The sequence below is a fragment of the Amblyomma americanum genome, chromosome 10, assembly GCF_052857255.1.
Source record: "Amblyomma americanum isolate KBUSLIRL-KWMA chromosome 10, ASM5285725v1, whole genome shotgun sequence".
Taxonomy (NCBI): Eukaryota; Metazoa; Arthropoda; class Arachnida; order Ixodida; family Ixodidae; genus Amblyomma; species Amblyomma americanum.
This window is the reverse complement of record NC_135506.1, coordinates 59,342,484-59,478,721: the sequence shown is the minus strand read 5'-3', so window position 1 is coordinate 59,478,721 and position 136,238 is coordinate 59,342,484. Positions and strand designations below refer to the sequence as shown.

The window sequence follows — 136,238 nt, the reverse complement described above, 5'->3', positions numbered from 1 at the left end:
TACGGAAATTAATGCATTTACGAAGAAAGCATGATTGTAATTGCCATGCTCTACATTTGGACAATGCCACATGCGCTCACTCATTCTTTTACCCTCAACCATTGCCTAATGGAATGCCTTACGAGCTTCTGTAACACGTTGTTACTGTTTGACGATAGTATTAACAAGAACCTGTAAATTTCATTCTCTTAGTGGCTATGGCGCTCGGCTGTTGGCCTGAAAGACGCAGGTTCGAACCTTGCCGCGGCGGTCGCATTTCGATGGAGGCGAAATGGTAGAGGCCCGTGCACTGTGCAATGTCAGTGTGCGTTAAAGAACCCCAGCTGGTCGAATTATCTGGAGCCCTCCACTACAGCGCCCCTGATATCCTGAGTCGCTTCGGAACGTTAAACCCCATGAACCAAACCAATACAGGACGACAGACGTAGTTTAGAGTACTTGAGCAGGATGTGTTGCTGGGCTTGTTGGTTTGACAGCGCACTGTGTGTCTCGTCTTCCCTTCGTCTGTCGTCTGCCAGCGCTACAATGTTCAGGCAGTTTAGAGGGTTGGGTATTGTTCTTCGGCTCAGTTTTACCTCCCGTGTAGTGCTGTGTTCTGCACGGCTGAGTTCTCCGAGAGCAGTAGGGGGACCATACAATGGCCATTAATTTTTTTCAGCCTTATAGGTGTTTCATGATCGTTTACACATAAGATTAATATTATCGCTTTTATTTTACAAGATTTCTCAGGTTGTTCGTTATACACGGCCTGATTTAGCAGCAGTTGCTAATTTTCTCGTTTCGCAGTTTCAAGAAAATATCAGTTCTGTCATACATGCGTCGGACCAAGCGATATGACTGAGCCTTTTACAGAAGCAGGACTTTTATTCTCTCTTGTATATCTAGCTTACGTATACTGTCTCCCGGAGTTGCCAACGAGGTACGTCAACAAGCCATACCAGGTCCTCAGTCTAAGAGAGCGTTAGCCTCGCACAGGTTGGTGTCATAACTGCATACAGGGGAATGGCTCGAGCAAACGTTTAAGGCATGCGACACCTGGTGATGAAATGGCGGCACAGATACCCGGGCAAAGATAAGGGTACCGGTAGAAAAACGCTACGCGCATAGGTGCTGCCAGAATGACAGCCTCCTCATCCCTTTACCACTCGCGACTTCATGCCGGAACAGCGTACCCGTACGTTAGCGTTACCAGCCCCATATTAACGCTGAACCTGCATAAAGAATGAATGTGGAGGATGACTGGCCGTGGTGCTCGGACGAGAATCACTCGGAGAGGAATAAACAGTTCGACAGCCCCTATCTCTCTCGCAAGGAGTCCATTGGGTGCCACACTTTGGCACTTGCGGCCGAGCGCTTGGGTCGCAAAAGATTCAGTCCCAGCAAGCAACGTTCACAACGGAGAAGTGTCGATTTATGAAAACTGAAAACTCACTGCCCGCAACAAGGAGCTATGATGAAATTTTTCGGGAATCAAAGTTAGTCCAGTGCATGTACGGGAATTCAATCAGGTGCAATCACCCATGTCAATGACAGAGTTTTTCGAACCATCATGTACTGAGCCCAGCCCTAATTTTTATTCCACTCCACCTAGTGGTATGCACTAACATGGACAAAAGTTGACGGGATGCGCCATCGCGGAAAAATAGTCATATCTGCTTTGCCCCGCTACAAAGCCAGCTGGTATTCATGACGGCGGGTGGAACATGTTCCCTCAATATTCCAGACTGGATCAAGGTGGCTCTCCCGTCGGCTCAGAAATAGATTATTTTCCGTTCAGAACCGTGATCACAGCAAGGCAGCTCGGCATTGCTCAAAACACACGATACTTTATTCCATGGTAACGGGGGACCAACAAGTTGGCCGTTGGGTTGCGCATCTCGCTTTAATAAGGCATTTTTTGTGAAATTGATTGCCTCAGGGCATCAATGGTGGGTGAAGGTGAGGTGAAAAATGTAGTAGCGATTAAATGAATGGAAAAATGCTAGCTGATTTGATGAAGTCCAGAAGAAAACGATGGTCCAGGCAATGTATGAAGCAGGGTTGCTTGGTGAAAGGCCCGCTACCTTCAGGTGCCGGATCTTATCAGATGGAAAAGGCGAGCGGAGAGAGCAGGACCCACGTGGTGTGGTCACGAGGTAAGATAGCGATTTGCGATACAGTATCTGCATCCCGCCAACTTTTTCGGATGACTGTACTGCTCATTCTCCGGATTTTATCTCCTGATGAAATCGAGGGATGAGATTCTTATTTATATATTTCGCATGCTCCCACTGAAGGTAGGAGCGCTGTGTGTGGTGCACCTGGCAGGCAACGCGATGCGCTCAGCGTATACATAGCCAATAAAATTTGTCGCTATTGCAATCACATATTCCTCTGTTACACCAGCGAGACAGATAAATGAAGTGGTACATCGTTCTCTACGCTAGCGATATTTACAAAGAAGAGGGCTTAGCCGGCCTGGTTGGTGCATATCAATGGAAACGATTGAACAGCACTTACAGACAGGACGGAAGAGAGCACAAACGCATGTAATGACTAGCAACCAAATAATTTATTGCGACACGGAATTAAGGCAGCAATATAAAAGAAACACGGCAAGGAAAACAGAAAGTTTGAAACAAATCAGTGAAAGTTCACAATCAGGTACTATCAGTAGTGTCATTGGCTAACATAAGCAAGTTTCTGTGAGAACAGAGTCACCGACAGCTGGCTGACACACATGCCACCGTAGTTATGTATGTTGAATGCTTCGGAGATTGACCGTGATGTCTGATCTTCATATTTGGCGAGGATTATGGCCTCATTAAGGAATGTTTAACGGACTTTGCAGTTCGCACAATGTATGACCATGCTATTTTTGGGTGATTGATTTCTATATCTCTCGCATAACCGCGTCTACGGTCATTGATACAGCGGCCTGTCTCACTAATCTAAAATCGGCCACATAGCAAGGGTGTCTTATATACTGCACCGCATGAACCGCTGACGAAATTCTTCCTGTGCGTTATTTCGCAAGATTTCTTCCTTTTTTCTTGATTGGCTCGCTTGCCATGCCTCTAGGTTTTCCCTAGTGGACAAAAGCTGTTTTACGCCAGCTTTTCTTGCAATCTTCTTCAGATTGTGCGGCACCTTGTGCACATATAGACTATATGCGATGTTATTTCTTTGCGATTAATCAGTGTTGGTGCACACATTGTGACCAAAGCTGGTGCAAAACAGGAACAATCTGGGAGGGATGTCTAAGCGACTCAATAAAGAAAAAATGAAGAAAGCTTGCGCAAAAAAAAATGCACCGCAAGGACTTTGTCAGCGATTGCTGTGGTGTAGTATATAAAAAACCCGTGTCATGTGGCCAATTGTATATCAGTGAGAAAGGGCGCTGTATCCATGAGAGTCTGCGCGAGCAAGCGAAATATACAGAAAATTAGTCACGCAAAAATAACGTGGCCATATATTGTGCGGACTGAAGCGACTATAAAGCATTCATTATTGAGACCATTATGCTCGCTTCATACAAATATCAGACGTCAGGGCTTATCTGCAAAGCATTCAACATGACATCACTGCAGTAACACGTGTCCCCGCCAGCCGTCGGTGGCTCTGATCCCAAAGGAGCTTGCCTATCTTAGCGAATGACACCACAGATAGTACTTGATTGCGGACTTTCCCCGATAAATTGAATCCTTTGTGTTTTGCTAGCCATGTTTCCTTTATATTGCTGCTCTCTTCCGTCCTTTGTGTTAGCGCCGTTCAGCCGTTTCCATCAATGTTGACAAAGATCTATAAAGTAAAAGTGATGCCTGCTTACCCGTCGACACAGCCACCGATGATGCGTAAATGGCTATTGCTCCCACCATTTCCTGGGAAATGAATAAAAAAATTAAAATCCTGCGGAAGCATGTGCTTAAATTGGAAAGGGAAGAAATGGCGTCCTTCCTGCATGCTTGACAAATTCATGCGCACTTACCGACAACAGAATGTAAGTGATAGCGGTTATGACTGAGATAGCCGTGTTGTAGCGCATCCGGACGTACTGCATGAACGACAACAACAAATAAACACTAAGAACACAAATCATTGCTGGAATATCTTGTTTATATTAGCAATTTTATATTAGTGAGGACCCAAGTTGCAAACAGTGAACGCAGGTTTAAACCTGAAAGGCTGTATTCAACTGAAAAGTTCTCGGAGAAAATTTCTTGAAGTAATGTTAACATGAACGGTTGTTGTTGTGTGCATTGCTGAAACTTTTGTAAAAACAACACAAGAGCCTGGCGATTACATCTGTCAGGCTACAGAGTTGAAGGAACAGGAGAAAAAAGTTCAGTGAGGAAGTTATCCTTAACTGAATGAAATACTGGCATTAATAAATATGGTGATAAAAATGAGGGCATCAAAAGCTTAAAGACATATCTGGAGTTGTAGATCTTTTCACTGCTTACAGCCTGACTGAACGCACATGCGTAGTAGATGTCTGTATGAAATGCGTAAATAAGAATGCTGCTGGCCGAGCAAAGTGGAAATATGGCAGCGCCCAAAAAGGCAAATGTGAAAAGGTCTGCACAGAAGGCGTTATCCTTTCTAAAGGCTTCGCTAGGCAAAGTATACAGTGGTCACAAGTGCGCTGATCCATGTACAACCCCACATGTGTGCGCCGCAATAGAAGACGCTCGCTTCCAACAAATTCAAATGTCTTACTTTTCGTCGATTATGCAGTGAGTCAGAGCCTTCCCTTTTTTGTAGCGAAAGCTACATTGGCCACGAACTCGCAGTTTTGTGGTTCCCGCATTCCCACCGTGGTCGCACCGCACCACGTGACCAATCACGTGACTGGTCACGTGACCAACCGCGTGACGAACAACGTGACAACTAGCCTGACAATCAGACTAACCTGGACTTTCAATCAAGATTAACCAAGGCTAACCAAGCAATGCCTTAGCTTACGCTACGTATATCCTGGCATAGCCGAGCTAAGCCACTGCCAATTTTTATCACTGGACGTACAGAACGGCACGGAAGTGATACCGGCAGAAGGCGACTGTGCGTGCTCCGCCAAACGAGGTTGTTTATTAGCGGAATAAATGCTGCTTCTTAATGCTGCGAGGCTATTAAAACTGCCCTTATATGGAACACAGTGGATGAATAACAGCAAATTGCGGACGATTAGAATACGGAAGGTACAATGACTGCTCTGAGTCGATGTAAGGACGCATTCTTTGACATCATTTGCAATGACCTAAAGCCAGTCATTGCACTTACCCTGTTTCCGTCATTGCACTTACCCTGCCTGCGGATGCGGCAGTTTGAGATACGTAGTGAGGGCTTAGAATTACTAAGACGGATACGTGTCCTAGAAGTTTGGCGGAGGCTGCAAGCGGTTGATGAACTGCATCGTGCCGTACTCTGGCTGTTGTTGCAAGGACCGCAGTTAGAGGACGATGACAGTTAGAGTATGATGTATGATCAGTATGGTGTACGATTTCTATGCTGTTGGGTACTTTCCACCCGGAGTAGCATTTAATTTTTAATAATAATAATAATAATAATAATAATAATTGGTTTTTGCGGAAAGGAAATGGCGCAGTATTTGGGTAATATACCGTTGGACACCTGAACCGCGCCGTAAGGGAAGGGATTAAGGAGGGAGTGAAAGAAGAAAGGAAGAGAGAGGTGCCGTAGTGGAGAACTCCGGAATAATTTCGACCACCTGGGGATCTTTAACGTGCACTGACATCGCACAGCACACGGGCGCCTTAGCGTTTTGCCTTCATAAAAACGCAGCCGCCACGGTCGGTCGGAATAATTTCGACCCCAGGTGGTCGAAATTATTCCGGAGCCCTCCACTACGGCACCTCCTTCTTCCCTTCTTCTTTCACTCCCTCCCTTGTCCCTTCCCTTACGGCGCGGTTCAGGTGTCCAACGATATATGAGACAGATACTGCGCCATTTCCTTTCCCCAAAAAACCAATTATATATTATATAAGCCTTGAAGCCGATCACTACACTGCTGTGATGCAGAATTACGACCACTGCTCGACATCTCTGTCATGGTGGCAAAGTAGTTTACTCGGCATTTCCATGGCTAGGTGGCAGCCCTGACCTATTTGCGTTTGATTCAGAGAAATCAAGTACGGAGCTCTTGAAATTATATGCCATACTCTATAAAGGATGGTGAACCGGAACAGCGGAACAAAGAAGTACAGGGTCATCTGCCTGTGGTTCGGTGAAAATTACGAGCCAACAATGGACAAAAATCACGAATACTATATATGTCCATGTGTTTGGACAGATGTCTATGACCCGATGCCTGTGGGCATACTTAGTAATGTGTTCCGAACACTGGATCGCAATAGAGCGCATTAAGCTTGATGAAAAAGACTGGCTCCAATAGCACGCAAAATTTAACAGTTTTTTTTATTCGTATGCCACCGTACTTTAGCAATAGGAGTCAGTCTTCCTAGTTTATTTTATCGTGCCAGTTGAAGTGCCAGACAAACTGTGAAAACTGCAGCACTAAGGGCAGTAATGAAAATAAAGATGTCTCCCCTAGAACAACTGCTTTCTGTCCCCTTAACCCCACATGCACCGAAAGCAAGACGTAAAGACAAAGTGATGCACATTCAGCTGATGTACAGGACACAAACTCTTGACACTGCTGTTAACGTTCAGTCTTTATCAGTCATTATTTTTAAACATTAAACAGGCACAGGAGCTCAGGATGAAGCCTCACATTTTTTCCCAACATGATAATATATTGTGGAACGAACTACATGAAATAGCAATCAGCAAAAATGCTAACATCAGTGTAAACACTACCTGTGAAGGCTGCTTTCAATTTGCTCACCGGCTTGGCAATTTATTTTTTGTATAATAGAGTGCGTGCAGCAGTACTGCTGATGTTCTGATTACAACCAGCCCCCTAGATACACAAATAGCATGCATACATGCGACAAAACAATATGGTTTCATTATAGCCAATTTTCTTAGGTAGCGAAGCTGAGGGACTATTTAACTAATGCTTGTTCTGTTTTTGTTTACTTTAGGCACATAAATAGTATCCGAGAAAACCTTGCAAATGAATGACCAAAAGCTTGTATATAAATTCATCTATAGCTGAAAGTACCCGATTTACTAAGAAGCTCTAGTGGCCTATGCTTTTGTCATAAGTGCCAAAAAGTACAATTTACAGCATGGAACACTTTTGTGTCATGTGGCACTTCAATGGCTGTCAGAAAATGCTGCCGAAGTTTGATATGAAGTGCGAGCTGGTTCGCTTTGCTATGCTTGGCTTCTGAAGAGCAGCTTGTTATACGTAATGTATGGGCAATCCTATAAAGGGTTTCTGTGAAGATCTGTCAAAGGGATTGTGTAATGTGGGAAACCTTTTTTCAATAAAGACCACAATGCTATAGCAAGGTTCAACTGTACAATACAGATCTTCTGCAGCTGTTCGTACACTTGGTTTTTCCAGAAATTGCCCAGCTTTCTAATCTTTGTGTAATGCTCTGTTGGGTTTAATGACACATAGTACTTTCTCATCTTTGAAGCAATGGTGTTAAAGTTGATGAGGATGGCTACAATGGTCCATATCTGACTGATGAGTACAGCTGAGGTCTCTGGTATTGGTCTGTCAAATGTGTGGCACGCTTTTATCCTCTGTATTTGGCGATCTACATGTGATCTGAGTGAGGCAATAATCTTTGTTTCTTCCACTTCAGTGCTTGTAAGCTTTGTCTTTTAGGAATTGAGGAATATTCAATCTTACACTTAGTTTTCTCATGAGGTCTTCAATGCGGAAGCCTTTATCAGCTATTACTGAATCACGCTCTTCAAATTATAAACCAATGAATTCACTCCTCATGACAAATTCTCTGTCTGAGAATGACCCAATGAAAAGTTCTGAAAAAAAAAGACTGAAGCCCATTCGGCATTACCACTACTAATCCTTCGAAACTGCTCCGTGACATGTGCATTGAATATGTACTCGACTGGAACGAAAAGACGACAGCACTTCAAACTGAATCTCTCCGGCCTCTAATATGACTCGTAGACGCATACATTTTAGCAAATGCAGAAAGCATTTTTGCGTGAACCATTTTCCGTAGTACCAACAAAGGTATCATGCAGAACTTCTTGTGCATGGAATTCAGCCAGGAAGAGCTTATTTATCCTGGACACTGTAGATTGTGATGTATTAAATCTATATGTCAAATCTGTTTCAGACAACCCAAGGTATAGTAATACAAGGGCCAAAACAGTTCGTTGTCCACCTGTACCTTGCGCTTATGGCCGTTGCCAAATTTTTCCTCAGCCTCACTGTCTGCATGTAAAATGTGTCATTCGTCCTCTTCTGGATCCAAGAAAACTAGAAGGCGAATGAAGCGCTTATAACCTGGTAATCCAGTGTAGAATGTTATGACTTCATCCGAGTCCTTGTTCAGTTCAATGCAGAATGCTGATGTAGTATACGTTTCTTCTTTGAGCTGACAAGCAAGGTTCTTCTTGTCTTCTTGCAGCTGACATGCAGTTTCTCTGGCTACTATAAGTTTTGCTTCCAGCTGTATGCACTTATTCTGGGATTTAAATTTTTTATGTTCCGCCGCAGCAGTGGTGACCTGCTCCAAATATGTCCCTGAAGAATTACTGAGGGTGCGCCCTCGAGGATTTTCAGCTACTTAACCATCAGTGCTTATGAATGCATCTATCTGCACAGTATCGTTGGTGCCTACAGTCGGCTACGACGTGCTCGCTTCAGAGTTTGTTTTTTTAGCGCCGTGGGTGCACGTTGTTTTGGTTGCTTTCAAATCTTGTTCTTGACAAAGCTTAATACTGATGGCACAGTTGCCTACCGAAGAAGCCTGCAGCCACTTGCCTCACAAGGCACATAGTGGCTTTCGCGGAAGTGCTTCGAGCAAATTTTCGTTTGACTTGGAAGTTGGCACCTTCATCTCCCCGCATGACAATAATCCATTTCTTATCTGACAATATGTAAGTTCGAAACCCACGAAACGGCGCCTCAAGAAACAGAAATCAAAGGGACGCCCCTGAACCCTTCAGAAGGCCTCCACCCACCTACTTTTACCCTCCAGGAGGCCCACCTGCCAAAACCGCACGCAGAAGCGAAGCAAGGAAGTGGCGGCGAAATCAAATTCAAAGATGTCTTGGGAAAGTGTTGAAGGAACAAACGAAATCTGCAACTAATACGCCTTAGGCACATTTGTCGCATCACATTGTTTGATCGCCGGTGCATTGTTTTTACTAGGCGCTCGTGTTAGACGAGGTGAGTCCTCACAAGTAGCGCGTCTTTGCTGCACAGCGGGTATAGTTTATGATACGGTTGAGCTCTGCAAAGCCTGCACCGGACAATCGAGCCGACGCGTTAACATCAGGGTCAGTTGTCATTTCATAGCACTAGTGTGCGGCACCTACCCGTTTAATGCAAGGCTTTCTCGAATAAGCCATGCCTGTACGAAAATCCGCATCGTGGCACGAGGCCGTAATAAAACGTCGAGAGCACTTCGTGCCACTTACGCTTTGGAAAAAGAAAAACACTGTGTCAGAAACACACGTCTAGTCTTAGATAACATGATGTCCACCTTTTACACGCGCATGCTATGCGAGCATACCAAGTTTTAATTATGCGTTTCCTATTGGCCTTCTCATCTGTTTTTCATAGAGGCAGCCTGATCTTTGCCCCGCAAGTCAGCTGAAAGTGAGTGCCCTCTGGGGCGCCTTGCTTCAGGTGCCAGTCTGATAATATAAATGTGCACCAACGGGATAAACATCGCACTGTGCTACTACACTCGTTGCTTCGATCAGAGTAGCAGGCCAGATATTTATTTTTCAGGCCAACCTCTCTGCCTTTCTTATCAATAAACCCCCTCTCTCTCTCTCTCTACAGTTGCATTCAAACACGAGACGGCTGTAAATCAAAATGCAACAATGCAAGCAACACGGCGAAGAGCACCCTAGCATGACTCAATTGTCAGGATGCAGCTGACAAGTATTGCTGACCAGAAAGCTGAAAGCCTCGTGACGCTGCCAATCACGCGGCAAAAACTTCCCCTAATAGATGCTGAAATCTCACTTACGAAGCACCCTTAAAGCACTTACTGGGTCCGGAAATCTGAGATCCCTGCATTTAGGGCTGCACCAAGTGGGAGTACATAGCGTGTTGTGGATACACCGAACGACACCGTTCAAGTAGAAAAACCGCAGGTTCAGGATGATGAGCGGGTGCAGTTTACTCTCATGCAGCAACTGAAAATACTGCAAGTACACGTGAGACGGCGTGCAATTTGTTTTTTATTGAGTTGTTTGGACCCATGTACTGCTCATGTTCTGTCTGCCCAGATGTAAATCTAGTGTCACTTCTTAAATAGTATCTGCGTTTCTTCTTTCAAATTGGCCTTGTACAGTTACAATCTGGTTGACGTAAGTCATTTATGCTTCATAAATTTCGCTTTACTGACATTATTTTTATTTACGAATGTAAAAAGTAGATCTTGGCGTTTCAAAAAGCCGAAGTGGCATTCTGGGGGCCAGCGACAACATCGCACAAAACATCTTAGCGCTACTGTGATGCAAGGAACGATCCAAATTTCACGAACCTGAAAGACCGATGTGATGTTCTGTTGGTACAAGACAGGAATAACGATGCTCACAGCGAATGGAATCAAAACTGCGGTGTTCAAGCAAAGCCAGCCCATGTGGAGTCCGTATGCGTACATGTGCGCCGGCATTCCCACGACACCGGTCGCGGAGCCCACGGTGGCCAGCACAGACGCGGCCAGAGGAAGCGTCTGCAGCGACTTGCTCCCGAGGAAGAGCTCGTCTGTAGTCTGCTCCGAGGCTGCCTTCTTCCTGCAGATGGAAAAGTAGCATCCTACGCCCAGACTGGCGCTCATCAGCAGCGAGAAGGCGATGTAGTCCACGACTTGAGCCATGCTTCCTGCCCGAGACGTTAGAGCTGCGGACTGCGTCCGCACGTGCGGTCTGCCTCTCTCTTCTTAATTTCCCCCGCCGAGCAGCTGCACAAGGTCTGCGGCGGTGGAAGGTAAGAGGGAACAACTAGTTGACAGAGACACTTTGTCACTGTTCGACATGTGCGACCCATTTTGGTGTCCCAGCAGTTCGATACAGGTAAATACCCGGAGCTCGTGTGCCCTCTTCTCGGCCATAGCTGTACGTTTCAATTTCTCCAAGGTATTAGGCACACAGATCATAGTATGTGACACTGAAAACGTGTCCTTTCGCCTTTTAGCCAATGGGAGATTTGAGACCAAGTGGGTGTAGTCTGTTACAATGTCTTCTCTGTGTACGCTCTCATTCTGCATGTGTGTTGGCAGGGAGAACGGGCGCAAGAGAGATGTGACTGTTGCTGTGAGTCACTATAGGCCACAGCTCGGGCGCTGTTGAGGATCACACTTGTACATGTGCATCCTGCATGCACGTACATTATAGGCGACACTGCGTTGAAGAAGCAACAGAGGGATACCACACATCTCTTATACGTCATCTTGACTGTATGATAGTTGGAATGGAGCTCTTCAACGAAGCGCCTTAGTTACACGTCCAAAACTGACTACCAGTAACGCCAGGAACTGGAGGCTAAAACACGTCGTTAAAATCCCTCCGCGCAACCCACCCTGCTCTGCACCATGTATATGCTTAGTAAGAGTTGTTTGAAAAGCAAGAAAGGTTGCCAACAACTGAGGGCTCATTAGTGTTTATCATAGATCTCGGTAGACATTCTCAGCATTATTATCGCTGGCGGCTCGACAAACACACTGCTCCCTTCAACGAGTAACGCGAGGCGCATCCTCGGCGTCGAGGCCTTGGAGGAAAAAAGAAACAAACAAGACGTCGTGTGTATTCTAAATGCATTGCGATAAGCTCTGCGTGTGTCAGGTGTGAATATAAGGCAAAATATCAACGGCGTCTTTGTTCGTGAGGTGCAGCGTGGCGGCCGGCGCTCACCGGCTGCTGCCGTCGCGGGCAATGGAGGGTACACGGGGGTGGTTGGAGCTATGCCATGTAGATGGCGCGACCGTATCTTCCAGGCTGCGGAGTGGCTTCACGAGCGGTGACATCAGGGTATGGTCCCTAGGTTCGTCATGGCCTCTGCTCTGACTTTTCCTTCCTTCATAGTCGTTGCGCTCTTGCATACTCTTACTCCTCTTCTCCCACCCTCTTGTTCTTATATTGTCGCGAATCTTTGCAGTGTTCGTTCTTTTTTCAAAGCTGCCGCCGCGCCGCTTAATCGCTTTGTTTGCGATGCAAGTCGCGACCAGATTGATCTCGATTGATAGCATCCACGCAGAGCTGATTCTACATCGTTCCAGAAGGTTCTAGTAACTTTGCACGCTTTATCTAGAAAGTTCGCTATCAGCTTTAAATTGAGCACGGCCGAGAGCGGCGAGCATTCTGTTCGACGAGCGCCGAGCACGCTCGTTGCTACGCCGCCGTCTAGTGATTGATTCAGTCCATTGTGGGCGCAAGTCAGCCCAAATACAGAGTTTTGTTTAGACACCATTTTGACACCCTTTCTGCTCTCTGGACTGCAGTCACTACTTCGTGACAATATACCTGGAAAGTTACTTATTCAAAATAATTTAGTTACATTTATTATTTATACGTTCATGAAAACTGAAAAAAATACAATTAAATTCTATTGCTGATTACTGCTCACAAAACTCAATCACACTGCATTACAATTACTTTAAGAAAGCAATTTCAATTACTTTTTATTAAATTTAGTTTTCACACTCACAGAATCTACAGAAGACTTATCTGCTACAATCATATAAGATTTTTCAATTTACTGCATTGCAGGAGCAGCTGAGCATATGAGTGCAGCGTGGAAGTTTTTGTCCTGCTTTGAATATACGGGGCTCTCCGCCTTGCTCAACAGCCATTCATCTAATGTTTTACACGGGAACAATGTTTTGTGCATGATGAGCAACACTTTCAGCATTTAGTGCAGCAAAAAAATCGTGATATCACCTTTCGGTTTGACTGTGCTCGTATAAAGAGCCATCAGCTGGGTGGCTTTCGCTTTTCTCTGTTCCAAAAAAGTGGCTTAGGCCGCGCTGACAACGGCAGACACCCACGCGGGCACCTTCGCTGCATTGTTAGGCCAGGCTTTTTGCGTGTTACTTCTCCTTTTTAGGTGCCCGGCTATGCAAACTAGAGATCAGATCTTTTCCGTCACGAACAGCAGTGGTACACTCTCAACAATACTAATTTATTCGCGCTCCCAAATTACTGCCCTCAAGTAATTCAATAAACACTTAAGTACAAGAGCAGAAAAGAATTTGATTATACTAACAATAACGAAAAAATTAAGATTAATTGCTCTGACTGCATTAGAGCATCTTTGTTACTCTCATATCTGCCCTCAGCCCATCTCGCCTAACTCGGTTGTTCGCACAACTACCGCTCAAGAGGCGCTACTGCCACGTACCGCGCATTTTCTGTGAGTTTCTCTGTGATCTTGCCTGAACGAAATGTATTGTGCAACAGAAAGATTTGCCGGGATAACAGCAAGATCGAACTGGTCCGGAAATATCTGCGGTCCTGAATAATGAAGTGCAGTATGTTCGGAACTCTAGAATGTGTCAGACGGTACCGCTGTCTAGGAGGCTTTATCTTCTCGTGTGCGCCCGTGTTCTATGCGACGTCAGACCACGCTAAAGGTTACCAGGTGGTCGAAATTATTCCGGAGCCCTCCACTATGTTACCTCTTTTCTCGCTCCCACATTTCTTACAGCGCGGTTGAGGTGTCCACCGAGAAGTGAAGCTGTTACTGGGCCTTTCATTTCCTGATAGCCGGTCATTTAGCGTTTCGCCTCCATCGGAACGTGGCAGCCCCGGCTGGGTTCCAACCCGGCCTAACCTGAGGGTCCTAACCGCTCAGATATCGCGGCGGGTTCTTTAAAATAGAAAAAACAAAGCATTTATGTTCCCGGGAATCGAAATGAGCACAAAACTTGCTTTAATGTCACTAGGTGGTTCATGTATTGCTCATTCTATTCATTTAACACAGCGCGTACCGCTATCGCTACCTCTTACAGAGTACCGTTTCCCGCAACTGCGCACACGTTGATTGGTCCCATCTGGCACCATCTGGCGGCCTCAGGGCAATCTACGCGAGCACAGTGGCGGGGTGCGGCGTGCGGTAAGCGGTAGCGGTACGCGCTATGCTAAGAGTATCATTGTCGCACTTACACGTTTCAGTTCTCGGTATTGAGTTAAGCTTATTGTTAGCGGCTAGTTGCGTAAATGGAGTGAATAGGGGAAGGTTTTTGATTTTTTGGGGGAGAAAGAAAATGGCGCAGTATCTGTCTGATATATCGTGGGACACCTGAACTCCGCCTTAAGGAAAGGGATAAAGGAGGGAGTGAAAGAGGAAAGGTTGAAAGAGGCGCCGTAGTGGAGGGCTTCGGAATAATTTAGACTACCTGGGGATCTTTAACGTGCACTGACATTGCACAGCACACGGGCGCCTTGGCGTTTTTCCTCCATGAAAACGCAGCCGCCGCGGTCGGGTTCGAACCCGGGAACTCCGGATCAGTAGTCGAGCGCCCTAACCACTAAGCCACCGCGGCGGGTGAATAGGGGGAGTTTTTTTTTTTGTATATACGCGTCACGTGACCCCCGTGGATCGGCCGTTTTCCAGCGTAGCCATGTTTATAAGGCAGAAAAATGGGATGGTGTGGCACACTATGGAAGTTTTACATACACAGGGCAATAGGAAGGCATCTGTAGTCCGCATTCGGAGGCGCTAGCCGATAGAGAAATCACCTCAAAATCGTCTAGGGTACGGAAGTCATGGCAGAGGAGTCTCTTGCGAACGTATTATTCGACTTGTCCTGCGTGTCACATTACGTTCGTTTATCGGATGTTCCGCTCGAATACCAAACGATAGCCCTAAATGAACTCCACTCTTGGCACTGCTAGTCGGGCCTCTGAACGCAAATGCAGAGCCGCTCATAGCGGCCGCGCCGAGAAGCAGCGAAAGAGAAAAGCAGCGCATGGTAAGGAGAGGAGCCCATGCGAGTAGCTGTGATGTGGAGACTGAAATGGCCGGCTACGCTACCATGCTGAGAGTGTTAGGTACGAACTTCGTCGCAAGAGAGAACATTGGGTGCATGTCCGCGGAGACAAAACACGTGAGGAGGACGTCAGCAGCGCTTAAATCCATCGCTACAAGAACAAGGGACTTCCAAGGGAAATTCCTCTGTTAGCGCGACATATAGACGGGACATATGGACCCCCGCATAATGGATGCAATACAGAAAAAATGTTGGATGCGGGAAGCGCCACGCCAACCCGTATGTGAAGTGTTGCAGCGGCGTTGTGTATGAACTGCCACTGTCATGCGGTATGGTATACAACGGACAAACAAGCAAATGTGTAAATGATAGGGCACGACAGCACGAGCTGTCAGTGCTAAGTGATGCAAACCTACATCTGCCATAAGTATCGCAAACATTGTAAATGCAAACCAAAGTTTACCAACACAAATATCATAGGCAGAAGTCGTGACACTGGGGCACGGGAGCTGCTCGAAGCGGTTTTTTATCAGAAAAAAGGGTGACGTTTGCATTAGCGACACTACAGTGTGCTTGAAACAAAAATAACATTTCTTGGCGACACGTGTGCAAGATTGGGAACCTTCTGATATGATAAATTACTTTATATATATATATATATATATATATATATATATATATATATATATATATATATATATATATATATATATATATATATATATATATATATATATATATATATATATATATATATATATATATATATATATATATACACGTTGTTTCCGAATCAACAGTTGTGAGTTAGCGCCCGTCTTGCCCAGTTTATGTGTCCTGCTAAAAAGCAATTTCCCTTGAAACTAGCCCCCACGCAAACACTGCTGAAGCGCAAGAGCATACAGCACTCCAAAGGTATGCTGGAAAGCCATTCGCCAGAGCAGCGAATAATTGTGCAAATGTTTTATTCGTGTTCGCTTCGGTTGCTTCAATACTCGATTGGTATTCAATTCGATTTTGAACTAGACTATTTGCATTCGATTCGGTTGCAAACCTAGACCATTCGTATTCGATTCGGTCTCAGCTATTCACTAAGTTCGCACTTCAAAAAAAAAAACGAGAAAACTAAAGCGAAATATAACATGGGTACCTAATTTAATTCGAGATATTTACCAAAGTTTGTTCACTACTAAGCTAGCTCATATACCCGTGTACTGACGCGCGTTCACGTACACAAAAAGAACAGCGATGTGTTTAGTGTAAAGGAGACAAAACACAATCGCAGACAATGAACTCCTCAATAGGCGAAAAAGGTCCAGGCGCTACACATAAGAAACAACACGACAGTTAACCGGACGCAAACAAAGGGCACAAGACAAACTCAGTAGGTATACAACCAACTGCTAATGCCGTCTTTCTTACGTATAAAAACGTGGAAGAGAAACCGAAAAATATAACTTGGAATTTCTTCTTCACACGATCACTCACGCTGACAGCAAAGTGACAGTCAGCAGCCAGGTGTTTATCTAGCATTTCTATTTCTTCGACAGGCGCGATCGACGGTGTTCGGCATGTACAGCTGGTCAACTCACAACTACCGTGCGTGACGGCTGCCTTTTCTGTGTTTTTATATGTCGGAGCGAACTTGGGAACTGAGGTCGCATGATCGATGCACACTCTGTGGGGTGAGAGGGACCCTCGACCACATAATTTGGGACGGGCAAAAATATTGATATTAGAGAAGCATTGAAGACCCTCCTAAGAGGCCCGGACCCTGAGCTCCAGCGCACCACCATCCATCTGGCGGAAGAGGCCGCTACCAGTCAAGGACTGCCAGCCAGCATCTAACCGCGGACGTGCAACTCCCCGTCTTCCAGGCCTACGTGCCAAGGGCGGGGACAAACGTCTTTTCTGATGACAATAAAAGTTGTTCAGTCAGTCAATAAAAATTTGGAATACTTCAAATTTAAGCAAAGGCTCACCAAGTCCGCGCTTAATCTTGACCTTTCCGCAAGCTTGCTCAGTGAAGACGCGCTAGTGCACAGAAAAGGCGGCCGTCATCAACAATAGCTATGATTAGGCCAGGTGTACGTGTCATGCTTGCCTGACATCATCTAGTGTGCGCCTCTTATTCCTATTTTCTCTTCCTCTTGTAATTGCGGTGCGCATTGTTAAATGCAAACAGGCAAGCACGACAAAACATAAACACAAGTGCTGAGACGGAATATGTTGACCTCACACGGTGTCTTTCCCTGGCGCCACGACAGGAGCCGCTTTAATACCCTTAGTTTTCCTCCTGCTCGTCAGTCTACCGCTTAGTGGCCTTTCTAAATGCTGTTCCCTTTTTTGCTACTTGCTATTCCCAAACAAGATTGGTCCCCCGAAACGAGTTTTGGCTAGTGATGAAACAAACATGACCTTCCTTATTCTTCGGTATATTTCATCACGTCGCTTCAAAGGGGAGGGAGCCCCGTCGCTCAACATCGGAACCTGACGTACTATACAGCTCAGCAGTAGACCTGGTGGCCCGTGTTAGGCTTAACATTTACGAATGCGTAGTCTCACATAGGTGGCACAAAACGAAAGCCAACGCGAAATGTCCGTAGATGACAAGCACTTACCATGGAAGGTAGTCTGCCGAACCATTCAGATCGAAGCGGGTGACATAGTGCGCGTAGATACGGAACAAGGCAATGTACTATTATTCCCTGCTAGCACCTTTTGTCACAAGTGTCGCAAGTTAAAGCACCGCAGGCATGTAGAGAATCATTCCTGCCAAGTAGAGCCGGCCAATTCGCAGCGCGCCGGATGTCAGACAGCTGTGGAAGTGCGTGCCCCCCAATGATAGGCAAAGTTTTGATGCGCCATATCTGCATGTAGGAGGAGCAGCTGTCGTTTATAGTAGCTGCCGCTTTTTTTTCGCGATCCTTGGCTAGTGAAACCAGAGCAGCATCCTTACGAACCAGCCCTCTCATCATTCAACAGCGTCACACACATACGAACTCTGTAATTATTTAGAGGTCACCAAAGGCTGTCTGTTTTATTGGAATGATAAGGCGAGTATAACACGGCTTGTTAGAGGTGCTACACTGTAAACGTCAATAGTAATTTTGACCACGTGAGGTTATTTAACATTGTAAGCATGCTGGAGTTTTCCATTTTGATTTCCAGATGTCGCCGGTACGCCCGGGACTCCATCACGGCATCTTGGTCTCAGGAGGTATGCGCCACAGGAAATGCTTCTGCGCAGCGAATTATTTATTCTTTAAAGAATATTATCTGTAGAGGGGAATTCCTCTGGGATAAACGGCCAGGTATGTGATCATTAGAAGCAGGCGTGCACCAGATGGCCAAATAAAACAAAACAAAAAACCGCGCTTCACGCACGCCAACATTTAGAGGGGGTTAAAGAGGCTGAAGTTCTGACACGTAATAAAGTTTCATCCTGCAGGCTACGAATTATTGCGCCTGCGAATTTACACCAATTGCACCCTGCGGATTGCAGACTGCGAATTGACGCCAGCGCTCGTGCAGACGAACACGCCTATCAAGAAGAAGCGCTCGTCCAGGGCTACGCCGCTACTGACTCTCGGCCGCTTAACTCCAACGTGACTCGGCTTCACGTTCCAGTGTAATGACAACCGTGGGCTCAAAGAACATACAGCAAATTGAGCGTGTCGTGGAAAGCAAGCAGTTGTTGCTTCTGGACAGAGGAATTTCCGTCGCCAGGGTGGTTGTCTTCCTCGAAGATAGCATTATCGACGTTCTTCTCACAAATTTCAGCAACGAACCCCAGCACCTTAACAAGGGGACGACTGTGGCGTATATTGACGCTCTTAGTGAAACTAGGTGTGTGCACAGTTTAACGACTGCTTCAACGACTGAGCCTGATAGACCTGGTGGTGTTCAGTACGACATTAACCCAACCCTGCCGCTGGAGCAGCGAGACAAAGTGCGGGAACTGCTCGATCGCTACCGTGGTGCCTTCTCGTCGTCGTCACGCGTCGGTCAGACGCATCTTGCGAAACATCGCATAATTACTGATGAAAATGTTCCACCACTCCGCCAGTCACCTTATCGAGTGTCCACTAAAGAACGTGAGGCTATCAGCACACAAGTGAAAGAAATGCTCGCCGACGACGTTATTCGCCCTTCTAGGAGCCCGTGGGCGGCACCTGTCGTGCTTGCGAAGAACGACGGCACCTTACGATTCTGTGTGGACTACCGTCGGTTAAACATCACTAAAAAGGACGTGTACCCTCTACCCAGAATTGACGACGCTTTGGATCGCTTATGCAACACCAGATATTCCTCCTCCATGAACCTGAAGTCTGGATATTGGCAAATTGAGGTAGACAAGAGGGACCGCGAAAAAACTGCATTCATCACTCCAGACGGCATGTACGAGTTTTGGGTGATGCCATTTGGTCTTTGTTCGGCATCCGCGACATTCCAAACGCTCATGGATACCGTTCTTGCAGATTTGAAGTGGCAAACTTGTCTAGTCTACCTGGACGACATCATCGTTTTGGCCCCGTTTTTCGAGGAGCACCTGCGTTGCCTCGAGGACGTCTTGCAGGCCATAACGTCATCAGGCCTTACTCTAAAAGCCGAAAAATGCCGTTTTGATTGCGAAGAGTTAAAGTTTCTAGACCATGTCGTGAACTACTAAGGAGTCCTCCCGGATCCCGAGGAAACATCCGCCATTGTCAATTTTCCACCGCCGCGTGACCAGAAGGAAGTTCGTCGATTCCTCGGACTATGCGCGTATTACCGCCGCTTCGTTGAGAATTTCTCTAAAATTGCCTCACCCCTTATTGATCTGACAAAGGCGTATATACCGTTCAAGTGGGAACCTCGACACCAGAGGGCGTTTCAAGAGCTTCAACACCGCCTGCAGTAACCCTGTGTGCTGGCGCACTTTGATGAGCTTGCAGACACAAGGGTCCACACCCATGCAAGCAACGTTGGTTTGGGCGTTGTCCTAGTTCAAGTTCGGCGGGACCAACCACGTGTCATCGCCTATGCGAGAAGCGCACTATCGAAGACCGAAGCCAACTACTCTGCCTGTAAAAAAGAATGCCTCGCCATCGTGTGCGCAGTTTCGAAGTTCAGACCATACCTTTATGGCCGCTCTTTCAAAGTAGTGACCGATCATCACGCACCATGCTGGCTGACCAGCCTCAAGGATCACTCCGGGTGCCGCGCACGATGGAGCCTTCGACGCCAAGAGTTCGATATCACCGTCATTTATAAATCCGGACAGACACACGCAGACGCCGACTGCTTATCTCATGCTCCCGTGCAAGCAGCTCCAGACGACGCGGCTGACGACGATGAAGTCGTCTTGAATGCAATAAATACCAACGATTTCGCCGAGCATCAACGCGCTGACCTCGACCTCCGCGACGTCATTCGTTATCTTGAAGGTACCAGCAGGAGAGTTCCTAAAGCCTTCAGGCGAGCTTTGTCGTCTCTCTGCATACGAAACGGTGTTCTCTTCAAGAATTTCGCCGCCGACGGTAGGCAATACTTGCTGGTCGTCCCTGCCAACTTACGCGATAAGATTCTTCACGCCTGCCAGGACGAACCAGCTTCCGGCCAGCTTGGTGTTACTAGAACACAAGCCAGAATTCAAAACAAGTACTACTGGCCTCGCCTGGGTCCTAACGTTGCGCATTAAGTCCGCACTTGCCGAGATTGCCAGCGCCACAAGGTTCCGCCCATGAAGCCAGCCGGATTCCTCAAGCCTATTGAGCCGCCTTCGCAGGCGTTTCAATAAGTCGGCATGTACTTGCTCGGGCCCTTTCCTACATCAGGCTCCGAAAAGAGGTGGATAATAGCAGCCACTGATTATCCCACACGTTATGCGGAGACAGCATCTCTTCAAAGTAGCACCGCCATCGAAGTAGCCCAGTTCTTTGTTCATCAAATCGTCTTACGTTGTGCTCCACAAGTTTTGATTACGGACAGAGGGGCTGCATGCTTTTTCCTCTGAGCTCCTGCACCACACTTTTGCCGCAGCGTTTTGCCTCCATAAAAACGCTAAGGCGCCCGTGTGCTGTGCGATGTCAGTGCACGTTAAAGATCTTAAAAGATCTTAAAGATAAAATGATTCCGGAGCCCTACACTACGGCACCTCTTTCTTCCTCTCTTCTTTCACTCCCTCCTTTATCCCTTCCCTTACGGCGCGGTTCGGGTGTCCAGCGATATATGAGACAGATACTGCGCCATTTCCCTTCCCCAAAAACCAATTATTATTATTATTATAATAGTAAACCAGCTTACTACTTAAGGTAGTTCTCCGGCTTGCCGGTGTCCTCCCACACTGGTAATACTATGCCGCAAAAGTCATATTTTTACTCCAAAAAGCCTATGTTTGAAAATTTTTTAGTCTTCTCTGAAACTCCTGGTACACCGGCCAGGATCGCCGAACAGACGCGCCCATTCGAGACAAAGAAGGCACTCGGCCAGGCGCTAAGATGTAAGGTTCAACCACAAGGTGGCGCCGGCAGAATGTCAGCAGTGTGGCCCTCCCTTCCAAGAGGCATCGACTCGATGCCGTGCGGGGGAAAATGAAAATAGGTGAGACTTTCTATCACAAATAGGCAAATTGTTGCAATTAAAGATTTCTACTCGGTCGTTAGTAATAGCCGCATCAGTTTTTAGAATTTCGAAAACGCGATTACCTTCCCTGCTGTGTTTCGTGAAAATTCACTGCATCGTGTGAAAATACATGCGCCTTTAAAAGCACGTAGGCAAAGCAACCCCTCCAATGCACGTAATTAGCCGAAAATGTCAAATTTTGTCGAGCCACAACGCGAAGGGCAATAGTGTTTTCGAAATTCTGACAATTGATACGGGTATTACTAACGACCGTCTACAAAGCTCTAATTGAACTAGGTGTCTAACTCTAATATCTCAAAAGTTATTTATTAAAAATTAGTTACCCAGCTTATTACTTAAGACGATTCACCGGTTTTCTGGTATCCGTCAACGCTGGTAATACTACGCAGCTAAAGCCATATTTTTGCCCCAAGATCCTATTTTTGAAAATTTTTGAGTCTTCACTGAAACACGCGGTGTGTGTGTGTGTGTGTGTGTGTGTGTGTGTGTGTGTGTGTGTGTGTGTGTGTGTGTGTGTGTGTGTGTGTGTGTGTGTGTGTGTGTGTGTGTGTGTGTGTGTGTGTGTGTGTGTGTGTGTGTGTGTGTGCGCGCGCGCGCGTGCGTGTGCGTGCGTGCGTGTGTGTGTGCGTGTGTGTGCGTGTTCGTGCGTGTGTGTGCGTGCGTGTGTGTGTGTGTGTGTGTGTGGGCGTGCGTGTGTGTGTGCGTGTGTGTGTGTGTGTGTGTGTGTGTGTGTGTGTGTGTGTGTGTGTGTGTGTGTGTGTGTGTGTGTGTGTGTGTGTCCGTCTACTTAAAAAGCAGACTGACACACACATTCAAAAACATAATAAGGGTTTACTGACGTTCCATCTGGGGCCAGTCTTTATCAGTGTCACCAGTATTTATAGGGGTTAGAAAAACACTGCTACAAAGCGGTGTAGTTAGAAACCTAAAAAAGAAAAAAAGTACAAAATGGCACGTACGCTGTCACAGCCCAGAAGGGTGTCCAGCGGCTGCACTCCAGTCACAGCACAAAGCACCGGAACGCACAAATGCACACACACGTGATTCGAGCGGAATTTCCGAAGTTCATTGTCCGCGGCACGTGGTGCCTTGGTCAAAACAAGTTGTCTTAATATGAAATATGCTTGCTTCGACTGAAGGAAGGAGATGTGTCACACAAATAGGAATTCGAATGCAGGAATGTTTGTGTGGTTGGCCAGTTTAGTTCTCCGCTTCCCAGGATAGCACAACCCTTATGTTTTTAAGCGTGTCAGTCTACTTTATAAGTGTATAACTTCTGGTGCACAGTGACTATATATATATATATATATATATATATATATATATATATATATATATATATATATATATATATATATATATATATATATATATATATATATATATATATATATATATATATAGATATATATATATATATATATATATATATATATATATATATATATATATATATATATATATATATATATATATATATATATATATATATATATATATATATATATATATACACACAACACAAGGTGTCCCAGCCAGCTTTAGCCAGGGATTAAAAGTATGCCGCGGCACTCTAAGATGACGCAACCATATGCATGTTACTGGTTATTGTATGAAGCAAGTCAGGGTATTTTTATTATTCTCATTAATTTCATAATTAGTCGAGATTAATTATCGAATTAGCAAGCAACGAAGATAGGCGACAAATTTCAGTGTGAAAGTTGTAGAATGGACTGGAAAACGTCCTATTGTACAGTTTCTAACTTTCCATCTATTATTTATTAGATTTTTTTTCGCCCACTGCAGTTGCCCGTGAAATATCAAAAAAAACCACGTTGCTTGCCGTGCTGCGCGCCGCGACTAACCCAAACATTCCGCCCAGGAACGCACAGATCATTTGGCCCGGTGTGCTGCTGCTTAAAAGGCGACAGGGCAGGGACGCAACAGCTGGCATTGAGATATAGCCACCAGCTTGCATCTCTCCCGGCGGTTAATGATAGCGATAAGCAGACACAGCCCTTATTGCGCTGGCGTAAATTGCAGTGCCAGCGCCTGGGTCGCGGCCTTGTGACATTTAAGCAGCAGCACACCCGGCTAAGAAATGGGCTTGGGCAGGACATGTAATGCGAAGGCAAGATAACTGGTGGTCCTTCCTTAAGGGTAACGGAGTGGATTCCAAGAGCAAGCAATAGTAGCAAAGACCGGCAGAAGGTTAGGTGGACGGATGAGATAAAGAAGTTGGCAAGCATAGAGTGGGAGCAGCTGGCAAAGGATTTGCTTCATGGGGAACTTGCGCTGAAGTTTGCGCTGCCGATTGCAGCGCCATAACACTGCCTAGCGATAAGAGCCAGCAGTTTTAGGCAGTACTCTTAGTACTTTTCCGCATCACCTTCAGGCGCTAACTGGCGTGAGCCTCCGCGCTCTGTCGAAGGCGCACGTGCCGTGCGTCAGCTATCTGGGCTACGCCGAGAGAAGCTAGGCAATGAATGCTGTCAGCTAAACGCGGATATCAAATCGCGCAGAATGTGTTCTCGCGTTTGCAGCGGCACAAGCGGCCGACAAAAGCAGTTTTGAGTCACCGAATGGAACAATTGCAGTGCCACCTTGGCAGCGCAGTTTCCCCATTGGAGAGGCATGGTAGAGGCCTAATTTTTTTTTTGCCCTGCAGTGGGTTTAGTCAGGCTGATGGTGATGATGACACCCGGCTAAATGACCTGTTCGTTCGTAGGTGGAACGTTTGAGAGCACTTGAATAGCGGCGCGCAAGCGGACATGTAATGTGGTATTTTTTTGTATTTCGCGGGCATCATCCGTGCTCGAAAAAAAAAGGTAATACGTAATAGATGTTAAGTTAGAAACTGTTGAATCGGGCGTTTCGCGGCCAGTTCTGCAACTTTCTCATTAAAATTTTTCGCCTATCTTTGCTGCTTAATTAATTATTTCGCTGCTGGTTAATTATTCTCGATTAATTTATGCATATAAGCACAATACAATAATACTCTGACTTGTTCCATACAATAGCCAGCAATTGAATTGAATTGGCTGTTGGAGAAAGGAAATGGCGCATTATCTGTCTCACGTGTCGATACTGCGCGCCATTTCCTTTCCGCAAGAGGTAATTCAATTCAATTGCTATCTATTGTACTGAATAAGCCAGAGTATTTTTTTTAATAGCCAGCAACATGCATTTAGTCGCGTCGTCATAGAGTGCCGCGCCAGTTATATAAGCCCCGGGTAAAGTTGCCCTGGATACCCTGTATATATATATATATATATATATATATATATATATATATATATATAGAGAGAGAGAGAGAGAGAGAGAGTAGACTGACGCTTAAAAACAAGGTTTTGCTGACATTTCGACTGGCGACCATTTTTCAGAGTGGTACATGATTATTTCAGACGAGTATTTATAGTTGCTGGACGAAGGCTGCTACAATGCGCCGAGTTAACCCCCTTCCCACCAAAAAAGGTAAAAAAACGAAAGCTAGGCGCTCGGTGCGTGATGAGTCACAGTCCAGCTGTCGCCACACCGGGCCAAATAATCTGTTCGTTTCTAGCCGGAATGTTTGCGAATGCTACAATCGCGGCGCGCAACGGGGTATGCCACAAGTTATTTTAGCATTCCGCTGTGTGTGTGTGTGTGTGTGTGTGTGTGTGTGTGTGTGTGTGTGTGTGTGTGTGTGTGTGTGTGTGTGTGTGTGTGTGTGTGTGTGTGTGTGTGTGTGTGTGTGTGTGTGTGTGTGTGTGTGTGTGTGTGTGTGTGTGTGTGTGTGTGTGTGTGTGTGTGTGTGTGTGTGTGTGTGTGTGTGTGTGTGTGTGTGTGTGTGTGTGTGTGTGTGTGTGTGTGTGTGTGTGTGTGTGTGTGTGTGTGTGTGTGTGTGTGTGTGTGTGTGTGTGTGTGTGTGTGTGTGTGTGTGTGTGTGTGTGTGTGTGTGTGTGTGTGTGTGTGTGTGTGCGTGCGTGTGTGTGTGTGTGTGTGTGTGTGTGTGTGTTGCATGAAAGTTTTGCTATTCCTACTGCCGAAACTGTTTTACCGCCGCTACCTTTACCACTGACCGAAGTCGATATAGGGGGAGTGTCAATCGAATGAGGATCTACATTCGCGATAGTAGAGGAACTAAAGTTCGCTAGCAAATAATAGCAGTTTATTCCGATAAATTGCATAGGAGCAGTTATTTCCTTCACAGAAACATTGATTTCACTCTTTTTATTTTCAGTACCACTATGAAGAGGCGAAAACGAGAGATCGTACGGCGAGGAGCGAAACTTTCGTTTGAAAACAAAAATCTTATTGTGCATGACACAAACTTGTCAGTGTTAAGCGTAGCGCAAGGCAGCTACATGTTTTTAAATAGAAATAGATAAATGTAACCGAGTTGAAGTCAAGGCATGTTGGGCACGGCCCTCCAGTAGATGCGACAACATAAGGCACCAGCGATGGCACTATTAAATGCAAAGCGGGCTTATTGCGCACGCATTATCGTGCAGAAAGTATCTGCCATACATTCGAAGAAGACTGAAATGATTGCAAAAAGCACTCAACTACCTTCCGAAAAAAATGTATAGTAACATCATTTCAATAACAGTAGTAGCAGTTCCGATACACACTAGAATAAAGATATCGCGCACGTGTCTACAGCAACAGCTGTCTCTTTTAGTGTCATATAAATACAGACTTCGAATAACAGTGCACATGCGGAGGCCAGAAACTTCCAAAACTTCACTTATTACTCAAATTATACCTCAAATTATTACTCAAATTATACGTTTAAAAATACCCGCCTTTCGATAACACTGTAACGAAAATGTTTGTTCACAATGGTCTACTCAGTATTTTCACGAGTGGATTAAAAATCTCAAAATTTATAGAATAAATCTTACTGGGGCCAAAACACGTGCACCCATCTGAGAACGATATAGCCAGCCCTAGAGTTTCGAGTATTGAATACACGTGCGCGTTCATTCGCCGGAAATACACGTTATAAATCGAAAACCTCTACGCGCTACATCAGTCTTACTCGAATGATCAAATACGGTTTGTTTAGTACGGTAGTATTAAGTTTTCTGACCAACCTCAGCAGAGAAAAAGGCAAATCTTCGCATGCGAATTATTCCAACTCCATAACACTGTTATCCATGTAGCGCAAGGCAAATTATTTAAGTTATATCGCCGAAAACAATAAATACGCAAAATATGGAATTTCATAATAGCTGACTATACGGCGTTAATGTGATTTCAAATGGCGTGAAGATAGCTCATAAATATCCACTTGGGTAACAGAAAAGTGCTTTTAAAGGTCACTTTGCAAAAGTTTAAACAAAGCCCGTGGAGAAGGAAGCAAAGCGCGGGATTTAGAGATATGGTGCCTCAATGTCAGAGCTGGCCTATGCGACCATGACGTGATGTGACCGTGATTCGTGACCGGCTGAATATTCCTGGCGTTGTCGACCCAAGCGGTCATCTGCTCTGGCATGTAACTAGGAAAGCGATCCCTTTCAGCAAGATGCTTCCTAGATCTCCTGGCGTCAGGCTGCATTGCTCGACTTAAGCATCTTTGACAGCGGCCTCATTGGAATGCAGAACGATGCAAAACCGCACACACCCATTCTCGTCACAGGCCTGAAAGCTTGCCGGGCCAAACTGAACCTGAACCGCCAAGTGCTGATAACGGAAAGAGGTTAGTGCTGTCATGGGCCATGCAAGCGTAGCAAGGCAAGGTAAGTATAGCTTGGGGCGGCAGAAAGTTACGTAGGCAAACGAGATTAACAAGTTTGCAGGTAAAAGGTGGCTGCGGCGTATAGAGGATAGGAATAACTGGAGAGATATGTAAGTGGTCTTTGTCCTGTAATGGACGTAGTCAAACTGGTGGTGATGATGATAAATGGTCATGCTTATGGATGGCGCCATGGGACCTGTGCTGGAAGGCGCGCACTACGCAATGACGGAAACTCGCTAACCAGCTGCCACTAGGACTGCACGTGAGACTCTCAGGCTGCAGGACAGAACTTAGGCTCCTTTGCGCCGTGAGCTGACTCGCGTACCACGTGAATAGGAAGAAGCTATAGTTTGCGCATGCGCTGGTCTGGTGGCAGCGCAACAAGTAGGCACCAGAAGGCAGACGGGAAGGTTCGCCAATGTTCGTTTAGTTTCGCTTCCGCCCTCTTCCTTTTGTCCGCCTCCAATTAAGTTCTCCCTTCGGTTAGGCGCTGTGTTCTCCCTCAGTTTTGGCGTGTTGTCTCCCTTCCTTGTTTTGCGCTATGGAACCTCATGTCGATTACCCACTAGCCCGAACCTTAACCCTTCTACTGAGCTAAAAGCATTTTATGCCTAAACCACTGTCTTTGGTTTCAACCAGCTGCGCTTTTCTAGTTTTTTTTTAATGCGCAAGCATTAGATGGCTAATCTGCAACGAAATCCGACGTCCAGAAAAAAGTGGCGTCCCCAAACCTAAGTCACAAAGCAAGGTTCGGAGAATCGAACCCAGGACTTTCAGGTCACGAGGCGGGCACGCAGCTCATAGGCCACAATACATTTTTTGTTTATTGCCGCAGATCATAAAACGGCGTTTTTGCTTGGCGAACCAAAGAGCAAATAGTATATGCGTTGCCTTACGACTGCATGCTAATGAGTAGGTGCGTCATAAGTAATGAAAATAAACAGAGAAAAACAGTGCTTTCGCATTTAAATTACGCAAGTATTCGTAAGTATTCGTGAGAGCCCTCCGTCATTTTATTCCCTGCCTCCAGTTGCTGAAACAGCTTGCGTATGAAAACGAAAACGTCCGTCGCTTCCAATTTTTAATACTCTGGTCGCATAGTAAGCGACGCAGAATTACGAAGAACTCTACGAATAATCTGGACAATTCCAGGCTACGGAAGTCGGTAGAAGCAGGGCGCCTGCTTTCCAGAAGTGCATTTTTGGCGGCGTCATCTTTCCATCTGGACGGCGAATACTTGTATCCGCCATATGACGAAACACTGCGCAGAAAAGTGCAGAGAAAGGATCGTAATGAGGCGACATGTTGCAACCGCCAATTGATGTTCACGCAGTTCTTACTGATAGCTAACGTTGCGCTGTGTCCGGAGAACTCTGCGCATTAACTGTAAGTGTTAGTAGGAAAACTGGTCAACATTGACGCTACTCACAAGCGTGATATAGGAGAAGGATAGTGAAAAATGAAATAAAAATGTTTTCTTCGATGATGTTCTGTTAATTGAAGCTCGTGGGTTCTAAACGAACTATGACGGTTGTTCTAAGTGGACTTAGAGGCGTTGTGTGTTCCTGTTACAAATGAAAAGAAGAGGCAGGCAGTTCATTAAGTTATACTGGCCACCAAAAGCCTGCAAAAGCATTTGGTTTCATTTCATGTGTTTCATTAAGACAGACGCCACAACGCTTGACGCTACGTTACAGAATACGGGGAATGTAGTACCCCGTGTTTTCGTGAACTATAGTCAGACGAAAAACTACTATTGTGAAGCAGATTTCGCATGTGCAGCACAATGTAAAAGATGTGAAACCACACTCAAGGTAGTGGCCAGTCAAATCTGAGGTCTTGCTGGTTGTCAATTGGCGTTTAGTATCACGTTTTAGTGGCCTAGAAATACCTTTTCAGTATGGTCAATTTAGGGATTTTTGGTAGCTAAATGAGTTTCCCTAAAGAGTCACACGCTTGTTATTTGCATTAGAGATTTAAGAAAATATTCTTGTATTTACGTTTATTTACATTTGCATTTATGAATATTCATATTTATTCCCTGCATTTACGAATATCTCGTTTGAATACGCAGACGTACGTAAAAGGCTTACACTACCCGACTTTGCATTTTTTGGCTGTAACATGGAAGTCCACTTTCTACGAATCTCGGATAAAACTAACAGAATCCTGTCAGTTCCATTATATATGGGCTCCACTGGATCTGATAAATGTTAGACTGATTTACAGTTAGCCTTGCCGGCCGCGGCCAATGTAGAGGCCTCTAAACATCGAGCTCGCCTTGATGCGAAGAAAGGAACCTGCATGCATCGTCGTGATTTAGTAACATATGCGAAATAAAGCGTGCTTCGACAAAGACATATTTGTCAAAAAGCGCCAGTGGGATGATCAGCCCCGATTGCTGTTAGTGATCAGCACCTTCCGACAGGTATAGAGCACATACCTCAGCAATTCTGGACACAACCATTTTTGAGCCGGAAGCCGTTCATGAAAGCAGTTTTTAGATATAATGTAAGATTTCACTATAACAATCAATACATTTGCAGATCACCCGACGGCAGTCGTATTTTTTTGCTATTAACGACTTTGCTATCTTCAAAATTGTTGTCATTTGGTTTTCTATGGCAGTCTAAACTGTTCGATGCGATTGATGAAAACCGTTTAAAAGAAAGATTCTGCTACATGTCAGAGTAATGGACTATTACCTTCAATATTTCCATAACAGTGTTGCAATTTTCCAGTGTTCAAAATTTTCGCCTAAGAATGCTGGACTTGACAATGTATGTGACAATTTCCTGCTCACGCGTGCACCCGCAAACTTTCATAGAAAAAAAATGTTATCACTAAGGTTCTCCCTCTTTGTAGTCCTATTTTGTGCGGCAAGAAGCATGTTCATAGAGTAGAATTGCTTGGTAGCAGCATGCATTCAGAGGATTGAGTTTGCTTACATCGGCGAAGAGGCCAAGAATCCACCCCAAGGGGATCGCTAGCTCAGCTTTCTGCGTACAAAACAAGAAAGAATAGAAATGAACGGCCCCCATGCCATCTTGTATGCGAAATTGTTCAAACAGCTATTAGTACAGAAACAGGACAAACAAAACTCGCGACTTTGCACCCTATTGTTTGCATTCTGGACAAGAGCATTTTTGAACGGCAAAGAGTTTGAGCGCTATACTTTCATATATTGTAGGATTTCACTATAACAATCAATACATCCGCAGATATCTCCTCGGCAAAATTGAATTTTTTTGACTACTAACGTTCTTGCTATCGTGAACAGCGTTCCCCTTTGGTTTTCTATGGCAGGCTAAACTGCTCGGTGCAAGCAATACAAGCACTATTAAAGAAGGACTTTGCTACATATCGGCAGAATGAACCATTACCTTTATTATTTCTATACCAGTACATTACAGTTTTGTAATATTCAAAGTGTTTGTATATTCAAAGTTTTTGAGAAACCTTAAGAATCATAATTATTAGGAATCGCACAGTGGTCTTTATCTTTACTGAGTTATCTTCCAAGCCTATTCACGAGGTTAAGCTGCTCAGTTGCAACTCAAGCAGCTCGAGTTGTTCTTTATATTTTTTTTGGGGGGAGGGGTTCATTAAGAATTTCAATTAAAGTTCAAATTTAATTAGAATCATGAACCCCATTGTAACACATGCACCATTCGGGCTACATTTCTTCACGATATTAACGCGACAGCATTAAAGGGACACCAAGGATAACGCTATCAATTTTAGTTTTGCTAGTAAAATCTGATTTTTCGGCATATCGTGGCTTTGTTGCCACTTGTCAGGCAGCGAAAGATGCATTTATTGGTAATAATTTTGGATTCGAAGTCAAAAAACTTTTCTCGCCGCAAGGATTCAAACTTGACACTCTCTGATGACGAAATAGGAGAAGAGTGAGTGACCTAAAGCGGCGGTAAGGGAACGAGGACTCCGTGATTGCTGGCTGCAAGCGAAATGCAAACAGGTTTCGCCCAGACACTGAAGGCCTCTATCAGCCGTCGTCTCTTCGTTTACGTTTGAACTAACGTTACGATGAATCCCGTTCCCGATTCCGACAACGAAGTTCTCGCAAAGAACTGCGGCCTGCACTTCAGCGACCCCAACCTAACACAGCGTGCGATCTTTTGAGGGCTGAGGCGGTGGGTCTGGCAAGAAAGTCCTAGCGCCGAGGAGTCGGCGGCGTTGCTGTCCCCGCCGAGCCACCGTCACGACTGATGTGCAGCGACTGGTACGTGCGGGCACATTTAAATTCTGTAATAGCAGTCATCGTAGGGGTGGGTGTGCAGCCGAGTGTCTTCCTACGTTGACGAAGCGAACACGCCGAGAGGTGCCTTTGCTAACGTGGAGGCGCGTTGAACATTGTCTGTACACAGCTCTTTTTCTTTGTCGCAGTTGCGTGCCGTTGCACGCACTTCGTCCGAGGAGCACTTAGAAAGGAACTTGGAGGTCATCTGGTGCTCCGTCCTTCTAAATCGAGGCGCATAACAAACATGAGGCACGCCGAACGCATGCCGGGAAGCACCCTAGAACATACCGTAACTCAGCTGGCCGCTAGTGGCGTCACCAATTGCAGTTTTTTTTTTTAGTTCCAACATTCAGGTTTTTTTTCCCGTCTTCGTCGTGTGGTAAAACTGCACTAGTGGCTTCAAAACAATACTTACATACTTCAATATCGATGAGACACGCAACCTTAATGCAGGTTTGTTAGCCTCAGAGATCTGTTTCTCTTTTCTCCTATTTCGTCATCACGCTTGTACTTGCGAGATTTGCCTGTGGCGGCGATACCTGTATTTTAGTTCTTGCTCTTTTCTAGCTTACAATAGCTTTGCTTCCAGAAGGAGTGGTGCTTTTGTGTTAAGGAGCTGGTATTCTATCGATACAAGCCAACTCCAATTTCTCCTTAGGGTCCCTTTAAGGTTTCTGTTCAGCGGAAGACCGGCTGTAGTCCCTTCAGCGTTGTGTCGAAAAACACACGTCACGCGCGACGTCACGCATAGATGTCTGGAATGAAAATAACTCAAACATGCTCTAGTGATGTCAAGTAAAGATCGGCGCATGTCTCGAACGACTTAACTTTAAGAAGGCAATGATTTCACGAAAAGAAAAGTGCCACAAATTTTAGCTGGGATTCGAACCCAGGACATTTGGCCCAACCAACCAGACAACCTACCGACTGGGCCAAGTAGGCACGTTGAGTTGGCTGAGGTACGAGGGGGGGGGGGGCGAAATGATGTGCGTATTGTTGGCTTAATTTGATACTTAGTAATGTGGTAACTGATGGAGTGAACTATAGACGTGCTAATTATTGAGATACTAATTAGAGTGGAGTGAACTACATACATGCTAATTACTGAGATACTAATTACTAATAGATACTAATTAGAGTAACATTATATGCGTAAACTGGTAGTGTGGAAGAGTTCGAAAACGTCGTAGGGAGCCATTAAAGCTATCGCGTCATACATTAAAAAAATGAAGCTTAAGTGACCTCCTAAACGCTCTCATCGGCCATCGTACATGATAAAGGATCCGGCCAGCCTAAACCTAAAGTACAAATAAAACCTGTGAAAACTAATCAAACAAGTGGGTTTCCTTCTCAGCCCTAGAGTGTAGCCCTAACGGCATCTCTGAAAGTGGAAAGATTTCGAAAGGTGGCGACGAGGATTCTCTAAAATTTTACATCGCTTTAGAGCCTAAAGAGCTCCGTAAGACTTCTGCAACAAGGCTGACACTGAAACACCGTCGCTTGGCTACTTCTGCGAAAATACGATGCTAATAAGCCCTTAATTCTGGCTTGTGACCAGAGAATCGGTGCAATAACAGGGAGATGCTCTCACGTTGTCATTGAACCGAAGTCTGTTTCCTAACACATACTTGAGTTCATTGGAACACAAGTTTTTGGATAAGCTACGGTGCGAATAAGCCCTTAATTCTGGCTTGTGACCACAGAATCGCTGCAATAACAGGGGCATGCTCTCACGTTGTCATTGAACCGAAGTCTATTTCCTAACACATACTTGAGTTCATTGGAACACAAGTTATTAGATAAGCTACGGTGCTAATAAGCCCTTAATTCTGGCTTGTGACCAAAGAATCGGTGCAATAACAGGGAGATGCTCTCACGTTGTCATTGAACCGAAGTCTGTTTCCTAACACATACTTGAGTTCATTGGAACACAAGTTTTTGGATAAGCTACGGTGCGAATAAGCCCTTAATTCTGGCTTGTGACCACAGAATCGCTGCAATAACAGGGGCATGCTCTCACGTTGTCATTGAACCGAAGTCTATTTCCTAACACATACTTGAGTTCATTGGAACACAAGTTATTAGATAAGCTACGGTGCTAATAAGCCCTTAATTCTGGCTTGTGACCAGAGAATCGGTGCAATAACAGGGAGATGCTCTCACGTTGTCATTGAACCGAAGTCTGTTTCCTAACACATACTTGAGTTCATTGGAACACAAGTTTTTGGATAAGATACGGTGCGAATAAGCCCTTAATTCTGGCTTGTGACCACAGAATCGCTGCAATAACAGGGGCATGCTCTCACGTTGTCATTGAACCGAAGTCTATTTCCTAACACATACTTGAGTTCATTGGAACACAAGTTATTACATAAGCTACGGTGCGAATAAGCCCTTAATTCTGGCTTGTGACCAAAGAATCGGTGCAATAACAGGGAGATGCTCTCACGTTGTCATTGAACCGAAGTCTGTTTCCTAACACATACTTGAGTTCATTGGAACACAAGTTTTTGGATAAGCTACGGTGCGGATAAGCCCTTAATTCTGGCTTGTGACCACAGAATCGGTGCAATAACAGGGACATGCTCTCACGTTGTCATTGAACCGAAGTCTGTTTCCTAACACATACTTGAGTTCATTGGAACACAAGTTTTTGGATAAGCTACGGTGCGGATAAGCCCTTAATTCTGGCTTGTGACCACAGAATCGGTGCAATAACAGGGACATGCTCTCACGTTGTCATTGAACCGAAGTCTATTTCCTAACACATACTTGAGTTCATTGGAACACAAGTTATTACATAAGCTACGGTGCTAATAAGCCCTTAATTCTGGCTTGTGACCAGAGAATCGGTGCAATAACAGGGAGATGCTCTCACGTTGTCATTGAACCGAAGTCTGTTTCCTAACACATACTTGAGTTCATTGGAACACAAGTTTTTGGATAAGCTACGGTGCGAATAAGCCCTTAATTCTGGCTTGTGACCACAGAATCGGTGCAATAACAGGGAGATGCTCTCACGTTTTCATTGAACCGAAGTCTATTTCCTAACACATACTTGAGTTCATTGGAACACAAGTTATTACATAAGCTACGGTGCTAATAAGCCCTTAATTCTGGCTTGTGACCAAAGAATCGGTGCAATAACAGGGAGATGCTCTCACGTTGTCATTGAACCGAAGTCTGTTTCCTAACACATACTTGAGTTCATTGGAACACAAGTTTTTGGATAAGCTACGGTGCGGATAAGCCCTTAATTCTGGCTTGTGACCACAGAATCGGTGCAATAACAGGGACATGCTCTCACGTTGTCATTGAACCGAAGTCTATTTCCTAACACATACTTGAGTTCATTGAAACACAAGTTATTACATAAGCTACGGTGCGAATAAGCCCTTAATTCTGGCTTGTGACCACAGAATCGGTGCAGTAACAGGGACATGCTCTCACGTTGTCATTGAACCGAAGTCTATTTCCTAACACATACTTGAGTTCATCGGAACACAAGTTAGTAGATAAGCTACGGTGCGAATAAGCCCTTAATTCTGGCTTGTGACCACAGAATCGGTGCAGTAACAGGGACACTCTCTCACGCTGTCATTGAACCGAAGTCTCTTTCCTAACACATACTTGTGTTGATTGGAACACAAGTTATTAGATTAGCTGCACTGCAAAGAGCTCGCTCGGTTCGGTCACCGGAGAACTCCTGAGCGTACCGCTGCGAGAGAGTCATCGCCCTTTGCGGCCATTTTTTTCGATGAGGCCAGATAACGGATGAGCTGCAAAGAAAACAAAACAGGTTACATCGTGAGCGGTCGCAACATTCGCAGCAACGACAAAAAGCATATTTCTGACCCGGTCCCGTTCACGTTGGCAGCAATGACAGGAGTCGAATGCAGTGTTCACTGTTAGTTACACACTTATAATTATATAAGTAGTATTTGTAGTGTTTGTTCATTCTTCAAAGCTGCCGGCAAGCCGCTTTATCGCTTTTTTGCGATGCAAGACGCGACCAGATTTATCTCGATTGATCGCATCCAAGCAGAGCTGATTCTGCGTTTTTCCAGAATGTTCTACTAACTTTGCACTCTTTATCTTGAATGTTCGCTATCAGCTTTAAATTGAGCACGGCCGACAGCGGCGGGTATCCTGTTCGATGACCGCCGAGCACGCTTGTTGTTACGCCGCCGCCGAGTGATTCAGTCAATTGTGGGCGCAAGTCAGCCCAAATAGAGAGTTTTGTTTAGACGCCATTTTGGCTGTCTTTCTGCTCTCCTGATTGCAGTCACCCCTTCGTGACAACACTAACACTAAGAGAGCAAGACTTGTGCGTTTATTATTTACGACAGGCTAGAAATACCTAAATACCATCAGATGCCTCCAGAAAATAGTGAACTGCAAGGAAGAATATGCTTGGTTTGGTTTGCTTTTTGGGGGGAAAGGAAATTATATATATTATAATTGGTTTTTTGGGGGAAAGGAAATGGCGCAGTATCTGTCTCATATATCGTTGGACACCTGAACCGCGCCGCAAGGGAAGAGATAAAGGAGGGAGTGAAAGAAGAAAGGAAGAAGAGGTGCCGTAGTGGAGGGCTCCGGAATAATTTCGACCACCTGGGGATCTTTAACGTGCACTGACATCGCACAGCATACGGGCGCCTTAGCGTTTTCCCTCCATAAAAAAGCAGCCGCCGCGGTCGGGTTCGAACCCAGGAACTCCGGATCAGTAGTCCAGCGCCCTAACCACTGAGTCACCGCGGCGGGGGAAGGAAATGGCGCAGTATCTCTCTCACTTATATCGGCGGACACCTGAACCGCGCCGTAAGGAAAGGGATAAATGAGGGAATGAAAGAAGAAAGGAATAAAGAAGTGCCGTAGTGGAGGCCAAGAATTTACTTAAGAAAATCTATTCGCGTTTATGTAACATTTTGGCATTTGAAAAACTATTTTCCCATACTAACGTATGGGCTGCCACGGGGCATTTTTTAACTTCAGAATATCACTTTCTCCATGCAGTCAGCTTCAGCAAACCATAACATAAGCGACGCGATGGCTACCCGCAGCTGAGACGGCGGACATTGTGCTACTGAACGCGAAATCAATACATATGAATTGATTTTATTCAAACTATACTTTAAAGGGTAAAGGTGATTTGGCGCCGTACAGTTTTCGTGGGCATGGCCCTCATAAATATCTCGCATTAAAAAAAATACCTTGTGTAGTGCGCTCAGTCACTTCAAAAAAAAAATACAGTATGCTAACGCATGAAGACGTAGTCCATCTGCACGCAGAGCGAAGTTTGGACGAAGCAGTGTCACCGTCCACTCTAGCCTAGGCATCTTTATAAATACTCCTGCCGAAACCTCGAATTTAGCCCAAGGGAATGCCATCAGCGGGAAAGTATCCACAAGAATATGCCAGTAATTTTATACTCGTCTTCGACACTAAACTGACCATTCAACAAGTTTATTAATTAAAAAGAATGGATTAAATTATGCCGAGCACCGTTACTGAAAAATATAATGGTGTGCAGGATAGTTTTTATCTAATAATGTAACAAGAATGGATTAAATTATGCCGAGCATCGTTACTGAAAAATATAATAGTGTGCAGAATATTTTTTATCTAATAATGTAATTTTAACATCAGTAGTTAATTTCCTTGTTGAAAGACATTGCATAATTGTTTAGTAAGTAATATCCGCAGAAAAAAACTCGCCCTCCAACCCCCCCCCCCCCCCCCCCCCCTCCCTAGAAGAACAAAAAGCCCAGTTTAAGAAAAGCAAAGAACATGAGGTTGCTACGACCGAAATTAATTTAATCAACGCAGGTGTTTGCACTTGAAATATATAAGAGAAAATGGCTTATATCTTCTAATATTTCCTTCCCTGACTCGTTCGTCGACCTTTCCGCGATTGGTGAACTAAGCTCAGTAATGTTGAATTGCGGCGTCACATTACTCGTGATTCTTACGCTTGATATGACTGACTGCCGTCACCATTGTGAGAGAAGCAAAACAATGACACAGGAAAACTGTCGATCGATCACATAGCCTCGAAAGAATTTTCTAGTAAATTGAACTGTAGGGAAAATTGTGCATTCATTTCCCGCCTATTTATAAGCTGTATATGAGCATGGATATCTAACATTTCAGATCATATTTAACAGTTTCTTCCCGAAGTAAATCGCTCGAGAGAACTTCACTGCTGCTGTTTCTAATTCGGCTGCTTTCAGGCATAGACTCCTGTTATTTAAATTCAGGAGAGATGGCCCTTATGCCTTCAGATCTGCACATCTAACTCTACAGGTTCGTATGGCTCGAGCGCACGGGCCTGGGCACTCTCGAGGCTTCCACAACGAGCAGCGGCTTGCAAATCTAGGTCCGCTTCTTGTAGCAGTCATCTTCCAAGTGCGATGTTTCCATTATTTTCTATTGAGCAGCGCGCAACTTTATACTGTAGCTGGCAGGGGATATTACTTGCAACCGTTCTTCACTATCAGTCGTTGCAAAACTCCACATCAAAATGCCGGCATAACCTGAGGTTAGCTGCACGCGATGACCCCAGCGACACCTATGAGACGGGTTGTCGGCTACTGGTCTTTTCCTGCTACAGTTACGCTTGCGTCATTGCCGTCATATGAGCAGCGCTGAACAGCTACTTAAGACAGCCAAATTTCGAAGAATGTGCGTCATGGGAAGCTTTGCAGCTGGTGTGATGAAGTAGCCGTGCTAGCTACCAGCACTGAAGGGATAAAGCACTGACGGGGTAAATATCGCAAATAGGAAGCAAAAAAAAATCGTTACACCCGGAGGTGTTGCCAATGAAAGCGTTATTCGTTCGACACTCGTGAGAATTATGAAGCTCAATCGGTCCGGCGCATATAGATATGCCTATATGTGATGCAAAAAAAGCAAAAGAAAGCCTTTAGGCAGTTTAAAATGCTCTAGCTCTCAGTGTTTGTTTCTTGTTTTACTGGCAGTTATCTCCTCTTCTGCAGACAGTATCATACCTACCAGCGTAGCGACGTTTCCGACAAGCGATGGGGTCTGCAAGAATTCATGCAAGAAATCAAACAATTAAACACCTTCGTACGTTTCTCTGATCATGTTTACGAGGCTGATGAAAAAGCACAAAGAATTTCCAAAACTCGCCAAAAAAAGAGGCCACTCTGTCGCGAGTGATGGGTGTTCAAGCCACAGTGCTAAGGAGAGGCATAACTAAGGTAGTGGTAAGGAGAGGTGTTGTTATTTGTTTTATTCTGGAGGAAATTTATTTTGTAATACCTATTTTCACTGTATTCTATTTCATTGTTGTTTATCCTAATTAGCCCACTCCCCTCTGTAATGCCTTTGGCCCTGAGGGTACATTAAATAAATAAATAAATAAGCCAGTATATCGTTTCGCGACACTCAACAGCTACAATCATATTCGACAGTGCGCTCTGGTAGAGATACGTTCAGAAAACCGAGAGGAATTAAGTCACTAGACTAGCGCTCGTGATAGTGAGGCCAAAAAAGGCATGTGTATGGAGTCATGTATGTCCTGTGTAGAACAGGAAGCGTATACCTACCGACACGGAAAATTACCCGAGTTTTTATTTTCTCACCGCGCTGAGAGAGACGCGATCGGCTCGCCTCGGCGCTATTAAACCTAATTTGCAGGCTAGTTTCATGCCCAAGAAAATGACTTCATGAAATTATTACGTGCTGCAAAAAACTAGCGCTCAACAAAGTATACCCGCAAAAGATGGACCAATTGAAAAACTAATGAGCTGCATCCCCTCCAGCCGGAGTCAAAACAACAAGGAAGAATATGCTGCCGTCCTCTATACCCGTGCTGGCAGTGCAACACTGGAGAGGATGTTATTTAACTCTGTCGTTCAGGTGGTCCATGTCCCTTATAGGAAGCCGAAAGAACACCCTGTACAACTGAAGAAGCCGATAGGGCAGGTGAGCCACCCTGGACACATCTAAATAATTAGCTGCGGTTCAACTACTGCTGAACCTGGTTAGGGAGCGAAAGCCGCAGTGTATCGGGCAAGTAGACGCGGCTTGGCGTCTGTAACGTTGAGCGCGTTCCGCACACTGGATAGGCAGCGCGCCCACCCTGACAGGTGGCAGTTGAATTAATGGTTGATCGCGAGAGGTTGGTCACCCAGTGATCACTGCGGCCTATTCTACCGCCATCTACGGCGAATCGAGAGGTAAGAGGTCAAGGTGAAAGGTCAAGTGGCGCGACACCATGATGGACCCCATATGCTAAGGCCTATAGCCACTCTTGACCTCCGGCTCACTTGAAGGTCAACCGGCAACGCATCGCGAAATCGGCTTTGCATAGCGTAGGGAAGCTTTCGCTTCAAAATTTCCCACGGAGACTGTGACGCAGCGTATGCTGCCGAGAAAGCGTGTTTCAAAGAACACAAACCTGACGTGATGATTAGCAATGGGTATCCAGAAGAGGCAACAAAGCACATTCTATACCATCGACAAGAATTCCGTGGGTGTACCTTCCGATGAAAAACCCTAATCGATGCACCTTCTCACGGAGACTCTACACACATACAACATGCTTACATACAAGCGACGACCCAAGAGAAAGCCTCGGAATACTCTGGTCGAGATATACCAGGTGCTGCAGGCAAGACTAATTTTCAAAAATAGCCTTTTTGGGGTTGAAAATATGGCCTTTTCAGCATAGTACTACCACTATTGGCGGACACCAGAAAACCTTTGAATAGTTTTGAGTAGTAAGCTGGCTAACTACTTTTAATAATTAAGTTTTTAAATATTATAGTTAAGCACCTAGTTGCAGCTTAATATTTGTAGCCGGTCGTTAGAAATAGCCATATCAGTTTTTAGAATTTAGAAAACTCGATTACCCTTGGCGCTGTGGCTCGACAAAATTTGGCTTTTTCGACTAGATACGTGTACTGGAGGGGTTGCTTTGCCTGCATGCTTTCGAAAGCGCGTGTACTTTGGCACGCTGTCGCCACATTTTGTGAAGCCACGGTGCCAAGAATAACCGTGTTTTCGGAATTATAAAGACTGGTATGGCTATTACTAAAGACCGGCTACAAATATGTAATTGCAACTAGGTGCCTAGCTCGCAGTTAAAAAGTGAATGGTCAGAAATTACTTAACCAGCTTGATACTTCTGACAATTAACTAACTTTCCGGTGTCCGCCAACACTGGTAATACTATAACGCAAAAGCTCTATTTTTACCCCAAAAAGCCTATTTTTGGAAATTGCTCAGTCTTCCCTATGACACCTGGTATGTATATGCACTCCATATACCACCTTTTTCCTTTTAAGCTACGACTCATCAAGTCTTCGTCTCACTTTGAGCAAGACACCCGTAGTGCCACCTAGAAGTCTGTCTATTTATCCTTATTCTTTTTTAATGTTCTTAGCGAGTGCTTATTTAAACGCTCTTTCGCTGCACATATTTTTAGTATTTTCTTTAGCAACCGCTAAAGCCACGTTTGTTCTGCAAGCGTTCTTTCAATGCATTTTAGTTTTTCTGACTCAAATTTTGGAGAAAAAAGTACACAAGAAGTCTTACTCCCAACCACTGTGCATATAACATTCTGTAGCAGTCTCAATGAAGCTGGAGTTTGAGAACGTCCCATACCGTTGCCGAGTATAGGGAGTGGCAAATTGCAGACTACGTGAAGTTCCTTTGTGCGACGTAACAATAAAGTCGGAGCCGTTTAGGCGGGTTAAAGATATATCTTTTACATTATTAGTCAACTTACACGGAGCGCTCCCTTTTTTCCTTTTCCTTTCTGGTACTGAAAAGAAAACAAAAACATCCACATCATCAGTTTAAACACTTTGTGTTCAAAGCTAAGCCTACTGGCCGTGGCCGCCGTATTTGTACATCGTAAATTATGGGCTGCGAGGAGGGACTCCATATTAGAGAACTCCCAATTACTTTATACTGCCTGGGGTTCTCTACAGTGCGTTTACGTCACACCGCAAAAGGGTGTTTTTCCCTTCCACCTGCATAAATATATGGCCGCCGTGGCAGAGATCTTGGAATGAGCAGCCGAGTGCTAAAGTAAATGGGCCATCGCGAACGGTCAGCCGTATTTCACTGTAGGCGGACTACAAAAACACCTGCGTGCTGTGCGTTAACAAAGCATAGTACTCCAAACTAGTCCCGAGCCCTCCACTACAGCGTCCTCCCATGTGCATCTTTAATAATTAAGTTAGACACAATATATCGGGTGTTTCAGCGAAGGTGAACCAGAATTTTTATAAATAGGCTTTTTGAGGTAAAGATATGGCTTTTGCGGCATAGTATTACCAGTGTTGGTGAACACCATAAAACCAGTGAATCGTCTCAAGTAGTAAATTGTTTAACTTATTTTTAATAATTAACTTTTATCTAGCAGAGTTAGGCGCCTAGTAGCACTTGGGGATTTGTAGCCGGTGGTTATGATTTCGAAGACACGATAACCCTTGGCCCTGTGACCCTAATTTTGTTAACATCGCGCCAAAATACATGCGCTTTCGCATAGCATGCAGGCAAAGCAACCCCTCCAGTGAACGTAGCTGGTCGAAATAGCCAAATTTTGTCGAACCACAGGGCTGAGGGCAATCTCGTTTTGAAATTTAGAAACTGATATTTCTATTAATAGTCACCCGCTACAAGTCTCTAGTTGCAACTTGTTAAAAGAATAATTATCAGAAATTACTTCAGCGCCTAACTAGTTACGTTATCTACATGTTTTCTGATGTCCGCCAGTGCAGATATTGTGTTGCAGAATCCGCCTTCGTTCCTGAAAAAGCCTCTGGAAAAAATTTTGGTTCACCTTCGCTGAAAGAGCTGGTACAATATTCAATGTGTTTCATGTTGCTCTTTATTCAAACAAGCAAGAGAGATATCGCGGCCCAAATTCTTATCTTCTTGCAGCAGAAGGAAATAAAAAATCAGGTAATTTATAATGTGACATAAAAATCTAGATGAAAGAAAAAGCATGATACGCAAGGAAAAATATCACAGAACACAGACCGACATAGAAAGCCTATTTTTATTTTTGGTGCTACCTCTTTCCTCATGTGTCGCTCCTTTTACAGTTCTTTCCTCGGTGAGGGGACGCCTTGTATTTATAGTTGAAACTCTCCTGAAAAAAATTCCCCGAGCATGCCGAACGAAATGTTTTGAGGAATGCTAAACATTCTTCCATGCGACTATTGACAGGAACCTCTTCTTCTCTACGTTGCTGTCTTCCTATGTCTCGATCAAACTGATTCGCGAATTCTTTCGGTGTTGTCTACAAGGAGCATAGCAGTAAGTAAAATATAAGCATTGTCATAATCTCCCCACTTTCGAACCTTCTTGTACTTCCGGTTTTGGACTCAATATATTGCAAACGGAGATATCAGCGTTGATAACATTCGATGTGCTAACGACACCGGCTCTCTGCATATAATATCCCTGTCAGAAGTCAAATACACAGGACACCTTGTTCAACATCAGCCTATGGTCACATGATGGCAAAAGTCTCTCTCATATATCTCTAAGAAATTGGAGAGGATACTTATGCTCAGCCTTAAGCGTATAACGCGATAGCGCTATTACTCATATACGCAGACAGAATTGGTTATTCTGAGCTTTACATTAATACATAGATTCTCGGGAGTCCCCACACAACTCCTCGCGCAGAGGTGCAGCGGTTATGCGATGCGCCACTGCGCCTCCGGTGGCAGGTGGTGCCATCTGTGGGGCTTGTGCAACCCAGATTGCTCTTCCAGAGCAACCTGTCGGGAGCAATTCATTAATTTAACGAACACCTGCCACGGCTAGGGTTAATCGGTTTGTTCATAGAAGGTTGTTGCCAAGTTCTACAACATGGTGGCCAAATTCTGCTCCGCTGAGGGAATGCGTGGTCAGTTCTGGTCACTGAGACCAGGCCGCACCCTAGGCTTGGTTATGCAATTCTATCGACACGCCGGCCACGGTGAGGAGTTCGCTCACAATCCAGTGGGCAGCTTATGATGGCGCCACGTGGTATCGGGACATATCACATATCGCTGCAAACACCCTGGTTCGTGGTCAGCAAGCTGTTCGGTTGGCTTAACACTTTGCCGATTTTCAGCTGGGTGGCTTTCAACTGGGGCTGTTATTCATATTGCTGATACGGCCACGTGATGTGAAAGGATTTACGTCGAATACAGATGACCATAAACAGCTTGTTACTATTTGCGACTACTCACCTTATAGATGGCGAAACCAACCAGGACCGCTTCAACCACGACCCTTATTTTCGCACCCAGTATGAAGCTGTCTATGAATCCCTTGTTTTTCTGAAAGAGATAATGCAGACTTTAGCTCGACATTCATGTTGCCTGTGATTCATTAAAATTGTTTTTACAGTTACGCTGATGACAAAATAAATCTGCCTGTGTATAAGGTGATACATCCAGTGTACCGAAAACTGGCCACAAACTGGTTTGGGCTGGTGTCGGTTTTACGTTCGTTGCGGGCGCGGAGCTGACATGTAATCCGCAACTTGGATCATCATAGGCTCTACGTAAGTAGCCCACCGGTTTCCGCGCAACTCTAATTGCAGAGCGAATCGGACATCATATGTGAGACGTGCGTTGATTTTGCAGGTCGGCCTGCACCGGTCCGAAATTGGCCGCCATCTGGGCTACTCGTCAGTCCTGTAGTTTCTCTCACGAAGCCGAAATAAGCCCAAAGCAGATAGGACACCGTTGTACTGGGCCGGTTAGTTCTTCTGTGTTAATATAGGAGCCACGTGTAGATCAGTGTGGCAAGCCGAAGTCGTCTTGCCCACATAATCCCGACATGGTATACACCGGCTTGAACTCTGCATGTAAGACTTCCACAGTGCTAAGATCACGCGCTACCTGTGACTGGAGGAGCTACTTAGCTTCGAAGGGCCTACGTATGGCCGATGTGGACTGCTGGTACGCTATCTACTGATCCGTAACATATCAGGCCGTTGTAGGTGACCAAATGGCGGTTTCCTCGCAAATCTGCTTTCGGGTTAGTGTTGGCAGTTCACATTGGCTGTTGAAGTATTCGTGCAATAAGAAAATAACGTATAATCATTCCTACCGGGTTGCAATCTCTACATTCCACCAAATATTACACTATGACGCCCCCGCAACTAATTAACCACACAACCTACGCTGTGAACTCCGCGTACCATCGCAAAAGATCTGCTTACTATAAAACAAGATATATCCCCCGTGAGCACACTTAAGTAGGAGCAAGTCTTTGCGGCTATATACTGAGTAGAGCCATTCAAGGGCTTCGAAGGTGAAGAATTTTTCAAAATTTTACACCTACATGGCTTCCGAGGTACGAAACCTATTATGCACGAGCGTAATATTACCTTGCTGATGCCATTACTAGGAGCGACGCAATCGCTTGTTCAAACTGAACTGACACTCCGCCTTTCGTCGCGTGCAGACCGCGCTGGAAGTAGCGAGGACAGAGTGGCAACCACTTGCTGACGTCATTCGTCGGAGTTTCTCCGTTTCTGCGGCGTTTTCGATGTCATGCGCATGGTGTGAAAGCTGCCGAGATAAAGTGCGACGCAAAAGTCAGCATTTTTCTTTGCTTCTACATCAACCTTTCTAAGGTGTGTAGGCCAAGTAGAAGTGCGAGAGGCATGACCACAAGCAATGTAGCGGGCTCGTCACATCAGCTTCCTGCCCAGCCTTACGCTGTAGAAACACTTTCAGCCGGGACGATGTCTTCTTTAAGTACTTCCATCGCAAAAAAAATCAAGAAGAGCTGTGGGTGGATGTCGCGAATGAGGACAATTTCCTGCGAATAAAACAGTGCTCTGCCCGGGCCACTTCCGTGAAGACTACAATTACATCTTATCTGCAATAACAGCCATGGAGCTGTAAGTCAGGCCAGCTTATGTGAGGCACAGAGGAATGCCATCAGGTTTCGAGCGAAAAAGGTGCTTGCCACCGCCATTGATGGCAGCCTAAGTGAAGTACTGAAAGTCGAAGCGCACGGGAGGTGTTTTTCTCTTTATACCTCACCGAAAATCGGCCGCCACGATGGTAACCACTTGGTGAGCACGTGCTGAAAAACTACATCACGGCCATGAATCCACCATTGGCGAATTATATATTCTTTCCGACAGAGTCTCTGACGTTAATATTAAGAACACAGATATTTTTGCCATGTATATGTAGATCAATACTCCAGTGAAGAATAAGATATTCCATTTCCATTACTTCTATAAACCTAAGAATTTGCGTAATATTGCATTACGAAATTTTCTGCTGTAGGTATAGCCTGTACATTTCTGCCACCAGGAGTCTGTGGAGGCATAACTCTTATGTTTCAGTTAGATTTTGGTGTATTTCCTCTCAATGCAGCTTTTTATCCTTTTCTTTCTTGCTGTGTTCTTAAATACAACTGGATTCATCTTTTTTTCTGATGCCTATGGGTACGCGAAAAAGCGCTGCTACTTGGCACCGCACCACTGAAGTCATCTCATCGGCACTTCAAGAAGAAGGATGCCATGTGTATATGCATGACATCATGATCTAAGGTAACAAACTCGAGTACTCATCACCTGACCGATTTACAGAAAGTGCCCATAAGGGTCCTTCAAAGTGCCAGTTTTTACTCGTTTAGTTTTTACAGCCATGAAGCCTAAGTTGACTGAGGCACCGCCATTTAAATTCTCTGATTTCACAAACCTGTTCACACCTGCGATGGACGCTTAAATGGCAGTAGATGCAGTGTTACCCGAAGAATCTGAAGGAAAAGAGCAACCTGTGAAATGCGCCTAATGGGCAGCTCAATTAAGCCGAGCAATAATATGCGGCTACTGAACAAGTGTGTCTTGCGTAGTTTGAGTTGTTCGCCACTTCCGATGTTTCTAGAACGGTTGCCACTTCCCGCATTGTAACACACTTCCGGCTGCTACCTCCCTATCCGGATTGACACGCCTCCCAACCGGCTGCCTTCGTGTGTGCCTCCGTTTCGTCCCACGTGACTAAAACGTAAAACTGAGAGTGCCATGTGTCAGAGCGGCGTCTCACCTTTGGGTCAGGTCTTTGAGCGTGGAAGATGAGCGCGCGTTATAGATGGGTTTGTTTTTTTCGTTTATGAGGGTTTAACGTCCCAAAAGCGGCTCAGGCTATGAGGGACGTCGTAGTGAAGGGCTCCGGAAATTGGGACCGATTGGGGCTCTCTAACATCCACTTCTATCGCACACAGTACTCGGGCCTCTAGAATTTCGCCTTCATCGAAATTCGACCGCCGCGACCGGGATCGAACCCCCGTCTTTCAGGCCAGCAGCCGAGCGCCATAACAACTCAGCCACCGTGGCGGCTCATGGTAGATGAAGCCCAGGACACTGAGAGATTTTCTCCGAGAATTTAAACCAACGTCACGCTTTATCTCCAAACGCTTCACATCTTATAACCATTTCAAGACCCCCTTTCATATATGTTACTGAAGCATTCCAACTTATTTTACCACCAGAGACTACGCACCCGAAAATTTATATTAATCTCAACCCTAATCAAAATGAGAAGTCAATAAGTGAACGTCAAAGAGTCTTATTGCGAAGGCTCCAACAACAGGTCGCTCATGCGAGTACTCTTAAAAGAGAGTTCAAGACCGAAAATAGTGTTCTTTGTACACAGAAGGTAGCAGTTCGTTTTTATTTTTTTCTATTCGATTTTCTTTAGGGAACCTGTCCTAGCTTCAACGCCCTATTTTAATGCAATAGGACTACACTTCACGTCAGAAGCAAAATCCACCGTCCGATGTAATGAAATTCTCTGGTTCGTCAATAGAGGTCACGTGACTATGTGACACCATCACAACCTTCTCACCGGTTTTTGAGCAACCTAAGTTTCAGATAGTAACACAGACAGCGCTAAATCTCACGCCAGGAGCTACCCGCGCCATCTGCTGTCACTAAATCCGCTGATTAGTCGAGAGAGGTATGACGTCACAATGTGATATATGCAAATGACCAGCGTCCCAGCATAGTGGATACCTGCTACTGCAGCTAGTACCGATTGCGAAGAATGACGTAGACACGCACAGAAGTTGCAACAGAAGCAGCGGCAAATATGAAATCTACCGCTATATGTGGCATTCAACTCGTAAATTCAATTTTTCAAGCGAAAGTATTATACTAGGCTATGTTGGCAGCTGAAGTCTCCGCAAAATGTGTCGCCGGATATGATGTCATCCGTCGTGGTCTGCAGAGCGTTGTTGTTAAGTATATAAAGTGATATATGTTTGAAATATCTAGTCAAGTTATCAGTCATTGGTCATTAAATCTAGTCAATAATTAATGTCTCCAATAAGTGTTCGTAATTAATGATCCTAATGAACGAGCATATTTAATAACACTCAACAATGATACAAATTTTATAGTTAAAAAGAATAATTCATTTGTTTAATTAATGGGGCTAAATAATGAGTATATGTGACATCAAAATAGTGTGACGTCGTCCATACGTCTGGTGACGTCACGCCTATCATCAACCAGAGTACAGCAACAAAAACATTCACATCGTCGAGTGGTAGCATCGAAGATCGAAGAGTGGCGGTCGGATCTTAACGGAGTGGGTAAGTATAGGTGCAGAAAGGCGTCGACTATGAGCCACCAACGTCGTGGCAGATGCTAATGCTTTCGCATTTCTCCAATGCAGTCTCTGCAATGATCTCTAGGTTTTTTTCCAGTTATGTACTGACGCCAAGCCTTCCCTATTCCACAGAAAGGCGCAGACCATTTTAGTTGTCGCTGTTAGATGTTTTTGCACCAGTGTGTGGCATGAATGTCCGCTGTCTCAGAAAAAAAAAAGTCTCAGTAACTTGTGGGCGGAAAAAAACTAAGAAAAAACACGACAGCAATTTGTGCTCAATCAGTGAGGCAAGGCCGGGAGCAAATTTAAATAGAGAACACTCACCATTGTCGCCCCAAGCAGTAGGAATAGGGCGAACGCTGCTGACAATCCAAAAAACGTGATGCTCATCATATTCGTTGCGTCGTATGATGCTGTGGGAAGGAGCAGAAATCGGCAGTTTTGCGGCAATCCTTATCTGAGCGAAGCTTTTCGGGTGTGCATACTAGCCAAAAACTCCCGTGGTAACGTGAAGGAAGAAGAAGAACGATGTTTAGAGGGCCGTCAGCAATATCGAATATGTAAGATAGCTTGCAGACGCTGTGCAACTCTTTCATCTGTGATTGGCTGGCCATGGTCAGCCTACACTTAAACAGAAAAGAGTAAAAAAGGAGTTAGCTGTTCTCTATCCCGCTATCTTTTATAAAAGAGAGCACCTAAAAGGGCAGCTTACTCCCTTTTAGAGCGATAGCTCAACTCGATGCATCAACTCCGCTCACACAACATGCGATCTGTCTGAATTTGTCCGCTGTCTCAATTTGACATTCAGCATAGACAGTCTTCATCAACTTGCACCTGCTCCGTCCGGCAGCACTGCCCGCTCATCGTTGCCTTCTACGTAGCACGAATCCGTGTCTTTGCACTTATTCGAATGTAGTAAGCGTTGTCTGTTGTCTCCAAAATTGCAAAATTTGGCCCGGTCCACCTCCCGAAATTTGGCCTTGGCCGATTAGGACCAACCGATGTCCAACAATAATTGAGCGCGCCCGTCACAATGGTGACGTCCAAATTTGGTCCGGGCCATTGCTCGATGTTTGAGCATAGCCGTGGTCAAACACTGCCTTTTTTGCTCCCATAGAGTGCAGGATGTTTGCACCCACTGAAGCAGAGTGACGGTGCACTAGAAAAAGCGACTATTCTAGCACTGAATTGCTTGCGCAGTTTGTATGCATCCGCTGTAAGCCGGAAGGAGCTGTTGGTGGCGACAAAGCGTGTAGCCTAAAACTTATGCGCACTTTCCAAAGCACAACTTGAAACAAAAAGGCTGAAAGAATGTCTCATGATAAAACAGAATATCATGCTACAGTGGCAGTGGTGTCTGGGCATCGAAATCCACCTCTGCGATGGGCAGAGATGCTCGCCCATTCGATCACTGTAGTATGATGATGATGATGATGATGGATTTTTATGGCGCAAGGGCATCTGTGGCCAAAGAGCGCCATGGCACAAGGTATTTTCTTCTGCCGCTAGTACCGTTATGTCACTGTCAGAAAACAGCGTCCGCTCATAAGGCGGCCAAGAAACTTTTTTGCAATGACAGATCATAGTGTCGCTAGGCTTGCTATACATTTTGGCTTGTGGTATTGGCGGCATACTAGTATTAACGAACCTACCACAGGCGGCGCGTTACAGCAGCAACAGATGCCGAAACTCATCCTGTCTTGTCTATTGGAAGCTAGTTCCGCTGCCGCTTCCACCCAGCTAGCTCGAGGTGCATACAACAGCCCAGCGGGCAGAATGCCGCCGCCTATAGGGAACGCTTATTGTAAACGACTAAAGTGCCTGACAACTAGTTGGAAACAAAATGATGTCAATGTAAATTTGCCGAATGTTTCAAAAAGCGGCTCACATAAAAAGAGACAACTACTATTGACAAGCGTTAGGCTGCACTGGAAAAAAAAATGGCGTACCTCTTGGCTACGCTTTAATACGCTGCAAGATCAGACCCCCCTATATAGTTGTAAGATCACGACATCGCACCTTTACTGCCGGCTTCCTTCTCCACCGTCCTTGCCAATTATTTTAGCCAGTGTCACAAGGAAGGCTCACACCGCACCTTTACTGCCGGCTTCCTTCTCCACCGTCCTTGCCAATTATTTTAGCCAGTGTCACAAGGAAGGCTCACACCGCACCTTTACTGCCGGCTTCCTTCTCCACCGTCCTTACCAATTATTTTAGCCTGTGTCACAAGGAACGCTCACACCGCACCTTTACTGCCGGCTTCCTTCTACACCGTCCTTGCCAATTATTTTAGCCAGTGTCACAAGGAAGGCTCACACCGCACCTTTACTGCCGGCTTCCTTCTCCACCGTCCTTGCCAATTATTTTAGCCTGTGTCACAAGGAAGGTTCACACCGCACCTTTACTGCCGGCTTCCTTCTCCACCGTCCTTACCAATTATTTTAGCCTGTGTCACAAGGAACGCTCACACCGCACCTTTACTGCCGGCTTCCTTCTCCACCGTCCTTGCCAATTATTTTAGCCAGTGTCACAAGGAAGGCTCACACCGCAACTTTACTGCCGGCTTCCTTCTCCACCGTCCTTGCCAATTATTTTAGCCTGTGTCACAAGGAAGGTTCACACCGCACCTTTACTGCCGGCTTCCTTCTCCACCGTCCTTGCCAATTATTTTAGCTAGTGTCACAAGGAAGGCTCACACCGCACCTTTACTGCCGGCTTCCTTCTACACCGTCCTTGCCAATTATTTTAGCTAGTGTCACAAGGAAGGCTCACACCGCACCTTTACTGCCGGCTTCCTTCTCCACCGTCCTTGCCAATTATTTTAGCCAGCGTCACAAGGAAGGCTCACACCGCACCTTTACTGCCGGCTTCCTTCTCCACTGTCCTTGCAAATTATTTTAGCTAGTGTCACAAGGAAGGCTCACACCGCACCTTTACTACCGGCTTCCTTCTCCACCGTCCTTGCCAATTATTTTAGCTTGTGTCACAAGGAAGGCTCACACCGCACCTTTACTGCCGGCTTCCTTCTCCACCGTCCTTGCCAATTATTTTAGCTAGTGTCACAAGGAAGGTTCACACCGCACCTTTACTGCCGGCTTCCTTCTCCACCGTCCTTGCCAATTATTTTAGCCAGTGTCACAAGGAAGGCTCACACCGCACCTTTACTGCCGGCTTCCTTCTCCACCGTCCTTACCAATTATTTTAGCCTGTGTCACAAGGAACGCTCACACCGCACCTTTACTGCCGGCTTCCTTCTCCACCGTCCTTACCAATTATTTTAGCTAGTGTCACAAGGAAGGCTCACACTGCACCTTTACTGTCGGCTTCCTTCTCCACCGTCCTTGCCAATTATTTTAGCCAGTGTCACAAGGAAGGCTCACACCGCACCTTTACTGCCGGCTTCCTTCTCCACCGTCCTTACCAATTATTTTAGCCTGTGTCACAAGGAACGCTCACACCGCACCTTTACTGCCGGCTTCCTTCTCCACCGTCCTTGCCAATTAATTTAGCCAGTGTCACAAGGAAGGCTCACACCGCACCTTTACTACCGGCTTCCTTCTCCACCGTCCTTACCAATTATTTTAGCCAGTGTCACAAGGAAGGCTCACACCGCACCTTTACTGCCGGCTTCCTTCTCCACCGTCCTTGCCAATTAATTTAGCCAGTGTCACAAGGAAGGCTCACACCGCACCTTTACTGCCGGCTTCCTTCTCCACCGTCCTTGCCAATTAATTTAGCCAGTGTCACAAGGAAGGCTCACACCGCACCTTTACTACCGGCTTCCTTCTCCACCGTCCTTACCAATTATTTTAGCCAGTGTCACAAGGAAGGCTCACACCGCACCTTTACTGCCGGCTTCCTTCTCCACCGTCCTTACCAATTATTTTACCCTGTGTCACAAGGAACGCTCACACCGCACCTTTACTGCCGGCTTCCTTCTCCACCGTCCTTGCCAATTAATTTAGCCAGTGTCACAAGGAAGGCTCACACCGCACCTTTACTGCCGGCTTCCTTCTCCACCGTCCTTGCCAATTATTTTAGCCTGTGTCACAAGGAAGGTTCACACCGCACCTTTACTGCCGGCTTCCTTCTCCACCGTCCTTGCCAATTATTTTAGCTAGTGTCACAAGGAAGGCTCACACCGCACCTTTACTGCCGGCTTCCTTCTACACCGTCCTTGCCAATTATTTTAGCTAGTGTCACAAGGAAGGCTCACACCGCACCTTTACTGCCGGCTTCCTTCTCCACCGTCCTTGCCAATTATTTTAGCCAGCGTCACAAGGAAGGCTCACACCGCACCTTTACTGCCGGCTTCCTTCTCCACTGTCCTTGCAAATTATTTTAGCTAGTGTCACAAGGAAGGCTCACACCGCACCTTTACTACCGGCTTCCTTCTCCACCGTCCTTGCCAATTATTTTAGCTTGTGTCACAAGGAAGGCTCACACCGCACCTTTACTGCCGGCTTCCTTCTCCACCTTCATTGCCAATTATTTTAGCTAGTGTCACAAGGAAGGTTCACACCGCACCTTTACTGCCGGCTTCCTTCTCCACCGTCCTTGCCAATTATTTTAGCTAGTGTCACAAGGAAGGCTCACACCGCACCTTTACTGCCGGCTTCCTTCTCCACCGTCCTTGCCAATTATTTTAGCCGGTGTCACAAGGAAGGTTCACACCGCACCTTTACTGCCGGCCTCCTTCTCCACCGTCCTTGCCAATTATTTTAGCTAGTGTCACAAGGAAGGCTCACACCGCACCTTTACCGCCGGCTTCCTTCTCCACCGTCCTTGCCAATTATTTTAGCTAGTGTCACAAGGAAGGTTCACACCGCACCTTTACTGCCGGCTTCCTTCTCCACCGTCCTTGCCAATTATTTTAGCTAGTGTCACAAGGAAGGCTCACACCGCACCTTTACCGCCGGCTTCCTTCTCCACCGTCCTTGCCAATTATTTTAGCCTGTGTCACAAGGAAGGTTCACACCGCAGCTTTACTGCCGGCTTCCTTCTCCACTGTCCTTGCCAATTATTTTAGCTAGTGTCACAAGGAAGGCTCACACCGCACCTTTACTGTCGGCTTCCTTCTCCACCGTCCTTGCCAATTATTTTACCTAGTGTCACAAGGAAGGCTCGCACCGCACCTTTACTACCGGCTTCCTTCTCCACCGTCCTTGCCAATTATTTTAGCTAGGGTCACAAGGAAGGCTCACACCGCACCTTTACTGCCGGCTTCCTTCTCCACCGTCCTTGCCAATTATTTTAGCTAGTGTCACAAGGAAGGCTCACACCGCACCTTTACTGTCGGCTTCCTTCTCCACCGTCCTTGCCAATTATTTTAGCTAGTGTCACAAGGAAGGCTCACACCGCACCTTTACTACCGGCTTCCTTCTCCACCGTCCTTGCCAATTATTTTAGCTAGTGTCACAAGGAAGGCTCACACCGCACCTTTACTGCCGGCTTCCTTCTCCACCGTCCTTGCCAATTAGCTAGTGTCACAAGGAAGGCTCACACCGCACCTTTACTGCCGGCTTCCTTCTCCACCGTCCTTGCCAATTATTTTAGCTAGTGTCACAAGGAAGGCTCACACCGCACCTTTACTACCGGCTTCCTTCTCCACCGTCCTTGCCAATTATTTTAGCTAGTGTCACAAGGAAGGCTCACACCGCACCTTTACTGCCGGCTTCCTTCTCCACCGTCCTTGCCAATTAGCTAGTGTCACAAGGAAGGCTCACACCGCACCTTTACTACCGGCTTCCTTCTCCACCGTCCTTGCCAATTATTTTACCTAGTGTCACAAGGAAGGCTCACACCGCACCTTTACTACCGGCTTCCTTCTCCACCGTCCTTGCCAATTATTTTAGCTAGTGTCACAAGGAAGGCTCACACCGCACCTTTACTGCCGGCTTCCTTCTCCACCGTCCTTGCCAATTAGCTAGTGTCACAAGGAAGGCTCACACCGCACCTTTACTGCCGGCTTCCTTCTCCACCGTCCTTGCCAATTATTTTAGCTAGTTTCACAAGGAAGGCTCACACCGCACCTTTACTGCCGGCTTCCTTCTCCACCGTCCTTGCCAATTATTTTAGCTAGTGTCACAAGGAAGCCTCACACCGCACCTTTACTGCCGGCTTCCTTCTCCACCGTGCTTGCCAATTATTTTAGCCAGTGTCACAAGGAAGGCTCACAACTTATCGCTGGAGGGGGGAAAACGCTAACATTGCCCTTTTCTGCCGTCTCGTTCGAAATACTTTCTGATGTGCAGCATTATTGCACTTATTCGGTAATTGTCGTGGAATCACTCGTGTATTCCGACCCGATTCGGGATTTTCGAAAGCATGTGTCGAGTTTTTCACTTTTACGGCGCAAGCTGTTAAATAGACACCTTTAGCATACCGTGTAATTTGTTACCGTTGCCGTACTACCGGGAGCCCTCCAGCCATCAGTGCATACGCGCTGATTGGTCACGATGCTGCAGGAGTTTGCATAGCTGCCATCTGGCGCCCTCAATGCAATCTGCGCATGCGCACAGAAGGCGCGCGAGCTCCTCGTACTTCGGTAACGGCTACGGTAACATGACACGGTATGTAAGAGATGTCGAACGGAAACCCCTCAGGTTTGGCGATTTCCGCGTCTGCACCGGCGCAACTGCCGTCACGTGACAACGCGCGAAGCAAGAGAGGGGGAGCAGGAAGAGTGCGGCGAGAGGGAGAGCCAAGTGCGCTGAGAGATGGAGCAATAGAAAGAGGGGGAGGGGGGCGACGTCACGGAGCCTCACATGCGCGCCACAGGTGCCTTGGGCCATTCACAAACGGGCTGTGCCGGTGCAAAAAGCGACGGAGAGGCTCAGACAGCGATGGAGCGGCTAAGAGTGCTGTAGCTGCTGCGCGTGTCGAGGACAAGGCATACAAATCACCGCGAAAGCAATGTCATGGACGAGGCAGAAGGGCGCTGCGCTGAAATCCTTGCTTAGGCATGCTCGACACCAGGTGCGTAAGGCCTCAGTGGCCAGCCAAGAAATGCGTTGCGTCTAGAGCCCAGGGGACAGATCGTCCGTTACGAGCCTTAGAAAAGGGCGCAAGGCAAAAAGGCGCCACCCATCGCAAACGCGACGCTGGATAAGACCACGTTGCGAAGCTATTAGACGTGATGTGGGCGAGGACTGCGAAGTGAGGACTAAGGAAAGTAACCAAATAGAACCACTTTAACATTACGCATAACCACCTAGCACTGACATTCGCCCTTAGTTGATGAGTGGTGGTAGTCCTTTTTTTTAACGCCACAGCGTTAAGACTACCGTTTAACGGAAAACGCGGCATCGTCAGGGCAGCGTCGGTGTGTCTAAAATCTCACCTTGGGTTTGCGGCAGTGGGCTTCCTGAGTGAGGCCTACGCCAAATTTGAAAAGCTCAGAAAAAGGCTTAAAGCAGCATACGCTTTAAACACTATGCCGCAGCTTCCGGGGATATGGAATAGCGCGTCCGAACTGTCTGCGGGATTAGATGGATGCGAACTGCTGGTCTCGTAGATGGGATACGGCTTTTTTAACCGACGGGTGCCCCCAAGTAAATTTTTACCGCTGGGTAGCCCACAGCGGGTTTCGTGGTTGTCACAAGAGCCACATTTCAAAGGAACGGGTTAAGAACAGCTCGTGGTGTAAATTACGCGACAGGGCATCAGCAAATCGTTATTTCTAGTATGTCGAGTGCAATCAAAACGTTTCTCTGCGATTAAATATTTCAGGGAGCTTTTTACTTTCTTATTTATGCAAGCCATGCAAAATGGAAACGGTGAAAGCATCGTTGAAACTGTGCAGAGGACTATTGCTGTTGCATACTTTCTAAGCTATCTTGATTGCGGATGGAGCAATCGTAATAAAGTGCACCTTTCCGAAGTTTTCCGCAGGATAGGTTGACGTAAATTTTTCTCCAGCATGTGCCGTCTAAAAGAGACATGTTCCTATCAGGTATCGTCTTACGCATCTCTAAGGAGGTCTTTATAAAAAAAAAAGATTTATCTAGACCCCTCTGTCATTGCCATCAGGTACATATTGAACACGTGCACTATCACTCCCTTTCCAGAATTACTGCTGATCGTTTGGCAGTCCCAGTGCCAACGTTGCTCGATCGAGTATATAGGCGCCATAGAGGTCGCACTAACAATACAGAGACTCAAGCTTTACATGGAGGGGCCTAATTGGACGCTGCGACCATGCTAGGCAAAAAAAGAAGTGCTCCCAAAGTTGCAACCGCGCCTGTTTAAAGTTGGACAGTCCGCTTTCCTTTTGTAAGCGTTCGTCTTCAACACTATAAGTCAAGGATAATGCAGTGTCTTAAAACTACACATGCAAGTTCTTACTATAAAAATGTGCCTGATAAACTGCATTAATGCACCTGGAATATATACCGACCCGAAGGGATAAAACTTAACTGCAAAGACGCTAAACTCGTTAATTCTAATAGCAGAACGTAGCTACCTAAAGGCTCCCTTGAGTGCTGTTTCTTTTGCTGAGTCTGTGGCGTGTCATACATTTGGCCGGCCTTTAGGCAACGTTATTTCGTACAAACAAGACCGCTCAAGGAAAATATGTTACAAGACAACTGAAAAACAAAGCTAAACTTACTTTCATTCGCTATGGAAATAATTGCCACGCACTGTGCGCTTTCAATAACCTGAAAAAAAAGAAAGAAACGCGACATTGTGTGGCCCAAAAAGCAATCACGATAACAAAACGGTCGTGCTGCTCTTACTGCTAAGTCGATATTGTCGGCCAAGTCGACTCACTCTGGCACGCTACTAAGGAATGAGCTTCTCGCAAAGTATTGAGCGTATTCACTGATGACGGCGTTTCTCGTCCTAAGGGAATCGGAACACGTGTCCTTTATGGTCCGATGAAAAAAAAATATCAACGCAATTGGGCGCACAACACTCACTGGGCATGACCAAAATTCCCTAAAACCACAGCTGGACACAGATGGTTTGCTTACGTTAAGAAACGCACGCACTAGAGAAGTGTCTGCACGCAACCTCAGCGAGACGAGCTGAGAGCACGAAAGACATAAGTCGTGTCGTGTCGCTTAACAGGGGTCACTCGGATTAGCTGATATAGCTTGCAAAAGAAAGAATGATTTCTGCTTAAAGAGCTTCAACGCGCAGTAACGCTACAACGGCTTCTCCCTTCATTTCCCAGCTTTTCAAACCGCCGTTCGTTCGCCCCCCCCCCCCCCCTCCCCCCAAGAAGCAGTTCTCCTCAGCGCGCAATCGCATCTTTCATCAAGGTTTCAAAAAAAAAATTGGCAGTGGCTTAACTTGGCTACACCTGGAATTCAGCGAAAAGCAAGCACGCTTGCTAAGCGACTGAGGCTCGTCCGTGGCAGCTCCGCTACACGCTTGCGACAGCCGTTCTATATATACCCACACGACCACGTGGCTATGACGTGGTATCACATGGTCTTACGACACCTTAATAGAGTGCCATCCCGTGGCTTCACAGCACCCCATCGGATATTGTTATGGTCAAAGGTCAACCCAAAGGTCACCCAATGTCAAAGGTCAGAGGTGAACTATAGGTCATGGGTAGAGGGAAGGGATCAAAGGCTCCACACACTAACTGTACCACATATGGTCATACAAGGCTATCCTTGGTTGGGCTGAAGGGCGCTCAAGGCCATTGTTCTGCCTACCTGAAGACTGCGTTACCTAGCGCAGCGAAGCTTTTCGCTTCAAAAGAAAAAATTTCAAACCGTTGTTCGTTTCCAGCCACGAAGTGGTTCTCCACATAGCGCACTCGCATCTTTCATCAACATTTCAAACCGTCCTTCGTTTCCGTGACGGTGCGCTTCCCGAACACTCCTTTATTCACAGCTGCGGAGGTGCAAGCTTCCTCACACTCCACTTGATGACGCAGCCTGCGTAACTCCGGCGAGCCCTCCGGCCTTGTATCTAGGTGGTGTTGGTGCATCCCGACAGCCCTAGGATTGTCCCAGGGCTAAATCGAGAATACATACCCAGCAATTCTGGACAAGAGAATTTTTGAACGAGAAAACATTTAGGAACGTAATTTTTTCTTATAACGTAAGATTTTCCTATAAAAATCAATATATCTGCAGGTTGTAGACGACAGTCTTGAATTTTTTTTACTGTTTTTTTCTTCTGTCAAAAGCGTTCAGGATTGGTTTTCTACCCGCCGCGGTGGCTCAGTGGTTAGGGCGCTCGACTACTGATCCGGAGTTCCCGGGTTCGAACCCGACCGCGGCGGCTGCGTTTTTATGGAGGAAAAACGCCAAGGCGCCCGTGTGCTGCGCGATGTCAGTGCACGTTAAAGATCCCCAGGTGGTCGAAATTATTCCGGAGCCCTCCACTACGGACCTATTTGTTCCTCTCTTCTTTCACTCCCTCCTTTATCCCTTTCCTTACGGCGCGGTTCAGGTGTCCAACGATATATGAGACAGATACTGCGCCATTTCCTTTCCACCAAAAACCAATTATTATTATTATCATTGGTTTTCTAAGGCAGTCTGAAGTGTTCGATGAGACCGGTGGATACACTTTAAAAGAAATATTTTGCTGCATATCAGAAGAATGAACCATTTCCTTCGATATTGCCGTAAGCCTTATTCAAAAATTTCAAAATTTTTGTCCGAAATTGCTGGACATGGGAAAGGGGGAACGGAGGGCGTTACAACGCTATAGCTCAGCCTGCTGTGTCGTCGTGTGAGCCTCCTGCCCTCGTCAGGTCTGCGTCTTGTGTCGCACCATAAATTCCTCTTGGTCATGCTGTACTCCATATGTATGTCAATAAAATCACGCCATTTTCAGGACACTAGGAAAATGGCGGGCAAGTGCGAAAGAAACTCTAATGGGAGGGTCTTATGAAGCCACAGATCTCACACAGTGTTTTTTTTACGAAATATTCAGACTCATGAAGTTAAAAAAAAACAAAGGTTTCCGCTATTTTGAAGTGCTTTCGAGAAGAATTCTCGGTGAAAATAGCACAGGGAGCGAAGCCGGGCGTTCAAGTTTACAATTCAGCGTCATAAGCAAGGCTTTTGGAAGATTTATACTTGGTTATATAAGATCAAAATGATTTGCCTTTCGAAAAATTTCATGTAGCATTTACCCACGGTATTAGCTATAAACAAAGTTTAATTGAAAACAGCTCAATCGGTCTTAACCGAAGAGTCAGAAAAGATAAGCACAGACCGTTTCTTGTTTAGAAACACAATTTTGGCCCTCAGTGGCTCTCAGTATCAGCGCAGGAAAAATAATAGTCCTGTAGTTTTTTCCAGCTGCTTTTTAACGGCTAGATAACACGCCTATATCTGAGATGGCTAAACACAATGGTTTCGTTCACGGTTTATGGAGGTTTAACGTCCGAAAGCGACTCAGGCTATGAGGGATGCCGTAGTTCCAGAAATTCTGACCACCTAGGGTTCTTTAACGTGCACTGGCATCGCAGAGTACACTGACATCTAGAATTTCGTCTCCATCGAAATGCGATCGCTGCGACCGGGATCGAACCCGCACCTTTTGGGTGAGCAGTCGAACGCCATAACCATAACTCATTAGCATAGAATCGCAAGGCAACGCATATTCTAGGTTCACCTCTGTTCGCGAAGAAGCAAGCAGCTTTTGTGGCCTATGATAATAATGATGACCTTCAGAATAAATTTTATTTTCCTTTATACCACGGTGACGGCATCTGGCATTTTTTGTGATCACTTCTGTGGTCCACAACACCGGGTTTGCAATGATCCATATAGTGCTTTCGCATTAGAAGAATGCGCTTCGATGACTACCACCACCCTATTGTGTGCCGCCAAAAACACAAGCAGTGATGGAAATGACCGCAGGTGGTCTTCAATGCTTACTAGGCAGAAGAGGGCAAGCATGGTGATCTCGAAGGCCGTCTCGCACATGCACATGTTTTCTGCTGTTCGGTGTTCAGTCGCACACTAGGAAACTGGGTAGAATGCTGAAAGAGAACAGGTGCATGAAAGCCACGCTGCGCTCTGCACTCGTGCTTAAATAGGCCGGGCAATTCTTAAGCGGTACTCAGAAACTCAAGGACCCTACACCAAGAAAGGAGACACAGCCCTGGACGCTAAATTTCCAACACCACTTGGCGCATCTAGACAGCAGTTGCGATAGAAAGCTAAAAATGCAAACACTGGAAGAACTTTGATGAAGTAGCTTCTACAATACATAAACCAGTTCTGTGCTCAATTTAGAACCGTGAAAAATTAGTTTGCTCTCTTCTGATCAACAAACCGGCCAACCTACTAACTAATCACAAACACAAACAAACAAACAAAAACAAATGAATAAATAAGTAGTGAAATAAAATTAGAGGGACACTTAAGCCCACCCTAAAGGGTATGACCCGATAGGGTTAATGGGATAATGCCCATGTATGCAAAATTGGGCACACTCTACTTTACATTCATAGATCCCTGGCAGTCCTCATACCACTCCGGGGCGCAGTGACGCAGCGGTTAAGCGATGCTCCACAGCCATGTGATGGGAAGTGCTGCCACCTGTGGGGCTTGGGAGAAACAGGTTTGCTCATCCCGAGGAGCCTCTCACGGTCAGTCATTAATTAATCTGCCAAGTGCTACGATGGGCAGTTTGCTCACAATTCGATAGGATAACGTCACATGGTCACGCGACCTAGGTGGCCCACCTACCACCTAGCTTGCTCCTCTGGGGACATTTCGTGGATTTTGAGCTCACGGCCAACGACGCTGACGCCTGCGAAGTTGCTGGCTTTTCTGCGACACCTATCGCGTTAAAACGCCGTTCACCCAGTACTATAAGAGGGGTGGTGTTACGTTTCTGGGCGATTCGACGATATACGAACAAGCGGCGACTCTTCAGTTTTTCAGGAGTGCCTTAATTCCACCTCAGCAGACGGGCAGGCAGAGCGCTGCGGGTGATCTTCTTGCCGAGGTGGAATAAAGGCATTCCTGACGAGCTTAAGCGTCGCCGCTTGTTCTTATATCGTCGAATCGCCCAGAAACGTAACAGTATAGGATACGTGATAGTTTCCGGTGGCCATGGAGGCTGCAGCCCTTGAATTGAAGCGCGACGCCAACGCTTGTGGAATGGGTGGACCACCCGTGTGAACAACGCTTCACGGCTAACCTGCTGGCAGGGTGAACCTGCTATTACTACGACGTGACAGCAGGTGCTATAAGAAGCGTGTCACTTAAAGAACCGTAGACAATCTCCTTAGCAGTTATTGCTAATCTGCAGGCAAAACGCAAGTGCGAGGCAAAAAACGCTGAAATGACAGCCCATGGCTTACGGTCTACGGTCCGCGGTCGACGGCCTTCGTCTTCCTTGCCTTCCTCGTTTGCTCGTACACTTCGCAGTCTTTTACTTCCTCACTTGGTGAAGCCTGCGTAAATGTACCGAAATACATCACTGACTGCACATCGACTGCAGGCCTCCGTAAGGGAAGTGACAGAGTGTGGAAGAGGTTGAGGAGAAATTCGCTATTTCCCGCATCAGTCTAAAAGGGCATTTAATGTACAGCCTCTGCGCTATACAGGGTGTTTCACCTAACATTTTACACAGTTTTTAAAAATCAGTTTTTTGAGTTAGAAGAGCCCGTTTTTCGGCATAGCATTCTCAGTGGTGTACCCCATCACAATCCAGCTAAGTCGTTCCAACTAGCAGGCTGCTTAACTAATATTGAATAGTTAACTTTTAACTATTACAGTTAGCCTCTAACTATAGTTAGGCCCCTGTTCCCTGGCTTGCCCGAATCACGACTCCCGGGGGCAGCCGCCGCCGGCCATAAACAAGTCAGGCAGGTCTAGGTCTCGTCGCGTTACGCGTCCTGCTGTGTACTAGGCCAGCACGGTACGGAACCCAAGGTGTCTGATAGCCCCCGACGTCTAGCGTGCATCCGGTCCCCATGGCGGAGGTTTGAGAAACCGCGTAGGAAGGAATTTTGGGGTGAGGTAAAAACCCTGACATCAGTTCTGAGCTTTTCTATTCGTTAAAATTGATGTTAGGAAGGAAGCTGCAATTAGTACAGTAAGGGGCGCGGGCATCTTAGGCGGACTCGCCAAGGGATCCGCGCCCGAGGGCTTTTGTCTCTATCTACTCCTAGCTGGCAGGCGCTCGGTCTGGTCGAGTGCGGAGGTAGCGACCGTTGAGAGCTGGTGCAAGGCGCGCCAGTTCGACGGTTGGGACGCGGTGTCCCTCGCCTCTGAGCAGGCGCTCGGCTATCCCGGCCGCAGTAGTTGTGGACATTCTGACTCTTGTATCCTTCTGTAAACATCCTGTAGTAAAGTTCTTCGTTTCTCACTAAATCGCTTCGCCATCTAGAACCCCTTCAACCGGTGCATACATTTTCTGGAAACCACCGGACTAACATGACCGGCAAATTTACTCCCGGGCATCTTAATTCATCGCTGGTCATTTAAAGCGAGTTTTGCTCAATCGTGAAAAATGAAGTGATTTCTTAAAGCTTGACCTCACTTCAATTTCAAATCAATTACTCTGCCCACAATGAAAGTTCTCCTGATCATGTCAGGCCGAAGTCTGCTCATCCGATCTCATGTCAGTTTGCAACATAGAATACTTAACAAAGCTAAACCCAATCTCAAAGTCAGATCTTGTGCTGAGGCTGAAGCCCATTACTTATCAATAATTTGCGCTTCGCATCGACGCAGATGCCTTTTTCGTTTACTTGAACAAAAGCTACGCCATTAAAATAGTACGAATGCAGTGGTACAGCGATGTGGCTCCTGTGATGGGGACTTGAACTTTTGGGCGGGCATGATTCTCCCCTGTCGTTGCTCTTCATACAAATAAAATAAATCAACAAAATGCATACGGACTCACTCATACCAACGAGGAGGCCCATTGAGAGCTGGCCTATCATGAAACACCGTTCCCGTCAATATAGCCGAAAAAGTTTTTGGTGGCAGCCATCACTTCTAGCCTTTCCTTGACGATGTCACTGATTTCACGCCACACGCCACGTGGTGGCTCCAAAAGTGAACTAGAGCATTCTCCCGAATTTCTGAAAACGTGACAGAGCTTCGGGGCACCATGCCTTTGTAAAGTAACAGGATTCGTAGTACCGCCGCTAAAAATTTCATATGAAATCTCATTGGCTGTCATGCTACCTCTTATAAATTGCCCTTTGGCCTTTACTGAATGCAGTCCATTCAGTTAACTCTAATAGGCCCGGCTGGTAATGCTCTACTGAGGGTGTTATCGTATACCTTTTGCAACGACTGCGCCCGTTGCTGGGTCTCGCGTCGTCCTCGTGGTAGAAGTGCTAGAAGTTCTTTTATTCAGCGTAACCGGTAGGTGATTTGCCACGAGAACCACTTGGAGGGTAGTGATTCTGGAAGGAAGAGGAAGGTTACCTTGGAAGATGACAGCTCAGGAACGCGTAACCGTAGGGTGGTCCCCGTAGAAAGAGGTGAGAGTATGGCGACAGCGCAGGAGTGTCGAGCGGTCCATCTGTTGTGGCTAATACGTAACGAGCCGCCGGTCATCGGTGGCGCCGTGCGCCTACAACGGCGGGCTGTAAAGTAGAGCTAGACCTAAAGCCAGTATGTGTGGAAAACTAAAAGGAGCTCTCTAGAACTATACAGGCATAGCCGCTATCATATTCTCTACTACAGCACATCATGAAATATAAATACCTTACCAGCTGTCGCTTAATATCGGGCTACGCAGTGGAAACCATCCTATGATTGATTGTTTGCTTGCTTGTTTGCTTGTTTGTTTGTTTGTTTGTTCGTTTGTTTGTTTTCTCCTATATTTGCTAAGAAAATGTCCGGCTGAGTAGCACTTCTGTCTGTATCTATTTTTGCTGACCCACCACTGCAGGTACGCGCCTTGAAATGTTTGCACAGCACTAAACCATGGCACCGCATGCATGGTGTCGCTGCCTTTTTTTCCCCTTTTGCTTCACTGGTAGAACAATACATATTGTAGAAACTGCAAAACTGCAAAGTAGACTGCGCGCCATCTGTTATGTTACCATCTACTATCTCTTCCCAACGCATGTGCATGTGATAGCCGGTAAGTGCAGCGAGAGAGTTCTAGACCTGTGAAACTACTGACCACGCGCACGTGTTAGTAGGCTCAAGAAAATGGTCGGCTAGCCTATGCCAACGTGCTAATGGCTTGCAGCGAACGTAGAGAAGCATGGGGCAAGTAGCTGACTTTTGGCTCTAGTCGGCTTTATCGCGCTAACGCTTAGCGTAGCGGGGTGGATTTTAAGAGAAGGAAGCTGTAGTAGGAGCCAGTAGAGAGTCAGCGGAGTGGGTGAGATTAGGAAGTTTGAGTGGAAAAGGCGGCCACAGATGGCTTATTGGCTGAGGACACGTTGGATGGAGGGGAGAGGCCTCTTTCCTGCGATATATTTGCTTAGGCTGCTGCTGGTGATGTGGATAATGAGCCTAAGATATAAGGGCTCAAATTGGCGGTTGTGGAGACTTTGACACCGCGAGAAGCGAGAAGTAAAGGTCTTAGTGAAGCGTTTCGAAAGAACGTCTCAGTCGAACTGAAAAAAAGGGAGTGTTTTGCTCTAAAGTTGCCACCGGCCTCATATCACACGAGTTCGGTTTTCTTTTTGAGAATGCCGCAAAACTTCACCTGCCATTCTTGTATGACTGCCTGTTTCTGTTCCTATTCATGAAAAAAAGGAATGAATAGTTAAGCGAAGTTTTGTTTCGACCTCAGAATGATGCTACTATATATGTCAGCATGAAGCGCGGTGGTAGCAGAGATGTAGACCTCCATAGAAAGGATGCCGCACGCATGAGAGGTGGCGAAAAAATGTGAGCTGGGGGTCACTGTGCAATTCCGGCACCTAAGGATTTGGTATCTTGTGCAGCGCACACACGCCGCAAAGGTGGAGTAAGAGCAAAATAATGCTCCGGTGTTACTTTATGCCTTTACGTGTGTCCATAGGCATGGCAGGTGACGCTAGAGAACCCCAGGTGGTTTACATTATCCGGAGCCCTCCTGTACGGCTTCCCTCATAGCCTGAGTGGCTTTGGGGCGTTAAGCACCGCAAAACCAAACCAAACCATTCAGCTTACATTCCAGTTACGATGCTGTATACAGTCAGTCGCAGTGGGTTTCACTTCTGATCCCAACAGACGCGTAGCGGGCGCCATCGTTGGAACAAATGCGTCCAGGCGGGGCATATCGCTAGACTTTAAGGTTGGTACTCAGTTTTCATTCAGTCTACTCTTTTGCTGCTTTCATTTATATGAGATGGGCCGGTTTGGAACAACTTTTGATATACACACAAACTTTCAGTGATCCTGGAAAAAAACTCTTTCCTAGGAGGAAAATTGCACTGTAATGACCCTCCCGATGCAGAGGGTGAGGTGAAAATATGAGGATGGAATGTGTACTGGTAGAAGTGACTTGTAAATCGTAAATCTTGTTATTGGATGCCTATGAAGAACATTACAAAATGGCTTACCCCTGGACACTTACCACAATAGAAGTCTACCAGGCGGTAACGAATATGACGTCCCCTTTGACGCGACAACGCCCCTGGGTATATCCAGAATCTGTCCTACATAGGTGGCTGCAAGTCGCAGAGACCTCATGGATGGCTGCACGCCACAGAGACCTTGGTATCTGTTAAGCCGGAATAATTGCCACGTCTTTTCTCTGTTGTGTACCTTAATACTCTTTTCGGGTTATGACATCTGAAAGAACACGATAAAAAAAGAGATGGCCTGCATATGACGTTAAGGGCCGCATGATGGTACACCGCACTGTCATAGTACAGCTGGGAGAAGGTAGTGGAGTACCCTCATTACACGAACGTGGGGGCTTTAACCGTCCACCTGGTCCACTAGCATTGGCGCCGTTGTGACATCAGTTTAAGCCATGCATAAGACAACCGCATTTGGCGCAGAATGGGTTCACTTGAACATTTGTGAGAAATGCACCTTTCTGCAACGGTGTACTTGACACTGCTCTTCACAATGACGATGATTGCTAATGGCAGCAACAATTAACTCGTGTGATTTAGTGAGGACCGCTTCTACCTTCAGCGGTAAATTCTAGTGAAAAAGCACAATGCCGATGGGTAAACCCCGAGCAAGATATAGCGATGTTTGTTTGCTTGCGGTGCCAAGTAAAATAAATAAAATTAAATCTATTAATTATCCGCGACTGGGATTTGAACCCGTGGCGGCGCGAAGAGATCAGCTTAGCTGGCCTCTGCGCGCAATCACTACGCTATCGATACCTTCTTCGCTATCGATATCTTCTTTAAACTGCACACTTCCAGGCTGCCTGTGAAGGCTTGGCTTCATGCTAAGGAGATGCTTGCGCCATGTACGGTGAATTGCCGCCTGTGCAATGCACCAGAGACAATTGACCATTGAATGTTTTATTCTGTGCATTGACGCTATATTCTTCTGGGACATTTTACAACGAACAGTTAAGAAATACAGTGACATCACACCCTGCAGTATCCGTTTTTTCCCTCTGAAGAAAAACTGTGTTGTGCCATATGATCTATTTATGTTGCTGGGACTGCTTAGTCTCTGGAGGAGCCGGATGATGGACAGCCACGCCGAGTCACCACGGTCGTCGAAATCTTAGTTCCGTGAACAATGCGCTTTGGTGCGGGGAGTATATGCTGCCCTGCAAGAGCCGCCTAGCTGGCTCCCCTATCTGGATGCATGTGTGTGGCAAATAATTCGAGGCAAATAAATTTGAACAGGAGGTCCTTTAGAACACTAAGATGAGAAAATAAATAATCACTGTGCCGAATGGGAGACGATATTACTAACTGTCTAGTTACACGCCAATAATTTTTAGATCTATTTAAAGATTCTGAGCATGTTTTTTTATAAACGCTTAAAATATTTCCTCTTACATTTTTTTTGTAAATATCAGCATGAGTTTATTTTTGGGCGCGGCGACGGTCGCCCGACGTGCGGGAACTTTTTTTATTATTTTCGTGAACCGCAGATAGGAGGCTTCATTAAACCTTGCTATTCTTGCTTTTCTTGGTCATATTTTACGACGTTGCCCAAAAGAAACTACTAATAATATATACGAAGTTTTTTGTACAAGGTGAATGCTGAGCCTAGTTTCTATATGGTCCTTCTAGTAAAAAGTGCACATACGCAGTATGAAGCATAAATACGAGACAAAGAGATAGACGCTTCATTGAAAACAGATTTTAGCCGGCATGAAAAATTAGCTGACATGCTACTGTGCATGGGGAAGGGATTTGAGAATAAAAAGACGGAACGGAGCAGGCGCGAAAAGCTATAAAGAAGTGAAAAGATTTTAATGCAATGACTCACAAATAAATGAGCATTGATTTGGGCAGATGCACATGAACGATTAATGCTAGGATATAATAAGTGATGATATGCACTTTTTTATCAATTTGATGACAAAGTTCACTGCCTGAAGAGTACATTACAGTGACACTTACGGAGACATTAGATAATGCCACGAGATATTAAGCGATTAAATACGAAGTCCTACAAAGGGGTCGACAAAGATCGTTGCTTGTAGGGTGCATAAAGATAAGATTTCTGGATACATTAAAGCTGGTCCATCAGACCAACGTCATCTAATTAGGCAAATAAAAATTTGATTGCATGTCTCTGGAGCGTAAAGCAGGTTAAAAGACCTAACACACAGTCCACTGTTAGAGGCACTTAGGTGAGTGGCTCCATACGATGTTATAGTACGCGCGCTGGCATTCAAACACAATCGGTTGTACTGTTTCTATGGAGCCGCATTTGTCGCGTTGTGGAGTTCAGTTTTCCTAAATGGCACCGCAAGTTGTTTGTAAATGCGGCATTCACACGGAGGCGACAATAATAGGGTGGAAGAATGTGGTGTAATGCGTAATGGTGTAACGGCGAGCTCCAGAGCAGATTCTTTTCTTCACAGGCGTATTTTCAGGCCTGTTGGGAAGCACCTGATTTTGTGAAGAAAACCCTTTTGTACTTCTGATGTATACCTTTGCGGGCCGCTTTATCTGGTTTTTCGTAGCCCAGAGTGCCACGGTAAGCTGGAATCTATGGAAATGTTATACCAGGTGTTTCAGGGGAGACTAAGTAATTTTCGAAAATAGGCTTTTGGGGTAAAAATATGGCTTTTGCGGAATATTATTACCAGTGTTGCGGACACTGGAAACCGGGTGAATTTTTTGAAGTAGTAAGCTGGTTAAATAATTTCTAATAATTAACTTTTTAACTATCATAGCTAGGCACCTAGTCGCAAATAGAAATTTGTAGCCGGTCGTTAGTAATAGCCATATCAGTTCTTAAAATTTCGAAAACGCGGTTATCCTCTCCACTGTGTGTGGCTCGACCAAATCGGCTACATCGTGCCAAAATACATGCGCTTCCGAAAAGCACGCAGGCAAAGCAACCTTTCCAGTTCACGTAGGCTAGTCAAAAAAGCCAAATTTAGGCTAGTCAAAAAACTCCAAAAACCAAAGGTATTCACGTTCTCGAAATTCTAAAAGCTCATATGGCTATTACTAACGACCGACTACAAGTCTCTGATCGCAAGTACGCGTCTAACTCGACTTGTTAAAAGTTTAATTATTAAAATTAGTCAACTTATGATGTCATTATTATAAAAGAGAAAGAGCATTTATTCTTGAAAGGACTCTTGTGGGACACCATGCTTTATTTTTCCTAGATTGATTTCCCGTGGCTAATTTTAACGTATTTAAGTCGATTTTTAACTAACCTTCTCTTAACTGAAATGTTATTCCTCTGGTTCCATATTCTTATATTCCTTAGTAACGAGATGTTCTGTCCGATTGAATTAAGGGCTTCTCTGATGTGGCAAAAAGCTCTATTGTCTCTATTGTGTAACAAGTATTATCATTGGATTCAGCGTTCCTGCAAGTATCAATTCGTGTAATTTTCAGGCCATAATAAATTTGACTCCAACAAACTCCTCCTGTTCTCCTTTTTCCTCCTTTGAACCACCAAGCATCTGACGTTTTTGATTGTCTACCGCTGGTTAAATCCCAGTTATGAATTCCACAGGATTGGATTTACGATTGCTAGATTTGTGGGCACCCATTTTGGGTGGTGGCTGGCGCCACCTTGCCTGGCCAGTTTATGGGGGATCTTATATTTTGCATCTTCTATTGACTTCGAATAGTACTGTAGTTGTTGGCAGCCCTCAACTACTTTCTCCTTATGTTCTAATTTATACTATTTTTATTTTGTGTAAGGGTTCGTGAGATGTTTTAATTGTACTTTTATGCCACCACGACTCTTCTATTCACTTGTCTGTCTCTGCTACTAAGGTATTGATTTTGATTGCACTGCCCCTGATACCCAGAGCTATAGGCCGTCAGATCATGCCATTTTGATACCTAGATAATTCGTTTTACAGCCTGTATGAACATGTTTTTTGTTCTCAGCACTTCTTCCGCAGGCTACATAAGTAAGGTCTCCCTGATCACTAGTTCTTACTTCAAAAATCTCTATAAGGAGACTCACCTCCATGGCCTCCATGGCACCGCCTCTTGGACTATGACACAACCTTTACTTCATAATTTCCCCATTATCACCTCTCTATTTACTTAATGATTTTTTTTTCTGCCTTTTGTCCCCAGTTCAGTCTCTGTTCTGCCAACTTCCTTTCTGGTATTTATGCCAATTTCCTTCTCCCTCTCGTTTCTTGTGTGCTCTGACATAAGCCTTGTTATCCTTTATTACATCGCTCGTCCACGTGTATATTGCACGAGTATTTAAAGACACTGGCTGTCCCCATCTTCTCATCCATACAGCATGGTCATCTTTGCAGCGATATTTTCCTCCGGACTTCACGAGAAAGAGAGAGAGAAAACAGTTGTTTCCATATCCTGATGTGCAGCTGCGTTTGTTGCCTTTCCATGAGCACCTGAAGCCAATCTGCCAGCCGCCATCAGCTTATTCGCTGGTCTTTGTGTTACCTCTGGTTTAAGGAGAAGTTTTGGTTTAATTTGGTTTAAGGGGGTTTAACGTCCCAGAGCGACTCAGGCTATGAGAGACGCCGTAGTGACGGGCTTTGGCTATTTCGACCACCTAGGGTTCTTTAACGTGCACTGACATTGCACAGGACACGGGCCTCTAGAATTTCGCCTCTATTGAAATTCGACCGCCGCGGCCGGGACAGAACCCGCGTCTTTCGGGCCAGCAGCCGAGCGCCATAACCACTCAGCCACAGCGGCGGCGTGGTTTAAGGAGAAGTATACCACTTGTCAAACGTCAGCCGTTAGGCAAAAAGCTCCACGCGGCCCACTGCGGTAGCCTAGAGTATAAGCTCGTCGTTTTCGAACAGAGAAAGAGCAGTTAAAAACCCTTTATTGTAAAAAAAAGTTGACAATTTCTGCATAAATTTGACAGCGCACAAACGAAATAGGATCGCCACTCAGTCTGTTGCCTCTCCGTTGAAAGCCTGAGAACTCAAGTAAAACAGCGGCTTAAATTGGTGTGGGCAGTTGCGAACCGAAGCCTAAAACTGAACACATGTTCACATTTCTTTTTGTGTAAATAATTTGTGTATATTACCTCTCCTCCTATCCTCTCTTCTTGTCCCCTCGCCTCTTTCATTTAATTTCTCCATTCTGCCTGCTATCCTTTATTTCCGCTGCCCCAGCTCAGGTGCTTCAGTATCGATGGCAGATGCCGGGGCTAGCAAAAATCTCTTCCTCCCTTTTTTAGTATTATTTATTAAAACCACTACTACTACACCTTGTTCGGCTAAGCTGTACCCTCTTCACTAACAAGCTGGAAAACTCAGCTGCGCCGACATCAGCGCACACGGGCGAAGATAGATCCTATTGGAATGATGGCGGCTCTCGGCCGTAGTCTCCTTTAACATAATACAGAATGCCCTTACAGATAAGAGCCGTGCATTGAGTAGAACAGCCTTGGGCTTCGTGCAAGTGCGTGGTCATTATCGCTGTCCTCATTATAGTAGTCGATCGTTTGACCCCCGAGGCAAAGCTGGAGATAACATTGTGGACCAACGCCGAGCGATAAGCACTAATGACTGATAAGACCTCTCAATGCATCGCGGTCAGATAGGGACACCAAAAGGCTGGAGCCTTTCTTGTGGGCAATTGCGGAGTATAGACTCCAGGGGGAAACCGAAGCCTGTTACGGTCAAGAGAACAGTCCCTTGCCTACGGACGGGTGCCAATGGGTGATAAAAATAAATTCGGTTTCTAGCGATGTGTCGACGAGCATTTTTCCATACGTTCATTGTTTTCGTTGAGTCAACACCATTTAAAAACAGGAGAGAACACAATCGGAGAAAACTGAGTGGTGTATTATATCAAGCCAGTATTTACCTCTTGTAAATACTGCACGCAAAACGTGCAGTACGCAAACAGTGAGAGTATTTATCATTCTAAACTCAGCAATTAACCCGTATTCAATACTTATTTTTCATTCAGTTTACTTAGCGTGCATGTTTATATTAAAAACTTACATGCAGTCGTATTGAAGGATGTTCTATTTTGTACAATTATTTTAGTAACGCTTCTATGCTTTGTGATATACATGTCTAAAATTTAAGCCCAGTTAGTCTAATCCCGCATGCAAGACAGCAGCACTCGGCATGCAGCTACTCCCTTGCGTGACGCTGCCGTTGGGTGTGGCACTCCGCGTGACAAGAATGTGGGGCGACAAGTGACTGATAACTGATTACTGCCTATAAATAAAAGTTAGCAAATTAATTTAAGTTAATTACTGAGTTTACGCTGAGAATTAATCGGCAGTTTCCCTGTGCGTGGCCACATAAGCTGTTTAGCCATTTACAAAGGCGATTTCGTGTACTGCGCTTCGTAATGTTTTTAAATATCCGGAAAGTCAAATTTCGAATGCCTTGTGCTGTGTGGGCTCCCCTGGCCCTTATTTTCAGCGCACATGGCAGCGTAACTTGCTCTCTCTGGCATGCCCATCTTTTTCCAACAACTATGCGCATATCCGGCAGGCCCTTCGCTAAGTGCCAGAACAGTGCATGCGATCACGGCGTAAAGAGATACATGAATGGACCAAGTGTTCCTACGGGTTTAGAGTTCGTGGCGAGCGTTGTTGAAGTACGGTTAACCTATTCGTGGACATCGTGCGCATATGGTTGCGGCGGCCCGTAGCAGCCACCGAGACGTCCCCGGAACGCGCCTCAGGAAGCGTTGTCCTGCCTCTCTCTCCAGTGGAGGTCCACGCCAACCAGCACCTAGAGCAAGCCAGGTGCGTAACCCGCCACGGTGGCTCAGTGTCCAAGACACTCGGCTACTGAGCCGGAGTTCCCGGGTTCGAACCCGGCCACAGCGGCAAGTTTCGATAGAAGTGAAACGCTAAGGCGCCCGTGTGCTGTGCGATGTCAGCGCACGTTAAAGATCCCCGGGTGGTGGAAGTTGTTCCGGAGCCCTCCACTGCCGGGTTCGAACCCGACCACGGCGGCTGCGTTTTTATGGAGGAAAAAACGCTAAGGCGCCCGTGTGCTGTGCGATGTCAGTGCACGTTAAAGATCCCCAGGTGGTCGAAGTTATTCCGGAGCCCTCCACTACGGCACCTCTCTTTCTTTCTTCTTTCACTCCCTCCTTTATCCCTTCCCTTACGGCGCGGTTCAGGTGTCCAACGATATATGAGACCAATACTGCGCCATTTCCTTTCCCCAAAAACCAATTTAAAAAAAAGCCCTCCACTGCGGCACCTTTCTTTCTTCTTTCGCTACCACCTTCCTCCCTTCTCTTACGGAGGTGTTGAAGTGTCACCCGAGAAGTGAGTTACTGCGCCATCTCCACTCCTGGAAACATAATGTCATTTTCAAGCCACGTGCGTTATCCGGCGGGAGTGGCTCAGCATACCGCAGCCTCGTCAATGTATAGCCCAGAACTGTGGTTAGCGAAGGGTTGCTCTTTGGTACCGCCGCGACCTTACCCGCATTGTAGGACGGACTCGAATGAATTGTTTTCCTAGTTTGTTTCGCTAGAGTGGCTATGTCGTATCCTTGAGCGTTTTTTTTTTTAGCCCAGAATACAGCGGTGTGTTATCTCTTGCTTCTGGCGTTCCACTCGCACTCGTAGGGGGGCGCCATGGCTCACGAACCCCCTTTTCTAGGAGGCATGACCTTCACGTGTCGTGCTGAAAAATTCGGGGTTAGTTGTGTCTTATTTCGTAATAGCCGTTCAGAGTTTTGTTATTTTAAATAACACGTAGTAAGGATACTTCACCTGTAAATCTGTTGCGAGAGATGCAAATTACTGAAACGTAATCTCCGAGTCTTCAGCAGCTGAATTTGTGTAGTCCCTACAGAGTGGTTTTCGACACTAAACGTGTGATCTGACTTAAATGCAACGCTTCACGCGTTGTATTTAATGCCCGCTTTGAAATATTCAAGCTGTAACGAAGCTCTTGCCCACAGGATGAGTTTTAAGATATAAAGAGAAGATCTTCCGGTTTATTGGCGGCATTGAAGGCTCTTACTGTATACCTGGTCGTAAACACTAAGCTGCCGTGGTGGCGTAGTGGTTATGGCACGCGGCTGCTGACCCGAAAGACATGGGTTCGATCCCGGTCTTGGCGGTCGAATTTCGATGGAGGCGAAATTCTAGAGGCTCGTGTACTGTGCGATGTCAGTGCATGCAAAGAACCCTAGGTGTTCGAAATTTCCGGAGCCCTTCACTACGTACGGCGTCCCCTCATAGCCTGAGTCGCTTTCACACGTTAAACCCTCATAATCCAAACCGAAAGAATACCTATGGTCGGCGTTTTCAATTTGAGGTCTTCAACGCATCCAAAGCGTTTGAATTATGCTAAACTAAACATTCTTACCTTCTGAAGGAGAGTATTAGCTGTCAGTTTTTTTTAATAATTAAGTAATTCGATAACTTTCTAGTCTTTTAATATAAAGGAAAAGCCTTGGCCAACATTTTTTTCAATAGGTTAATAACTTCACATCGTATTTATTATATCATTTACGACATTTGTAAAGAATCCGGATGCGATGAGCATCGCTGGCACTAAGCCCCTTCTTCTGGTAGACCTCAGGGAGTCTCTTTCCGTCCTTGGTCAGCATGGTCACCAGACCTGGCGCACGGGCGAAGGATGTCGAGCCGTAGAGCATAACTGACTGCGTGTCAAATGCTGTGAGTAGACGGTTCTCGTCCGACTGCAGCTTGTCGAAGTTCCGCATTTTGCCTGGACATCGAAGAAAAGCTCTATTTAAGACGAGGAAAGCGCAAAGGTGCAGTATATTGGGCTATAAATGCTGCACTTTTTCATAGGGCCAAGGTATGGAAATTTTTTCTTGTGTAACTGAGGAGAGCACGCAGAGTTTTCGACAGAGTTTTCCTCGGAACGAGCTGTCCGTATTCTCTCGACGTCTTCAGATGAAATCGATATTAACAGGGCCTATCACTTATCTTTCTCCTTAAAGAGGCCCAGAGGACTTTTAAGGCTTTTGTCATTTTTGTTTGAGAGTTATTCTTGCGCACATCATCTTTTTCATTCGACAACACTGGCTTTAGTTCGGTGTCATTCTCATGGACCTGGAAATGCTCTTTGTCTTAGAGGGATCGTTACACTTACTACAAAACACTATTAACGCAATCAACATACCACGATTCCATGGTTCTTTAGCTATTCTCTACATAAACTCGTCGCCAATTATGCTTCCATGCACCAGCTACAACAAATAGAAAGCGCCAGAGCAAAACAGAGCTTTTTTCTGTAGAGGCTCGCATCTGCCAATCATCATTCGTAGTTCCTTAATAGATTAAGCAGGCTCCTGAATGACTACTGCCGTCACCTCTATTGGTACTTTAACGCAAGCCGTTGAAAGCATTGCCTGTTGCGTTTAGATAGTACACTACTGAGTTCACACTATACGTTGGTGTGATCAAAAGTTGATTTCTAATTGAGTACTGAGCTGACATAGGAATTTGAGTACCAAGTTTCAATTTAAGGTGCACTTTACCTTTAATCTGTAGGTTACTGACACATGTAAATGCATGAATATTGCACTAACAGTGATTTAGAGGAGATTGGAGAATGTTGAAATCGACGCTTGAAGTAAGCTCGGTCTTGCCTGCAACATCTCCTTCCGCGAGAAGCAGCGTTTAAGTGCAATCACTCAGTGTTCAGTAATCATGGCTTAAATGTTCGCTTTAAAGGACTTAACAAGTGCCCAAATGAAATTCAATGTGCGTCTTTGTGACTAAACTGCCTTAATCATAAAATTGAACTAACTATTGTGCGCTGTTCATATTATTCGAATGATCGTGATCTTGGTATGTGAGTAATATTCAAAGGCTTCAAAGCATCTCCTGTAAAAGTTACGAACCCCGTTTACAAACAACGCAACTGTATCAAAGATTTGTCATCTACTTCGCCGGAGTTAAAATACCAGGAAGCTCACAGATGTTCAAATCCCACCATTTTTGTTAATTTCGTTTTAGTTGCCGTCTTCCACTAAGCATGCCGCAGTGTGCCGCATAATTTAACCAGGCAACTGCGCAAGATTTCCTTCTTTTGGCAGCGATAGCTCTTCAAAGACACTCTTCGATGCATACGGCTGCCACACCATGGGGTGTTACGTACGAACTGAGTGGAGATTTGCTGCTGACGTAAGTGGGATGAGGAGTATGCTATTTTCAGACTGTGCAGTGGGCAGGCATATATCCTCGCGAGCCTGGCATGCGCGGGCGTTCAAGCCGGCACCACCATCGAACGCGGGTGCCCAACAGGGGAACACTGAATCTGGGGCCGCACTAGGCTGCTCATAACGTCAGTCGCGCGTGCTATAGTGTCCACACCTTTATGAGCGTTACAGAGACCGAGTATCGTTCGAAGTTATCAAAACAAAGTCCTCACCTTGCGCCACGTTCTCCGGGAAGATATCCAGGTACTGGTCCCTGTCGGACCGTGAGTGCTCGTGGAAGAATCCAGCAGCGTGTAACAGCTCGTGCGCTATTGTGCTTTTACCGAGACAGTCGGTGCCCAGGGACAGCTCCTGCCTTCCGCCCTGGCGGCCGATCATCGAGGCGCAGCTGCGTGCGATAGATTTTTTAAGTGCCGATTATCGCTTCGAGGTTGAGAATGGAACGTGCAGTCAGGCGCTCTTTGAAGGCTACGCCTTTGCCCGTTAGGAACGAAGTGCTCTACCGCAGTTTAATTTTGCAACAAGGCAGAATGTAACACATGCTTTTAGGAAGCCGTTTCAATCATCTTCCCTTCATTTATGTATCATTGGACTAGTCGGAAAGACGCGATAACATCCGAACCATGCTAAATTGTATTATAGTTAACAGCGGCTGTTGTTCATAGGGCGCCATCGAATATGTGGCTTTGGCAGTGACGGAAAAAAGCTTTCGAGTAAAATGTTCGGATATTCTGTTGAGTACCCGTAGACTGATGAGCTTGGGGCAATGGTGAAAATTGTGCTCAGTGCAGATGGACAAGAAACCAGAATCAAGGTCGTGCTTTGTGTCTTCGCCTTTCTTTGTAACATGTTTACTTTTTTTATGAAACTAAGTATAAGATAAGAAAACATGAATGAGAGACGAATATCCACATCAAATGTTCAGCCTTGCGTTCTGCTTGCTAAGAAATAGCTCTAATAGAATGCGTCACAGGGCCACAGGGTGGCTTTTAATGACACAATTATGTGTAGGACAAGGTGCAGAGCGACCTATTTGTTCGCTCATTCTATGGATCGCAGGCCAAAAATATTAACTGCTTCTATACCACGAATAGACATAGGAAATTTCGATGCGAAATAAGCGCGACTCGTTGCAACAATGACATTTCGACTTTCTACTCGTTTCATTTATCCAAATATGCGCGTTTCGGCGCGCAAGAATTTTTCTTAGTATTTGAACTTTACGTATAAACCCATTGCACATGCCAATATCGGAGTACTGATAGTCTAAGGCGACTTACAAATTATATTTAATTTGAGTTGTCTTACATATTTAGTTGGAAAAATGTAAAAATGAGAGTTGGTGAGTCCTGGCTACACAGTACCCCATAATTACAGTTTCTGAAGTTTGTACAGTTCATAGCTACAAGGTGCTGCAAGGTGCAAAATGCATTCCCACGAGTTGCCTTTAAAGAACGAAGACAGTGCCCGAAAAGCGGGAGCCTGCAATCATCTTAAGCATTTTGTCCAAAACGTGTGTGGTTGAAAGAAAGCTGCACCCGCGCCATGCCCTGCTATGGTCGTAGTCGGACTATGGATGAAGCCACTATACAGATCTACGTGCACACCCTAAGAGATCAATAATGGTAGGCGCCGTTATGAAGTCATGGCAGAAAAAGAAAATTACAGCACGTTTACTATGTCCATGACACATCGTCTGCAATGTGTTTGTTAAAATATTAAAGGCCCGCGACGTCGTATTATAGATATAGCACTTTCCATTGCCTCACCAGTTACCGTGTGTGTTCGATGAGGCACTTTTTCAAGCGTTTACATAATCGCAGATTTTTGAAAACCAGCTCAAAATTAATGCCATTAGCCAGGTTAAGTCACTGCACGTCCAGTACTCGTTCAATTGATCTGCCACAGATATCACCCCTTCTTTCACCGTCGCCGCGTTGGCTCAGTGAATATGGTGCTCGGCCGCTGTTCCGAAAGACGCGGATTCGATTCCAGCCGAGGCGGTTGCATTTCGATAGAGGCGGAATGTCAGAGACCCGCGTTTTGCACGATATCTGCGGACGTTAAAGAACCCCAGTGGGTCGAAATTACCCAGAGCCCTCCTCTACGGCTTCCTTCATTGCCTGAGTAACTTTGAGACGTTAAAACCTCATAAACCAAACGTTCTTTAACAATGCAGCTCAGGGCGCCGTAGCAATGTGAAGTCCTTGCCACCGGCTGCTACATTTATTTATACTTGGACTCAATCTATTTGCTAGGACAGACCACCTCCTATCCGCATTGCGCAGCGCATGCCCTGCACTTTCAAGCGTATTTCGTTTAATGATATTTCAGATAAAATTAACACAATTTCGATATTTATTTCAGGATCCTCTCATGCTCCCTTCGTTCCCTCCTGTGTGCATACCTGTTCCTGGTAATTTCTTCCACTGTTTTTAATTTTATCAAACTTTCAGCAGGTTTACGAATAAGACAGCTTAACCAAGCTTTTCTTTTGGGAGCCTCTGCATTCAGATATCATAGGTGAATACCGGCAGGATATATCCAATGCAGCCTCTTCTTTCTTTTTCACCCCTATCAGTAATTTCGACTTTAAACTGTAAATGCCTGCTAAAGATAGTCAGGCTATTTAAGCTACCATCACTATTCTTCTGCCTGGCTCCGGATCTCTCGCTAATTGGTCATGTTAAGAGAGGTCATGAATGATTTCGGTACCTTCAACCCGTAAACTTCACTTTTCATTATGAGGGTAAAGGTTAATGCAGTGTTTAACTTTTTAGTGTTAAGGCACCTGTTCTTCGGAAAATTAGGTGTCGCCGGTGTAGGCATTATGAGTGAAAAAGCAGGTGTACACCTGCCACCTAGGTCACATGTCCTCGTGAAGTCATCACAAGCTACCCACAGTGGCCATGTCCAACATTCTTAGATAAAAATTTTGAATATCGAGATATTGTCAGGTTTTGTTATAAAAACATTGAAGGTAAATGTCCTTTCTTCTGATGAACATTTCTTTTTTTTATTTTTTGAGTGTTTTCATCGGTCGCATCGAGCAGTTAAGCCCGCCAGAAAAAACCATCTCGGAATGCTTTTGCTGATAGCGAAAACGCTAATAGCAAAAAAATTCAAGCCTGCCGACAGGAGATCAGCGGATTTATTGATTGCTATAGTGAAATCTTACAATATATAAAAAAGCGTTCATAAACCGATTCCCATTCAAAAATGCCCCACCGGTGGCTGTGTTTGAAACAGCCACCTGCCGGAGCAGTGGTGCGTCGTTTAACCGCTGCACCACTGCGCCAGGAGTGGTATGAGGACTCCCAGCGGTCTATGAATTTATCGCAAATAATTAACGTGTCTACGAAGTGATACCCAAAAAGGACCCCAGGCCGCCGAGGGGGCACATTGGCGCTATCGCTGTCATACGCTTAAGGTGCAGCTTAATGATGCCTTCAAGTTTCTTTCATACTATTACTTTTAATCCTATCGTTGAACTTTCACTCTATATGTTCTCACCAATATATGGGGCAAATTTCGCAGAGCTACATAGCAAGTGATTTCTTCACAAAATCTGAAACATATGGTGTTTTAATCAATGTTTGAGACATATTCTTAACGCACCCATGTCAATATTTGAAGAGGTACAGTTAGTAACAGCGCATAGTTCGTGCATCTTTGTGCGTCGACGAGGTTATATCAGAACTGAAGGAGTAATAGTAAATCATTTTGGCCAACGTCTGGCGTGACGAAGAACAGCGCCTACTGTTGACTTTGTCAACCTTTCGAATTCAGTTGCGCCTTGCATAATAATACAGTGTAACAGGTGGATGGTGCTGTTCGTCGCAATCCAGCACGTTTCCATTCCTGGGTATAATTTCATCGACGCTGGGCTTCATCACTTCCCCGCTGATATTTCCAGCTGTGCTTCGATTTTAACTCCAATATTTACAGCAAACGAGACGTATTCAATGCATTTACAGAAGAACAAGCTGAAAAGCGGTAACTTGATGTCCTCGGTATTATTCTTATGATATGGATCAAATCTAGATGTCCTTTGGTTTTCACTTCCTCCCAATAATACATGCACCCTGTTTTACGCTTCAGGTGGTTTGACGCCAGCAGTGTCGCTACCCGTTAAAATGCCGGCGTTAGAAAGGCACGGCCACCGATGAAGAAACCTTTCCGTGCTTCTCGCCGCCATTCCCTTTGCAATCCCCGGACCGAGAGTAACCATCGGCAGTCACACTCACAGTGATCCACGGTAGATTAGGACGTAGTCGGGTTCCTCCTTTGTGCGGTTCACAAAGCGCAGGCAGCTGACGGCTTCAATCGACGCCATCGCGCTCCGAATCAACTTTACTTCTTTGGCTGCCGATAAAAAGGGGCGAATCGTATTACCAGCATGCTGCACAGTATTTTTAAAAGAAAAGTCATTTTGAAAGATATCCCTTAACCGCCTTTAATAGCACCTCCAAGGGCACGTTCAGCTTGTCAGCAAAAATTTACTGCCACGAAAATCCTGGCGGCCAGTAATAGCAGCTGGCAGCTACCGACCTGACGTATGATGGCCGATAGAGATTAGGGATTTTTATGGCGCAAGGGCGTCTATGGCCAAAGAGCACCATGGCACAAGGTATTTTTGGACTTATCATGGCGGGGTCAAAGATCCATTTCCCAAGCATTTCGCCCTAAATAATCCGAGCACCAGACCAGGGTAAAGCTTGTACCCATTGTATCACCGGTGAGTACCCGGCGGCACTGGGGATCGAACCCCGCACCTCCCGCATGCGAGGCGGATGCTCAATCACTCGGCCACCGCTACCGACCACCGATAAAGGGACAGGGATTATATGCAGAAAGAACAATACGCACACGTACACGAACGTGCACAGCACTGGTAACGTCGCATGAAGTAAGTTTTCCTGTCTGCATAACGTGTCATAAGGGCGGTTTTTTTTATTATTTTGTCGTACATGTTCTTCTTACCGCCGTCTCTGCCAGGACCTACTAACTGGCCCAAGGCACCCTCTTAACGGGTTGGACATGCGCGTTTGCTTGTTAGATATTTTCTATGTGCATGACTACCTGCATCCTTTCAGATAACATGAAAACGTAGTGGCAGGCTGACTTACCCAAACTCTTATGGATGGCGTAAGTAATGACACCTTTAGGCCAAAGCTTCGCCGCTTGGGGAACCGCAGCCCTCTGCACAAACGTACAAATGGTGGCAAATGGTTACGATATAAGGATTCTCGTGATGGCGAGTAATCTGGCTTCCTCGAGAGAGGAATGAACGTTGCGATAGCCAAGCTCAGCGAATTTCAAAGGAGGTATAGTTGTTCAGGCATGCCAGCAGTAACATTCCAAGTGTTGTATTCTTAGTGTGCAAGAAGAAGAAACACAAATTAACTGAAAGCCTCCAGTTTTGCAGAGAATATTCCGCTTTTAACGCGGAAGCCTTTAATGGCTAATGCTCGCTTCCGTCCGTCCGTCCGTCCGTCCGTCCGTCCTTTACGCTCTTCAACTCAATAAAAAAAACAAACTTTAAGCACGATGGTATTCGAACAACCATCCTTCCGTTCCGCAGACGAGCTTGCTAAAGACTACGCTACTTCCAGCGAAAGCATATGTAGTTCTCCTTGTCTAGGACGCTGTTGAATGTTTGCGGAAAGGCATCGAATCAGACGGATGCGCACCAGTGTCTCCAGCATTTAAGACTCGTAAACAATTGCGTACTTAATTAACATCTTAGCCACACATCCGTTACACAAGCAGCAACACCGCGCTGAAGGCTTTCGCCTCACCGCACTTTATGTCAACAAAGTGCCCCCCTGGATTTTTTTTCTTATGGTAAATGAATGCGATCAAATGTTCTGTAGTTCAGTTATGCATTTTGTAACACAACAGATGTATCTCTAAGGATCATCAAATATGTCAAGCGCAGTTTTTATCGCATAGATAAATATCTGAACTTGTCCTAGCGTTAATGCTGTATGTATCCCTCAGAACCGTGTCTAGAAAAACACAAGTCAGTCCAGAAAAATTTTGAATCGAGATGTCATGTGTGTTGGCTCAGAAGAGCAACATTAACAATTGGTTCATTAGCATAAACCGCATCCCTTTCTCGTATAATCACCTTATTGTTTCGCGTTGAGATTTTGTACTAAACTTCCACCGCAGCTTTTCTGGCGAAAGTGTCTCAGAACTGCACGTTTCTAATTTATTTATTTATTTATTTAGTCCTCAAATTCCCCTTGAAAAGGGGTATTACATGAGGGGTGGGCGGATTCACAGATGATTTCAAAGGTGGACGGCTTCACAAAAAAAAAATTTCAATGGCTGTCCTGAAATTTGTCGCACCGGAGTAGTGAACCACTGCAACTATTCCAACAATGGCCAATAACTGTTCCAACTATGCCAACAATGGCCACAACTATTCTGAAAAGGTGATCAATGCTGTACAGGGGTTCACTGGATTGCAGGTGCAGGCGCCGCGTGAGTGGCGCCATGTGACTGACGACACTTGTGCGAGAGACGCTGACCACGGTGCTGTGATCAGCATGTGCTGTGCTGTGATAGGTTACGGGTCGTTTCCGCAAGTAGGTGCCTCTGACTGAGCCAGATGTCACAATATCTTGTGTCTGGCGTTCATTTTAAAACTGCAAGAGTTTCTTCCAACTGCAATAAACGAAGCTTGGACAGTTAACGGAACCAGCCATAAACAAAGGAACGAGTTTTGTATCTTTAGCATCAGTCCAGAAAAAGCGTTTTTGGTGCGCTGATAACGACAGCGAAATTATACATGCTGTACACACAAGCCTTGAGAAAATAAACGTAACGCTCCATTGCTGAGAGCCGCCGTTTAAGAATAATAAGTTGCCGTATTGGAATAACAACCTAGCTTTTTCTTCTGCCTTCTTATCAATCATCTTTCAGGTAAAAAATGCTTACACGGCTAGTTTTCCGTTCATCACCATCACAAATTTAAAAAAAACATTCATCTATGCTACTGTTGATTTCATTGACTATTGGCTTCCTTCATAAATTTTCTGTAATACTTATTCCATAAGCGGCTAAGACATGACATCTCTTTTCACTACATTATGCATGAACAAATCATTTTATGCAACAGAAACGTGCTGCAAAGGTCATAGCTTCATCACTGAGGTGTATCGTGAAGAACAGTGTGTCATGAATTCCCGCGCCGATTTAGATTTATTACGTTGATTAAATGGTTGTTTCCTGTTTTGATGTTCATTCACAGATAGTGTGTGTCGTTCATTGACTCGGCTTAAGCGCTCGACACTTTGGTCATTTGGCGTCATCTTACATATTTCCTCCTTATCGGGATAATGGCAGGCAAGTTTCGTCCGCGGCGGCCCTCTGTTCTGACAATCGTCGCTAATTTCTTGGCGTGTAAAAATAAAGGTGTCTTACGTCTTCAGAGAGGCTTTCGGGAAGCAGGATGTCGCCTTCGAAAAGCTCCTCCGCTTCCAAGATCCGGGTGCCTGCATTAGAAGCGAAGGCCTTGTCAGGAAAATCTCATCAGTTTCTTACCTTCCAGAGCACGGCGACTTCATGCACAGCATAGGGAATCAGTGAATGAGTACTTAGTCAGTGGAGAGTGAGTGAGTGAGTGAGTGAATGAGTGAGTGAGTGAGTGAGTGAGTGAGTGAGTGAGTGAGTGAGTGAGTGAGTGAGTGAGTGAGTGAGTGAGTGAGTGAACATTAAGTGATAATTGAGCGAATCAGGAATGAGTGAGTGAGGAGTCAGATATGCGTGAGTGTGGAGGGAGTGAGGATGAGTGAACAAGGCGCGAATGAGTGAGGAGTAAGTGACGAGTGAGTGAGTGGAGGAGATATGAGTGAGGGAAATCAACAGCCAGATCTTCAAGAATGAATGTTCACATAAGTTCTACAGGAGACTTGGAGAACTCAGAGGTCAGACAACTCGGAGGAGGTCCGATAGAAAGTCAGCCAAACGTTTCCATTTCAAAGACACATAGAGAGGACGCAGATATTGGAGGTGAAAGGGTTGAAATCTTTGAGCGCGAGGGCATTACCAGTGCCTGTGTTTTCTGTCATGAAAAGCACAGCAAACGTGACCCAACAGCAAGCATTTCGAATACCATCCCGCCCTTGAAATCAAAAGGAAGCCTTTCGGCGCTTTTTCCGCCCTGTGTTGCCTTCCAGCAGCTGCATTCCAAGCAAGGTTGCCACTTTCCAGCCACCTCCACAAGTTTTCCATATTATTGTTCTGTTAAGTATTCAAAACAGCCTCAGTTCACTATTGATTAAACGGTACTATCAAGTTCATTTGGTTTAAGTCACATCCTTTTTTCCAAGGCCCTTCCTTGCCGAGAAGAGTGCACAAAACGTGATTCTGTTCTCTGGCCATTTAACGAGCGGACAAATCCCAGCGGGTAGGATGGCCGTTTCTTCTTTGCTATTGACGCTGATCTCCTGGCAGTGTATAGAGACGGACCGCTAGCGTGCATCGGCATGGAAGTTGCATAAGTGTCGGTGAGCAGAACTGACCGGGACAAGCCGATCCGCAGGCTACAAAAAATGGACGCGACCACCCGCACCGGGCCAAGATCTTTCCTCATCGACATCTCCCTTCGAGCGCGTTGAATTTCACATGAGCTCCCAAGCGTAGAAAAAAAGTTGTCACTTTCCCCCGTACCTCTCGAAGACGCCGTAAGTAGCTCACACTAAATTTCAACACAAGCCTGCAGCACTATGAAATATCGGTTTTTTTTTTCAGCCATTCAGAAAATCGAAAAGCTCTGAAACGTGTTCCTGAACGCCTCACCGTGTGCTTATCGTCTGCACTTCTCGTGAAGAGACGCGCCTCTACAAACAATGTGGCACACCGCGAGATCAAATAGGAGCAAACCGTTTTCTACTAAACCACAATGAATCATTCAATAAACGCTAGCGCAACAGCGGAAGTTTTCTATCAAGCGCACTGAACAAATACACACTGGATATATGCAACGATAGCCAAGGCAGAAGTACGTGCCAGCATGGCGACGTGCTCTGAAAAGGGCACTCGCTTCGCATTGGATAATACGTCTAGTACATCTAGACTATCATCATCAGCCTCACTACGCCCACTGCAGGACAAAGGCCTCTACAATATCTCTCTAATTAAACCTTTCCTGTATCAGCTGCCGCTACCCTATTCCAGGAAACTTCTTAAACTCATCCGCCCACCTAACCTTCTGCCGGCCCCTGCTACGCTTGCCTTCTCTTGGAGTCCACTCCGTTACCCTTAAGGACCAGCGGTTATCTTGCCTTCGCATTACATGCCCTGCCCAAGCCCATTTCTTCTTCTTGATTTTGACTAGGCTGTCATTAACCCGCGTTTGTTCCCTTACCCTCTCTGCCCGCTCACGGTCTCTTAACGTTGCACCTATCATTTTTCTTTCCATACCTCGCTGCGCTGTCCTTAAGTTTAACCCTTTTCGTAGACCTCCACGTTTCTGCCCCGTAGGTGAGTACCAGTAAGATACAGGCGTTGTATACTTTTGCTCTTCAGGGATATTGGTAAACTGCCATTTATGAACTGAGCGAACCTACCAAATGCGCTCCACTCCAGACTCTTCTAGTAATTTCTCTCTTGTAATTCGGATCTGCGGTAACTGCCTGCTCTAAATAGACGTATTCCCTTACCACTTTCAACACCTCGCTGCCAACTGCAAACTGATGTTCCCTCGCGAGACTTTTGAACATTAATTTGGTTTTTTGCGTATTAATTTTCAGGACCACAGTACTGATCTGCCTCGCTAACTCATTGATCAAGTTTTGCACTTCGTCTCCTCAGAGACTTAGCAATGCAATGTCGTCAGCGAATCGAAGACTACTTAGGTATTCTCAAATGCTTTTTTGTAATCTATAAAGCCTATATACAGGGGTTGGCTGTACGCTGCGCACTGCTCTGTCACCTGATTGACTGTGTGAACATGGCCTATTGTCGAGTACCCTTTACGAAAGCATGCCTGATCATTTAGATGATTTAAGTCTAAGGTTGTACTGACTCTATTCGATATTACCTTAGTAAATACCTTGTAGCCAACGGACAATCAGGAGATTGGTCCGTGACTTTTGGAATCCATGACTTCTCCTTCCTTATGGACTAAGTTAATGTTAGTGTTCTTCCAAGCTTCAGCTACGCTCGAGGTCATAAGGCATTCCGTGTACATGACGGCTAGTTTTTCTAGCGCAATCACCTTCCGTCCTCCAAGCGATCTACTGTTCTTTACTTCCTTGTTTGTTACCGGTGGGATGACCCAGTGTTTTGCGCTACTGCCTGTTTCATAAACGTCTTGATTTCCTTGCCTGCTGTATAGATTTGTGTAGAACTCTTCGGCTGCTTTAAATACCTTACCCATATTGCCAATAACATTGTCGTCTTCGATTTTAAAGAATACATTTGTTTTTTGCCCATGCCTAGTTTCCTCTTCACCGCTTTTAGGCTACTTCCATTCATTAGAGCATGCTCGATTCTCAAAATATTAAACTTTCTTATGTCGGCAACTTTGCCTTATTAACTTTTAGGGCTGTGCTAGTTCTATTCTATCTGTGAGTTTAGACACTTTCATGTTTTATCGTTTCTTAATTTGATCTTCCGTTCCCTGAGATAGCTTGCCATTATCATGTACAACTATCCTACCACCTACTTCTACTGCGCAGTCCATAATGATAGCTGTTAGGTAATCGTTCATTGCTTGAGCATTAATGTTGTCGTCCTCAGTTAGTCAAACATCTCTTCTGCAACGATATCCTAAATTCCTCTGCTCGTGCTCTAACCGCTAACTCGTTAATAGGCTTCCGCTTGACTAGTTTATTCAATTCCCTCTTCAGGTCTAGGCTTATTCGAGACTTTGCCAATCTGTGGTCGCTACAACGCACCTCACCGGGGACCTCTACATTCTGCACAATGCCAGGTTGACCGCATAGTATTAAGACTATTTCATTTTTAGTCTCATCCTTTGGGCTCTTCCATGTCTATTTCTTGTTTTCTCGTTTGCGAAAGAAGGTGTTCATGACCCGTAAATTATTGCTTCCTGCGAACTCCACTAATAAAGCCACACTGCTATTCTTAGAGCCTATGCTATAGTAGCCTACTACTTGGTCTCCAGCCTGCTTTTTCCGGGACGCCGCACGATGGGAACAGGAGAGCCCATTGGGACTCCAGTGTGGAGCAGTGTAGGAGGGCAGTCTCCCACGCCTCGCGGGAAGGGGTACTGGAAAGGGGAAGGTAAGGATTCTGAGTACATGCCCACACCATGTGAAAGGTATCGCAGATCTCTCCACAGTACGGGCATCACCCATCTAAGTTGGGATCAAAGTGTTTGACTACGGAAGGACAGAGACGAGTTCCTGTCGGCAGGCGCCACAGAGTTCACTCATCCGCCTTACTCTTCCCCTTGGCAGGGACCAGGTAGAGGCGGGGGCTGTCCTAGTATTGGATTGATTTCGCCTAACCGCAGAAGCGGTTGATGAGCATCTGAGCCAAGATAGCCAGGATGAGGAACCCGGTATGTAGGCGCTTGGGCGGTCGCATCAGCGGCCTCATTGCCGTGTAGACCCTGGTGGCCAGGAACCCAGGTTATGTTTGTCTGAGTTTGATCGACGGCAGCCCGTCTTATAAGTTGGGAGGCAAGCAGTGATATTTCTCCTGCAAGATAGTGTTCACAGGTTTGGCCAGAGTCTGTGATAAACGTGCTCGATTGATCCGCGTCAGCGACAGCTATTGCAACTTCCTCCGCTTTTTCCTCCTCTCTTTTTGAGCATTAAACAAGTTTTTCACTACCACCACCTGCTTCTCCCCTTTTTTGGCATCTAAGTCGCCCATCAGTACAGTTTACCGTGTCTTTACTGCCCTCATAACCGATTGCACGCCCTCATGGAAGATTTCTACGATCAGGCCGCCGTAGTTAGATAGATGTAGGCGCGTAGGTCTATACCACCGTCAGGTCGTACCTCTTATTGAGCCTAATTACAATAGCTGCCTCTCTCTCGTTAATACTGTACAATTCCTCTATGCTGCCAGTTATATCATGATTAAAGATGAACGCTGCACCTATATATAGTTCTGGTCTACCCGATAATCCAGGATAGCATGGTACGTGCCGGCCCTCTAAAACAGTATATGGTGCATCTGTCCTCCTAACCTCACCAGCTCCTATCACATCCCATTTAATAGCCTCTAGTTTCTCTAACAGAGCTACTAGACAAGGCTCACTAAGTAGGGTTCTAGCTTTAAACGCTGCCAGGTTCAATGTCCAATGGTGGCCAGTCCGGAGCCAGAGATCGTAGTAACCTCCACTGCGTCACAGGTGTGACCGCAGCCTTGGCCAGTTACTCAGTAGTTCATTGGGTCTGAGGGCCGAGGGTTAATTAATTAGTTCATATAGGAGGTCGTGGCCAAGCACCACACCAGGGTGGCCAAAGTCTGTCCTGGTGAGGGAGTGTGTTGTCGGATCTGGTCACCCAGATCCGGCCGCAGCCCAGGCTTGATTATGCAATTCCATCGACACGCAGAATTTTTTTTTACCCAGTGTAGAATTGCGGAGCACCGCGATTCGAACCCCGGTCCCCTTGCACGCGACGCGGATGCTCCACCTCTACGCCAGCGCTCTACGAGAACACTGCGCTTCGGGATAACACCCGGCGGATAGAGCGCCTGTTGGGGTATATGTCCGAGTTCACAACACACATTTATCGCTGCGTTTTACAAATATTGCTTCGAAATGACGTAGCGTACTCTGCCACACTCTCCTTCAAAGTATTCGCCGAATGCTAACAAGCCGCCGCCTCTATGAGCCCTCTCTGAAACAAGAAATTTATTTCTGAAGGTTTTGCTTAGATGTATTTCTACGGGCTGCGCTCCCGTTCCGTATATCCCCGGCCAGGTGTCATTCCAATGCATAGATTTTTTTTTAAAGAATAGATAGCCTACGAAGTGAGACTTTATACTTTCGGGACCTGTTCTAGGATAAACTCAACTGTTCTTTACGAAAGGACATCACAGATGTTCTGTGAAATCTGAAAACTGCTTTTAAATCTTTTGTTTCCATTTATTCCTATGGGCGCTAAGCCCACTTTTAACCCGTAAGTTTTCCACAATCGTTCCAGCCGGCGACAGCAGCGCCACCGCATATAGCTCACGTCACATATTGGTGTTGGTCTATAAATGGCACCTAGCAGAGATTCGTCCTATATCACCTAGAATACAATTTATCATCGCTGCGTTTTCCCTGTTTTAGTACGAAAGCGACACGCTCTCAATTAAGAATCTTGTGTGAAGCTCGGAGTAACTCGGGTAAGCGGGGTTAGTTTGGAAGAGCGTCGCGGAAGCTGCAGCCAATGGGAAGGTGACCTTGAGGGTGACCTTTGCTAAACTTAGCAAACCAACAGCCCACGGAGAAATTGACGTGGCTAGGTTTCGAACCCGCGGTGGCGCGATCAGATCAGCTTCGCTGGCCACTGCACGAGGACACTAGGCTATCACCGCAGCCGAACACGCCTCGTGTTAAACTACAACGCACTCTCGCACTGTGCGTTGCACATCGTCGTCGTCTTCAACTTCCAACCAGTGGTTTAGCCCACCAGGCTAAACACATGCCTTTGCAAGTTTACATGGTTTAAATAATTTAAAACCCCACGTTAGTAAAAGTGGAGCTTTTTATTTCGTTTTTTATGTCGTGTTATTTCGTTTTCTTTATTCATGTCGGACTCACCAGAGAAGCCGGTTTGTTAAGAAATGGTTTCATTTTTTGAAAACGAGATTGCTAACTGTGGCTGGCGTTATCACTGCGTCAGCGTTTTAATACGTTGAATGAACGAAGTAAAGAGCCGGATGTGACGTAACGCCCTGTAAAATGTTCGCGTTCAGCGCTCGTAAATGCACACACTGTTCTAAAACTTTATATTGTACGTGAAAGCGACGAAAACCCCTGCGGACGTCGTTTTTACGCAAAGCATAGCGCCATCATTTAGAGCACTTTCGCTGTGTTCGGAGCCTTTAGCGCTCTTTTCATGTTAAGCATGCATTGCATTTAGTTTTAGTGACACGTAAACAGTGCACTGAAACATATATTCGATAATGTATACAGGAATACACAGGAAGAAATGAGAGCTATTGTTTTTAATGTTGCTCCTCTTGAAAAAAAAGCTTTGTTTAAAATTCAACTTCAAACCGCATAAAACTGTATTTACATTGCGCACATTCCTTACAAAAATTTCTTTTGACGGTCTATAGACTGCCCACAGACTTCTGTCTCTAAAGTCTATAGACTCTCTATAGAAAAACTCTAGAGAACAATCTATAGGCAGTACAAATCCTATAGACATCCTGTAGACAATCGGTAGATTTATGGCCATACTCTTTTATTACTCTTCTCTATATATAGTTTGTAGACTATGAATAGGCGAAAAGAAATATCTAAAGGAAAGAGTTCATAAAATGTCTATACACTATCTATGGACCATTTTTTGAGTGATGGAAGCCTCGTAATGCATTATAGTTGCCATTTATGCATTTAGTGATTTTACCAACAAGGGGGAGACTTTCATACTGGTGCTACATTTCACAGCGTGAAAACGGCGCCACTGCACTCTCATAGCGTTGTCAGCATTGCGATGAACTCCTGAAGTCTAGCAGTGATGGGGCTTCCGTTGCATTATTTCACTTAACTTGAGCAGCTTGTTAGAGCAAAGTGGTATAGAGGAAAAGTAATGATATAAAGAAATAGACCTAAGCCTTCAGCTGCGATACACGGTGCTTTCTGAAGAAAGAATATGCGCTTTTTGATTTTTGTTTTCTTAGTTCGAAAGCCCTGTTTACGTATTCACCGAAAAAGAACACGTCACCTTCTATCGGCTGCTGAATGGACGGAGCTGCTAACGCACTCCACGTCACCGATGCCAGCAAAAGCACGCCAGCCCACGACGCCTCGTAGAAAATCATGTTGCCGAAGCGGGACGACTTTTTTACTCCGAAAACAGAATCTTCTTCTTGCGGTAAGAGATCAAGCATTCACGCGCCCTGCTGTCTTCGAGCAGAGCGTTTATATCGGGCGGCCGAGTTTGCGGGAGTCGCATCTTTATCACGGTGCATTTCTTTTTTCCTTACTTCGACGACCGTGATAATCGACAGTGGGCTGATGCTTGATGCCACTCACCTCTCATGTAACAATGTACGACGAGAAGAAGTGGCAATCAGCGGCAATACCAAGAAAAAAAAGCTTTGAAAGATTATCGGTGCATGCTGCTGTCAGCCAAATATGACGTCAGCTTAGTTAATAGGTCAGCACGACATGCTCCCATTGATTCGAGCATATTATTCATTCTTTCAGAGGATGGTGGACAAGCGTAAGAGGTCAGCCATCAACAATGGCACAATGGGTGATATGCTCACATGTCGAACCGTTCATACTGAATGGAGCTACCTTAGGAAGCGGTAGTGAGTTCTTGCAATGAAAGAAACGAAGATATAAAAAATATATCGGTTAGCGGCACAAAAAAAAATGCTTTGGTTGCTGGTTTCAAGATTCAAAACCTCAAGCATACTGCGAGCACACTAATAACGAGCCTGAGGGTAGCGCGGACTGCGTTTGCTTTAGCCGAGGTTCGTTGTACGTGGGCTTCTCATTTTACAGCCAGAAATATGAATTTCAACGAAACTGGCGTAGATTTCTTCTAACAGTTTGTAATGCGCATCGGAACACGACGGTTTTTAAGCCTTCAAGAGGGGTCATACTGAACCGCGCCGTAAGGGAAGGGATACAGGAGGGAGTGAAAGAAAGGAAGAATAGGTGCCTTAGTGGAGGGCTCCGGAATAATTTCGACCACCTGGGGATCTTTAACGTACACTGACATCGCACAGCACACGGGCGCCTTAGCGTTTTTCCTCCATAAAAACGCAGCCGCCGCGGTCGGGTTCGAACCCGGGAATTCCGGATCAGTAGTCGAGCGCCCTAACCACTGAGCCACCGCGGCGGGGCAATTGGCGACCATGTAAACTGCGGAGATATAGGAATACTCATGATGCCTCCTTTTCCAAACATGTGCCATCATGACCTGCTGCCAGTGAAAGCCCACATTTGGAAGGTCAGGCGCCTCCGACTCATGACAGCTTTCTGGTGTGGACAGATGGCGACGTCCTAGCAAGAAATGGGCTAGGACAAACCTGGCTTACTAAGTGGAGTATATGAATTTGATTGGCCCTGAATTAACAGCTTCAGTTTAATGTATTAAAGTACCCAGTGATTGCATATGAAACTATACCTTCAGCTGCCGCAGTGGCTCAGTGGTTATAGGGTTCGGCTGCTGACCCGAAAGACGCATGTTCGATCTCTGCCGCGACGGCAAAATTTCTATGGAGGCGAAATTCTAGAGGCCCGTGTACTGTGCAATTCTAGTGCAAGTTAAAGATCCCGAGGTGATCGAAATTTCTGGATCCCTTCACTACGGCGTCCCTCGAAGCCTGAGTCGCTTTGGGACGTAGAACCCCCATAAATTAAAAGGTATTTCCTCATCGTAACGACTGTGGTTAGTCGTTCCAAAAACCCTCCCCACCAAGGAGCTCTCTCGGCAATAAACTTGGGCGTAGTGCTCTTGCACATGTCGCTTTCAACTGGAACTTTGAAGCTCTGCTAAGTCCCGAGGTATCCCCTTGAATGTCGCAGCGTTATCAGAACATACACTCAGGGAGTTCCACATCTAGCATGGAATCTCCTAAATGCCATGAGAAAAGGCTCAGCGGTAAGATCAAGGACAATATCAAGATAATAGTTCTCACTGTTCTAACGCGTCTGTCTCTCGCGAAAATGGGTCCACACCTGTGCTTTCAGATGGAAGAATGTTCTGCATTCTGTCATTCAAGGTGAGACGTTGCAGCTGTAGTAGCTTTCAACCGCACACATATCACGCACTTTGCCACGACGCGCTTTAATCACTGGCGGCCTCAGGCTCACACAAAACCTTGCTCGCTGCTTGGCAAGCGTGTCGCTGACCCTTCCGTGGCAAACACTGCGGTGTGTGCTAAACACCCCAAGGCGTGTCCAGCGGTAGTCCCCATATAGCAATACAGGCGCTTTGTAGCTGGACGACACAGTAGTGTTCTGAATCCGAGTCCTTATCCTGGCCACACCGTCGCCGTCGATGAAGGGGTGGAGACATCACACTTCTGACGCTGAGTCAAAACTTTCTCCGCGGTCCACGGGCTTACAAGCAAGAGGTGCCTCATACCGTCTATTTTGCAGTTCGATGTTCTCGCTGAATTTTTTCCAAAACCTCTTCGTTGTGGCAGGCATTCGGCGAAGGAAAAGAAATGGCTTTTCCTCAAAAACCAATTTTCAACCATCTGATAGGCTGAAGATTCTTACTGTCTCAAGCGCTGAACTATAGCCTTCTTTATTTTTTAGAGGATGATATGGCTGAACGCACACTGCGTCCGTAATGCTTCTTCAATGTCTCCATGCCTTGCCGTAAGCCCATTGCCTCCGGACGGTAGTCTTCAAAGGAATGCAGTCTGGTCGCCCCACCGCTGCATGAATTCGAGTCACGTGGAAATCTTCTTGCTCCCGATTCAGCATCGATAAGCCTGGCACACACAGAAATTGGCTCCAAGGCGCTGGTTGGGCGAATAGACGAGATACAACTGGTGAAAAGCTAACACTCTTTTTTTTTCAAAGTAAACCGTATTGTTCAGTTCTCAAAAACTCTTCCGAATTTCCCGTACTTGCGTCTGGAATCTTTGAAAATTGGTTTTTGAGGAAAAGAAACGGCTACTGATCCGGAGTTCCCGGGTTCGAACCCGACCGCGGCGGCTGCGTTTTTATGGAGGCAAAATGCTAAGGCGCCCGTGTGATGTGCGATGTCAGTGCACGTTAAAGATCCCCAGATGGTCGAAACTATTCCGGAGCCCTCCACTACGGCACCTCTTTCTTCCTTTCTTCTTACGCTCTCTCATTTATCCCTTCTCTTACGGCGCGGTTCGGGTGTCCAACGATATATGAGACAGATACTGCGCCATTTACTTTCCCCTAAAACCAATTATTAATAATATTATTATTAAAGAAATGGCACAGTAATTGTCTCTACGACTCACGAAATTACTCGACGAAATAGAATACATCAGCTACGCAATCTATGCAGATGACACAACAATCTGGACAACCCCAGGCTCCCTAGCAGAAAAAGAACAGCAGCTACAAAGATCGATCGACCATACTGAACGCCAGGGCGAGAGGACTATCGTGCTCAGCAGAAAAATCAGAATACGTAAGAACAAACAAGGTACACAAAAATACGACTCCCAAATCACCCTGAAGCTCGGAAACGAGACAATAACTGAGAAAACGGAAGTCAGAGTGCTTGGAATGTGGCTGCAAAACACAGAACGATGTAGCAAAACCATCGCCTCTCAACAGAGCAATGCAACAGAGCAAGTCGCCAGAACCGTGTGAACAGTCAGCAGTAAACAGAAGATGATGAGAGAACAAGACACCCTAAGACTCATAGACAGTCTCGTCACGAGCAGGGTAATGTACAGTCTCTCCTACGACGAACAAGCAAGAGACTCTACAAATCTACACCATACTACGCAAAGGGTACAAAACGGCGCTCAAACTTCCAATGTCAACACCAACCGAAGGAACAGGAAGACACATAATGGAGAAATTAGGGCTACCCCAGGCCACACAAAAAGACAAGGAACAGATTAATAATGGACAGAAACAGCACCCGGGTAAGACCCATACCCAGACACATGGACCCCAATATACACCATGAAAGACGACAAGCCAGAGTCCGAGCACTCAGCAGGGAATTCAGTGACAATCCTAGCGTAGTTTACACGGACGCAGCAAAGTACCGATACCAACGCAAAACGATCCCCGTTGTAACAGACGAAGGAGGAAAAGAAATAACCGGCGCAACGATCAACAACCCAAGCATAGAGGCATCTGAAGAGGCCGCCACTGCTCTGGCAATATCGCACGGCAACGCAACAGGACAAAACCTTACTATAGGGACGGACTCCAAAAAAGCATGCAGAAACTACGCAAGAGGCAGGATCGCCAGCATCGCCAGTCACATTATACACACGGCGAGCAGGCACATAAACACTAAACATAGTATAGTATGGGTTCCGGGACATGAGGGGATGAGAGGCAACGTGGCAGTAGAGTTAACTCGAGGGTACGTCAATCCAGCAGACTCAACAGTTTACACCACGGGGACCTTTGACTTTGTTACCCCCACGTACTCAGACATACTCTAACATTGCAGGTGTCAGCGGAAACGCTACCCAGCACCAAACAAAAGGCTATCCAAAGAGGAGGCGGTATACTGGCGCAGACTACCAACCGGTACCTACCCGCACCTGCACAAACTACACAAGATTTTCCCTACACAATATGTAGACGAATGTCCGTGGTGCCAGGGTAAACCTACACTAGAGCATGTCACATGGACCTGCCGTAAGGCATACTTAGAGCATAAAACTGACCTCCCGAGAATGTCGCAGTGGGAGCACTTGCTGGCCAGCCAGGACGAGGAAGCGCAACGATTTGCTCGTACGCCGAGCCACGCTGGCAGCTGTCAAATGCAGCATCCTGGACCGAGGAACGACCACGGCGCCCAGTGGCCCCTAAGGGTCAAGAACACTAAATTTGTCGCCAATAAAGTTTTCCCATCCATCCATCGTCTTTGCGCTCGCCTCCGCTCGCTTCGCCAGCTATATCTCATGCCTGATAACATGTCCGAGGATTGAAAATGAGAACTCGCGTGCACCGCAACCACTGTTGAGGCGGCAATATGGACGGCGACAAGTCTGCTAAGCAGAAGAGCTGGAATCGTCATCGGAACGAGATGAAGAGGAAACTAATCGCCCCGGAAACAGAGGAACAGCGCGCCGAACTACTGGCTATGCCGCCTCGAGACGGGCACGTTGTGTGTCGTCTTTAAAGCAACAACGTAGCTAGACAACCAGACTAACCATGACTTGCAATCAAGATTAACCAAGGCTAACCAAGCTATGCCTTAGCTTTCTCTACTTATATCCTGGCATAGCCGAGCTAAGTATGTGCCAGTTTTAACGCGAAAGCGTTAAGGAGCTCGTCTCGCAGAAAAGCAGGTGTCGTTGGCGTCGGCCGTGACCGAAAAATTCCTCCTTCTCCTCGCAATGTACGCCACTGCCCCAACAGGTGGCGCGCAACGACAGCGCCTCCTAAAAAACCTCAATAGACTAAAAATAACGACATCTCCTCCTTCCTCCTCCTATGCCAACGCTCCTCCTCTCGGCTCCTCCCGGGCGCCGATGGTGGCGGCACCTAGGCAGGGGGATGCTAGCAGACGCTCCCAACGCTCGCCTTTTGGCGCGCAGCAGACCGTGCGCCCGAATAAATTTTGTGTTGCCGTTTTTTGCCTTGGCTTCGGTCGAAATGACATGATGACATGGAAGATCGAAGAATAAGTTACTGAAATAACTGCCGCGACCAACGCCGTGCTGCTTTATCGAAACTTTTTTTCCTGCGATAGCTTTGATTGCGGAGCATACGTTGGAAGTGGCGTGCGCGAATGAGTTCGCGGCACTATATACTCAGCGCGCACTGTTCCCAACGCTCGCGCTTTGGCGCGCAGCGGACCGCGCACCCGAATCAATTTGTTGTTGCTTTTCCTGCCTCTTATTCGGCCGCATGGCATGGGAGATACAATTATTACTTACCTAAATAATAACTGCCCCGACCCACGTTGCACTGCTTTATCAGAACCTTTCGTACTGCGATCGCTTTGATCGCGGTGCACACGGTGGAAGTGGAGTGAGCGAGGGAGTTCGCGGCACTGTAGTGAATGTCTCGCAGTCGTGTTTTTCGACCGGCGTCTTTTGCCCCATCTTATAAAAAATTTAACTCCGGAAAGAGGAAGTGGGCCGACATGCGACTAGATGTGCAGCCTAGGCTTTATTTGAACGGATGACGGTTTAATGCTCCTATAATATATTCTCTCAAAGGCGCGTTCGCTCGTGCAGCGGGCTGTGCTATTCAGTGAGGTTATTCGTCTGAATTTCAACTATTTTATTGCAGGAAAGCTTGCAGATTATTTAGGAGTTAATAAACTTCGGACACCTCACAGGCTACCGTTAAAAATATTCGACTGACGGTAGCCACGTAATTTTTGTTTGTAAATAGGCGAATACGAAGCCCTATAGTTGCGCACTCTAACACGGTTGCGATCGGAAATCTGATGTAGGGATAATAGTTTGGGTTGATTAACAGCAAATAAAAAATGAATTTAAACGCTGTTTCGTGAACAGCTACAGCGCCGCACGAGTCATTCGAATGCTGGTTGTTTAGGCGATCATCGTCTTTGGTCAGCATATGCAATTATGACTTGTAAGAGATCATTGCCTCCACTCTTGTAATCTCCATGCCTAACGTGCAGTAGCCTGGACTGCCGCAGTTAATCGCTTTCGGTCAAAGTAGCGTGCAACAGAAAAAATCTCAAATGCTGAAAAATCAAAACTCGAATTTACTCAAAACCCGGCCGCGGCGGCTGCGTTTTTATATAGGAAAAACGCTAAAGCGCCCGTGTGCTGTGCGATGTCAGTGCACGTTAAAGATCCCAGGTGGTCGAAATTATTCCGGAGCCGTCCACTACGGCACCTCTTCCTTTCTTCTTTCATTCCCTCCTTTATCCCATCCTTTACGGCGCGGTTCACGTGTCCAACGATATATGAGACAGATACTGCGCCATTTCCTTTCCCCAAAAACCAATTATTATTATTAATTTACTCAACCCGCCGCGGTGGCTCAGTGGTTAGGGCACTCGACACCTGATCCGTAGTTCCCGGGTTCGAACCCCACCGCGGCGGCTGCGATTTATGGAGAAAAAACGCTAAGGCGCCCGTGTGCTGTGCGATGTCAGTGCACGTTAAAGATCCCCAGGTGGTCTAAATTATTCCGGAGCCCTCCACTACGGCACCAGTTCTTCCTTTCTTCTTTCACTCCCTCCTTTATCCCTCAGGTGTCCAACGACATATGAGGCAGATACTGCGCTATTTCCTTTCCTCAAAAGCCAATTAAATTAAGAATTAAATTTACTCAGTTCTCTCTGAAGAAAACATGTTGGTTCGTTTAGTAGTAGAAAACATTTATTTCAGAAAGTTAGGATAGAGAGGCGAAAATACAGATTTTGGATGGAGTCCTTATTTCAGGACCCCAATGTCCACCGCGGTTGCTCTTGCTTGGGATATCAGCTTTCGCTGCGTCGCCAAGTCAGAGCTGAGCAGGGCAGACTCCCACTGTTCCTCGGAGTGATGTCTGTCTAGTTCGGGGGGCTTGGGACCGGAGCAGCCCCATGTTACATGATATGTTGTTGCAATTCCGCCACACCGGGGGCAGATGCTGTCATGTCTGTCGGGGAAGATGATGTGGTAATTGTGTAGGTTGGGAAAGGTGTTCGTCTGTAGTTGTCGCCATTCCCTCGCCTCTGCCGCCGTTAGCTTACGGTGTGGTGGGGGATAGACTTGTCTTTGTGTTCGGAGAAGGAGGAGGCGCTCGCCGTACGTAGAGGGGAAACAGGTTCGTTTAGGAATCCCGAGCAGCATGAACAGCGGGGGCTTCAACAGCGATAACCACTCCTTTGGTATAGAGTTCGTGAGCGAAGGAGTCCGACTACAACATAACAAATACGTCGAGCTATGCGCCAAACATGAAGGATAGACCTTGCCCGCGAGCAGCATGAACAACGTACGCTCAAATGGCAAGAACCGCCCTTTTACTAACGAATTCGTAAGCGAAGGAGTCCATCTGTAACGACACAAATACGGCAAGTAATGCGCGCAACATAAAAGCTGGACATATATTGCGAGCAGCATGTACAGCGGGTATCAAACAGCGAGAGCCGCCTCTTTAGTGTGGGGTTCGTAAGCGAAGGAGTCCAACTGCGACAAAAATTCCTGCAGCAGTGCGCAAGATGAAAGCTAGACCTCCAACGCGAGCAACGTAAACATGGGGGCTCAAACAATACGAAGCGTAACTTTCGAGTCGAACCTGCGAACGAGTCTGACTGCAACCACGTCGGCACGCCACGAAATGCGCGCAACATCAAAGCTGCACCTGCAGAATCTAGCAGAGCTGGCACGATGGGCATAAGACAACAAGAAGCACAGCTTTCGTAGCCTACGAGTGAACGAGTCCGTCTACAACTATGCCAAGCAGCATTTACCACGAAGAAAGACTGCAGTCGCTCGCGCTTGGCACCAAATCACCCGAAAAAAAAAAAAACACGACTGACAGCTGTAGAACCGCCACTCACCTCACAAAGTGGCGGATCCAGCACATTATCGAGGTTTGCCCGGCCGATCCTGTGCATCTAAACCTTTCGGCGAGCCGCTTTGCTTTTTCCGGACGGAATTAGATATTTTCCCGTCAAAGATGGAAAAACACTTCCGGCCAAAACTGTTGCACAAAAAGTAAACGAAGCGCGACTCCTGCCCCGGCAATGGCGCCGGCGTCTGCTGCGAAGCAAAAAAAGTGCGCGCTAACACGTGACCACGGCGCCTCGGCCAATGGGAGGCTAGATTACTCGGCGGTGCGCTAGGAGTGGAGAGAAGCCGGCGAATTCAAAGCTTTGCGTTACTTTTGCTTTATTGATTGGTTTTAGCGCTTCCCGCTCGTATCGTTCGGGCGCAGTGGGGCCCTGCGGGCATGCAGGAATCACGCGGTGAGCGGCGAACAACGCAGCGCACATCCAAAGCGCGCTCACCAGGAAGCTTGCGGCTTGCTGTCCGTTCGGCGCGGAAGCTATGCTGCCGTTCGTGGCATCGGGTTTGTCGAGAACGATGTGCCGACGAACTGCGACTGCAACTTGAGTCCCGCGAGTTTCGGCAAGGCACCTGGCAGCGCTTCTACGGGGTTTGCCGCTCCGCGCGTCCGTTTCACAGTACGTAGCAGAGCGATTTGTCTAACGGGAAAGGCGTCGCGCCGAATGGGCGATGGCATTCCGTGGACTCCCTAGCAGGGCTGCAACACGCGTTCGCGTTCCACTCTTAAAGGAAAAGCTTAAGCGTCCTCCAATTTTTTTTTTATTATGACACAAACTCGGAACACGGACGCTGTACGCCCCCTTTCCTCCTCTCCGCAACGCGGCTACGGCGACGGAGCGCACGCATGCCGGAGCTCTTCTCCACGGCGGGTGTTGAAAATTGCAATTGTTTTTTGAGGAAAGGGAATGGCGCAGTAACTGTCTCACATATCTCGGTGGACACCCGTAAGACGCCGTAATGGAAGGGAGGAAGGTGGGAGTGAGAGACGAAAAGAAGAAAGGGGTGTCGTAGTGGAGGGCTCCGAATTTCGGCTACGTGGGTATCTTTAGCCTGCACTGACAAAGCACAGCACACGGACGCATTTTACGTCCCGAAACGCGGCCGCCGTGGACGGGTTCGCACCCAAGTACTTAGGCTCAGTAGCCGAGTGCTCTAACCACTGAGCCACAGCGGCGGGTTGCATGAAAGAAAACCAGCGTTCCGATCAAACAGCACTTGCGTTCTATGCAGAGCCCACTTTCATGCACTCTGCATGCGATACCGCGCCTCTAAATACTACACCATCCGAATAAAAAAAATAAACGATGCTAAACAATGCAAAACAAGCGTTCGTCTTTATGAGTCTAACCTTAAAGCACAGCACAACCAAACATAACAAAAAATAGCTCCGGTTTAACTACTGCTGAGCCTGGTTAGAGAGCGAAAGCTGTGGTGAATCAGGCATCGCCGCAATGGCACAGTGGTTAAGGCGCTCGGCTACTGATTCAGAGTTCCCGGGTTCGAACCAGACCGCGGCGGCCGCGTTTCGATGGAGGCACAACGCTAAGGCGCCCGTGTGCTGTGCGATGTCAGTGCACGTTAAAGACCCCCGGGGCGTCGAAATTAGCCCACCACTACGGCACCCCTTTCTTCCTTTCTTCATTCACTCCCTCCTTTATCTTTTCCCTTGCGGCGCGGTTCAGGTGTCCAACGATATATGAGACAGATACTGCGCCATTTCCTTTCCTCAAGAACCAATTATTGTTATTATTACTCGTTCACACGCAAAAACTCCAGAACAAACCATTCGCTAAATGAGCGAATGCCAACAAACATCTACACTATCTCCATTTTTGGACTTTCTAGCACTGCGAAACCAACGTGGCCGCCACAGACAGCGTGAACACGCCGTTACTACGTCTTTCGTCTCCTCCGTTTCTCCTAACCTCCTCCTCCTCCTCTCTTCTCCCCTCTCTCTCTCTCGAGCCGAACAGCAGCGACAGCCAACGACGCCAGAGGCCGCTGCGGACGCCGAGTTTGAGAGCGAAGGCACGCCGGTAAGGAGGCAGTTTTCGACAAGAAATTTCCACGATGGAAACTTCGGGGTCATCACTTCTGCGTCTTCAAAGCAGGTATTTATGCACTGTAATATGCGCGCAACACCTTTATGCGATTTTGTGGCGATTTGTTAACGTTATGGGGCACGGTTGCGAGCTTTGAACCGTGCACAGCACTGGCAGTAGCTAGGCCTAATGCCGCCGTGTCTGCGACGGCTTCCAGCGTTCGTTCGAACCTGAGCGCATAGTGCTGAGGGTACGTTTTTATTGTGCCCAAAACTGTGTCGCCGAGCAAACTGTATGGTCCTGACCGAACGGAATTTCTCGTAGTAACAAAAATATGTCCATACGCGTCACATTTAGCGGCCCGGTCATAAACATGGAAACGCCGAAGATGTGCTGCAGACGCTTCATAGGCCCAGATAGCGGTCCCTCGTCAACCGCGCGCACGCAACCGCCTCCCTTTGTTTACTTGAGCGATCATCGTGCCGACGCCACTGCGAGGCTGAATATATCTAGCAGTGGTTGTTTGTTCATCACTGAAGAATACGTGACCACAATCGAGCACAGGCTTCGAGGGTTAGCGAAGCTTCGAAAAACTAGGTGGATAAAAAGGTTTATTGAGGCCTGCTTGAGTTTGATGGAATCGGCTAGCGTCTCTCGTGACGCGCTTCGGCATGGAGTCCGTTACCTTGGCCAAGATATGGCCCGCCTTATGACTGATCGTCCGCAAGGCGTTGAGTACATGGTCTGTGTCGTTGCGACCCAAAGTCTCAGCGGGGAATCTGTGGGTGCTCGCAGCTCGAACTCTTCGAATTTTGAACTTGATCTCATATCGAATAGAGCTGTTCCGTGGTCGCAACGCTTGCGTTTTTAAGAGCGTGAGCTCTTACTACTTTTGTTAAGGACGCGTCAGTCTGCAGTGCAGGTCAAATTGACGAGAACAGTTACCACAACAGTGGGCGCGTAGCGCATCAATTGATACCTATACTTTCTAACCGTTATAACGTATATGCCAGTGTAGCGGCCATTGAAGTGGGACCACCCGCCTCCGGGGCCACACCATTTGCATAAAATTTGGGAGCTACCCGTTTGTCGCACAATATTGGAAGTGGCGTCAAATGACTTGGTAGCTTCCTGAGGATAAAATTACTAATTGAGATGAAGCCCAAAATATGTGTGGGATTTGCAATGACGACCTTTCTGCCCCCAAACCGTGCATTCCGAGGGCCTTCAGACGGCCATTACGGCCCAACCGTTTGTCACAGGGGGTTCCGGATGGTGTCAAACGATTGTTTTTTTTTTCGCACACCAAAACGTCAGCGCACTGCCGCCGCCCTACACCCCCTCCTTTTGTACGTCTGCCGGCTGCCGGGGCGCACGGAGTGGCCGCGCCCGAGGTAGCGCGTGACGTTTGAAAGAATTTGGCGCGGTGAACCAATGATAACGCCCGGGTTCTGACGTCACTTGAACAGCGTGACGTCGAATGCCAGGCTCCGCTCGAAAGCCCGGCACCGACCATCGCCGCGAGGTGCGAAAGCGGAAATTTTTAAAAATTTATTGTAAATTTGCCGCTCGCTTTAGAGGCCTCGTATGCAGCATGGACGCCCTGTGGCTTGTACTCTACGTAGTGCAAGAATTTTAAAAACCAAGCTCGAACACCCTTTTCTGTGGCACTTTAAGTCGAACACTGAGACAGTGTTGGCAGAGAATTTTCATACCTTCGGCTCGCCGGTTCGTGCTTTTTACCTCCTGCTCTCAGTCTCAGTGGCGCCCACGGAAAGCTCGCCCGCGCGCAGCTATAGGCAGCGCTCGCTGTCCGTTTCTCGATCACGTGACGCATCCAACTGCCCGCCACGCTTCCTCGCCAATCGCGCCATTTGTCGGCGTGACCACGTAAGATATTGGACCCTTCACGGGATAGCGCGACTGAGTCAGCGGGTAATGATGTGTTGAAGCCGCCGCGCTGACTTACGATTGCCAAAAGAATACGGAAGCCATGCATGCTCAGCTGACAGTAGCATTTACTAAGGTCGATTCGAGCTTCCCATCTCGTTTTAAGCTTGGAATGCTACTCGTTGTGGAGCGTTGTCGACCCCTTTGCACAGACCTAGTAATTGGTTTTGTGGAGGAGAAAGACCAGTAACTGTGACTTCTTGGTGGACACCTCAGCTGAGCGTTGAGGGATGGGAGGAAGGTGGGAATGAGAGAAGAACGAGAGAAAGAGCGTGGTAGTGGAGGGCAGCTCCACGGTAATTTCAACCACCTTGGGATCTTTAACGTGCACTCTGCGCAGCACACGAATGCCTTTGCGTTTCGCTTCAATTGAAACGCGGCAGCCGCGGAAGGCCCCGAATGCTCCGCGGTGGTTTGCGGTTCCCGTAACCTGGCTCGGCGGTAACCGGGTCAGGGACACTCATGGTCGGCATGGTCTCAGATCCTTAACCAACGGCAATCATTGCTGGCCGATAAAACGCTCCTGCCGCGCTGAATAGTTTAATCGACTACAAGTCGGCATAGTTGGCTCTGCAAGTTCAGGCTGTTGCTAGCTTTATGCTTCGTTTAAGTCGAAGGGGGGGGGGGGGGGGGGGGGGGGTTGAGGGGGCGCGACGCTGCACGGTGGCGTTGCGCTCGGCAGTGTGCGACAGCACACCTTTGCGTGTCTCGAAGCATGGCGGCATCGCGACACAGTATAGTTGTATGGTGCGGTTGCGGAATGCAAGGAGCTCATAGGTCAACAGTTTGGCTTCTTCCCGCGCCGAACTTTGTCCGGATAAATAGCTGCTGTGAACCAAGGCGTGCGCCGCGACGCAGTGACACGGCGGCGAAAGAGGAGTCAGCATGCATGGTGGTTCGTGAGCTCTGCCAGAATAGGTCGTTGCTCCATGACCCTCTGGCCGCTACTCTAGAAGGCTAAGATGTTGGGTTTGGTCTCAAAATTAATTACTTTTAAAAAGTCCACGACTATGCCGGTAATATTCTCCATGCTGGGTTGATTTGCATCAAGAATTAGGTCGTGTTTTTGCAGTTTGTCCTCCGTTCTCAAACTCCCTTTCATGTGTAACCCACCGTGATTTTTTTACATATGGTCACGGCTTCCGGCTGCTGACCAAGCGACATGCAATGTTGTTGCGACTGAATTAGTGGTTTTTGAGGAAAAGAAATGGCGAAGCAACTTTCTCAATTCTCAGTGGACACCTCAGCCCAGTGTCTTCTTCTACCAGTACCGTACGTTTTAACGGGACAGTGTTAAGGAGCTCGTGTTGCAGATATGCTGGTGTCGGAGTTGTTGGCGTTGTAACACGAGAACCTCCAAATAAAAAATCTTGCTGAGATAGGGTGGAGTCGAGCCTTTCAGATTGCACACTCAGAAGACGCTACGAAGGCTCGTTGGTTCGGAAATAAAAGTGGACCTAGTGAATGCGTTGTGGTCCTTGACTCCGTAAGTGTCTTTGTGCGCTGATGCGTACAAGAGTAATTATGAGTATGTGAATTTTGAAACGCGACCCAATAACAATCGCGTTCTACCCTATAAAGCATTTCAATGGACTGCCATGGGCTGTGGCGAAGCAGCGCCATCGATTTTGTAGAGATGAAAGCACATTTCAAGGGCTGAGTTATTTTGCCGTGTTTTTGACTGTGTGCAAGTGTGTTTATCTTCCTACAAGTTGTTCTTGAGCCACTGTATCTTAATGTTGATACTTTTGATAATGTTGAAAATGCTAATATTGAACATGAACCCTGCACCTTGTATTTCTTGTTGATGTTACTGACCACTGCATTATGTAACGACTGCTCCCCCCCTTACGTAATGCCCTAAGCAAGGGCCTTTAAGGGTAAATAAATAAATAAATGATGATGATTATGATGATTATTATGATGAAGAAGAAGTAAATGCGAATAGCTTGCGCTGAGGTGAGATAGGCAGTGTTATGACAGTGTTCAGAGTGAGTTTGGGTTTATGGAGTTCTACATCCCAACGCAATTCAGGCTTTCAGGGACGCCGTAGTGGAGGGCTTCGGTACCTGGGGTTCTTTAACGTGCACCGACAGCGCACAGGGCTTGTGGATTCTAATTTGGAAGACCGCCAGACGAAATCTTTGAAGACCTCAACTGGTCTGAACGCGGAGGCCGGTGATAACACGACGGCTTCGCCCCTGCGGGTGGCAGCGTGTGCGCAACCCATCGCGCCCTCTTCAGGCTTCAGACGGGCAGGCAGCGGCAACCGTACCTGTGTGCGTCATGTTTTGTGCGAGTGTCAACCCTTGCTATGTCACGGAACCCGCACCGCCCGAGCGCCTGTGATGTACGGCGTCGGTGTGCTGTAGTGGTCAACGAATGCGACGCCAACAGAAACACAAGACCTCCATTACGGCCTCTCTTTCTGTCTTTTCTTTCACTCCAAACTTCCTTCGCCGATACGAGAGACAGTTACTGCACCTTTCCTTTCCTCTAAAATCAAAACGGGTACGCACCCCGGCCAATTCATGGAGCAGCGTCAGTGCTTCCCGTTCTTGATCTCTTCGGGCGGCGGATGGGCAGCTTTCAGAGGCTGCCTAGAGATTCCGCTCTTTGTCCAACGGGAAAGGCTTCGCTCAGAACGGGTGACGGCACTCCGTGGACTACCTGGCAGCGCTGCAAAACGCTGTCGGTTCCACTCTTAAAGGCGAAGCTGCAGCGTCCTCCATTTTTTTTTTGTTGCTTTGCGGTAGAGGACGAATTCGGATTTCTTAGGAGAGCATCGTAGGCCTTATGTGGCGTTGTATCGTTCTACTGCTTCGGTAGCTTGCTGCAAGCGATTTTGTGTGCCAGCGTCCAAGCCGATGCTGGACGAAATGGTGATGTTTCCGGCGTACAGTGCATGCGTGTATTACGCCCGGTATGTTTTGAGGATTTTTGGGAGGCGTATTAGAACGATGCTAAAGCGCTTCGGGGATAGGACGGTGCCCTGTCGTGAGCGAGCCTATCTCGACGGTAGCTATGCGTCCACTGACGAAGTCGCGAAGGTAATTCTACAGCTGGGCTCCGCATTTCTCATTTGACGTCTTGCAGGTTTTTAGAATAGCGGTGGGGTGTAAGTAGTCGAATGCACCTTTGTGGTGAAAGGCATTTATGGCCTTGGTGCTTGTTCGGTTGATTTGTTCTCGGATGTCATCTTAGAGTTCAAGTAGGGCATTTTTGGTGGGTAGATGAGAGAGAAAACCGTACATAATCGTGGGTGTGGGTCTTCCTTGTCCAGGTACACCTGTAGCCGGTTGTGGACTACATGCTCCATGCTTTTCCCGACGCATGTTAGGGAGGTCGGTCTAAGGTTGGAGATGAGGGGCTTCCTTGGTTTCGGAATGAAGCACTGCTTCTGATTCCTGGGATATGGTTTCGATTACCAGCAGTGATTGATGTCTGCAAGAGCTGTGATGGACCGGTTGTGTGGGTTAAGGATAGCTTTGCCGGAGATTTTGGAAATTTCGGAAAATTCTTATCAGTGAGTGTGTGGCGACACACTCTGCACACATTTCCGCGCAGCCTTTACCTTGTTATCATCCGATCCAGGGTAAAACGGCCACACGCTGGACCGCGTTCCCGATGCTGCAGATAAGCCCAATGTTGCCCATGCCCGTTCCCGACAAGTGCAATGTTGCCAAAACAGACGCTGGAGCCAAGTTCAGTGTTGCCCACGCCCATTCCCGACAAATGCAATGTTGTCCAGCTGTTGCCTGCTGTTGGAAACGTACGCTGCAGACGCACCGCGTCTGGCAGGCCCAAGTTGTATTGTAGTAACGCTAGCGTGGCCTGCATTTGTGCGAATAGGTGAGTGTCACCGGCAGTGTGTAGAATTCCTAGCCTTTCACAATATGCAAGCCAACATTCCTGCTGGCACTTTTGTTTGATTGTCGGTGATTTTTCTGCGTAACCGTCGCCTTGTTGAGTCTTCTCTCTTAGCGGGGCTGCTTTAATGTCCCTGCCGGAGTGGTTTTTGTATGATGTAGGTTTTCAGCGTATATTTTCTTGGTTTACTGCAAAAATTGTCACGACAGTCCGTACTCATTTTGCCTAAACTTCGTCTTGGGTTGTGGTATATTTTTTTCAAATTCCTGAATCGTCCAACGTTCTACTAACATCTCTCATGAAAGCTGCGGTTACGGGTGACGTTGTCGCATGATTGATTAGGCGAAACTGAAATAAAGGAGCTGAAGGGACAGTTGTGTCAGGTAACCGAGAACAGTGCATTGGGCTGTAAGATCATTTCCTTTAGACACTGTTCCAAACAGTTTCATGATGGCATATACTTGCTGTCTTATCTTAGCGTTTGACACAGGAATAGAAAAATCCCACTAAGGACAACCTCCTGTAACTAACCTGTTCAGAGTGCGAGCAGTAGTCATTATTAATGTTATATCCACTGCTCTGTGTCGAACCTGGGGCCAGATTACGCCACTGTCAATTAGGAAAATTGTCCAAAACTTGTCAAAAAGGTGCCAATAAGCCTCGGTCCTGTTGGTCAGTCGTGGCTGGCGGCCATTTTGCTTTTTTGCGTCATGGGTGGCTGCAGATTACGTCACGGATGTGGCAGAAGTGGCGACGTTGCACACCTAATTATGCAGCCGCTAATTGACAAGTCTTTTGCGACAGTTTCGAGGCCGTCAATTTGACCGTCGCGTTTGTGACAGAAAATGGCGGCGGTGTAGGCGGCCATACGACTGAGGCGGCTGCGCTGGCGCGAGCAACGGCGAAGGAGGGCGCACGAAGACGCGTTTGACTTGCCGGACGAGCTGTTTCGACGCCTTTTTCGACTGGAGAAGCAGACTGGGGAGTGGCTGCGCGACGAACTCGCCAATGAACTGGGAGGTTTGCGTGCGAGCGCGCTGTCGGTGCGGCGGCAGGTGCTGTGTGCACTGCAGATATTTGTCATGAGCGGCTTTCAGGCCGCCGTTGGTAGCGAGGCGCACGTCGGCATCGCACAACCGACGGTGAGCAAATGCGTGCGGCAGGTATTGCAGGCAACCTGCTAACTTACCGCGCAGAAGGGGTGGGTTCCGGCGGTCCTCTCTGTGCCACAGATATATAAATAAAATACGCTTATGCTGGCAAAGCACTTTATTTTTCCCAGCAAATCGCACTTTGTGGTCGTCTTCTGTTTCCCAGAGGAAAAGAGGCAACTACACATCACATACTGCAACACCTCACCTTTTGGCATTTTTGTCATCGATCGAAAGAGGCGAAAAACAACAACTTCAACAAGTTGTATTCGTCGATTTCGTACCAAGCGCTTCTTGCATGTTCGCTCGGTGGGCACGTAGCCTTCACTGCATTCGTTCAAATTTTTCTGAGCACTTAGGTCAACCGCACAGTAGCTCGATTCCAGACGCCGCGCAAAAAAAAATAACACGGCGTGAAACAGCTGCTTTAGTGCAAAGCGGCCATTTTACTGCCGTCAGCGCATCCCCGCGGCAGCAAAAGTTACCCACCAGCCAATTTATTAGCACAACTTCGACCACTTTTTGTTTGCTTAATATTTTCGGAGTGTAAACACAATTTTTTGGCAAAATAAAATATTACTTATTTTCACCGTTGCTTATTTCTTATTTCTTTTTACAAAAAATTAAGCAGACGGCCCCTCGAATGCTCCTGGGGGGCCGCCCTGCTGTAATTGGCTGATTCCTCGTTGCGTCACGTGTTGACGTCTAATCGTTTCGTCATTTTGACGTCACTGTCAAAAACGTTTGACAGAATTTGTCACAGTTGCGTAATCTGGCCCCTGAGCTCGATGTGGCATCCACGTATTTTCTGCAATCTGTGACCCAGCTGGTAGGTCGTAAACGTAGGTGATAGTGCTTCTGAAAGTGCAAGATTCTCTCACTTACGGCGATTTCCACTGGTCATGCTGGAGCAGCTTTTCTTGCTGTGCCGCCGTGTAATAATAATAATAATAATAATAATAATAATAATAATAATAATAATTGGTTTTTGGGGAAAGGAAATGGCGCAGTATCTGTCTCATATATATTATTCGACACCTGAGCCGCGCCGTAAGGGAAGGGATGAAGGATGGAGTGAAAGGAGAAAGGAGGAAAGAGGTGCCGTAGTGGAGGGCTCCGGAATAATTTCGACCACCTGGGGATCTTTAACGTGCACTGACATCGCACAGTACACGGGCGCCTTTGCGTTTCTATGGAGGAAGAATGCTAAGGCGCCCGCGTATGGCACAAAATTCGGATGAAGCAGTACGCCCGTGTACGATTTCACTACACATGTAAGCTAACATGTAAAGCCATGAAGGATGAAACGTTACAAGCTATGACCTAAGAAAGTCGTGACTCTTCGTCGTAGTCATTCTGCAACGTATTATGGCTCAGCACTTTACATGTAACGTAATTCGTAGCAGACGAACTCGCTCCGCAAGCACGTTTACTTCGCGTACCGTACTGCCGCTTGGAATCGGTGTACATCGGTGATTCGGCAGGCAGTTGCCGGGCGCACGTAACTACGTCACTTCGATTGGGCAGTAGCGTTTGTTAGCGCTGCTCGAGCCGCTCGAGAAAACGGGTGCAGCAGCGAAAGTTGCTCGCGATGTCGATTCCCCCAGCTTCCAGCTGGCATTGAAGCTCGTGGCGGTGACAGCAGCGCTTCCTTCAAACCGGAAAGCTGCGTGTAGTTCAGGCACATTCTAGGGGAAGAGATCGGTGACGCCGGCCACTCGGTAGGTGCGGCGCGTCTCCGGGACACGTTGCATAACTGCAGACTGCGTACCTGCGCAGTACCCTTGATTTCTGAGCTGTTGTGCATACCTCATCTAGATAATGCTTCAGATGTTATTCTTAGGGTGAGCTGAGAACTTTTGGGCTATAATCCGGCTTTACAACGCACATTTACCGTGGCGTTTTAAAGAGGTAACGTCGAACTTACGTAGCGTACTTTCTCACAGTCTAATTCTTGTAAGCTCTCCCCAACTACTGCGGTATTACTCCTACGGTATTAACAAACAGTCGTCTCCGTGAGTACTGAGTGAAACGAGGAAGATATTTCTGGAAGTTTTGTTTTCATGTGTTTCAATGGGGCGCGCTCCCATTCCGTACACCCAACGGGAACAGGCGTGCGTAACACGATGTTATAAAAATACGACGGTTGCAAAATGACGCTGTTTATTTTCAGAATCAGCTCTAGGATGAACTTGGTTGTTCTTCACGAAAGGACGACATCATATAGGTGCAGTCTGAAATCAGAAAACTGCTTTGATGACTTTTGCTTGCATGCATTCCAATGGCCAGTGCCACCGAGTGCTCCCGCGTAAATGAGTGCTCTTGCGCCATCTTTCACCGATATGTGGCGAAAGCGAGATGTTGTGGCGCTGCTGAAGCCGGCCGGAATTACTGGGGGGAAAACTTGGGAGTGAGAAGTAGGCTTACCGCATATTGGAATACAGGGAAGCAAACAAAAGTTATCACAAGTATTCAGATTCCACAGAGCACCTATATGATATCGTCCTTTCGTGAAGAACATCCAAGTTCATCCCAGAGCAGATTCTGAAACGATATAGGAAAGACGAAAAATGTAAGGCCTGCGGAGCGAGGCGATAGCATAATTTGGGAATGCCCCATATCCCCGGGCGCTGGGGACAATAATGGAAGTAGAGAAGCCTCGGAGGCCCTGCTGCAGAGGGAGGTCCCCGCCGACCAACAGCAAGCTGCCGCCTGGCGGCTGAAGCCGCGAAGAACCAGTGCGTCTTCGCCAGTCTTTAGTGGCGCATGTACCGGCCCGCGTCCCCTAGGCCTGCGTGCCGGGGGCGGGGACTAGGAGGCCTCCTGCATCAGCGGAAATAACGTTTTGTTCATTATCATCATCAAGAACGCGCAAATGGCCCTCGTCGCCGTAACGCGCGCGGTCCAAGAATGAGCCCAGTGCCGCTGGCCCGTTAAGAAAATATGCGTCAAAAAATCCATCAGTCTCTAGAAGTCTCTGTCTCGCAGGCCATTCGTATAATTCGTCGCGTTGCTAATAAACATAGAGGCATGCGAGAGGCTGACCAGCGACGTCTTGTTCAGGCGTTTGTTATCAGTCGCCTCACATATACCCTCCATTACTTCTACCTTAGCTGCCAGGAACGGGTCCGCGTTGACTGCCTTAATAGGCAGGCATACAAGGCGGTTCTTCATCTCCCCCACCCGACCCCCACATATAAACTACTGGCATTAGGGATCTACAACACTGTGACGGAGCTCTCGGAAGCTCATCTCGCTTCCCAGTTCGAGCGTCTCACCCACACCTCCACAGGACGTCACATACTCGACAAGCTTGTAATAAGCTTCGAAACGACCGTCGCCGACAAGGCCCAGCTTCCGTACCATATCCACAGTAACATTATCGGTACCCCTCCCCCCAAAACATGCACCCGGAGTGTCATGTCGCAAGGACAGGACTAAGTCTATGCACAAAAAGTATTTAACAGATCGGACAGCGGTGTACGTCGACGTCAGCGAAGACCCCGATCGCGATGCTTTTTCGCTCGCGGTTGTAAACTACTGTGGACGGCCGTTCGTTGCGTGCTCCATTCCTGTCAGATCGTCTGAAGAGGCCGAGGAGGCGGCCAAAGCCTTGGCAATGGTCTCCACCTCTGCTGAAGCCATCTTGAGCGACTCTATATCTGCTATTCGTAATTTCGCCAAAGGCCGGGTCTCCCCTGTCACCCTATCTCTCTTCCACTCCACCAACCTCCAACTCCGCCCGATCCAATTGATCTGGGTCCTTGCGCAGTCATCCCACCCAGGTAACGAGGCGGCCCACAATCATGCACTAGGATTCGTCGACTGGGGTGTGGTGTCGCCCGTCCTGCGCACGGCGAGAGATCGTATGGTTGCGTTTCATGACATAACCATGCACTACCGCTTACGTATACTTCTATATCCCCCAGCACATATTTCTCTAACCAAACCCCAAGAGGTTGCGTGAAGACAACTCCGAACGAACACCTTCCCCAACTCCGCGATATATGCCCGCATATACCCTGGGGTCTACTCTCCCTCCTGTCAACTATGTGGCCAACATGCCACTCTATCCCACATACTCTGGGCTTGCCCTCAGTACTCCCCTCCGCGAGGTTTGCAGCTCTCGAATCCAGACCAGTGGGAGGAGGCCGCATTGCTCAGTTCCGACTCGTGCACTCAGATCCGGGTTGCTACAAGAGCCCTAGAAGAGGCCGAACGCCACGGGCTCATGGCCAATTGATGGGACTATAAACCTACACCATCGGCTATAAACCCACACCAAAATAAAGTTTATCCTCCTCATCCTCCTTAACTCCGTACTACAAGCTGAAATGCGCTCTGATCAGAGCCGTCGCCGTTGTTTATGCGTGCCGACGTTGCGATAGGAAAGGCGAGTATACGAGCACAAGAGCTGCACAGGAGTTCTAGAACTGGGGAAATTCAGGAGGAGATATTATATGCCAGGAAAGACGAAATCGTGCCACCAGAATTGACGAAAATAGTATTCTCGGCGAGATCACTTCATCTGTATCCGCGGCGATGTGCAATTCTCCTCCGGCGCCGATCGATCGTTACACCACGAAGGAGAGTTACGAAATGAGGTGTCCCTGTGCTGCAACGCGCTGCGGAACGCTTTAGATTTGGTTTCGTGTTCTTTTTAGTTTTCCTTTTCTCTTTGCGGCTCAATCAGCTGTGCTAAAGGAATTCCGTTAGGCTGGCGAGGGACATCTCTTACTGGACGTCGACTTGTCGTCTTTTGCCTGCGCCGTCAGGTGCCGCTTGGATTGGTTGGTTCGTGAATGGATGGGTACCTAGACCAAGGAGGTTACACGACTTTACCCAACGTTACTGTACCATCACATAGCGACAAAACATCAATGAAAATGAAACTGAACAAACAAAAAATGCAATCCGTAGACCAGTCGACGCGGCCATTCTCCGCCGACAGTGGCGCGCAGCGGTGCGGGCGTTTCTTGGGGGACTGCGGTAGCTCCGCGGCCGCTCCTGTATGTAGCCGCGATCTACCGCCTTTCAGGCGAAAAAAAAACACCTTGCGGAGCATACTTACACAGCGTTGTTGAAGTGCAGGGAGTCGGCGTTATAAAAGAAATAAAACTGACCTTTTAAAGGGGCTCAGGAACACCTTCCGAGGTGGGCACATCAACTAGCTCAATCACTGCATTGCGTTGTCATGAAAACATGAGCCAAATATAAACTTCTACGCGCAGCACAGAACCCGAAATCGCGCGCGAAAGTTGGAGAGCCCTTCCAAGCGACTTTTTCATGCTCGCACCCTGCTCCGAGGCTATTCGTTAGATTCTTTCAGACGACAGGCAGCTACCGTGGCCGCGGCAAATAAGCCGCGTAGACCCGGCGGTTCAGGAAGCTCCGACCCCCTGTAGGTAGGGCCGGCGGAGGAGCGCAGACCTTCCAGCGTAAAAATTTTACCACAGGAGAGAAAGAGAGATAAAGACGAACGGAAAGGCAGGGAGGTTACCTAGGCAGCGCCCGGTATGCTACCATACACGTGGGAAGGGGAACGGAGGAATAGATAGAACGGAGAAAGAGCAAAGGGAGATTATCACTTTTCCACATGTACGTTGGTCATTACTTGCAGGGTACACAGGGCACACACTGGTAGATAACAGCCTTGCACGTAGTCCTGAGTCCTTTAAGAACTTGAAAAGTGCCTTCAAAGCTGTCCTCTGCGATGAAGGCTTACTCCAAGGGCCCAGAATCTTGGCTTCAGTAAGGGGCTGAAGATCTAAACGGCGGAGTGCTGCAGCCAGGAGTGCACGCTCACGCTGAAACCTAGGGCAGTTACAAAGAAGGTGTTCTATTCTTTCGTCGCACCCACAGTCTGCCATTGCGATTAAGTGGGAGTAAGCATTGTAAACGCCACTCCCAGCCGCGACACAACTGCGTAGCATCGCAGCGGGAGAGGCCGGACGGAAGACTGAGTTGAAGTAAGGGGTCTAGGCGGTGCAGACAGCATGTAGAGTTTCCAGGAGAAGACCATGACGCTAACATCTCTTTTCGGCCAATCATTTGCAAATGTCTTGATGCGTCGGCTCTTGACAACTGTATCTGGACAAAGTTGGCACTGCCGTGAGCCACTCGAGCTGCAGCGTCAGCTGCGTCGTTTCCGACAATGCCACAGTGTCCCAGTACCCACTGGAAGGCGATCTCATCATCGTCTTCCTGGCCTGGTGTTGAAATTTTCTTAATTGATCTACGAGTTGATCGTGATCGCCATGGCTTAAAGCAGAATTAGGACATTGAAGGGCTGCTTTTGAGTCGCAGAACACAGGCCATTTGTGGGTTAGGCGGACCACAGGAGTTGAAAAGGCGCGAAGGCGCTGATATTTAAAATTTTGACTCGAGATAACTTAGCTTCTTCATCATCATCATCATCACCATCAGCCTTACTACGTCCATTGCAGGGCAAAGGCCTCTCCCATGTCTCCCATTCTGTCATTTGTCAGCTGCGCTCAACGTAAGCCCGTAAACTTCGTTTGTTGAGTCGCAACACCGTCATCACGCTTCACAGCTTCACATGCTCCTTGAAGTTATCCTCTGAAGCCGCGATTCAGCCACCGCTTTTACAAGTGGTGGTACCCCACGGCTTCCAAACGTTGGAATTGTTTGTCAAAGCTGCTTTTGATAGCGAGGTAATAGCTTTTTTCCAGTGCGTTGCGAAAAACATTGATTGCATTGGCTCTTTTCATGAACTCCGAGTGAGAGGACACGAAAGGCAAGAGTGCCTTCTTGCTTCTAGGTAAAGATATCCAGCATGAATGGCCATCGTCATTAAAAGCTAGTCGAAGTTATAGGAGCCTTATGGAATGGGGGCCAGGGAGTTCGTGGGTGAAATTTATATCATGCGACGGAGCTTTGAAAGCTCCTAAGACAGGAAGGGAGTCATTAGGAAAAAGTTCTGCAAGTATAAAAAATCCTCAACATATTTAAGCGATGAAGTACGGGTAAAACATCCACCTCACGTGCAAGCGGACCGGGGTTTGAATCCCGTGTCCTCACAATTCTGCACCGGGTCTGAAAAACAAAACCAGGTGTCGATGGAACTGCATATCCAGGCCTGGGATGCGTCTTTATCTCGGTGACCAGAACCGACTACGGCCTCCCTCACCAGAACAGGATTTGGCCACCACGGTGTGGTACTTGGCCACAACCCAGTAAACATAACTAATGGGTTCACTTTGCCATGCTATTTGGTTCCAATTGGAACCAGTTGGATCCAATTGGTCAGCCAGTTGGGCTCATGAATCCAACTGTGCAGACCATTCAGTTTCCATAGTTCCAGTTGGGCATTCCTATTGGTTTTGTGTTTGCAATTGCATTACCTGACTCTTTCGTGCGGTTCCAACTGGTTTCGGCACTCCTATTCGGAACTCCCAAGAGGAACCATTTGAAAGCAATTGGAGCTCCACGTTGGAACCCAGAAAACCAACTGGGAGCTGATCTCCCAACTGGATGCTCCAGCTGCTTCCAATTGGGCGATGCAATTGGAAAATCAAAGAGGAAGTCAATGGTGTCCTTCACTGAGATCTGTTTACATATTTAGCTGGCTATAAAACAGAACACTGGACTAATTATGTTCTTGAAACAGATATATTAGCAGCTTAATCTCTAGATTTGTTTATAATTCGCCTAATAGTCAACCACTACTGGCCCCAGCTAGAGGGTCTCATGAGTAGAGTATATAAGAGAGTGGAAAAGTGTGTTCTGTGAATATATGTTGAGAATTAATTTATGTTGGGGTACAGTGTCTGACTATATAGTGTTCATTGCACGCTTGTTGGCCTCATATTTGATAACAGCGGGTAATTATAATTTCAGTTCCCTTAGACATAAAAGAAAGGCCAATTAGTTCCAAGTGAAATTCTTCTGTTCTTGATTTTTTTCTCGCTAGTTAAAACCACTTAAGTCGAATGGGTATGCCATTAATGTGAGTTAACTGGTGGGCTATTTGGTCTGGTTGGGTGGCCAATTATTTTAAACTGGAAGCACCAGTTGGGCTCAATTGGTCGAGCCCAATGGGTGGCAAAAACGCAATTGGTTCTCGATCAATTGGTTTAAACTGATAACTTTCCAAATGAACCCATTGTTTTTTCTTTAGTGGGAACCTTCCACGAACGAGCCAATTATTAGCTTCCACAAAGCGCATTAAAAAATTCTTCATGAATATTATTCGTGAAGTGGCGTGTTTTAACGTCCAAGGCATACCGCAACATTATTAGAGCCTCTTTCAGAGCTTCTTTAATCGTCATATTTGGTTTGACATCTACGTTAATTGCGCCGGCGCTTAGCACCCATCGTAGAGACAACTTTTTCGTGGGTATGGCTAGCATGCAGTTCTAATCCCAATGCGCTCTTAATCCTCCCTGCCGGCCATAAAGCGCCCGGCCCCACATATAGGGCTTTGTTGTCGCCTGCGGGGTGGTGCGCCTGTGTATATACATATCAACAAATTATAGCTGTGAGCTCAACTGAGTGCTATCAAGTGCATGAAAACAAATTTTCGCTTAATTTATCAAAGCTTGGACCAATATCAGCAGAGTAAGCCAGCTTTCACGAATTCTACGGCCCGAAGTCCTGTTTTAAATTTTATAGCCAAGTTAAAAAATCAATTCACTCCAATTGGGAAATTTCCCATTGGTACCAATTGTATTTTCTAATCGTAAATTAGTACACAATTAGACCAGTTGGACCAACTGGGCCAACTCGAATAATAGTCCCCATTAGGTCCCATGCAGAAAATTATTACATCCAGGAAACTTTCACGAAGTCTACCGCCCCTACTACCCAATTAATTAAGCTGCACAAAGTACACAATACCTTAAGCGACTGGGTCCAGAACATAATTTCGGCTTGCATCTTTCTACTGGTGCATAGAGAATGTCACCTATAAATAGTCTGCATGTAGAAACTAATGAACTATTGCTTAAAGACAGAAGAGCCGTGCTCACATGCTCGTACATTTTAAAAATCCGTTCACTATACAAACATATCTGTTATCTCATCGCCACAAAGTGCCCTTCTAGAATACTCTTTAAAAATAAACCACAAGCTACCAGGCCACTGCTTTTGCGATTCGAAGAGATGTGCCAGAACCTCGGCGTATTAGACATGATGCCAAGCATTGCGAGAAGGAGAGGTTCACTGCCACCATGGTATAATTTCCATGAAATCTGTGATTTCACTCTCACACAGTTTCGCAAAAACAAATTCCAGAAGAAGCTATAATGCAAGAATTTCTTACATTTGAGGAAAGGTACAGTAGTTTCACAGCATCTATACAGATGGGTCAAAACCAGAGGCGTACGTTGGAAGCGCAGTGGTACAAGGGAATTGGAATAAAATAGTAAGACTTCCACAGTGTGCATCCATCTTCACCGCCGAATGCTACGCTATCTGTGTAGCCATAGGAAAAATAGTAAAGGAGAACCTCGCCAACAGTATTATTTACACAGACTCGCTAAGTGTACTTACAGCCCTCCATTCTGGAAGTGCAACAACTCTGCTGCTTGGCGACCTCATACACAACATTACAACAGCCATAGCCCAAAGACAGAACATAAGACTCTGCTGGGTACCTAGTCATGTCGGCATAAAAGCCAATGAAAGAGCCGATTTGTGCGTTGCTCAAGCTTCAGGCATGCAAATTAAAAATGTAAATATGCCCTATAAAGATTGCATAAAATTTATACATTTAAATGCATGGAAACAATGGCGGTCCGCTTGAAACAACAAAATAAATAACAAACTACACCTAATAAAACCAGTTTTAGGCCAATGGAAGTCATCTGTGCACCAAAAACGTTCCAAGGAAGTCCTTATGTGCCGTCTCAGTATAGGCCACACACACATTACACACAACTTTCTGCTTACGAAAAATTACAAACCAGTTTGTACATGCGGAGATGAACTTACAGTTAATTACGTTTTATTTTCATGCTCGCAACTGGAAAAGCAAAGAAAACCGTGCTTTTCTCCATTTTATAACCAATGTATCCCTTTTCACCCAGCACTGCTGTTAGGTGAAAATGCAATTGTCGACATGTCCTGCGTTTTTAGATTTTTAACAGAAGTTGGTGTTCTTAAAAAGTTGTAAAACATGACCCAGTGCTTCGCGGATGCTCCTCAGCCGCTTTCTCATTCCCATGAAAAGGGCTGAGGTTTTGTATTGTTGTTCGGGGCCTCCAGTCCTTGCACAGCCAAGGACGGCTGATGAGGTTACCTGACCTCCTTTGAAACTTTAAATATTAGCTATTTATCAATATTGCTTTGCTCTCAATACTAGGTAGAAGGAAATAACTTTTTCAGCTTTCCACAGTGCCAAATTTTATATCTTTCTAAAAAATCTCCAGAAAACAATTCTTTATACCTTGAGCTTGGCGCATGATAGCCTTAGTTGCTTATGCGCCATTAAACACAACGCAATAATAATAATAATAATAATAATAATAATAATAATAATAATAATAATATAAAATTTATTATGTAAATGAGTATTAAAAATAAATAACAAAATAAACTTGAAGTATTGCCATCTACTCAAAAACAAGAGACGGAGCTCCTGCCCCTAGAGCTTGATTACTGCGGTAACCTTAGGCAGCAAGCTTGATAAATATGCTCATCTGTTTCAGCCACGCATGATTCAAATTACAGGATCTTCCAAAATTCTCTTTACAACATTGATCATGTATATTTCTGAAATGGGGATGGTAGAAATGTGCGGCTTCCGACATAATGTTCACTATAGTAGGATACAACTTAGAAAAACAGCAGTTGTTAAGACAAGGCCAAGGTCTGCGGCGACTGTATTACTCCGCGCGCCTGTCACAAAATTAAACGAAATTAGCTTTGTAATGTTTGAATTTACTAAACAAGCTAGGTATCAAAATTCTAGAGCTTATAACTTTTTTCTTGTGATTATTCTTGTTTAGGTGACAAGAGAAGTTTTAACAACAGACTACATTTTTGTCGTGTAGGAATTCAGTGCGCCGGTCCTAAATATGGGCGTAAGTTGTATCCGACTATAGTAATCGTCAGCAGCCTGTCGTGTTTTCGTCAAAGTTTTCGGCGCCGTCTGGTGTATGCAAAGGAAATCACCATGATGTGAAAGCCACTGAAGGGAGCGCTGCAAGGTGCATGGGCCTTTTGATGGCGCCACCACTGCCTTCCGGCAGCAACCAGGTGCTGATAGCTTTCAGTTCTTTGACCTCAGTGCAGACATTTACAGATTTGCATCATGAGTGGCAGAACCAAGTAATAGCATTGTCAAACCTAATACAAGACAAAAGTCACCCCAATACATGAGGTCTGTGCGCAGTTTCAGCACAAATGAGCCAGCGCTTGCGGCGGGAAAGTTTTTAAGTCTTCACATTAAAGATACATAATACTATGCGCTTTTCATTTAGATTTTAAACTCATTTCAGAACCAGCATTCAATTCTCACAAGAAAGCTTCAATTGTGTAACAAAACCTTCAACTTCAGTTTGTTTGCTGTCGCAGAGACCAACCTGGGCCCTGGGCGATGGGAGGCAGCGAAGTGCTAGAAGGTGAACCTTCCATTTTGTCTTACATTCACAAGTGTTGCTTGAACCTGTGATGATGTTTACCCATGTTCAAAGTGTCGCAGAAATACGTGGTCACCAGGCTAGCCCAGAATGCTGACTTTCGCTCAATGAAAACAGCAACCAGCAAACAATCGTACAGCAGCTCTGTCTGTGCCGGTATGCTTGTTTGTCTAGATTTTCAACCAACTCGCACAACTGACAAAGTGAGCAGGGAAAGGTCGGAGGATGAGAAATTTTCTGGATAGCTTTCTTGATCACCTGTGGCTATTTTTGAAAGTTGCAGCTGCATAACACTTTTCGTCGCAGGCAATGATAGCTGTTTTCCATTCATGAGGATGGCAGCTGTGGTTTAGAGTTGCATTGCATGCTGTGGTACAGCCTCATGTCAGACCACAAGAGCAGTTCAGTGAGCAAACATTGCAGTGAATGTAGCATCCAGAATCTAGGAAGTGGTCATCATCATCATCAGCCTCACTACACCCACTGCAAGGCAAGGACCTCTCCCATGTCTCTCCGTTTAACCCAGTCCTTTGCCAGCTGCGCCCACTCTATGCCTGCAAACTTCTTAATCTCATCCACCCACCTAACTTTCTCACGCCCCCAGCTACCCTCACCTTCTCTTGGAATCCGCTGCGCTACCCTTAAGGACAAGCGGTTATCTTGACTTCGCATTACATGCCCTGCCCAAGCCCATTTCTTCCTCTTGATTTCGACTAGGAAGTCATTAAAACGAGTTTGTTCTCTCACCCATCCTGCCTGTTTACGGTCTTTTAACGAGCAGATTGACCGGTAGCATCCAAAGTGGATATATATATATATATATATATATATATATATATATATATATATATATATATATATAGAGTGGTAACGATATATAATCAGAAACGTGGTTCATCTGTTGTGAGACAGCAAAATCTTATACATATAGACGCTTTTGCTGACATGACTTTTGGTTCTTCCTCATGCGGTACAGCACTTTAAGCACTTGAACAGAAGGGCATCAACACACGTCTTCGGCCCTATTTTGTGGGCTTACATAACGTGTCTCCACATCAGTCATTTTTCATGCTCTTGATTAGTGCGGTGCTGATGGAAAGACGTGTGTTGCATGCTATCGTACGTGTACCATTCAGATCCACACATTCAGTGCTGAGAGCATCTTGCAGTGTAAGCAGAGATGCATAGCTTTAGTGCAGTATAGGAACGAAAATATTTTTGGCTGTCCAGATTGCCTAAATAAATCTTATGGTTAGAGATATCGCGAGTGGTGCTTTTCCATACAGAAGATACTTTCAAGCTAATTAAGCTTTAATAAGTCTATCTTAGCCTCATTAAGGAAAGAGTTTTTCCGACTAGAACTTGTATCGCTTTGGATTTCCCTTTCTGTAGCTTCATGCCGGCATCTACAAGAACAGCTTTTGTCTCTGTAGAAACTTGAAGCGTACAGTTTATGGTATAAATCTCAAGAACACATAGATCAGCATTTACTAACTCTTTTATGAGGATAGCCATGTAAAAAATCAGCTCTCCGAGAGGCAGAAATCTCTAATATGCATAGCTGCCAAGAGAAAAGGGCTCGATGCAGCACGAAAGAGGATCTAAAAGGTCTTCCACAGGACATTGGGCAGTGTGTGGTTATCGTTGGTAGCAATGTCTAACCATAGGAGGTACAGTGCATGTTCTCTTGCGAGATGTGCCCATATAAATCTTCCTCGTCTTCTTGTCAGCCACCATAACGAATGGGTGGCACTGGGAGGTGCTGTGTCTTTGGAAAACAATGAAGCATGCGAGGCATAAATAAAAGGTGCCGTGCGAGGATGTTTGCACTGTTTGAATTTGAGTAGTTTTCCTAAGCTACTCCTCAGTGCAGCCTCATGCTCTTTACAGAATCCCCACCCCCTGCCCTCCTTCCTCTGCTAGAAACAGCCCCTTAGTGGACAAAGGGATATAGAGCAGTGTGCGTGCCATTCCTAGAATTCTGTGGGCAGTCCGCTTGCAAGCCTTGTTCCAGAGACCTGGCATGGCTTTTCAGTTAAAAAGGCAGTAAATTGAACAGTGGCCATATGTGATGTGAATAGTTGTGTGGTTAAGAATTCCTGGAAACAGTGTTGAATAGGGAGCTGAACTTTAAATGGCTGTGCTATGCGATAGAGTGGCACCTTATTTGGATTGCAGGCGAATGTGAGCACGATTACTGCACAAAACTGCAGTAGCGCAGAGTTCGGCATGCGATTAGTAGCAACAGTTGTAGTTTGTGTTCACACTTGATGAGGATTGGCATTGCAGTTGTGGTTGTCTTTGAAATTAACAGGTATGGCACAAACCTGAAGTTTTGCAGGGCTGTAGGTGAAAACTCACATTACCTATGATAGACTCCCTTCTTCCAGACAGGTGAAAGCATCTTGAGGAGGGAGGCACCTTTCAAGATAAGAATTCAGTCAGCTCAGGGCCCCATAAGTAGGTCGCGCTGGTTGGATTGTACTGAGGGCCAGGGTTATTTAGTGTTGGACACCACAGCTCATTGCTGATGATAGGTTCCTTTCTACTCCAACTTGCTCTTAGTAGTAGATGCAATCTTACTGCGAGTTGCTGTTTTGCAGAGCTAAAAGAAAGAAATGGTACAAAGGAACTAACATTTTTTAAACAAGTTTGTTAGCACAACATTTCTATTGCTATTTCTTCCAAGCAGAGCCTATCAGTTTGCTTTCTAAATTCTCCAGTAAGCTTCTGTGCCCCTTACCGTGTTTGTGCTTTTTGTTTTTTTATCTCCCACATCATGTAGCCCTGTTTTAGTCGTGTTATTGTTGGCATTTTGGTTTTAATTCAATTTTAGGTTTTTAGCCCTGTTTTAGCCGTGTTAGTGTTGGAATTTTTGGTTTTATATTCAGCTCTCGTCTCACCTGAAGGCGAAGGAGCTTTTCATGATTTCGCAGCCTCATGTCCATCTTCAGGTTAAACTTCTAGCTTTGTTTTGGCGTGATTTCTTGCCGTTTTATATTCTTTCAGTTGTTTCGTGTTTTGTTTTTATGACGCGGCGTTTGCTCTTTCACTGTCTTTGTTGTGGCCTAGATCTTATCCTATGACTACTCTTAGAACTGATTCTCAATCTTGCTTTGGTTCCCATCACGTGCGCACAGTTTTGCAACGCGGCCTAAGATTGTGGGGGGCTCAGTGATTTCGCTTTCCCGGTAACGGCTGTTTCGTCATTTGTTCTAAGCATTGTTGTTACATTTGCTTTTGGTGCGGCCTTCTTTCGCCATGCGCTTTGCCTTCTCTCCATCCTTCTCTCCACCTTTACCACTGTATATATTTCCGCGCCTTTTCATTAAAGTTGTTAGCCAGCAGTGTGTTCCGTGTTCCACGTGTCTCTCTTCGTTTGTGTCCCAAAGTTCATGCTGGCATAAATCATGGATTCATACCAACTGGCCCAGAAAAATGCCATTTATGATGTTCTCGTCAGCCGTTGTACTCTCCGTTTCGGTGCGCAGCTGCTTGTCATTGAATTTGGACTTGTGTTGGGCAGCTGCACTTTATATGGATCCTCTGCCCGCAATAACTGTCTCTTAAAGTGATTAAAGCATCCCCATAATTTCTGCTTCAGATCTATGCTTAGAATTTTTGACATAAAGAAGCCGTGGAATATCTATACAAATACATTTTTCTTCCTGTAGTATGCAATATTCAGGGGTGACTTGCAGTCTGCATCATTTTAAAGGGAAGCTGAAGCACTTTTCGAAAAAATGAGTTCTCTGTGGCTTTTTATAGTTTTTAGTCCGCTGAAAAAGATAATCTCATTCAAAAAGGATGGAAATCAACGCAAAAGGCTGTTTTATAGAAGAAAGCGCGCCTCATCGCCTCAGGGTGCCGAGCGAACGCCGGTCTTGCCCGCAATTGGCCAGGTCCGTTGTGACGTCATCCACTGGGATCTCCAGCCAGCACCGACGGCGTTGCTGCATAGCGCGTTGCTTCGGCTGGCTTAAGAACTATGTTTTGGGAATTGTTGGTCAGGCATTCGCGAATGAAAATGTTTAAATTGCTAACGTATACTAGGTTGATATATGTGGTTTTTGTTCAATTAAGTGCAGCTGCATGTGCTGCGTGCTGATGAAAGATTAAGGATTGCTTGTGCTGCCTGGAGGTGCAAGAAATCAGGAAAAAGCAAACAGGCACATACTGCTTAACGAGCTCAAAAGAGTTGAAGTCTGTGTGCCTCAGTAAGGCAGTGCAGGAAGTGGGTTTAGCTCATCATGGATGTGAACCAGCTGGAAAAGACAAAAGTTTTACAAACAGGTAAGAAAGTACTATAACGAAAAGAGAAATATTGATGCAATAAACATATTATGTCCAAGGAGTTTCGCTATGCCATGTACTACCAGTTTGCCTGGTTAATGTGGAAGAGGATGGAGGAGAACAACCGACGGATTCTACCAAGCTGTGTGCTGAGCGCTTGCCGAAAGAAGTACCATGCCAAAACTGGGTTATATACAGGCTGCAAGGATTACACATAACACTCGAACTAGACAAAGGAAATGGCACTGGCAGTAGGCAGCGTTGTTCACCAAAGCACGGGCCGCAGTAGAGCCAGCAAAACAGGACGGCCGGCGGACTCTCCATGAATACCGTCACTTCCGCCAGTTCTCCCCTTTTGCCATCCCCCCACCTGGCGCTTCCGGAAGCGATGAGGGCTTGTCGGCGGCAGGTTTTTGAGAAGCGATTGCAGCCCTTTTTGTTTACAGAATTGAGAAAAAGAATTACACAATTTTTAAGGTCCCTTCTTCCTAACCACAGCGTTTTGTGCAATTTGAAAACGGTTTCAGCTTCCCTTTAAGTGGTGTCGTTCTTATACTGTGCATGATAAGAGGCATATGTGGTTGAACAGGAAAAAAGAGTTCAGTTAATAGCTGTATGATGCGTCACAGCTTATTACTCATAGACTTTTGTTTGGTCCTGAATAACCGCCATTGCCTTTTCAGGCTAACATGGTGTTGTCAAAGAGCCCGTGGTGGTATGGGCGCTTGGGCTAAAGGAGCAGTGTTTTAACTCAGTTATGATTTGTTGCCATCCCACTTGATAATCATAGGTTTGTCAAGGTTCAAATATTGTTCTGAATTTTTGTAAACTTCCGAATAACTAGAAATTTGTTTCAAAATTTAGTTCTTTTTACAGTCGACGATTAGGCTTTGAGCTGTACACGGTGCCAGGGCATCTGTGCAGGAATCCTTTCTACGTTAGCTAATGTCTGGCGAAAGCTTCAAATGGCCATAGGTGCGCACAGGTCTCTCCATAAAAGGACGCCAAAGTTCATGGTAGCACCCATTCATGTCTTCTGGATGGCAGTGAATAGTATTTTACAAAATTTGCACTTCCCTTCACCATGGCTATAGGGGGCCACTGCACCCCTTGCCCCTCACCTGCTCGTGCTCATGAATATGACCTTTTACACATATAGTCCCACATTTTATTGCAAGTGCACTGTCTTTTACAATGCAGGTTCCGTCGCCAAACCTGGCAAAGTTCCTACTGGACATAGTTCTAACGATGGCTCACCCCCAGCATCAAGTTGTGTGCAGAGCACAAATCCCAAGATTGAATGCACAAGCAAAAAGGTGCACCGTTGCAGCCACTGCAACAAGAGTTTCAGAAGGCCAGCTGTCCTGATACAACATGTTCGCACGCACACTGGTGAACGTCCATACCAGTGTGACCACTGCGACAGTTGTTTCACGCGTAGAGACTCCCTGGTTTTACACATTCGCACACATACTGGTGAACGTCCATATCGGTGTGGCCACTGCAACAGCTGTTTCAAGCACAGGACCCACCTGGTGGATCACCTTCGCACACACACTGGCGAGCGTCCACACCGATGTGACCACTGTGACAGCAGTTTCACACGCAAGTCCAGCCTTGTGGTACACCTTTCGTCACACATGGGCGAGTGTCCATACCGGTGTGACCACTGTGACAGCAGTTTCGCACAGAAGGCTTCCCTGATGGCACACCTTCGCAAGCACACTGGTGAACGTCCATACCAGTGTGACCACTGCAACAGCTGTTTCAAGCGCAGGACCCACCTGGTGGACCACCTTCGCACACACACTGGCGAGCGTCCACACCGATGTGACCACTGTGGCAGCAGTTTCACACGCAAGTCCAGCCTTGTGGAACACCTTTCGGCACACATTGGCGAGTGTCCATACCGGTGTGACCACTGTGACAGCAGTTTCGCACAGAAGGCTTACCTGATGGCACACCTTCGCAAGCACACTGGTGAACGTCCGTATCGGTGTGACCACTGCAGCATCAGCTTCACTCAAAAGCACCACCTGGTGCGACACCTGCACACGCACACCGGAGATAGGAAATTCCAGTGTGAACTGTGCCCCATGGCCTTTACACAAAATGAAGGCCTCAAACAGCACCTGGAATCCCATAATTAAAAGAAACCATTTCTCTTTCTCTTCCATACAAAGCATTTTTGGAGTTTTGGGTTAGAATGGCACCAAGAAAAAAAGCACCCTGGGAGCCAATATTTGTGTGAAACTCTTCTGAATTTTGCCTTTATTATGTTTGACCAGCATTGCTAGCTGACTAGTCCGAGTACTCACATTTGCAGGTTGCCCTCTGCTTGTTCAAAAGGAAGTTTGCATCTCTTCAGCCTGCACTTGAAAGAGCCTCTGTAGCCTTTCCCTGCCTAATGTGATCTGCCTAAGATCACACACATTTGTTGTCCAGTTTGAGTCCAGTTTGAAACTGTGGCACATGCAAATGGCGTCACTTCTGATATCTTATGCGTATGCCCTTCTTGTTACAGAGCCGAACACTTCGGCCAGTCTGTTTTATCTGCCGGTGGATTCCATATATTAATTTTACCAACAGTGCAACGTCATGACCAGGGGTTTAAAAATTATATACAGGACCCTTGGGTTCTGCAGAGTACTTTCTGGATTTTTTTGAGAAGCTGAAGCCATGCATGTCTCAACATTAAGTTTCACAAGTTTATTTTTTAACTATTCATGCTATAACTGGTTATACAGACTGATTTTAGCTTACAGCTAATCATTATTACTTGAATGTGTCATTTCTTGTGTGGCTGTATGGCTACGTGCTTGTTGCAACAGGAGGAGAAAGAATCCGTGTAGCATGGTGCTCATTGGTACCTTTTGTAAGCTTATAGTCTTCGTCAATAATAAGAAAATTCAAAACCCTTGGTCATGACAATGCTGAGACTAACAAGGCACACAACGGTTCCAGAAAGCAACCTTTCATTTCGTAAAAAATTTGACGCAGCAAGAGCAAAAGCAATCAGTACAGTATATGTGCGACCAGAGCAGAATTGTAAACTGTAGTATAGCAGCCACGCTCACTCACTGTAGTAAACTGTGTGTGAGAAAGACGCTTAACAGAACGGTGCTGTGGCTCAGCAAAAGAGCCACAACCCCCCTTACGTAACATATGCAAAGCACTTATGATCGTAAAAAATAAATAGTTCTACGAAAGTTCAAGAGAGAGCACATAACCAGTGGGCAGCAATAAAAAACTAAATATTTTAAACATGTACTAACACGATCTGTCATGAATATTGTAAACAGTATATTTACGCTTCTTTCTAGTGAAATCACTATGTTTCGACTTTGTATCTATGCTTTTGTTGACGAATGAGATGTACCTATGTAGCCGTGCATGCAGATTAGGAATTTCAGACTTCGGCCTACGGAACAGAAAATACCTTGTCGGTTTGGCATCCTTTTAACCAGCTGCTTACACACATTCGATATGCGGGCACTAGGCACACTACATGATTTCTTGTCCGAAGGCGGAATCTGATTCCTTTAATAAACATACATTCTTCCGAGATTGCGGCAGCAGACTTGAAAACGCACTCGGGATCATCATTCTCCTCGAGTAGTGTGAAAAGTTGGTGTCGCTCATGGACAGAGCCACCGTATGCTGCAAGCAGTGTTCTCTGACATGTACACTCAGTAGTCCTCAGAACAGAAAAGCTCTTCAGAAGAGTGGCAGCGATATCGTACACAACATTTCCATATACTATGTGAAGGGCATGTTGTGAAGGCCCTTGCACGTCAGATGAGTTGGAGCTTTTTGGATTGCTGTGGCTTGTGGTTAGTATGCTGCTTCATAACAACAATGCGCAAACACCCTCCATGTTGATGAGGAATGCATTTGTTGTCACTTCACAGTCTCCTCGAAAAAGCTTGAAAGCTTTGCCAATCGAGATATGTTTTAGAGTGGCAACGAATTGGTGCCGATTATTTGTCTCTGTACTGCCTTTTTTATGAATAATTCAAAAAAGGTTTTCAAAGGGTCTTGCAGCAATCAACGAGTGAAAATGAGTAAATTCAAAATCTTTTTTAGATAGTCCGCAGCAAGGACAAGGCTTTCATTGTGATCTGCAAACCTTTGATGCAGCGCGGTTGCTTGTCCCAGGAGCAACCAAAATGCCAATGGGCAATCCTATTTATTTGCGACTCAAGGAAGACATAGTATTCAGAGCCCTCACACATGCGTACCCCAACTAGTCATCCTGCTTTTTCAGGGTAGAACTGTTCAGGCTATCAAAAAGCTGATCTTCCCGTTCCATGAACTCTGCTGTAGATATGGCATCAACAGGAAGCCCCTGAGTGGTGATGAGAGTGAGATGTGCTACAGGCACAGATTTGCTGAACAATTTTGTGGCATGCTTTGCTCTCATGTCAGCGAAGGGCATCCTGCAAATGTTTTGTTCTTTAGCATCTTTGCCAAACTGCTTTTGAGATGTTCAGTTGGGTGTTTAAATATAGCTCATGGATAGGATGGATGAGCATTCTTCACAGGCCAACATTGTTCCGAGTCTTGAGCACAGATGACTGTTGTCACCAAATGACCTTTTGTTTCTAACAGCTGGTATATTGTGAGAGCTGGTGATCCTTTGTGGGCCGCCACAAAGGCTACTGGCTGAAATTCAAGTTCTTGATATGCCTGGCACTGCCCTAACAAGAGCTTTGTTTGCCATATGACTAGTCCTTATGTTCCTATCGTATATAAAGCCAATAAAAATATCTTGTGACTGATCATATGTAAAAAAAATTTCAAGGCCCATTTCATTGAATAAAATAGAACATGCTTTGTCTTGAAGTGGCTAATTTTTTATTTCTGATTCTATTGCATTCATGGCACCCTGCAATGACACCAAGTGTTATTGGGATGTCTGTCAGCCAGCGGCTCAGCGTCCTCACATGCGGCAAAGGAAGCATTTCTCTAAAGAAGCAATAGAATTTTTGGGAGTGAAAGAACAAATTGAGGGCCAATTGTTTAATTTGTTTTATCAGTGCTTTTTCGATTTTCAAAAAGAGCAGAGCCTGATCTGAAGAAAGGTCTTCTAGCAAATGCGGTTGATGTTTTTTAAAGCCTCCTGATGTGTTACTCGCCTTGTCTCGGGCCTTTTTCTAATCCGGCTCAGTGCTTTCCTGTGTTTGTCGCTTTGAGAATGCAGTTTCTCAATCCGCTTTAGGATTTCAGCAATGTACGCACATGTGTGTCTCCTCCATCTTCTTTTTGGTGTTTCGTGTGCAGGTGTCACTGTTGCCTGTGCAACGCTGGCCTCTCTGGCAGCACTGAGGCCACTGGGCTGAACGAAACAAACAGACGTCTTTTTTTTCAGCCTCATAAAGAAGCCTATATCCCACACAATATATTATTAGGAATGCAATCACAGAATGACTATTTGCCAGTTTTGTTTGAAGTGATGAGTATACTCGGGCAGAAATGAGCATTCATAGGTGAAGTTTATTATGTAGTGGTTGGTAGATTTTCCTGTCTAAGGACCACAAATTCACAGCCACAGAAATTCAACATGGCAAGAAAGCATTTCATTAAACAACATGCAAAATTTATTGAAACTTGAAAAAGCAACAACCCATGCAATGTAATGGTTTTTTTATTAGTTCGTACTCTGCTACATAAGCAAAGTTTACAAAAATTCGACTGTGGCACATTGTATTTCCTCATGTATCTCGTTCAGCTGCCGCTTCATCGTTTACATGCACCGCAGCAACTTTGGTGGTGCCATGCCATGCCCAGTGCAGGCTGCGGAGCGGCAAGGTGCACCCATTTTCAGGTTGGCCTGCTTTTATTAGCTGCAGCTGGGGGGAGGCGTTGTTTCAAGTGCATGTGGCAGAGGTATTTGCGCATTTCCCTTGTCTGATATGCTTGAAGGTTGAGACAGGTCACACCCATGTAAACCTGGCTGTGAGACAAGCGGCATCACCAGTGCTCTATATATGTTGCATTATCAGCTGTTTAAAAACTCTGTGAACGAAATCACTAAAACTATGTTTTGTTCTCAAAAACAATAAACAGATTATGTATTTACACAGCTGTGTCTGAACAATGTGTACATTTTCATGGAAGGCACGAATTATCCAAATGGAAGAATCAAGAAATAATTTTTTGCATTAAAGTAAAACTGATGCACTATTACAGACCTCTCGATATCCATCACGAAAATATCAAGGCTACCGGTCCACAGTTATGCAACTGAAAAAATGAGCATTTTGCAATAAAATTCTCGTGTTTTCTTCGTGCAATTATTATCATAGGGTAAGTTTCATGTTTCTGTTGTGGGCACTTTGATGAGTGTCCTTGGGCTAGCACCTGTTGAAAAAGAACAAATGCACCGTAGGAAGCTTGAAACCAGGCGCTTTAATGTTCAGGTGTAATTTTTCTTAAACTATATTTTCATTGTGTGTGTTAAATGGGTACAGAAGAAGTAAAAAAAAAGCTGCCCGCACAAAAGGGGCTGCCTCACTTATAAAGACCCTAAAGTGCCCATGGCAAAAAAGCCGTGACTAACAGGGCGAAACTTTTTCTGGGAGCTTCACAAAAACAAAGACAGAAAGGCACGGGATCAGAGATAAGTCACGAGATAGGAATAATGTGGAGAGTTCGGTGCCCTCCAGTATATGGTCTATCGTGCGTGCTGAGAGAGAAACGTCAGGGACAGCCGGGGTGGAGGGCTGAGGGAAATTTACAATGCTTAGAGCAGGCGGCAGGTTGTACCATGTGAAAACAATGTCTGGGGCGGCACCACTACGGTATACAATAGTTTCTTGCAACGCTTCAGCGAGGCACACTGGGGAGTTTAGCAAAGATATCGCCAATCAAAGCTGCCTGTGCATCTAAAAAACAATTCCGACGGCCTTTCTGTATGCAGCTCACGGTGCGCTTTCGACTTTTTGTGCCGTGCGCTAACCTGCTGGTGTTTGTGAGGCCTGTGCGATAATTTCGAACGTGACGCTCACATCGCAGCTGCAGATAACATGCACGAACAACATGCATGTAATATATATGCAAGCACTAAATTCCATAAAACCTAAACCAAACTGAACATTAATGTTGCTTCCATACTCTGACGAGGTTGTAAGGTGAGAAGTTGGAATAACCATACCCAGAATAGGCTCCGAGGCCATGAAACTCTGAGGGGATTGGTTCTTTAAAGGCATCGAGGCACTTGAGATTAAGCCAAACAGTGAGGCACACACACACAAATGTAAGCAAGCAAAGCAAAGTATCCAATGGTTCCATGCTTAGGAAAGGAACTGCCGTGTCCGACCATCTAAAGCTGCAGCACGGCCCCTTATTTTTGCTTTAATGAGTCTAAACATACTTTTTAAACGCATCTCGCAAAAGCAAAGCCACTGCAGTAAACGGCACTAGGGGAAATTCGTTGTATTGACGGTTTTTTCAACTTGTTACACAAAGAGGGATAAAGTATGCAGTGAATTCATAAATACCTGAGGCGGGCAAGAGCACTAAAGAAGCGTTGTTCCCCCTTCCCGGATGTTCTGCACCACTTTGCACTGCTCCCGTGTATGCGTCGCGTCGGCAGCACAGGACACGTTAAAGTTTAGTTTCTCCTACTTTCGATACCAGGATCGCTGCAATCATTTCGACCGTGGCGGCACCCATGGTGCGGACACACAAGTTGTAACATGCCCCAGCCTTGTCAAAAGCTCTGTGCACCCCTCAGTACAGGCCAAGGTGACGATTAATCCTTTTGTTTTGCTGTATCGCTGATATTTTAATCTAGTTTGATGTTCATCCTTTACCCAACACCTGCAGTGCCACATGATAATGAACAACATAGATATTAACCAATTTTAAAAACCTGTAATGGTGCTGCTTGCCAATTATTACGTGATGGTAACCCTCGCTAGTCCACACATTCTTAGGCAAGCCGTTGTGGAGCATGCAATTATGCTCAAACTATGGCCCATTAGCCCCTTTTTTTCTTTTTCATCTCTTTTCACCCTCCTCTAATCTTCTCTTCTTTCACACTCACCTGGAGTAGCATGCCAGGTCAACAAGCAGGCAGGCCTCTCCTGTTTCATTAAATTCTCTGTTGTTTAACGTGCAAAATGACTTGCACAGTACACGAGTGCTTTTGTATTTCACCGCCATCAAAATGGGAATGCACCAGCCAGGATTTGATCTCGCAACCTTGGTTTCGATAACCAAAGGCATCGAGCTGCTGGAGCAGGTAAATGAGGAAACTTGCAAGAGGCAAATGAGGAAAACAACATTTTGCTCCCCAAAATGGCTTCCTAGCATGCGCAGGGTAGCTAATGTTAAATACTACGATATAGGCTTCTGGTGAGAACAAGCATGCACTGCCAATTTGTTAACTGTCCTGAAAGGGCTTTCATGTATTTCCTTTAATCTGTGGTATGGTGCATTTGGGCGAACTAACATTTGTTTATTAGACTAAAAATAGCACTTATTTGTGCCACATTTTTCACAGGCAGGCCTTCATTTCAGGAACTGCGATTGTAACACCAGTTTTGAAAAACAAATTTGTGCACAGGTGGGCAAGAAACGTAGGAAATCTTTTAGGAATTAGAGGAAAAAATGCTGTCATACTAATATTCAAAAATTTTCATCACTTCTGTGTTGACACCTTTGTTGGCAAAAAAAATGTCCCACCTAGTCAAAACAGTAAGAAATATGTGAACGTACAAGTTCATTTCGCTTTTCATGATATCAGTAACTTTCTGCACGCTTAGTTAGCAATCAGCTACTCCTTGCAGAAAAAAATGAACACTGAGTTAACAGCGCCAAAGAGGCTGTCTGCTCCTTCGTTTAATTTTGACCCCAGTGAGGAATGTGCCGAAATATCAAGCACACCAATAGAACATCGCACTGACAAAAAATTTACAGCCATTTCAAACTGAAAATGCTCACTGTCACAGTGAAACCTAAAAAAGATAGCCCTAAGAAGACGTAAATTCTCATATTTCAAGCGATTCGGAATATCATCACATACAACACAGGTTATTCCTAAGAAATGATCCTTTTTCTGTTAGAAACAAAATAAATTTCTGATCACACTTAGCTTAACTCTGTCATAATATATCTCTGCCCCTACAAAAATGTTCTGAATAAAAATGTAGCCTGTCTACCAAAAATATTTACTTAATCTGAATTAAATAAATAAGCTTTTAGCAATTTTATTCGGATGACTTTAGATGTGGTAAAAGCAGCTGTCCTGGCAGTACACAAACTAAAATTGTATTCGTTAAGAAAATATGATAAAGAATGATAAGTATAGAACAAGACCTTTTTTGTGGGAACTATCACGTGGAAAGGATGCTCCCACAACATGGGAAGATTCATTGTTAAACAGTGCGGGAAGAAAGGACATGCGAAATAACGACGCACAACACAGGCGCTGACTCGGAACTGATTTTAATTCAAAGAAACTGTCCTTATAAGTTTTCTTTTCCAGAAAAAAACACAACAGCAAATGTAAAAGCAAAAAAATACTACTTGCCATACAAGACAGTGAAAAAACACATTGCTGTGGTACAACCAGAAGTGAAGTTAGAATGTTAGATGACGATAGAGAGAAAGATGTTTGTTATAAAGTTAGTGTGAAAGTTAGATGAAAGTTAACTTTCACATGCAGTTGCACCGTGGCGATGGAGTGTTTTTTGACCGTCGTGTATGGTGAGTGGTAAAGTTTTTCGTTGTTTTTTTGTCTTTTAAATTTGGTGTTTGCTGTGTTTTTTGTGGAGAAAAATTTAGTAGGACAATTTCTCCAAATAAATATAAGTTGTGAGGCAGTGCCTGCGTTGCGTGTCTTCCTTCCACGCGTCCTATCTTTCCGCGCTGTTTAACAATCAATCATTGACAATTCACCCAAATCGCAGCCTTAAGTAACATGGCAAGATTGTCCAAATGAAAATATCACAACTAAAGCCATCCAAAATACAAAATAGTGTTACTTTTCTCTATGAACACATGCTAGTGAGCAAATTATCTTAGCTCGAAAGAATAACTTCAAAAATTGGTTATACATATGTGCAAAGAGTACGAATAATGTGTCAACCTGTAGCTTGTTGAGCGACATTAGACTAAGCTGTCAGGATAGCCATGTGAAAAAAACAAGGCTAAAGCACCTCTGACAATGTTTTGCACATGGCAGCTACTAAATTGGGCTAAATTTACTTGAAGGCATCATTGTCAGCCTAGAGAAGAAGTGCATTTTATGATGTCAATAATGAAGCACAATAGCAAGGATCACTACCAAAGGCAACTTTATCAACACAGTATTGAGAGGAAGGTTACTTTAGAAGTAGACTAACACACAAGCCGACAGCAAACAGTACCACAAATACAGGCAGCTCTGAAAAGAGTGCTTTAAAATACAACAATAAATTTAACAGCTGGCCGTCCCTGTTGCGCTTCTTCTCCAGCCTCCCAAGTTGCCTTTCAAAGTCACATCCATTCTGGAGAGACTGGAACACTCAACAGTCCTGGCTTGCTCTGGAGCTTGTCATGCACTATTAAATCTATACCCCTATAATTTTCATGCACTATTAACATGAAATATCATTTTTAGTGCCTTTTGGTACAGAGTTGTGTAAAGGTAGGTCTCTATTGTCCAGCTCAAAATTTGATAACCTGCTGCCCCTCGGCAGAAGGACCAGTCTCATGTGAACATTGCTTCAGAGCAAACATTGTAAGTCACTTCTACCTTCTTTACCAGTCCCAAATGCTAGGTGCAGGGTGTGCAGCCTTTTCGATTGAAACACTCTTCAGGCTGTTGAGCATCCAGGAGATTTCCTTTATGTAGCAGCATGCCTGAAGGAGGTCACTGCAAAATATTTTATAAGGCCATCTTAGTGAGACGGTAAATGAGAATTGACTGATATCTGTAAGTAAAGCAGCAGCAAAAAAATCCCTAAAAACTAGCTGCCAACAAATTTACTCACCTCCGTGATAGCAACATGTACAATCTGCATCACCCTGGTACACAATGCTCAAGCAGCATATATTGCCCTGCAGACAAAGGGAACTCCCACTCCATCTGCTAGATTCCAGAGGAAATGATTGCACAGGAGAAAACAGCACAGACCAATAAAGCAACAAAGCAAGCCGTAATAATCTCTTAACTAGAAGGCTACTTACTCATTTCAGTTTTTAGTAATTGGTATGCACTGCTTGACAGCTCTACACAATGGGTGCCGCAGACTGAACAGTGCATTTGTGAAGAAACTTAACAGACTTGCAGAAACATTGACACTAACTAATGTGCACTGTTACAAACATGGAAGGCCATGACAATAGTAATAATTTTCTTTATTATGTGATTTTCCTGACAGAAGTAGTAAAGACACTGCTTGAGTTCATGTTGATACAGCTACCTTAAAGGTCTATAGATACCAAAATTTTGCTTGTGTGTTTCCTTCTCCGAAATTATGCGTTAGATATCAGTATGCAGGGACCACTCCCTGGTATTCTTGTGTTACTGCTAAATTGTTTATAATTGAATTCGTTCTTGATGCAGTTTCGTTTTCAGCAACTGTACAATAGCTCTGATGTGAAAGGTCGGTTTAGGTCACCTGATGCATGAAAAAAACTGCAGTGCAATCATTACAATACAATCAAACACAATGAGATCACTGCAATACCTCGTGAGGCACGAATTTACCTCCTAATGTGATCTCCTTTTTCCTACTCCCAATCTCCCGTGTACAATCTCTGTGCCAGCTCTATTTAATAAAGATTACTGAACAATCATTGGTACAGTTTTAATTCACTACAACTAGGGGTGTGCGAATATTGAAATTTTTGAATACGAATGGAATACGAATATGAAGAAAAAATGGCTTCGAATATCGAATCGAATATCTGTTCAGTACAAAAAAAATCAGAAAACGATGAGCAAGCAGACGTTGTTGCCCTTATTTTTTTTTTCAAAACAGTGTATGGTCATTGCAACTAAAATAAACAAAGCTAGACTGCCTCAGCGCCATATAAAAAACATGATGTGCACAGAAATGTATACTACTTGA

The 136,238-nt window shown here is 46.0% G+C and overlaps 4 protein-coding genes across 5 annotated transcripts in view; 1 reads left to right on the top strand and 3 right to left on the bottom strand.

Annotated features, from left to right (window-relative positions):
* The window catches only part of LOC144108343 (sodium-coupled monocarboxylate transporter 1-like), a 43,020-nt gene extending 32,074 nt beyond the window's left edge, over nt 1-10,946 (bottom strand). The window contains exons 1-3 of the mRNA XM_077641602.1: nt 10,611-10,946; nt 3,968-4,033; nt 3,809-3,860 (exon numbers count right to left, since the gene is read on the bottom strand). Coding sequence (XP_077497728.1) covers nt 3,809-3,860; nt 3,968-4,033; nt 10,611-10,946 — 454 coding nt within the window. The remainder of the gene's footprint in view (nt 1-3,808; nt 3,861-3,967; nt 4,034-10,610) is intronic.
* Nucleotides 10,947-28,469: 17,523 nt separating this feature from the next.
* Nucleotides 28,470-61,657, bottom strand: LOC144107397 (uncharacterized). 2 transcript variants are annotated; one of them, XM_077640387.1, is made up of 10 exons: nt 61,577-61,657; nt 60,141-60,244; nt 56,894-56,942; nt 48,607-48,695; nt 43,891-43,980; nt 41,424-41,459; nt 38,681-38,713; nt 35,383-35,445; nt 30,354-30,404; nt 28,470-28,666 (listed from the first exon to the last, which is right to left on the bottom strand). In XM_077640387.1, exons 2-10 carry the CDS (start codon nt 60,192-60,194, stop codon nt 28,616-28,618), a joined length of 516 nt encoding a protein of 171 aa, XP_077496513.1. In that variant the 5' UTR covers nt 60,195-60,244; nt 61,577-61,657; the 3' UTR covers nt 28,470-28,615. The 2 variants fall into 2 exon arrangements, with proteins under 2 accessions (XP_077496513.1, XP_077496514.1); XM_077640388.1 differs by lacking the exon at nt 61,577-61,657 and adding an exon at nt 60,739-60,801.
* Nucleotides 61,658-74,203: 12,546 nt separating this feature from the next.
* Nucleotides 74,204-90,991, bottom strand: LOC144106910 (astacin-like metalloprotease toxin 5). Its single transcript, XM_077639870.1, has 6 exons — nt 90,804-90,991; nt 83,359-83,429; nt 81,054-81,126; nt 80,172-80,289; nt 76,137-76,312; nt 74,204-74,462 (listed from the first exon to the last, which is right to left on the bottom strand). The coding sequence occupies exons 1-6, from the start codon at nt 90,967-90,969 to the stop codon at nt 74,236-74,238; spliced, it is 831 nt and encodes a 276-aa protein (XP_077495996.1). The 5' UTR covers nt 90,970-90,991; the 3' UTR covers nt 74,204-74,235.
* A 10,302-nt stretch (nt 90,992-101,293) lies between these two features.
* On the top strand, nt 101,294-126,835 carry LOC144106329 (uncharacterized). Its single transcript, XM_077639104.1, has 3 exons — nt 101,294-101,375; nt 119,816-119,862; nt 125,374-126,835. The coding sequence occupies exons 1-3, from the start codon at nt 101,335-101,337 to the stop codon at nt 126,321-126,323; spliced, it is 1,038 nt and encodes a 345-aa protein (XP_077495230.1). The 5' UTR covers nt 101,294-101,334; the 3' UTR covers nt 126,324-126,835.
* The last annotated feature ends 9,403 nt before the right edge of the window (nt 126,836-136,238 follow it).

Bases quoted from the DNA above. Each gene is read 5' to 3' on its own strand.
- LOC144106329 (XM_077639104.1), top strand. From the start codon at position 101,335: ATGGAAACTTCGGGGTCATCACTTCTGCGTCTTCAAAGCAG. The intron at 101,376-119,815 runs GTATTTATGCAC...TTGCTGTCGCAG, and splicing joins CTTCTGCGTCTTCAAAGCAG to AGACCAACCTGGGCCCTGGG. The intron at 119,863-125,373 runs GTGAACCTTCCA...TTTACAATGCAG, and splicing joins AGGCAGCGAAGTGCTAGAAG to GTTCCGTCGCCAAACCTGGC.
- LOC144107397 (XM_077640387.1), bottom strand. From the start codon at position 60,194: ATGTGCATGTGCGAGACGGCCTTCGAGATCACCATGCTTGCCCTCTTC. The intron at 38,714-41,423 runs GTAAGTTGACTA...GAATTCTTGCAG, and splicing joins GAAAAAAGGGAGCGCTCCGT to ACCCCATCGCTTGTCGGAAA. The intron at 30,405-35,382 runs GTACGCTCAGGA...TTTTGTACGCAG, and splicing joins GCGATGACTCTCTCGCAGCG to AAAGCTGAGCTAGCGATCCC.
- LOC144106910 (XM_077639870.1), bottom strand. From the start codon at position 90,969: ATGCTTGATCTCTTACCGCAAGAAGAAGATTCTGTTTTCGGAGTAAAA. The intron at 81,127-83,358 runs GTAAGACACCTT...ACGTTTGTGCAG, and splicing joins CCGAAAGCCTCTCTGAAGAC to AGGGCTGCGGTTCCCCAAGC. The intron at 76,313-80,171 runs GTGAGTGTGACT...TATCGCACGCAG, and splicing joins CTAATCTACCGTGGATCACT to CTGCGCCTCGATGATCGGCC.